At 61.0% G+C, this 122,117-nt stretch overlaps 15 protein-coding genes across 27 annotated transcripts in view; 5 read left to right on the forward strand and 10 right to left on the reverse strand.

Annotated features, from left to right (window-relative positions):
• The window catches only part of ARHGAP35 (Rho GTPase activating protein 35), a 16,459-nt gene extending 16,204 nt beyond the window's left edge, over positions 1–255 (forward strand). For both annotated transcript variants that reach the window (XM_065655156.1, XM_065655155.1), the window contains exon 7: positions 1–255. This exon is cut by the window's left edge and continues 126 nt beyond it. In XM_065655156.1, the coding sequence (XP_065511228.1) occupies positions 1–166 (166 nt within the window). In that variant the 3' untranslated portion in view covers positions 167–255.
• A 4,238-nt stretch (positions 256–4,493) lies between these two features.
• On the reverse strand, positions 4,494–7,124 carry TMEM160 (transmembrane protein 160). The gene is made up of 3 exons (XM_065655087.1): positions 6,854–7,124; positions 6,262–6,354; positions 4,494–5,425 (listed from the first exon to the last, which is right to left on the reverse strand). The coding sequence occupies exons 1-3, from the start codon at positions 7,122–7,124 to the stop codon at positions 5,208–5,210; spliced, it is 582 nt and encodes a 193-aa protein (XP_065511159.1). The 3' UTR covers positions 4,494–5,207.
• A 198-nt stretch (positions 7,125–7,322) lies between these two features.
• TBCB (tubulin folding cofactor B) lies at positions 7,323–11,218 on the reverse strand. The gene is made up of 7 exons (XM_065655191.1): positions 11,042–11,218; positions 10,216–10,359; positions 9,439–9,535; positions 8,388–8,567; positions 8,217–8,289; positions 7,542–8,130; positions 7,323–7,429 (listed from the first exon to the last, which is right to left on the reverse strand). Exons 1-6 carry the CDS (start codon positions 11,192–11,194, stop codon positions 8,013–8,015), a joined length of 765 nt encoding a protein of 254 aa, XP_065511263.1. The 5' UTR covers positions 11,195–11,218; the 3' UTR covers positions 7,323–7,429; positions 7,542–8,012.
• Positions 11,219–11,529: 311 nt separating this feature from the next.
• Positions 11,530–13,904, forward strand: POLR2I (RNA polymerase II subunit I). Of its 5 annotated transcripts, none has more exons than XM_065655197.1 (6): positions 11,530–11,653; positions 12,221–12,275; positions 12,701–12,786; positions 13,354–13,428; positions 13,633–13,684; positions 13,769–13,904. In XM_065655197.1, exons 1-6 carry the CDS (start codon positions 11,595–11,597, stop codon positions 13,829–13,831), a joined length of 390 nt encoding a protein of 129 aa, XP_065511269.1. In that variant the 5' UTR covers positions 11,530–11,594; the 3' UTR covers positions 13,832–13,904. The 5 variants fall into 5 exon arrangements, with proteins under 5 accessions (XP_065511269.1, XP_065511267.1, XP_065511270.1 ...); XM_065655195.1 differs by having other exon boundaries at positions 13,388–13,428; positions 13,577–13,684; XM_065655198.1 differs by having other exon boundaries at positions 12,713–12,786.
• A 131-nt stretch (positions 13,905–14,035) lies between these two features.
• On the reverse strand, positions 14,036–27,290 carry WDR62 (WD repeat domain 62). The gene is made up of 29 exons (XM_065655161.1): positions 26,595–27,290; positions 25,949–26,040; positions 25,808–25,870; positions 25,236–25,293; positions 24,369–24,539; positions 24,124–24,258; positions 22,855–23,037; positions 21,653–21,813; positions 21,320–21,494; positions 21,124–21,240; positions 20,397–20,536; positions 19,674–19,765; positions 19,287–19,412; positions 19,024–19,091; positions 18,515–18,636; positions 18,345–18,420; positions 17,742–17,853; positions 17,557–17,620; positions 17,383–17,472; positions 16,975–17,087; positions 16,846–16,898; positions 16,623–16,754; positions 16,333–16,526; positions 15,700–15,956; positions 15,251–15,352; positions 15,064–15,178; positions 14,960–14,993; positions 14,690–14,869; positions 14,036–14,416 (listed from the first exon to the last, which is right to left on the reverse strand). The coding sequence occupies exons 1-29, from the start codon at positions 26,754–26,756 to the stop codon at positions 14,168–14,170; spliced, it is 3,636 nt and encodes a 1,211-aa protein (XP_065511233.1). The 5' UTR covers positions 26,757–27,290; the 3' UTR covers positions 14,036–14,167.
• Positions 27,291–30,316: 3,026 nt separating this feature from the next.
• LOC136001118 (homeobox protein otx5-like) lies at positions 30,317–32,746 on the reverse strand. 2 transcript variants are annotated; one of them, XM_065655187.1, is made up of 3 exons: positions 32,650–32,746; positions 32,000–32,151; positions 30,317–31,160 (listed from the first exon to the last, which is right to left on the reverse strand). In XM_065655187.1, exons 1-3 carry the CDS (start codon positions 32,744–32,746, stop codon positions 30,534–30,536), a joined length of 876 nt encoding a protein of 291 aa, XP_065511259.1. In that variant the 3' UTR covers positions 30,317–30,533. The 2 variants fall into 2 exon arrangements, with proteins under 2 accessions (XP_065511259.1, XP_065511258.1); XM_065655186.1 differs by having other exon boundaries at positions 32,626–32,746.
• A 3,643-nt stretch (positions 32,747–36,389) lies between these two features.
• Positions 36,390–38,547, reverse strand: LOC136001127 (histone H3.3A). Of its 3 annotated transcripts, none has more exons than XM_065655202.1 (4): positions 38,443–38,547; positions 37,782–37,925; positions 37,154–37,307; positions 36,390–37,061 (listed from the first exon to the last, which is right to left on the reverse strand). In XM_065655202.1, exons 2-4 carry the CDS (start codon positions 37,907–37,909, stop codon positions 36,933–36,935), a joined length of 411 nt encoding a protein of 136 aa, XP_065511274.1. In that variant the 5' UTR covers positions 37,910–37,925; positions 38,443–38,547; the 3' UTR covers positions 36,390–36,932. The 3 variants fall into 3 exon arrangements, with proteins under 3 accessions (XP_065511274.1, XP_065511275.1, XP_065511276.1); XM_065655203.1 differs by having other exon boundaries at positions 38,418–38,506; XM_065655204.1 differs by lacking the exon at positions 38,443–38,547 and adding an exon at positions 38,094–38,142.
• Positions 38,548–39,713: 1,166 nt separating this feature from the next.
• Positions 39,714–41,464, reverse strand: SELENOW (selenoprotein W). The gene is made up of 5 exons (XM_065655206.1): positions 41,386–41,464; positions 40,685–40,709; positions 40,535–40,588; positions 40,359–40,433; positions 39,714–40,257 (listed from the first exon to the last, which is right to left on the reverse strand). Exons 1-5 carry the CDS (start codon positions 41,418–41,420, stop codon positions 40,165–40,167), a joined length of 282 nt encoding a protein of 93 aa, XP_065511278.1. The 5' UTR covers positions 41,421–41,464; the 3' UTR covers positions 39,714–40,164.
• Positions 41,465–44,444: 2,980 nt separating this feature from the next.
• Positions 44,445–46,131, forward strand: LOC136001036 (gap junction delta-2 protein-like). Its single transcript, XM_065655088.1, has 2 exons — positions 44,445–44,512; positions 45,076–46,131. The coding sequence occupies exons 1-2, from the start codon at positions 44,445–44,447 to the stop codon at positions 45,893–45,895; spliced, it is 888 nt and encodes a 295-aa protein (XP_065511160.1). The 3' UTR covers positions 45,896–46,131.
• A 253-nt stretch (positions 46,132–46,384) lies between these two features.
• NOP53 (NOP53 ribosome biogenesis factor) lies at positions 46,385–49,322 on the reverse strand. The gene is made up of 13 exons (XM_065655182.1): positions 49,120–49,322; positions 48,922–48,986; positions 48,712–48,796; positions 48,427–48,632; positions 48,271–48,341; positions 48,088–48,183; positions 47,900–48,004; positions 47,595–47,768; positions 47,264–47,439; positions 47,125–47,191; positions 46,717–46,793; positions 46,557–46,613; positions 46,385–46,474 (listed from the first exon to the last, which is right to left on the reverse strand). Exons 1-13 carry the CDS (start codon positions 49,314–49,316, stop codon positions 46,468–46,470), a joined length of 1,383 nt encoding a protein of 460 aa, XP_065511254.1. The 5' UTR covers positions 49,317–49,322; the 3' UTR covers positions 46,385–46,467.
• A 349-nt stretch (positions 49,323–49,671) lies between these two features.
• Positions 49,672–65,002, reverse strand: EHD2 (EH domain containing 2). Its single transcript, XM_065655178.1, has 5 exons — positions 64,217–65,002; positions 62,918–63,015; positions 59,546–59,958; positions 53,339–53,503; positions 49,672–51,191 (listed from the first exon to the last, which is right to left on the reverse strand). The coding sequence occupies exons 1-5, from the start codon at positions 64,612–64,614 to the stop codon at positions 50,625–50,627; spliced, it is 1,641 nt and encodes a 546-aa protein (XP_065511250.1). The 5' UTR covers positions 64,615–65,002; the 3' UTR covers positions 49,672–50,624.
• Positions 65,003–67,318: 2,316 nt separating this feature from the next.
• Positions 67,319–88,684, reverse strand: BICRA (BRD4 interacting chromatin remodeling complex associated protein). 4 transcript variants are annotated; one of them, XM_065655157.1, is made up of 14 exons: positions 88,640–88,684; positions 84,576–84,621; positions 84,144–84,186; positions 83,833–83,898; positions 80,130–82,016; positions 78,539–79,045; positions 74,531–74,741; positions 73,424–73,551; positions 72,977–73,072; positions 71,964–72,016; positions 71,671–71,819; positions 70,467–70,561; positions 69,452–69,554; positions 67,319–68,342 (listed from the first exon to the last, which is right to left on the reverse strand). In XM_065655157.1, exons 2-14 carry the CDS (start codon positions 84,614–84,616, stop codon positions 67,408–67,410), a joined length of 4,314 nt encoding a protein of 1,437 aa, XP_065511229.1. In that variant the 5' UTR covers positions 84,617–84,621; positions 88,640–88,684; the 3' UTR covers positions 67,319–67,407. The 4 variants fall into 4 exon arrangements, with proteins under 4 accessions (XP_065511229.1, XP_065511230.1, XP_065511232.1 ...); XM_065655158.1 differs by lacking the exon at positions 83,833–83,898; XM_065655160.1 differs by lacking the exon at positions 78,539–79,045.
• A 15,958-nt stretch (positions 88,685–104,642) lies between these two features.
• On the reverse strand, positions 104,643–109,518 carry LOC136001119 (uncharacterized). Of its 2 annotated transcripts, XM_065655189.1 has the most exons (3): positions 109,331–109,518; positions 108,619–108,707; positions 104,643–108,476 (listed from the first exon to the last, which is right to left on the reverse strand). In XM_065655189.1, exon 3 carries the CDS (start codon positions 107,838–107,840, stop codon positions 107,016–107,018), a length of 825 nt encoding a protein of 274 aa, XP_065511261.1. In that variant the 5' UTR covers positions 107,841–108,476; positions 108,619–108,707; positions 109,331–109,518; the 3' UTR covers positions 104,643–107,015. The 2 variants fall into 2 exon arrangements, with proteins under 2 accessions (XP_065511261.1, XP_065511262.1); XM_065655190.1 differs by lacking the exon at positions 108,619–108,707.
• A 220-nt stretch (positions 109,519–109,738) lies between these two features.
• Positions 109,739–118,034, forward strand: NAPA (NSF attachment protein alpha). Its single transcript, XM_065655208.1, has 11 exons — positions 109,739–109,919; positions 111,291–111,370; positions 111,468–111,584; positions 113,801–113,847; positions 113,965–114,042; positions 115,202–115,257; positions 115,372–115,456; positions 116,256–116,360; positions 117,310–117,378; positions 117,479–117,529; positions 117,622–118,034. Exons 1-11 carry the CDS (start codon positions 109,822–109,824, stop codon positions 117,721–117,723), a joined length of 888 nt encoding a protein of 295 aa, XP_065511280.1. The 5' UTR covers positions 109,739–109,821; the 3' UTR covers positions 117,724–118,034.
• Positions 118,035–118,567: 533 nt separating this feature from the next.
• Positions 118,568–121,676, forward strand: KPTN (kaptin, actin binding protein). Its single transcript, XM_065655089.1, is given in 9 exon segments — positions 118,568–118,863; positions 119,476–119,558; positions 119,670–119,754; positions 119,865–119,919; positions 120,023–120,039; positions 120,042–120,097; positions 121,057–121,130; positions 121,199–121,305; positions 121,414–121,676. Coding segments are annotated over 9 exon segments (951 nt in total). The 5' UTR covers positions 118,568–118,652.
• Positions 121,677–122,117: the final 441 nt, after the last annotated feature.

Here is a 122,117-nt window from a genome sequence, read left to right on the forward strand (position 1 = left end):
AATCATCGAACTCTTCATCCACCAGTGCCCCTTCTTTTTCTACAACCGGCCCCTCCTGGACCCCCCCGGCCCGGCCGCCCCCTTCGCGCCGCCCTCGCCCCCCCGGACCCCCCCGCCCTCCCCGCACTCGCCCGTCCAGCCGCTGCTGGAGCAGCACACGCTGTGAAAAACGGCAAAAAAAAAAAAAAAACCCGGAAAAACGCTAAAAAAAACCCACAAATTTCGCTCCGGCCCGGCGCGGACTTGGCCGGATTTGGGGCTCCGGGAGGGGGGTTTTTTGGTCCGTTTTTTGGGGTTGTGGGGTGGGGGGGGGGATGTTGGCGCCTCGGACGCTTCTCCGGACGCCCGCGGATGTTTTGGTGCCGCCAAACCCCCCGAGATGTGGTTGGGGGATCTTTTGGAGCTGCTCGTGGTGGCCACGGGCTCGGCCAACGTGGTTCGATGAAGCTTGAGGTTCATCCAACGTGGTCCCAACGAAGCTTGAGGTTCATCCAACGTGGTCCCAACAGAGCTGGAGGTTCATCCAGCACGGTCCCAACAGAGCTTGAGGTTCATCCAATGTGGTCCCAACAGAGCCTGAGGTTCATCCAACGTGGTCCCAACGAAGCTTGAGGTTCATCCAACGTGGTCCCAACGAAGCTTGAGGATCGTCCAACGTGGTCCCAACGAAGCTTGAGGTTCATCCAACGTGGTCCCAACGAAGCTTGAGGATCGTCCAACGTGGTCCCAACAGAGCTTGAGGTTCATCCAACGTGGTCCCAACAGAGCTTGAGGTTCATCCAACGTGGTCCCAATGAAGCTTGAAGATCGTCCAACACGGTCCCAACAGAGCTTGAGGATTGTTTGACGTCGCAGCGAAGCTTGAGGTTCATCCAACGTGGTCCCAACGAAGCTTGAGGTTCATCCAACGTGGTCCCAACGAAGCTTGAGGTTCATCCAACGTGGTCCCAACAGAGCTTGAGGTTCATCCAACGTGGTCCCAACGAAGCTTGAAGATCGTCCAACACGGTCCCAACAGAGCTTGAGGATTGTTTGACGTCGCAGCGAAGCTTGAGGTTCATCCAACGTGGTCCCAACGAAGCTTGAGGTTCATCCAACGTGGTCCCAACAGAGCTTGAGGTTCATCCAACGTGGTCCCAACAAAGCTTGAGGTTCATCCAACGTGGTCCCAACAGAGCTGGAGGTTCATCCAACGTGGTCCCAGCAAAGCTTGAGGATTGTCTGACGTCCCAACGAAGCTTGAGGTTCATCCAACGTGGTCCCAACGAAGCTTGAAGATCGTCCAACACGGTCCCAACAGAGCTTGAGGATTGTTTGACGTCGCAGCGAAGCTTGAGGTTCATCCAACGTGGTCCCAACGAAGCTTGAGGTTCATCCAACGTGGTCCCAACGAAGCTTGAGGTTCATCCAACGTGGTCCCAACAGAGCTTGAGGTTCATCCAACGTGGTCCCAACAGAGCTGGAGGTTCATCCAACGTGGTCCCAACAGAGCTTGAGGTTCATCCAACGTGGTCCCAACGAAGCTTGAGGATCATCCAACGTGGTCCCAACAAAGCTGGAGGATTGTCTGACATCCCAACGAAGCTTGAGGTTCATCCAACGTGGTCCTAACAAAGCTTGAGATGACCCAAGGCCCGTCCAACGTGGTCCAACGTGGCGTGATGCTCATTCGACATGGTCCAGCGTCGCTCCAGGTCCATATCCAACGTGGTCCGAGTTGGCCCAAGGCCCATCCAACGTGGCCCAACGGCTCTTGAGGTTCATCCAACGTGGTCCAACTTGACCCAAGGCCCATCCAACGTGGCCCAATGGCTCTTGAGGTTCATCCAATGTGGTCCAACTTGACCCAAGGCCCATCCAACGTGGTCCAACTTGACCCAAGGCCCATCCGACGTGGCCCAACGGCTCTTGAGGTTCATCCAACGTGGCCCAACTTGACCCAAGGCCCATCCAACGTGGCCCAACGGCTCTTGAGCTTCATCCAACGTGGCCCAACATCACTCAAGGCCCATCCGATGTGGTCCAACTTGGGTTGTGGCTCATCCAACGGGGCTCGAGGCCCGTCCGCAAGTCCTGATGCTCGGCCAATCGCGGCCCCCAACTCGCCCGACGTGGCCCCAAGGTCCACCCGACGTCACCCACGTGTCCCCAGGGTGTACTCGACGTCACCAACACGTCCCCAAGATCCACCCGACGTCACTGACGTGTCCCCAAGATCCACCCGACGTCACTGACGTGTCCCCAAGATCCATCTGACATCACCGACGTGTCCCCGACGTCCCCTTGACATCACCGATGTGTCCGCAACGTCCACCCGACGTCACCCACGTGTCCCCAGAGTCTACTTGGCATCCCCAAGATCCACCCGATGTCACCCACGTGTCCCCAACGTCCACTTGACGTCACCCACGTATCTCCAGGGTCCAGCCAACGTGTCCCCGACGTCCACTTCACGTCACCGACGTGTCCCCAACGTCCACCCGATGTCACCGACGCGTCCCCAACGTCACCCACGTGTCCCCAACATCCACCCGATGTCACCGACATGTCCCCAGGAGCCACCCGATGTCACCAACGTGTCCCCAACGTCACCGATGCATCGCCAAGGTGTCACCGACGTGTCCCCAACATCCACCCGACGTCACCGACGTGTCCCCAATGTCACCCCCGTGTCCCCAGGGTCCATCTGACGTCACCCACGTGTCCCCGACGTCACCGACGTGTCCGCGTCCCCAGGAGCCACCCGACGTCACCGTGTTCGCGGCGTCACCGACGTGTCCCCGACGTCACCGTGTTCGCGGCGTCACCGTCGCCCCCGTTCCCGCCCCTCCCCCGCCACTTCCCACGCAGCACTTACCGGTGGGGGAGGGGTGGCCCCACCGCCCCTCCCCCCACCCCCTTTTTTGAGCCGGATTCGGGGGTTTTTTGGGTTTTTTTCCCCCCCCTCCAGAAAAGCCCATTTTGGGGCAAAAAAAGGCGGAATTTGGGGTGGAGTCACCCGGACGCCTGGGTCCTCCCCTCCCCCAGCTCCTCCCAGTCCCGGGGTGGTTTTAAACTGGATTTTTCATGGTACCAACTGGGAGCGGCCCCTCCCCCCTCCCGGGTTCTCTTCGCACTTTAAAACGCCCCAAAAATTCCCGTCCCAGTGACCAAAACGCCCCAAACTCCCCCAAAACCACCTGCCCCCCCCCCCACCCAGCGTCGGGGCCTCGCTTGGCCCACGGAAACCCCCAAAAAAGGGCTTTTTCCCCCCAATTTCACGCCTGAAAACAAAAAAGGTCGGGGGGCGACCGCCGGCTTGTCGTTTTTAATAAAACCGGCCCAAAAAAACCCAAAAAAGAAGAAGAAAAGAAAAAAAAAAAGGCGAAAAAATAAAGAATTCTCGCTCGGGGAGGGTTTTTTTGCCATGAAAGAAACGGAGTTTTGGGGCCTTTTGCGGGGTAAAAAAAGGCAAAATCGGGCAAAATGGAAGCGGAAGAGGAGGCGGCGCCGCTCGCCCCCTTCAAAATGGGGCAAAACGCGGCGTTTTAACCATTTTCCCGCTTTCTCGCTGCTGCGGCCTCCTCGATTTTGGGCCCAAACTCTTGATTTTGGGGATTTTTTTCAGCCCATTCCTGTGGATTTTGGGTTTTCCCGTGAGGCCGAACCCCAATTTTTGGGGGGGAAACGTCAAAAAAATCACTTTTCAAGCAAAACCTAAATTATCATTTCAATAATCCACAAAAACCCCACAAATTTATTCCCCCCCCAATGTCGTCGATTTTTTTTAAAAAACCACAAAAACACCCCCAAAAAAATCCAATCGATTTTTCTGCCCAAAAAAGCGGCGTTTTGGGGTTTTTTTTGGGGAGCGACGTCGGCGTTAACGTTTGATTTTCCTTTTTTTGGTATTTTTAGGCTCTAACGAAACCTCCGCCCCGTAGTGATTAAAAACAAAAAAAACCTTTTTCCGCTTTTTTTGAGGACGTTTCGAACAATTTGTGGGATTTTCCGGGGCCGATGCGTTTAGTGCATGAACAAAAACTGACATTTTCAGGCCCGGCCGGGCCCTTTTCTGCTGGAAATGAGGAAAAAAAAAAGAAGGAAAAGAAGAAAAAAAAAAAAAAAGATCAAAAAAAAACCACAAAAAAACCACAATAATAATAAATCTTGAGTCGCCGTCGATTTCTTGGGGGGAAAAGCTGGGATTTGGGGCGGGAAGCCGGGAATATTTTGAGGTGAATCCGCAGGAATTTGGGCCAAGAGGGCGGAATTTCCCTTTTTTTGGGAATGAATTGACAAATTTTGAGGTTTTTTTCACTGTTTTTATTTCCCCGTGCGAAAAAGGGGCCGAAAATGCCCCCAAAACCGCTCGTTTTTCCGTATTTTTTTGCCCAAAATCCCCATTTTTCACAGCAGGAATTGGGGGGGGGGGGGACGGGACTGGGGGGTTATTTAGATTTTAATCCATTATATTAATTTGGGGGGGGCGGTTTATTTTGGGGGGGGGCGGTTTATTTTAGGGGGGGGTATTTTTGGGGGTCGAGTTTATTTAATATTGGGGGGGTGTTTTGAGGGGGTGTATTTTGGGGGTGCTATTTATTGGGGGGGAGTCTGTGGGTGTTATTTCTTTTGGGGGGGGGTGGTTTATTTTTTGGGGCTTTTATTTTGGGGGGGGGTATTTTGGGGCTCAGGTTATTTAATTTGGGGGGGTGTATTTTTGGGGGGGGGGGGGTCCTCGGGCCCCACCTCAACCTCCAGCCACCCCACAGATTTATTTGGGGGGGGGGGGTGGTATTTAATATTTAACATTGGGATTATTGTTTATTTTGGGGGGGGGGGGGTGTGTGGTATTTTGGGGAGGGTTATTTGATATTTAACATTGGGATTTTGGGGGGGGGGTGTTACTTATGGCGGGGGGGGGCTCCTCGGGCCCCACCTCGACCTCCACCCACCCCACAGATTTATTTAGGGGGGTTATTTAATGTTGGGTTTTTTTTGAGGGGGGGGCGTATTTTGGGGGGTGTTATTTTTGGGGGTCGGGTTTATTTAATATTGGGTTTTTTTTTTGGGGGGGGGGGTGGTGTATTGGGGGGGGTGTCATTTATTGGGGGGGGGGGCTCCTCGGGCCCCACCTCAACCTCCAGCCGCCCCACAGATTTATTTGGGGGAGGGGGGGGTGTTATTTAATATTTAACATTGGGATTTTGGGGGGGGGGGGGTGTCATTTATTGGGGGGGGGGCTCCTCGGGCCCCACCTCGACCTCCAGCCGCCCCACGTAAAGCGCCAGCGCGGCCGCCCAGAGCAGGGGGGGGACGGCGGCCCCCCCGGCGGCCCCGAGCGCCCCCGGGAGCGGCAGCAGCAGCGGCCGCCGCAGCCGCAGCAGCGCCCACCAGTACGACACCGACCCCCAGGACACGCACAGGCCGCCCAGCACGAAAAACCCTGCAAAAACACCCAAAAAAACCCAAAAAAGACACGTTAGAATGACGGGAAATCGAGTTGTGGCCCCCCCCCCCAAACCCCAACCCCGATTTGGTGGGGAGAAACGGGGCGAAAAGGGCCCAAATTTGGCAAAAGGGGCCTAAATTTGGCAAAAGAGCCCCAACCCCAACCCCAATTTGGTGGGGAGAAACGGGGTGAAAAGGGCCCAAATTTGGCAAAAGGAAGAGCCGGAAATAAGAAACCGGAATGAAAAAGCCTCGAGTAAAAGGTCCTAAATAAAAGACCTTAAAAATAAAGGTTTTTTTTTCAATTAAAAAGCCTGAAATAAAAGAGCTGAAAATAAAGGAAATAGCCCCGAAATCGGCCCCAAATGGACACGTGAGGAGGGGGATTTGGGGCATTTTGGGGAACCGGGAGAAATAAACGCAGAATAAGAGAAATAAACGCAAAAAGAGGCTCTTAGAATGATGGAAATTAAATTTTTTTTTCCCGCAAAAGGGGGAAATAAACCCAAAAAAAGAGGTCGTGGGGATGATGGAAATGGAGTTGTCGCCCCCTCCCCGTCCCCGAGAGCCGTTTGGTCGTGAGAAACGGGGCGAAAAGGGCCCAAATTTGGCAAAAGGAAGAGCCGGAAATAAGAAACTGGAATGAAAAAGCCTCGAATAAAACCCGAAGAAAAGGCCCTAAATAAAAGACCCTAAAAATAAAGGACCTTCAATAAAAGAGCTGAAAATAAAGGAAATAGCCCCAAAATCGGCCGCAAATGGGCACGTGGCCTGGGGAGGGGGATTTGGGGCATTTTTGGGCGGTTTTGGGGTCCGCGGGGGCGTCCCCACCGTAGGCGGCGTCCCGGCCGGTGTCACTTTGCACGTGGGCGATGACGCCGACGCCCGTGGCCAAGAGCCCGTTCCGGAACCAGGACAGGAACCCTGACGGACGGACGGACGGACGGACGGACAAAGCGGGGGGGTCAAAAGGGCAGGAAAGGGACCCTCAGCCCCGCCCCCTCTCGGCTGGCCCCGCCTCTCCATCAAGCCCCGCCCCTTGGACACGCCCACTAATCCCCGGGCCCGCCCCCAGACGCTCGCCCTGACTCCGCCCCCTCTCGCGGCCCCGCCCCCTGATGCTCACCCTGACTCCGCCCCCTGTCGCGGCCCCGCCCCCTGATGCTCACCCTGACTCCGCCCCCTGTCGCGGCCCCGCCCCCTGATGCTCACCCTGACTCCGCCCCCCTGTCGCGGCCCCGCCCCCAGAGACTCGCCCCAGCCCCGCCCCCGAGTCGCGGCCCCGCCCCCGCTGTTCACCCTGACTCCGCCCCCCGGCTCCAGCCCCGCCCCCAGCCGCTCGCCCTGACTCCGCCCCCTGTCGCGGCCACGCCCCCAGAGACCCGCCCCAGCCCCGCCCCCGAGTGTCGCCCCCGCCCCTCACCGCTCTCCAGCGCTTTCCGCAGCATCCAAGCGTCCGCCCGCTCCAGGTCGGCGGCGGCGAGAGTCGGTGGCGCGGGCGGGGCGGGGGCCGGGACGCGGCCCAGGCTGTACCGGGCCCGCCCCCGCAGCCCCCGCCGCGCCGCCGCCCGCCCCGCGCCGCCCCACCAGCCCATGGCGGCTCCGAGGGCCCGCCCCGCCGCGTCCCGCCTCCCCGCGCCCGAGCGGCTGATTGGCCCCCGCCGCCGCCGCTCACGGCGAGAGGCCGCGTCCATTGGCGGAGCCGCACGCCCGCCGCCGCCGCCGCGCGGTGATTGGCCGGCGCGCCGCTTCCCGTCCCGCCCCCTCCCGGAGCGGAAGGAGCGTCGCCATTGGCTACGCGCAGAGCATGTCGGGACGCACCGTGGCGGAAACACCCCAGACCTCCCGCCTCCCCAACCGCCCCCGCGCAGAAAAACGGCCAAAACGTCCTTTTTTCGACTTAAAACGCCATTTTATGAGGCGGGAGCGACCCGCCGGTGCCCCCCGGGACGGCGGGGGCTCCCCGGGAGACGGGGCGGGGGCGGCGCTGGCAGCGGCTCTGCGGGAGGGACAGAGGAAACGGTCAGTGCGGGTTGTTATTGTAGGGTCGGACGGGAACCGGGGCGGGGGGGGGGGTCTGTTTTCATCGGGTCGCCCCGACCGCCACTCACCCGCCCGGCCGCTGCTTCCGGCACCGCCTCCTGGCCCCGCCTCCTCCTCGGCGCGCCCGCCCATTGGCTGCGGAAGGGAAGACGCCACGCCCACACCCAGCGCGTGGGCGTAGCCAGCGCAAAAGGGCGTGGCCAACGAAGAGAGGGCGTGGCCAGCGCAAAGACGCTCTAGGGTAGGGGCGTGGCCAGCGCGGAGGGGGCGTGGCCAGCGCAGGAGGCCCCGCCCCCGCGCGAAGGACAGCGCCCTGGGCGGGGGGGGCGGTATCGGGGCGGGGGGGGGGGCGCGATTTGGGGACATTTTGGGGTGAAACCAGCGCTGGTGGGGGGGAAGGGGACAAAGCCGGGACACACACGCCCCAAAAGAAGGGAAAAAACGGCGACTTGGGGCCGTGTCCTCCCTCTGTGTCCCCCCTGCCCGTGTGCCCCCCGGTGTCCCCCCCCGGTGTCCCCAGTGTCCCCCCCGGTGTCCTCTCACATCTCGTCCTCCAGCCCATCGTCCTCCTCGGGAAAGTCCCCGGGGGTGACGTTCTGGGGTTTGACGAAGGCTCCGTACTTGGGCTGGCACTCGAAATACCGGCGGCCGCCCACGCTGCGGGGGGACAAACGGCTCAGTGTGTCCCCCCCCAAAAGAGAGGGGACATTGGGGGACAACTGGGGACAATTTGGGGACCGTACCTTCCGTCGTGCTTGCCCAGGGGCTCATCGTAGCGCACGCCCACCCAATACCCCGGTTTGAAGTCGGTTTGTCCTGCGCAGGGTGACACGGGGCGGGGGGTGACGCGACGGTGACGCTTTGTGTCGGGGGGGGTTTGGGGACAAAAAAAAGGGGGTTTTGGGGACACGTACCCACGTACATGATGGTGCCGCGTTTGCTGGGCTGGCCGGGGACGCGGACGAGGCAGCGGGAGCCCACGGGGAGGGTGGCGGCGGTTGTCACCTCCTGCTGCTGCTCGGCGGCGCGCCGCTGGGACACCCCCGCGTCGAAGCGGCCCCAACCGCGCTGGCGCAGGAACGAGCGCAGGGACTCTGGGGACGTGGGGACAGCGCGGTGACAACAGGGGGGGACACACAATGGGGAGGGGGATGTGGCGCGAGCGACGAGGGAGGGGACGGGGACGCGGCGAGAGCGTCGCTGTGGGGGACGCGGGGTTGTCACCTCAATGTGGGGATGGGGACGGTGTCACCGTGGGGACAGGGACACAGTGGGGACAGGGACAGTGTCACCATGGGGGACACGGGGTCGTCACCTCAATGAGGGGACGGGGACAGTGTCACCATGGGGACAGGGACACAGTGGGGACAGGGACAGTGTCACCATGGGGGACACGGGATTGTCACCTCAATGAGGGGACGGGGACAGTGTCACCATGGGGGACACGGAGTTGTCACCTCAATGAGGGGACAGGGACACAGTGGGGACAGTGTCACCACGGGGGACACGGGGTCGTCACCTCAATGAGGGGACAGTGACAGTGTCACCATGGGGGACACGGGGTTGTCACCTCAATTAGGATGTGGGGATGGGGACAGTGTCACCATGGGGACAGGGACACAGTGGGGACAGGGACAGTGTCACCATGGGGGACACGGGATTGTCACCTCAATGTGGGGATGGGGACAGTGTCACCATGGGGGACACGGGATTGTCACCTCAATGTGGGGACAGGGACAGTGTCACCATGGGGGACACAGGGTTGTCACCTCAATGTGGGGATGGGGACAGTGTCACCATGGGGACAGGGACACAGTGGGGACAGGGACAGTGTCACCATAGGGGACACGGGGTTGTCACCTCAATGAGGGGACAGGGACACAGTGAGGACAGGGACAGTGTCACCATGGGGACAGGGGGCTGTCCCCAATCCCGGGGGGTGGCCCTTGGGGACACGGGTGTCACCTGGTCTCTTGTCATAGTCGCTGTCGGGCATCTCGTATTTGGGCACCTGTGACACGTCCTCGAAGGCCCCAACGTGGGACCCACTGCGGTCGGTGACCTGGGGGGAAATGGGGGAAATTGGGGGGAAATTGGGGAGGAAATTGGGGGGAAAATTGGGGGAAAACGGGGGGAAAATTGGGGTGAGAAATACAGAATAATGGGGGAAAAAACGAGGTGGAAATTGGGAAAAATGGGGGTGAAAATCAGGAAAAATGGGGTGGGAGAGCGGGGAAAAACGGGGGTGGAAATGAGAAAAAAATGAGGCGGGAAAAATGGGGGAAATCAGGAAAAACGGGGGGGGGGAATCAAGAAAAATGAGGTGGAAAAGGGGGGAAAATTGGATGGAAAAGCGGGAAAAAAGCAAGAAAAATGGTGTGGAAATTGGGGAAAATGGGGAAAAGAGGGGAAAATGGGGGGGGAAGAGAGGAAAATAGGGGGGGAAAGTGGGGAAAATGGGGGGGAAAAGTGGGGAAAATGGGGGGGAAAAGTGGGGAAAATCAGGGGTGGAAATGGGGAAAAAGGGGGTGAAAAACGGGATGGAAAAGGGGGAAAAACGGGATGGAAAAGGGGGAAAAACGGGATGGAAAAGGCAGGAAAATGAGGCGGAAAAGCGGGAAAAATGAGGTGAAAGAGCAGGAAAACGGGGCGCGCGGCCCCGGGGAGAAACGGGGCGCGAGGGGGACGGTTCGGGGGTGGATTTTGGGTTGGAAAAGGGGCAAATGGGGTGCGCGGGCTCACGTGCAGGCGGCAGCCGTCGCCCACGGGGTAGTTGCCCAGCAGGGCCTCGTCCTGGTCCAGCCGGCCCAGCGGCTCGTCCGACACCCCGAAAAGCTGCAGGTCCATGAGGGACGCGGGGATCCCAACAACCAGCTCCAGTTTGCACTGGGAGAGACGGGGAGACACTGGTTAGAACTGGGATCCCAACAACCAGCTCCAGTTTGCACTGGGGGGTCACTGGTCCATACTGGGATCCCAACAACCAGCTCCAGTTTGCACTGGGGGGTCACTGGTCCGTACTGGGATCCCAACAACCAGCTCCAGTTTGCACTGGGGGGTCACTGGTCCATACTGGGATCCCAACAACCAGTTCCAGTTTGCACTGGGGGGTCACTGGTCAGTACTGGGATCCCACCAGCAGCTCCAGTTTGCACTGGGGGATCACTGGTCCATACTGGGATCCCAACAACCAGCTCCAGTTTGCACTGGGGGTCACTGGTCAGTACTGGGATCCCTCCAGCAGCTCCAGTTTGCACTGGGGGGTCACTGGTCCATACTGGGATCCCTCCAGCAGCTCCAGTTTGCACTGGGGGGTCACTGGTCAGTACTGGGATCCCAACAACCAGCTCCAGTTTGCACTGGGGGGTCACTGGTCAGTACTGGGATCCCTCCAGCAGCTCCAGTTTGCACTGGGGGGTCACTGGTCCGTACTGGGATCCCTCCAGCAGCTCCAGTTTGCGGTACTGGGGTCCCCCCGGGCTGGCTCTGGGGGTCCCGGGCCCGGTAGCGGCGCTGAGGCCGCCGGGCCCCGCGGAGGCCCCGCCCCGGTACCCCCGGTAACCGGTACCTTGAGCTCCGCGATGGTGAGGCCGGTGCTGTAGCGCTTGTGCGCTCGGAACACGTTCAGGCTGCTGCTCACGGCCAAGGACACGGAGCCGGGCCCGGAGGCCCCGCCGAGCGGCGGCCCCAGCGCGGCCCCGGTAGCGGCCGCCGCCTCCATGTTTGCGGCCCCGCCGCCGCTTCTGGAACCTTCCCCCCGCCCCCCTCACACTCTCCGCCAATCAGCGCTACCGGGCCCGCCCAGCGCTCCGCCGAACAGCCAATAGCGAGCCTTCCCCTCGCCTTGCCCCGGCTCCGCGTAGCCAATAGCGGCGCGCTCTGGCTGACGGGAGGCGGGGTTCGCGCCGCTTCTGGAGCTTTACCCCGCCCACCTAGCACGCTCCGCCAATCAGCGCCGCCGGGCCCGCCCAGCGCTGCGCCGAACAGCCAATAGCGAAGGGAGCTTCCCCCCCCGCCCCGCCGTGCCCCGCCAATAGCGGCGCGTTCTGGCTGACGGGAGGCGGGTTCGCGCAGGCGCCCTGGCGAAGTTTGTCCCCCCGCGGCCGCCGTCGCCGGGCGCCATGGAGACGGACGGGGCCTACGAGCCGGGATTCGTGGGGATCCGGTTCTGCCAGGAGTGGTGAGGGGACCGGGGACCCCCGGACCCCCTCCCGGGGTCCCTTAGACCCCCCCCCGGGTCTTCCCGCTTCCCTCCCGGGGCTCCCTGGCCCACGGTGCTCACCGATACCCCCATAGGCCTCACAGACCCCCCTACCACGGGCCTTCCGGGTTCCCTCCGTGGGCCCCAGACACCCCCCGGGGTCCCCAATGTCCCCCCCTGGACCCTCTGAGCCCCCCATGGGCCCCCCCGGGGTCCCCAATATTCCTCCGGGGTCCCCTATACCCCCAATGTCTCCCCCTGGACCCCCTAACCCCACCATGAGCCTCCCCCCGGGGTCCCCAATGTCCCCCCCTGGACCCCCTGACTCCCCCATGGGCCCCCCCCGGGGTCCCAGTTGCCCCCCCCGGGGTCCCAATTCCCCCCCCGGGGTCCCCAATGTCTCCCCATGGGTCCCCTGACCCCCCCCATGGGCCCCCCCGGGGTCCCCAATATTTCTCCAGGGTCCCCTATACCCCCAATGTCCCCCCATGGCCCCCCCGGTGTCCCCAATGTCCCCAATGTGTGTGTGTTTGTCCCCCACCCCAGTAACAACATGTTGTACCCCAAGGAGGACAAGGAGAACCGGATCCTGCTCTACGCCGTGAGTGACCCCCCCAAACTGGGACCAGTCCCCGCGGCAAACTGGGACCAGTCCCGCACCACAGCGGGGTGCGCCCCCCCACCTCCCAGTTTGATACTGGGGCCAGTCCCAGCACTGGGGCCGTGTCCCCCCTCCCAGTTTGATACTGGGACCAGTCCCAGCAATGGGGCCGTGTCCCCCCTCCCAGTTTGATACTGGGACCAGTCCCAGCCCCGGGGCTGTGTCCCCCCTCCCAGTTTGATACTGGGACTAGTCCCAGCCCCGGGGCTGTGTCCCCCCCTCCCAGTTTGATACTGGGACCAGTCCCAGCAATGGGGCCGTGTCCCCCCTCCCAGTTTGATACTGGGACCAGTCCCAGCCCCGGGGTTGTGTCCCCCCCTCCCAGTTTGATACTGGGACCAGTCCCAGTTTGATACTGGGACCAGTTTGTTCCCCAGTGCCGTAACTGCGATTACCAGCAAGAGGCCGACAACAGCTGCATCTACGTCAACAAGATCACGCATGAAGTCGAGTGAGTTAATTAGCGGGGGGTTAATTAGCAGGGGGTTAATTAGCATGGAGGGTTAATTAGCAGGGGGGTTTAATTAGCAGTGGGGTTAATTAGCAGAGCAGGTTAATTAGCAGAGCATATTAATTAATTATCGCTCCCAGACACCTGGGTCCCGTTCTGTTTCCCACCCTTATGGAGGGTGTTAGTAGAAAGTAATTAAAGCAAAGAGTAATTAATTAATAAGAGAAAAGCAGTTAAAAAGAATCTTTGGGGTGATTAATAAGAAGTTAACAAACAACGTAGGAATGAGGGTAATTAATTAAGGAGTGATTAGTGGAAGGGAATAAAGACAATAAAGATGTGTGGGGATGGATTAATAGCAGTGATTAATAAATTAATTGCTAATTAATACCAATAATCAGTAAATTGGTTAATAAGAGCAATTGAAGGGTGTTGGGTGGGTGATTAATAAGGGAGAACTCCAGGGCAGCTAATGGTAATTAATAAGGATGTTGGTGAAGGGTAATTAATGAGGGGGTGGTTAATGAGTGGCTGGGGGTAATTAAGGGCTAATTAAGGCTCTCACAGCGAGCTGACGCAGATCATCGCCGACGTGTCGCAGGACCCGACGCTGCCGCGCACCGAGGACCATCCCTGCCAGAAGTGAGGGGACGGGGGGGACACTTGGGGACACCCCCTGGGGACACCCCCTGGGGACACCCCCTGGGGACACCCCCTGGGGACAGCAGGTCCCCCCTCTGCTGCTTCTGTGCCCTCCCCAGCTCTGATGTCCTCGTGTCCCCCCCTCCAGTGTCCCCATGGGGCTCTAATGTCCCCCCCCCGTGTCCCCACTGTCCCCCCCCCCAGGTGCGGACACAAAGAGGCCGTTTTCTTCCAGTCCCACAGCGCCAGAGCCGAGGTGACATCACCCCCCCCAAAGTGTCCCCAAAATTGTCCCCGTGTCCCCAAAACTGTCCCCAAAACTGTCATCCCCCCCCCCCAGGACGCCATGAGACTCTACTACGTCTGCACCGCCCCCCACTGCGGCCACCGCTGGACCGAGTGACACCCGAGATGTCCCCGGACCCCCCAAAAATCAACATCACCCCCACCCCAGGGTGACATTTTGGTGACAATAAAGGAGATTTTTTGCAACGGGGTGTTGGTGGTTTTGGGGGCTGGGGGGAGGTGACAAAATGAGCCCTCAAATGTCCCGTCCCCCCCCAAAATTTGGCACCAAATCCAACCCCGTTTTAGTTCAAACCCGCAATTTATTGGTTAAAACAACCTTGAACTTGAGCAGTAACGGGGCGGGAAACGAGTGCAAAAAACCCCCATCCCGGAGCTCCGAAAATGGTTAAAATGGAGCAAAGTGGTTAAATTTGCCCAAAACGGCCCCGACTTAGGGTGTTTTGGGGTCGTCGCGCTCGAGTTTGTGCCGGGTCAGCCCCACAAGAACCTCCGAGTAGTTGCGGAGCAGCAGGAGCAGCAGGACGCCCGTGGTGGTGGGGGTGACATTGTCGGTGACACAGGTGACGGTGTCGGGGACGTGGCGGTTGCTCAATTCCGCCCGGATCCACCCCGAAAATGCGGCCAGAGCCGCTTTGGCCCGCGTGAGGTCCTCCTGGGTGACATCGGCGGCCAGTGTCACCTGTGGGAGTGGCACTTGTCACCCCCCGCCACTTGTCACCCCCTCTCCCATGTCACCCTGTGTCCCTTTGTCACCCCACATCCCTTTGTCACCCCACGCCCCTTTGTCACCTCAGGTCCCTTTGTCACCTCAGGTCCCTGTGTCACCCCATTTTTTGGGGGGGGGTCCCTTCCACAGACATCCCCAAAATCCATCCCCACGGCGGGGGGATGACGCGAGTGACCCCCAAACCACCCCGAATTGGGGTTTTCACCCCGTTTTTGTGTCCCTCACCTGGTCGTAGATGCGCAGCGTGTCCTGGCAGCGCGTCCTCAGCTCCCCCAGCGCCGCCGTCACCGTTTCCACCCCCGCGGGGGCCGCATCTTCCCGGCGAGGCCGTTTTGGGCTGAAAAACTCCCTTTTTGGCCACTCCCCCGTTTCCGTGCCCATTTCCCCAAGATTTTCATCCTTTTCCTAAAAAACGGAGCGAGGAGGAAAACGCTGGTTTTGGGGGATTTCTCCCCAAGTTTTCCCTGGTTTTTTGGGGGGGGCAAACGGACTCACTGGCGGTTTCGGGGGGTCCCGGGCGTCCAACAACCTGCGGGATGAGAGACGGGGTTGGGGACACGGGACGGACACGCGGCCGGACAGACGGACGCGCCACCCACCTGTTTTTGCGGCAGCGTGAGAGGAACCGGCTCGAGATGCTCAAACGGGGGTTCAAAAATGAGGATTTTTGCTCCTCGAGGGGTTTTAGATCCTTCAAGGAGGCGTCGAACAGTTCTGGGTGGGTCAGGGGGGTGCGTTGGTGGCACCGCGGTGGCACCGTCACCATCCCCGCGGTGTCACCAATACCTGTGGGGTCTGTCAGGGTCTCAAAATGACACCGGAGGAATTTCTGCTGCTCGGGGGCGTGGGGGTGGGAGCTGATCTGTGGGTCCTCAGACAAGTTGTCACCTGCGGGAATGTCCCTTTGTCACCCCATGTCCTTTTGTCACCTCATGTCCCTTTGTCACCCCCTGTTCCTTGTCACCCCACGTCCCTTTGTCATCCCTTGTCACCCTGTGTCCCTTTGTCACCCCACGTCCCTTTGTCATCCCTTGTCACCCCACGTCCCTTTGTCACCCCACGTCCCTTTGTCATCCCTTGTCACCCCGTGTCCCATTGTCACCCCGTGTCCCATTGTCACCCCACATCCCTTTGTCACCCCACGTCCCTTTGTCACCCCTTGTCACCCCGTGTCCCATTGTCACCCCATGTCACCCCATGTCCCTTTATCACCCCGGCATTGTCCCCAGTGTCACCTTCCAGCACTGGCGATTGCGACTGCAGCGAAATGCAGGACAAGGCGTCGTCCTGGCCGGTGACAATGTCCTCGGGTGACACAGGCTCCCACGGTGACACAGGCTCCTTTGGGGACACTGGTTCCCTTGGAGACAAGGGCTCCTCAGGTGACACGGGCTCCTTTGGGGACAAGGGCTCCTCAGGTGACACAGGTTCCTCGGGTGACACGGGCTCCTCGGGTGACACGGGGTGCAATGGTGGCTCTGTCACGCGGTGCCTTGGGGGAAGGTGACAGGTTGGTGACACCGAGCAGCGGGACGAGGGCGATGGGGACAACGGGGTTTGGGGACGAGCGTGATGAGGACGAGGGGACAATGGGGTGATGGGGACAAGGGCGACGGTGATGAGGGGACAATGGGGTGATGGGGACAAGGGCGACGGTGATGAGGGGACAATGGGGCGATGGGGTTTGGGGACAAGGGCGATGGGGACGAGGGGACAATGGGGACAACGGGGTTTGGGGACGAGGGTGATGGGGACAAGGGCGTAATGGGGACAAGGGCACTCCAGGCCTCGCCGTGACCCAGGTGACCTTAAGCTGAGCCCAAACCCACCAGCAAAGCTCAACTTAAGCATTTCCCCCCAGCACTGACCCGCTCGGCTCCTCCGGGCCGGGCGCGGGGGGTGATTCCGGCTCTTGGGGCGAATCCCCGGTGATTTGGGGCTCCTCGGTTATTTGGGAATCCCCGGTGATCTGGGGCGCCTCGGTTATTTGGGAATCCACGGTGATTTGGGAATCGTCCGGGATCTGAGACTCCTCGGCCAGGTCGCTGCCGGAGCTCTCGGCCTGCAAATAGACAGGATATCAGGATTCTTCCCTCCCCCCCGAAACGGAGCACTGGGATCCACTGGGATCCACTGGGATCTACTGGGATCCGCCGACCTCGGCCAGAAGCTGCTCCAGGCTCCCGGGCTCCATGGCGGGGTCGGCAAAGCCCTCGGCCCATCGGCCGCGTGGGCGGTAGCTGCTCCGGGTGGGAAAAGCCGCTTCGGTCGCGTCCTCCAGCTCCCCCAGCTGCGCGATACACCGGGCGGCGTGAGGGGAACCTCGGACGGGCGTGCTGATTAATTAGTTTAATTAATTAAATGAACGGGGCAGGACTCACCAGGCGCTTGGCCCACACGGGGAGGCGGCCGTTGGTCAGGACGCAGGCGGGAGCTGCAGGGAGGGGAATGAAAAAAATGGGGGAAAAAGGGGGAAAAAAGGGGAATAAAGGGGATGGGGGGACACGCACGCGGCTCCGGGGTCCCTGGGGATGGGGTTTGTGGGGACGGGGGCTCGTCCGGGGGGTCCTCGGTGGCATCGGGGGACGTGTCACCACTGGGGATGGTCACGTCAGGGTCGCGCCTGGGGGGGAACGCATTGAAAATCACTGAAAGCCACTCAAAATCACCCCAAATCACCCCAAATCACCCCAAACCTGCTCAAAATCATCCCAAAGCTGCTTAAAAACCACTGAAATCCACCAAAAATCACCCAAACCCTGTTCAAAATCACCCCGAACCTGCTCAAAAATCACCCCAAACCCTGTTCAAAAATCACCCAAACCCTGTTCAAAAATCACCCCAAACTTGCTCAAAATCACCGAAACCCACCCAAAATCCCCCCAATCCACCCAAAATCCCCAAAAATCCCCCGTTACCCCTGCGGCTCCTTCGCCCTCTCGAGCTCCAGCAGCTGCTGCCTCATGGTCCCCGTGATCTTGGGGCCCAGGTGCCAAATAAAGACGCAACTTTGGGGCGAAAATCAGGGATTTTGGGGTTCAGGAGGAGATATAGGGGGGGACGCATGGGGGGGGTGATTTTGGGGTCCCCACCTGTCCCCCGAGACGGTGATGAGGCGTTTGCAGTCGTAGCTGAACCGCATCCCGGTGACGATTTCTGCGTGAAAACGAGGGGTTGGCGCCGCGTCGAGGTCCAGGTGACGTCACCAAGGGCGGATTTTGGGGGCGTTTCATGGAAAAACGGGGGAGTCGCCACTTTGGGGGAAGAGGAACCAAACCTGAATGGCCGAACATTTTGGCCACGCACTCGCCGGAGTGGAAGTTGATGAGGGAGATGCTCTTGTCGGAGCAGCTGGTGGCAACAAAGGTCCCCGAGGGATCCAGTTGGACCTGGGGGGGACACGAGGGGCAGGGGGTTGGGGACAAGGACAGTCAATCAACCCAAAGCCAACTGGAGATGTTCAACCAACCCAAACCCAACCAGAGATGTCTTGGTGATGGCAATGGGGACGTTCAACCAACCCAAACCCAACCGGAGACGTCTCGGTGGTGGGAATGGGATGTTCAACCAACCCAAACCCAACCGGAGATGTCTTGGTGATGGCAATGGGGACGTTCAACCGACCCAAACCCAACTGGAGACGTCTCGGTGGTGGGGATGGGGACGTTCAACCAACCCAAAGCCAACCAGAGATGTTCAACCAACCCAAACCCAACTAAAGATGTCTCGGTGGTGGGGATGGGATGTTCAACCAACCAAACCCAACCAGAGACATCTCGGTGGTGGGGACGGGATGATCAACCAACCCAAATCCAACCAGTGATGTTCAACCAACCCAAACGCAACCAGAGACGTCTCGGTGGTGAGGACCCCCCAGTACCTTCAGCAAGGAGCCGTCGTCGCCGTGCGAGCCCTTGTAGCAGCACCTGAGCTTCCCGCTGGCCGTGCTGTACACCCTGCAGCGGAGCCGGGGGGCGGGTGACACCGGTGACAACCCCCCCGGGGACAGCGGGAGGAGGACAGTGACCCCAGGGCAGGTGGAACCTTCACCTGACGTTCCTGTCCTGGCAGGCGACAGCCACGTATTTCTGGGTGATGTCGATGTCCATGTCGTACAAGGTGGTTTTCTCGGCCACATGGTGTGTCCTCACGAAATTGAAGCCATCGGGGAGCTGGAGGGAGATGAGAGGACAGGGACATTCAGCCTCCCAAACCCAAATGACGTCTTGGTGGTGGGGACGGGGACGTTCAACCAACCCAAACCCAACCGGAGATGTCTTGGTGGTGAGGACAGGATGTTCAGCCAACACAAACCCAACCGGAGATGTCTTGGTGGTGGGGATGAGGACGTTCAAACAACCCAAACCCAACCGGAGATGTCTCGATGGTGGGGATGGGGATGTTCAACCAACCCAAACCCAACTGGAGATGTCTTGGTGGCGGGGACAGGATGTTCAACCAACTCAAACGCAACCAGAGACGTCTCCATGGTTAAAGACACCGCCTCCTCACCCCGCGGATTTCCGGGCAGAAACGGGTGGATTTTCTGCCAAACTCACCTTTTGAGCGTTGCGGAAATAAATACTTTTGTCGGCGCCACAGCTGATGAGCTGAACCTCCCCGTTGCCTGAGAGAAGATATGGAGGAAAAGGTGATCAGTGAGCGCGGCCGCAAATTAAGAAAAAGATTCTTTGTGAACGAATCCTTAAAAAAACTATGATCTTCAGAACTAGACACAATCCGAGAGGTTCAGGTACGTAAATCCGGGGAGAAAAACCCCATTTTGGAGGCAGGAGGAGGGGAGGGGAAGCCGTCCGCCTACCGGCGAACTTGACCGAGGTGATGGCAGATGAGTGATCGTCCAGCGTCTGCTCCAGCTTGTAGTTCTTGGCGACGTTGAGGACGTGGATGAGCCGGTCTCTGCTCGCTGAGGCCAACAGCGCCGCTCCTGTGAGAGAAGATGTTAAAATAACGCGTCTTGGGTAAAACACGCGAGCGTTTCCGTTGTTCCCTGTGAAGATTTGGGTGTAAAACCAGGTTTTAAACGGGGTGTTAAAGGGAGGGAGTTGGGGGGTCCAGGAGGCTGAGTCGAGTTTAACCCGCATGTCACAGAGAGACCCCCAAAAACCTCATTTTTTGGGGTCATTTGGGGAAGGAGAAGCTTTCCCAGCGGATTTCGGCTCCGCCGTCGATCCCCACGGACTTTTACCCGTCTCTGGTTTGGAATATTCCAGGCACAGCACTTCGGAATCGTGCGCCTCCACCTTGGCCACCTCCCGCATGAACCGCAGCTCGTGGATCCTGCGGGGGGAAGCGAATCGTGAGCCCCTGATCCCCCCAGGATCCCCGCGGGGTCCGTGACGACCTCGAAACGCTTCCCCCACCGTCCTTAGCGGAACAAAGGAGCATTTTATGACTTAAATATCCCAGTTTTGGGACTTTGGGAAGATTAGATGGGTGGTTGTGGAGGCAGACACCTCGTCTTATCTTCCCCGAGATTTTATGACTGCAGAAGTAGAGACCTTGTGAGATAAAGGCAATTAACGGTGAGGCCTAATTGGGATGATAATTGGGATGATAGAGATGATCATTCCACCGCGTGCGTTTAGTAAATTAATCACTGAACTGGAACTGGGGTGATTGTTGGTGTTTTACTTCATGTTACAGTGCAGAAATACCCAGAGCTGACTCACACCTGGTCTCACGTTTTGCATTCGGACTTAATGAACTTCAACTAATAACGATGTAATTTGGATTCTAGTAAATTAATCGATGAACTGGAATCGGGGCGATTGTCGGTGTTTTACTTCGCATTACGCCGCAGAAACACCCGGAGTTGACTTGCGCCCGGTCTCATCATCGTGTCCGGAATTAACGAGCGTGTGCTCATCGTTAGTTGATTAGTTAATGGGTCGTTGGTGGTGTCACCTACCTGAGGGTCCCCGCTCGGTCCCCCGACGCCAGGTGCTCCCCGTCGGGGCTGATCTGCAGCACCCGCACCCCTGGTTTGGCATCCGCCGGCGCCGGGAGATGCTGCGCGGGGTTGTCGACGTAGATGATGTCGAGGAGGGTCTGGGGATGAGAAACACACTCTAAATCACCCAAATCCCACTCAAAAATCACCCGAATCTGTTCAAAATCACCACAAAACTGTTCAAAAATCACCCAAACCCCGTTCAAAATGACCCAAACCCCGTTCAAAATGACCCAGATCTGTCCAAAATCACCCCAAATCTGTCCAAAATCACCCCAACCCTGATCGAAATCATCCAAACCCGTTCAAAATCACCCAAACCCCATTCAAAATCATCCCAAGCCTGCTCAAAAATCACCCAAATCCACTCAAAATCACCCCAAATCTGCTCAAAAATCACCAAAACCCACTCAAAATCACCCCAATCTGTTCAAAATCACCCCAAATCTCTTCAAAATTATCCAAACCCTGTTCAAAATCACCCAAATCTGTTCAAAATCATCCCAAGCCTGCTCGAAAATCACCGAAACCCACACAAAATCACTCCAAATCTGTTCAGAATCACCCAAACCCCATTCAAGATCACCCGAATGTGTTCAAATCCACCCAAACCCCATTCAAAATCCCCCAAACTCGGTTTTTGGGACGTTTTTCGGGGCGTTTTTTGGGGTGCTCCCCGCCGTACCCGTCCGTCGCCGCCGTCGCTCTCCAGGCTCCACGCGCGGATCGTGTTGTCGGACGAGCACGTGAGGAAGGAGCCGGGGGGCAGGCGGGACCGGCGCCCCTCGATTTCGGGGTACACCTGCGCCCCAAATTACACCTCGGCAGGGGGAAACTGGGGGTCAACGCACCCCAAAATCCCCCCCGTGCGAGGGTCTCACCTCGACGCTCCACACGATGGAACTGTGGAAAAGCTCCGACCAAACCTTCCCGACGTGGCGCAGGTCGCTCACGTCCCACACGTAGACGCTGTGGTCCTTGTAGACGCAGGAGAGGTGGCGGCGGACGGGGTCGTACGCCAAGGCGACCGTGTCGGGGTACGCGGGGTCCCCCCGCCTGCTTGGACAGGGATGTGGGGTCGGGGCGCTGATTTTTGGGCAGCATTTTGGGTTTTTGTGGGGGGCGCCGCTTCAAACCGGGCGCCGATTCCAACGTCGCGCTGCTCGACGAGGTTGGGAAAGCGTTGGGGGGTGATGTGGGGGTTCCCCGTGTACCTCGTGGGGGGGTCCCGGGTGACGTCCCCACCCAGGGGATGAGGTTTGGGGAGGTCGCCGAGGTGCCGCATGTCGCCGGCGTGAAAAACGCGGACGGTGCCGTCGGTGCAGCCGCAGAACATCAGCTCGTCGCCCAGGCACAGGCAGGTGGGCAGCGGCGCCTGCGGGGAGAAAAATCAGCATGTTTTTTGGGGGGTTAGAGGGTTTTAGGGGAGTTTAGGGATGTGGGTTAGTGCTGGAGTTGGGTTATGGTTGGACTCGATGATCCTGAGGGTTTCTCCCAACTGAAAGAATTCTAAGATCAGCTCAGGGCTCAAAATGGTACCAGAATAACCTCAGGGCTCCAAATGGCCCCAAAATCACCTCAGGGTCAAAACGGCACCAGAATCACCTCAGGGTCAAAACGGCGCCAGAATCTCCTCAGGGCTCAAAATGGCCCCAGAATCACCTCAGGGCTCGAAATGGCCCCAGAATCACCTCAGGGCTCCAAATGGCCCCAGAATCTCCTCAGGGCTCAAAATGGCCCCAGAATCACCTCAGGGCTCAAAATGGCCCCAAAATCACCTCAGGGCTCCAAATGGCCCCAGAATCACCTCAGGGTCAAAATGGCGCCAGAATCACCTCAGGGCTCGAAATGGCCCCAAAATCCCCTCAGGGCTCCAAATGGCCCCAGAATCACCTCAGGGCTCCAAATGGCCCCAAAATCACCTCAGGGCTCCAAATGGCCCCAGAATCACCTCAGGGTCAAAATGGCGCCAGAATCACCTCAGGGCTCGAAATGGCCCCAAAATCACCTCAGGGCTCCAAATGGCCCCAGAATCACCTCAGGGTCAAAACGGCACCAAAATCACCTCAGGGCTCAAAATGGCGCCAGAATCTCCTCAGGGCTCAAAATGGCCCCAAAATCACCTCAGGGTCAAAATGGCGGCACCAAAATCACCTCAGGGCTCGAAATGGCCCCAAAATCACCTCAGGGCTCCAAATGTCACTAAAATCACCTCAGGGCTCAAAGTGGTGCCACCAGAATCACCTCAGGGCTCGAAATGGCGCCAAAATCACCTCAGGGTCAAAACGGCGCCAAAATCACCTCAGGGCTCAAAGTGGCACCAGAATCTCCTCAGGGCTCACAATGTCCTGCTTTTTGGTGGGGAGGTTTCCCAAGACGGGGGGGCTTTGGGGGGTCAACTCGCCCCAATTCGCACCTTGAGAACGATCCATTTCTCCAGCGCCCGCTTGTGGTTGAGCCGGCAGAGCAGCCCCGAGGAGGAGACGCAGAAGATGGCGCCGGCTTCGGGGCCGCGGCCGCAGGCGACGGCGCAGAAAACGGCGTCGTGGAGCTCGCCCAGCAGCCCCGCGCGCCCCACGAGCGGCACCGTCTCGTTAACCTGCGGGAGGAAGAGGCGTTAACGAGGCCGCCATGACGAACGGTGGAAAAGCGACGTCCGCGGTGCAAGTTTCGGGGGGGTAAAAGCAAAAATTTGGGGTTTGTTTCCACAGAAAACGCACAGTTCTCCATCATGCTGGGTTCAGTGAGGAGGGTTTAATCTGCGTCTAGTGCTGGTTTTGGTGGAAAAATGAAAAACTTGGGGTTTTTCTACAGAAACCCCACGTCACGCTGGCTTAGCGAGGAGGATTTAAGCCCCAGTTTTGGTGGAAAAATGAAAAACTTGGGGTTTTTTCTACAGAAACCACACATCACGCTGGCTTAGCAAGGATTTAAGTCACGTCCAGCCCCAGTTTTGGTGGAAAAATGAAAAACTTTGGGGTTTTTCCAGAAAAACCACTCGCTCCTGCATGACGTTGGCTTAGCGAGGAAGATGTAAGCCCCAGTTTTGGTGGAAAAATGAAAAACTTTGGGTTTTTTCCCCAGAAAAACCACCCTCTCCCATGTCACGCTGGCTTAGTAAGGAGGATTTAAGCCCCAGTTTTGGTGGAAAAATGAAAAACTTGGGTTTTTTTTCCCAGAAAAACCACCCTCTCCCACATCACACGGGCTTAGTAAGGAGGATTTAAGCCCTAGTTTTGGTGAAAAAAATTAAATACTTTGGGTTTTTTTCTACAGAAACCACACACGTCTTCAGCACGGGTTCAGTGAGGAGGGTTTAAGCCACATCCAGCCCCACTTTTGGGGGAAAAATGAAAAACTTGGGGTTTTTTTCCCCAGAAAAAACACCCTCTCTCATGTCACGCTGGCTTAGTAAGGAGGATTTAAGCCCCAGTTTTGGTGGAAAAATGAAAAACTCGGGGATTTTTCCCAGAAAAACCACCCTCTCCCACATCACACGGGCTTAGTAAGGAGGATTTAAGCCCCAGTTTTGGTGGAAAAATGAAAAACTCGGGGATTTTTCCCAGAAAAACCACCCTCTCCCATGTCACGCTGGCTTAGTAAGGAGGATTTAAGCCCCGGTTTTGGTGAAAAAATGAAAAACATTGGGGTTTTATCTACAGAAACCACATGTCACCGTTGTCACCTTCATCTCCCTGGCAGAGTCCAGGAACCAGAACTTGACGTGCCGGTGCCCCACGGTGACAAAATAACCGTCGTCGGCGAAGGACACGGCCGTGACGCTGCAGGACACCTTGTTGGACGCCACCAGCGCCTCCTTCTGCTCCCAAATAAAGAAATAAACATCACGATAAACCCGCGAGGGTGGAGGAAAGGGGAAAAATGGGGTTGTTTTGGGGGTAAATTTTTGGGATTCGGAGCCGGGCTCACCTTCCAGAGCCAGACGTTGACCAGCATGTCGTGCGGGGCGCCCACGGACACCAGGTAGCGGGCGCTGGGGGAGAAGGCGACGCAGGACACGCCGTGTTTGTGGCCGTGAAGCGCCGTCAGCTGCGCCCGTTCCTCCACCTCCCACACGCGCACGGCCGGCCGGTGCCCGTTCTGGGTGAAAAAGGGGAAAAAAACGGCGGAAGAATGGCGTGGGAAACCACCCCAAAAAAGCGGGACATTTGGAAACCTGAGGTGATTCTGGTGCTGCCATTTTGAGCCCTGAGGGGATTCTGGGGCCATTTGGAGCCCTGAGGTGATTTTGGGGCCATTTGGAGCCCTGAGGTGATTCTGGCGCCATTTTGACCCTGAGGTGACTCTGGCGCCACTTTGAGCTGATCTTAGAATCGTTTCAATTGAGAGAGACCCTCAGGATCATTGAGTCCAACCGTAACCCAACTCCAGCACTAACCCACGTCCCTAAACCTTGTCTCAACGCCTTTTAAACCCCTCCAGCAATGGCGACTCCCCCGCTGCCCCGGGCAGCCTGTTCCAACACCCGACAGCCCTTTTTGTGAAGAAATCGCCCCAGATTTCCAACCTCAACCTCCCCTGGCACAACCTGAGGCCGTTTCCTCTCATCCTGTCACTTGGGAGCAAAACCCGACCCCCTCCATTCTCCAACCTTTGTTATTTTATTAAACTCTTTTTATATCACTAACGACCACGCAGCCACTCACTCACCCCCTCCCCAATAGGAGAGAGGATCGAAAGGGAAGGGAGAAACTTGGATTGAGATAAACGCAGCCAAACTGAGCCAAAAGAGAGGAAAAACTGGGGGTGTTCGTGACAATAAAGAGGGGAACCCACCTCTCCGGTGACGATGAACTTCCCATCAGGGGAGAAGGCCAAGGCGCTCAGGGTTTTCCTGCGAAATGTGGGGGTTTTTGTTAACAATGGGGGGACTGGGGGTGTTTGGGGGGACCTGGGGGTGTTCTGGGGGTACCTGAGGGTCTTTGGGGTACCTGGGTGGGTTTGGGGGTGTTTGGGGGTGCCTGGGTGGGTTTGGGGGTGTTTAGGGGTCCCTGGGAGGATTTGGGGGTACCTGGAGGTTTTGGGGGTGTTTGGGGGGACCTTGGGGTGTTTGGGGGGTGTTGGGGAGGACCTGAGCGGGGGGTTGGGGGAGACTGGGGGTACCTGGGGGAGTTTGGAGGGACCTGGGGGTATTTGGGGGGTTCCTGGGAGTATTTGGCGGGACTGGGGGAGTTGGGGGTGTTTGGGGGGACCTGGGGGGGTCTGGGGGAGTTTGGGGGGCTACCTGGGGGTGTTGGGGGGGGGTCTGGGGGAGTTTGGAGGGTACCTGGGGGTATTTGGGGGGACTGGGGGGTACCTGGGGGTGTTTGACGGTAGCCGGGGGTATTTGAGGGTACAGGGGGCGTTACCTGGATGTGTTCAGGATGTGTCTCTGCATGTTGTCGCGGGGATTCAGGATGACAACGACGCACCTGGACGGGGACGGGGGGAGGTTTGTCCCTGCGAGGGAGGTTTGGGGGTCCTGGGGAGGGTGGGATTTGGGCGCTCACCCGGCGGGATAAGCCAGCAGCCCCGTGGTTGGATCACAGGCCAGGCCGCTGCCGCTCTGCGCCGTGACCCCCAGAACCTTCTCCAGCGTCACCTGCGGGGACAACCCGGGGGGGACACATGGGGGGGACACATGGGGCTGTTTGTCCTCCCTATCCCATTGGGGGACCCCAAAGTGTGTGTCCCCCCCACCATGAGGAGTCCTTAAGTGCTGCCCCAGGCTCCGCCCCTGTCTCCCCAGCCCCGCCCCTTCCCCAGCCCCCGCCCCTTCCCCAAGCCCCGCCCACATGCTCACAGCCCCGCCCCTTCCCCAGGCTCCGCCCCTGTCGCCCCAGCCCCGTCCCTTCCCCAGGCCCCGCCCACATGCTCACAGCCCCGCCCCTTCCCCTGGCTCCACCCCCCGGCTCCCCAGCCCCGCCCCTTCCCCAGGCTCCGCCCACATGCTCCCAGCCCCGCCCATTCCCCAGGCCCCGCCCACGTGCTTCCAGCCCCGCCCCTCCACAGGCCCCGCCCACATGCTCCCAGCCCCCGCCCCTTCCCAGGCCCCGCTCACATTCTCCCAGCCCCGCCCCTTCCCAGGCCCCGCCCCCGCCCCCCCCCCAATCCCTCCACAATCCCCGCTCCTCTCCCCCCCCGCGCTCCCCTCACCGCCTCCTCCGGGCCGTGCTGCCGCGGCCGCCGCCGCAGGCTGAAGAGCGGGGGCGAATCGGGCCCGGGCCCGCCGTGACCGCCGCCGCCCGCGGCCGCCATGGCTCCCGCCGCCCGGTAACGCTCCGAGCCGCCCGCGGAAAACCGGCGTCCCCTTCCCATTGGCCAGCGCCCACGCCGCTCACCCCGCCTTCCCCCGCCTCGCCCAATAGCGGCGCGGCACCGCGCGGCCGGGCTCCGCCCACCCGGGCTTCTGTCACCCCGAGGTCAGAGGTTCGAGCCCCGCGCACCGCGACGAAGCGGCAACGAAGGTAGCGCTGGAGGCGGAGGGGCTGTGAGCGGCGTGAAAAACGGACAACGGGGCCGTCCCTGCTGTGGGGATCGTCAGGGGAGCTCCCGGTTCCTGCCCCGGCGTGCAGGCCCCGTTGCGCGCTCCATCCCGTCGTGCCGGTGCGCGGGACGGCGTTGCCTCCTCCATAAATAGCTGATTTCACCCCAAAAATGGGGCTCCCGCGCCTCGCTGAGCCCCGGGGGGTCCGTCCTGGTTCTTCTGGGGGGGGTCCCAAAACCCAGGGCGGGATCCCTGCTGGGGTTTCTGGATGGTCTTGGTCCCAGGGGTCCCTGCCGGTGCTCCTGGGGGGTTCCTGGGGTCCCTCCCGATGATCTTGGGGGGGTCCCGGGCGGGGTTCCTGGGGTCCCTCCCGGTGTTCCTGGGGGGTCCCAGTCCCGGGGGGGGTTCCCGGGGTCCCTCCCGATGTTCCCGGGGTCCCATTTTATGCCCCCTGTTGTGGGGAGGGGGGGGGGGGGGGGGGGGGGTCACCCCGCCCCCATCACGTGGCCCCGGCCCCCACGTGCGCCGCGCGCCGAGGGGCGTGGCCTCCAGCTCCCGGCCCCGCCCACCGCGGGGAGCGCAGCACCGCGCCTGCGCAAAAAAGGGGGGGCGGAGCCGCGCCTGCGGATTGACAGAGCGAGCGGCCAATCAGCGCGCAAGAGCGGGCAGGTGGGCGTTGCCGCCGCCCCGTGGCCACGCCCCTGCAGCGGAGCCGGGGGGTCCCGGGGCCGGGGGGGCCGCAGAAGCCCCGCCCTCCCCATCCCCTTCGTTAGCGCCGTTAAACCGGGCTTAACCCTCTTCTCGCCGCGCCCCCCGCCCCGGCTCAGCCCGGATTAGGCTCCATCTGCCGGGCGGAGCTGCTGGCGCGGCCCGGGTTAACCCGGGGGCGGGACCCCCCCCGCCTGCGCAGCCCCCGGTGGGACCCCCGTGTGCGCAGGCCCCCCCCCCAGGGACCCCCATGTGCACAGACCCCCCCCTCCCAGGGACCCCCATGTGCACAGACGGACCCCCCATATGCACAGACCCCCCACCCCAGGCACCCCAATATGCACAGACCCCCCACCCCCAGGGACCCCCCATATGCACAGACCCCCCCCAGGGACCCCCATGTGCACAGACCCCCCCCTCCCAGGCACCCCCATGTGCACAGACCCCCCGCCCAGGGACCCCCATATGCACAGACCCCCCCTCCCAGGCACCCCCATATGCACAGACCCCCCCCCAGGCACCCCGATATGCACAGACCCCCCTCCAGGGACCCCCATGTGCACAGACCCCCCCCCCCGGCACCCCCATATGCACAGACCCCCCACCCCCAGGGACCCCCCATATGCACAGACCCCCCCCCAGGGACCCCCATGTGCACAGACCCCCCCCCCGGCACCCCCATATGCACAGACCCCCCACCCCCAGGGACCCCCCATATGCAGAGACCCCCCCCCCCAGGCACCCCGATATGCACAGACCCCCCCCCAGGGACCCCCATGTGCACAGACCCCCCCAGCCAAGCCCAGAGACCCCCCCCCAGCAATTCGGGTCCCCCTGGCCCCCCCTGGCCCAGCCCCTCCCGAGCCCCCGGGGGAATTTTTGGGTCAGATTCAGGGGTTAAAGGAGTTTGGGGTTTTTTTTCTTTTTCCTCCTTTTTTCCAAAGCCCGAGTGTCCCCCGGGGCCGGGACCCCTGTGCAAAGGGGACACTTGGGGGGCTCTGGGGACACACGGGGGATTCTGGGGGGGCTCTGGGGACACGGGGCCCCCGGCAGCAGCCGCTGTCACCGCTCATCACTGACCAATTTGTCACCCAGCCCCTAATCCCTCTAATTCGCCCCCATATGCTAAATTAGATCAGTAAAAATAACCCGGGGGGGGGTTAAACGGGGGCTGGGACCCCCCGCAGGGTCCCCCCTGTCACCAAGGGGGGGGCCCGGACGCCTGGGTCCCCTCCAGGGGCTCTCGCCCCAGGATGGGGTGACACCGAGGTGGCCCCACGTTCCCCCCCCAGCCCGGCTCCTTCCCTGCTCCACGCAATTAGCAACCCCTCATTAGCCGCTGCCGTTAATGAGACAGGCAGGGGCGCGCCCCCTCCTTTTCCACTTTTGGGGTGTTTTTTTAATTATTATCGTTTCGTTTGTTTTAAAGCCTTTTCCTCCTCCAAGCTGCACGGGGCGGGGGGGACGCGACAGAGCTACGGGGGGGACCCGGGGCTGGGGGAGGAGGGCGGGGGGCAGCGGGGGGACGGTTGGGGGGGGGTCCCGGCCCCCCGCGTGTCCTGGGGGGCTCCGTGCATGAGGATGCTCCGTGCACGAGGATGCTCCGTGCACAAGGACGCTCTGTGCACGAGGATGCTCCGTGCACAAGGATGCTCCGTGCACGAGGATGCTCCGTGCATGAGGATGCTCTGTGCACAATGATGCTCTGTGCACGAGGATGCTCCGTGCACAAGGATGCTCCGTGCACAAGGACGCTCTGTGCACGAGGATGCTCCGTGCACAAGGATGCTCCGTGCACAAGGACGCTCTGTGCACGAGGATGCTCCGTGCACAAGGACGCTCTGTGCACGAGGATGCTCCGCGGTGCAGGGATGCTCCATCCTGGGATGCTCCATCCTGGGACACTCTGTGCTGCAGGGATGCTCCGTGTTGCAGGAATTCTCCATGTTGCAGGGATGCTCCATGTTGCTGGGATGCTCCTTGTTGCAGGGAAGCTCCATCCCGGGATATTCCACGGTGCAGGGATGCTGCATCCTGGGATGCTCCATGTTGCAGAGATGCTCCATGTTGCAGGGATGCTCCATCCCAGGATGCTCCAAGTTGCAGGGACGCTCCATCCCAGGATACTCAGTGGTGCAGGGATGCTCCATCGCGGGATGCTCCACGTTGCAGGGATGCTCCATCCCAGGATACTCAGTGGTGCAGGGATGCTCCATGTTGCAGGGACACTCCATCCCAGGACGCTCCACGGTGCAGGGATGCCCCATCCCAGGATACTCCATGGTGCAGGGACTCTCCATGGTGCAGGGATGCTCCATGGTGCAGGGATGCTCCATCCCAGGATACTCAATGGTGCAGGGATGCTCCATCCCAGGATGCTCCAAGTTGCAGGGATGCTCCATCCCAGGATACTCAGTGGTGCAGGGACACTCCATCCCAGGATACTCAGTGGTGCAGGGATGCTCCATCCTGGGATGCTCCACGTTGCAGGGATGCTCCATCCCAGGATGTTCCACATTGCAGGGACGCTCCATCCCAGGATGCTCCATGGTGCAGGGATGCTCCATCCCAGGATACTCAGTGGTGCAGGGATGCTCCATCCCAGGATGCTCCACGTTGCAGGGATGCTCCATCCCAGGATACTCAGTGGTGCAGGGATGCTCCATCCCAGGATGCTCCAAGTTGCAGGGATGCTCCATCCCAGGATACTCAGTGGTGCAGGGATGCTCCATCCTGGGATGCTCCAAGTTGCAGGGATGCTCCATCCCAGGATGCTCCACGTTGCAGGGACGCTCCACGTTGCATCCCCGTCCCTCCCGGCACCGCGGCAGCTCCTGCACCACGCGCAGCGTCCCGGGCGCCACGGGGCGGGAGGGGGGGACGCCGCGGCCGCCCCCGCCTCACAACACCTGGAACTTCCAGGAGCTCTGGTCCTTGTAGTCCAGGCAGTCGGCGTTGAAGTTGAGCTTCCAGGAGCCCGCGGGCTCCTTGTACTCCAAGCAGTCGACGGGGCCAAAACCGAGCCCGGCGCTGCCGTAACCCGGCGCGGCGAGCCCGGCGGGCGACCCGGCCAAATGGGCGCCCATGGCGGGGGCTGCCAGGGGGCTGAGCGCCGCGCCGGGGGCCGCCAGCTGCGGGTGCATGGGGGACAGGTACGAGCTGCAGTCCAGGCCCCCGAAATAGGCGGCCGAGCCGGCGTAGCCTTGGCCGTAGCCGGCGCTTTGGCCGTAGGCGGCGGGAAACGGCGCCGAGCGCGGCAACCCCGGCGTGGCCGAGGCGGCCAAGGGGTCGGGGACCGGGGAGATGGACGCCGGGCTCCAGATGGACACGGTGGCGCCGGCGGAGCTGGGGGTGCCGGCGGGGGCGCTGGGGGGGGGCGTGTAGGGCCCGGGCGCCCCCACGTCGGCGGCGGCGGTGGCGGCGTCGCGGGCCGGGGAGCTTTTCTTCTTGGGGGGGCGCGACTTGGCCTGGCCGCTGCTCTGCTGCTGCTGCTGCCGGCACTTGGCGCGGCGGTTCTTGAACCAGACCTGCGGGAGGGGAAAATGAGGCGCGGGACGGGGGTGCGTGCGGGGTGAGCAACAAGCTGCAGCCCTGGATGTGCATGTGTGTGCAACGAGCTGCAGCCCTGGGTGTGCGTGCAACGAGCTGCACCCCCTGCGTGTGCAACAATCTGCACCCCCTGCATGTGCAACAATCTGCAACCCTTGGGTGTGCGTGCAACGAGCTGCACCCCCTGCATGTGCAACAATCTGCACCCCCTGGGTGTGCGTGCAACGAGCTGCACCCCCTGGGTGTGCATGTATGTGCAACGAGCTGCAGCCCCTGCGTGTGCAACAATCTGCACCCCCTGGGTGTGCGTGCAACGAGCTGCACCCCCTGCGTGTGCAACAATCTGCAACCCCCAGGTGTGCAACAATCTGCACCCCCTGGGTGTGCAATAATCCACAGCCCCTGGGTGTGTGTGCAACAAGCTGCACCCCCTGGGTTTGCAACAATCTGCAGTCCCTGGGTGTGCAACAATCTGCAACCCCTGGGTGTGCGTGCAACAATCTGCAGCCCCTGCGTGTGCAACAATCTGCAACCCCTGGGTGTGCGTGCAACAATCTGCACCCCCTGCGTGTGCACATGTGTGTGCAATGAGCTGCACCCCCTGGGTGTGTGTGCAACGAGCAGTGAACGCGAGGCCCTGCATATCCCTTGCGCGTGCACGCGGGGCTTTGCACACGCATCCCCGTGCACACGGGGCCTTGCACGACCTTACCGACGCATGTGGGGCTTTGCACGCCCATCCCCGTGCACGCAGGGCCTTGCACGACCTTACCCACACGCGTGGGGCCTTGCACGCCCTTGCACGCCCCTCGCACACCTGGACGCGGGACTCGGGCAGGTTGATCTTCAGGGCCACCTCCTCGCGCATGAAGATGTCGGGGTAGCGCGTCTTGGCGAACAAGGCCTCCAGGATGTCCAGCTGCGCCCTGGTGAACGTCGTGCGCTCCCGGCGCTGCTTCCGCGGGGTGGCTGCGCACGGGGGTGGGGTCAGGGGGGCCCCCGAGACCTGCCCGTGCAAACCGCGCAACGCGCTGGTGCAAACACTCCCCCCTTTACCCTTCCCCTGCGCAAAATCCCTTTGCAACCGTCCCCATGCGAAGTCCCTGTGCAAAACCCCTGTGCATCCCACCCTTGTGCAAACCCCCTGTGCAAAGTCCCCGTGCAAATCCCCCTGTGCAAAATCCCTGTGCACCCCCCCGTTTACCTTTTCCCTGTGCAAAACCTTCCCGTGCATCCCACCCCTGTGCAAACCCCTTGTGCGAAATGCCCTGTACAAATCCCCCCATGCAAATCTCCTGTGCAAACCCCCCTGTGCAAACCCCTTGTGCAAAATGCTCTGTGCAACCTCCCCCATGCAAATCCTCATGCAAAACCCCCCTGTGCAAAAACCCCTGTGCAAACCCCCCGTGCAAAATCCCTGTGCAACTCCCCCCGTGCAAAAGCCCCTTGTGCTGGCGCGGCGCTCACCGGGGTAGCCCACGGCGGGGTGCAGCAGGTCCATGCCGGGCCCGGCCAAGCTCAGCCCGTTGACGGTGAAGTGCGGCTGTTTGATGTAGGACATCATGCTCGGGGGGGACCCGCCGGGGCTGGGGACACCGGGTCAGCGTGGCACGGCACGCCGCGGCACAGTACGGCACGGCACAACACGGCATGGCATGGCACGGCACAGCACGGCACGGCACAACACGGCATGGCATGGCACAGCATGGCACGGCACAGCACGGCATGGCACAGCATGGCATGGCACAGCATGGCATGGCACAGCACAACACAGCATGGCATAGCACAACACGGCACGGCACAACATGGCATGGCACAACACGGCATGGCATGGTACAGCACGGCATGGCACGGCACAACATGGCACGGCATGGCACAACATGACATGGCACAGCATGGCATGGCACGACACGACACGGCACAACATGGCATGGCACAGCACGGCATGGCACGGCACGACATGGCATTGCATGGCACAACATGACATGGCACAGCATGGCATGGCACGACATGGCATGGCACGACACAGCATGGCACAGCAAGGCACAACATGGCACAACATGGCATGGCACGGCACAGCACGGCATGGCACGACATGGCACAACATGGCATGGCACAGCATGGCATGGCACAACAAAGCGCAGCGCACCGTGGTGCGGCATGGCACAGCATGGCGTGGCACACCATGGCGCGGCGCAGTATGGTATGGCACGGTACAGTGTGGAAAACCACGGCACAGCACGGTGCAGCACGGCACGGCAAACCGTGGCACCACGCGGCACAGCACGGCGCGGTGACACACGGCCCAGCGGTGACACCCGCAGGTGCCGCGGTGCCAGATCTGTCCCATTCCCCCCACCCCGGTCCTACCTGTGTCCCTGCGGTCCCCGGGGCTGTGCTGTGGGGACAGGGGGACGCGGCTGGCACCGGGGACAATGGGGGACAACTGGGGACAGGGACCCCCATGGGGACATCCAGGGACCCCCCATGGGACAGGGACCCCCATGGGGATATCCAGGGACCCTTGTGGGACAGGGACCCCCTTGGGGACATCCAGGGACCCCCCATGGGGACAACCAGGGACCCCTTGGGGACACGGACCCCATTGAGGAGATCCAGGGACCCCCCCGTGGGACAGGAACCCCCTTGGGGACAACCAGGGACCCGTCGGGGACAGGGACCCCGTCCCCAGTCACAAGCACGAGCCAGGATGTCCCCCCTGTCCCCAAGGCCACCGCCTTGTCCCCGAGCCAAGGAAGGTCCCCCCCGCTGCGCCCAGATGCCACCGCCGAGAGAGGGGACAGAGCCAGCGGCTTGTCCCCAAGCCAGGGGATGTCACCCTGGCGCTGGAACCCTGTCCCCAAGCCAAGGACGGCAGCGGTGGCTTGTCCTTAAGCCGGGGGAGGCCACCCTGAAGCTGTCCCCAAGGCAAGGGACATCACTGGGGGCTGGGACCATGTCCCCAAGCTGGGGACAGAGGTGGTGGCCTGTCCCCAAGCCAGGTGACACCTCCCCGGGGTTGGCCACCTTGTCCCCAAGCTGGGGACGGAGGTGGTGGCTTCTCCATGACCCAAGGGATGTCACCAGGAGCTGGTGACCATGTCTCCAAGCTGGGGACAGAGGTGGTGGCCTGTTCCCAAGCCAGGTGACACCTCACCAGGGTTGGCCACCTTGTCCCTAAGCTGGGGACAGAGGTGGTGGCTTCCCCATGACCCAAGGGATGTCACCGGGGGCTGGTGACCATGTCCCCAAGCTGAGGACAGAGGTGGTGGCCTGTCCCCAAGCCAGGTAACACCTCCCCGGGGTTGGTCACCTTGTCCCCAAGCTGGGGACGGAGGTGGTGGCCTGTCCCCAAGCCAGGTGACATCTTCCCGAGCCAGGGACAGCGCCAGCGGCTCGTCCCCCACCCCGACGTCCCCGGTCCCACTGGGCGCGTACCTGTGCGGTGGCGGCGGTGACAGCGGTGGTGGCCGCAGTGGCAGCGGGGAAGCGTCCCCGGGGCGGGGGGAGGTTTAAGTAGGACCCCGCCGTGATGTCACCCGCCACCGCGATGTCACTAATCCCCTGGGGGGGGTGACATTGGCCCCGGCCCGGGCTAATCCAGCGCTGCCGGCAATTAGCACTCATCCCCCGCGGTGTCACCCCCCGTGTCCCCGGGGCGGGGGGACGGGGGGTCCCGGGTGACGGGGTGGGGGGTGGGCGAGGCCTGGGTGTCCTCCTGGGAGGGGGGACAGGGACAAAATGTCACCCCCCCGCCACCATCGTGGGGCTAATCCTGGGGACAGCTGCCACGTCTGAGCCCAAGGGACACATGGGGGGGGTGGATTTTTTTTGGGGGGGGATGTCAGCGGGATGTGGAGTTTGGGGGGCTGGGAATGACCCCCCCATGCAGCCTCCCTGACCCTCCCACCCCATGGGACACCCAATGCCCCCAAACCCTTCAGGACCCCCCCAAACCCCAGTGGGACCCCCCCAAACCCTTCAGGACCCCCCCAAACCCCAGTGGGACCCCCCCAAACCCTTCAGGACCTCCCCAGCTCTGCTGTCCCCCCCGCCACATCCCCAGGGCTGATTAGTTTGTTTTTCAGCCGTGCGGATTTGGAGCTGATTAACCCTAATCCCTGCACGGGGGGGGGGAATACGGGGCGGGAGGGGGTGGGTGGCACAGATGTGACCCCCCTGCCCCCCAATACCCCCCCCGGGGGGGTCCCCAAGCCCCCACCTTGCAGGTTTTAATCCTGGGGTGAGGCCGAACCCCTAATTAAACCCTGACGAACCAAGGCGGCGGGGGGCGGGGACGGGGAAAGTGGCCCCGAAATGCGGCTGCTCTTTCCCCTCGTTAGCGGTAATTGGCTTTTTTGGGGTCCCCGCTGCCCCCCCCACCAACCTGGGGGGAGGTTTGGCGGGGAGTGGGCTCCGATTTCCCTGTTTCTGGAAGAAAAACGTGATGGGTGAACCATTTCATATGCTCATTTCGCAATAAAATTAAAACGTAAAATCTCCGTGTTTGGATAAAAATCACACCCGTGTTTCTATAAAAATACCGGATTTCTATAAAATGGAGCCGTAGTTATAAAACCACAGGCGGAGGTCGAGAAAACACCCATATTTCTAGAAAATGTCTCTCTGTTTCTATAGAACGTATTTTCCATGTATATAAACACAGATATAGTTTTTAGAAGCAGAGATATATTTTGTAAAAATACAGATATATTGTACAGAAGAGATATTTTATAAAGACGGAGATATATTTTATAGAAACTGAGATATATTTTATAAAAACGAAGATATATTTTATAAAAGCAGAAATAAAGCTCGATATTTAGGTAAAAACCTCTATTTCTATTTAAAAACTGACGTGTGTTTTCTCTCCCTCTCTTGGAACGCCCGTTTTTGAGCCGGAACGCTCCCAAAATCCCCGTTTTTCAGGCGAATCGCCCCCAGGGCCGCGTCTTGCCAGTGTTTTCAGGGGGGGGACGCCCCGTCCTCCGGTGCCCACCCCCTCCCCGGGTCCCTAATCCCGATTAGGGTGGCTCGGGGGGGGGGGGGGCTCTAAATTTAACCCCGGGGTGTCAGGAACAATCACGTCAGCACCTCGGGGTAATCTGGCCCAAATCCCCCCCGAATCGCCCCAAAAAGGGGGAAAAAAACCTCAACTCTGCACCCCAAATTACACCCCCCCCCCCCCCCAAGATCCAAAATGTCAATTTTAAAGTCCAGGTGGGGGATTTATTGATAATAAAGCACAAGGCGGGGCTGGGGTTAATTAAGGAGGGGGACGCTAACGAACGCTGACGGGTTTTCTTTATTCCGGGGGCAGCACGGGGTGAGAAACGCAGACGGGACAAAGATCCAACGGGAAACAAAGCTGAGGGGGGTGAAATCGAGAATCCAAAGCCCCCAAATTCCTCTTTCCATACCCAAAAATAATACAGGTGGTTTGTGTAGAAAACCAGGGATTTCAAAAACTGTCCCCGCTCCCCGCCCCCCATACACACACTTTTTTATATATATATATTTTTTTTCTTTTGCAGCTCGGAGAGGAAAAGAAGAAAAACAAAAGTGTACAAAAAGGAAGTGTGGGCGGGGGGGAAAAATCCAAAAAAAATTCTCATAAACCCCTCGGAAGTCGCGTGTTTTGTTGGGTTTTTTTTTTGTTCCGCTCGCACGTGGTGAACGGCGGCAGGAGAGACCCCAAACCCCCCCAGAAAAAACCCCCCTCCCTGTGTCCCTCCCGCCGGCCGGCCGCCCTACGCCCGCTCGCCGCGGATGCGCCGCGCCAGCTGGATGTCCTTGGGCATGATGGTGACGCGCTTGGCATGGATGGCGCACAGGTTGGTGTCCTCAAAGAGCCCCACCAGATACGCCTCGCTGGCCTCCTGCGGGACACGGACGGGCCCTCAGCTTTTGGGGACGAAACGACGCATTTTGGGGGGGGGCATTTCGGGCGGTTTTGCGAGGAGGGGCTCACCTGCAGCGCGCCGATGGCCGCGCTCTGGAAGCGTAGGTCGGTTTTGAAGTCCTGGGCGATCTCTCTCACCAGGCGCTGGAAGGGCAGCTTGCGGATCAGCAGCTCGGTGGATTTCTGGTACCGCCGGATCTCCCGCAGAGCCACCGTGCCGGGCCTGCCCAGGGGATCAGGTGTTAACGGCTGCAGAGCAGGACCCCCAGGCCCCCAAAACCCCCAGACTCACCCGGCCCCCCAAATCCCCCAGACCCACCTGGTCCCTCAAGCCCCTCAGATCCACCTGGCCCCCCAGATCCCCCAGACCCACCCGGCCCCCCAAATCCCCTAGACCCCCCCAACCCCCCAAACCCCCCAGACTCACCCAATCCCCCAGACCCACTCGGCCCCCCAAACCCCCCAGACTCACCCAATTCCCCAGGCCCCCCCAGGCCTCCAAACCCCCCATGCCCCCCCAGCCCCCTAAACCCCCCAGACCCCTCCGGCCCCCCAGATCCCCCAGGCCCCCAAACCCCCCCGACCTCCCAAACCCCCCAGACACCCCCGGCCCCCCAAACCCCCCCAGACCCACCCGGCCCCCCAAAACCCCCCGGCCTCCCAGACCCCCCAACCGGGGGTGACACGGGGCTGGTACCTGTAGCGATGCGGCTTCTTCACACCCCCCGTGGACGGCGCGCTCTTCCTGGCGGCCTTAGTGGCCAGTTGCTTCCTCGGCGCTTTCCCGCCGGTGGATTTCCGAGCCGTCTGCTTGGTACGGGCCATACCGGACGCTCAGGGCCTGCCGTGGGGGAGAAGGCCGCGGTCGGCTCCGGGGAGCGGCCGTTAACGGGGCTGAGGGGCGGCCGCCTGCGCCGACCGGCCTCGGGGGGAGCACCGGGCTGAGGAAGAGACGCCGGAGCGGCGGGTCCGCCGCCGGGCCGGGCCCCGGGAGCCCCCATGGCCTCACCGGGGGAGCAGCCGCCGCCGTCCCCTCAGACTACAGCTCCCAGAAGCCTTCGCGCCTCGTCACGTGCCCCCGCCGCCGATTGGCCGGCGGCGCGCAGCCAATGGGCTCGCCCGCTGCCAACGGCGGGGCGGCGCTACCGGGCCTCCCCGCGAAGACGGACGCGCCGCTCAGCCTATCCCCTCCCGGCCTCCCGGCCTGCCAGCCAATCCGCGCCGCCGCCAACCAGCAGGCGGGACTAAGCGGGAGCAGCGTCTCCTCAGACGACCTCACCACCGGGCCGCAACCCCGCCCCGCGCCAAAACGCGCTCCCCGCTCCGCCGTTACCGGGCAGCGGCCGCGCCGCCGTTACCTCGCGTGCCGGGCTAGCGGCGGCGCTGGAGCCGTTCGACGTCCCGCGGCGGCGCTCGCTCTCCCTCCCTCCCTCCCTTCCCGCCTTTCCTGACAGAAAATGGCGGGCTCCCGGCGGGCTGCTTACCCGTCGTGCACCGCGCGGGGAGGGAGGTCGCCTGAGGTGAGGGGGCCGGCGCCATGTTGTCCCCCACCCAGAGGCCGGGCCGGGCGGCGGCCTGAGGCGGAGCCCCGAGCCCCGGGCCCGCCCAGCGCCGCTCCCCACCCCGGGGGGGGCCCCTCTGCTGGAAGCCAGCCCGGTTTTCCGCACCCACACCCCCCGCGGCGTGGACGAGCGAGAAAAAACCCGTCACCCCCACAGGCGAGAGCAGCTTTGCCGCCCTTCAGTCAGGTAGCGCTTTGCACAAGTCGCGCCGGCGCTCGAGGGTTGTGTGGTAGATAACCTTGCTCGACACAGACAGGGTCTATGCTCAAGAGAAGTTTATTGTAGTAGGGATAAGCGAAGCAGCGCTGGGTGCGTGGGGAATCTGCGTTCCACCTACACGCACACCTGACAAAGTTTTTAGTGGTCATTGTATACCCCCCCTTTGTTATTACGATTCTCTATTTTTGGGAATTATCCCACCTCCTAATACGTATTCATACTACTAGATACGCATGCTCTGTCGTGGTGTTAGGGTCTTCTCTCCCCATCTGGTGGTCGTCAGGATGAAGGCTCTCCTCTTCCTCAGTTTGTCCTTTATCTGAACTCGGGGGTCCTTGTAGAAAAAAAATCACTGTCCTTCTGGCTTTGGCTGACGTTTCTGTTATCTCCCCCATGTGGTCATCTTCTTGTCCTTCAGTCCACGGTTTATCTGTTCCTGTTCCTGTGTTTCGCTACATCTGGTTTCCTCAAAATAGACTCAGAACATCCTTATCAATAACATGAGCCATCTGCCATCCCATTTAACTAGCAACGGGAATCACTAGGTCGCTCTAACATTTACTACAGTTGCGAGCGGCGGGGAGGAGAAGCTTTAATTTTCTAATTCACCCGCCAGCGCTGGTTGGGCTCCTCGGTGTTGCCTCTTACCCTTGGTACAGTGCGTTAAAAACACCATAACGGGGAAAAACGACACACAAAGGGGTAAACATCTGTGGGCGCCGTCCGCTGCCGTCCGCCCTTCAAGTCGTTTTTAGGTCCAAATGAGGGAACGGGGTTTATTGGGCCCCAGGGCCGAGGCGGGAGGTGAAAAACACAATAAACCCCCAAAAAACACCCCGACCCGCCTCGCGTTTTCCACAACTTTATTCCAGAAAGGCCGCAAAACGTTACAGAAGGCGACTGGAACTGGGGGGGTGGGAATGGGGGTCCAGCTGCTGCTGGGCAGGCGGGGAAATAATTAAATTAGCGCCTAATTTCTCCGGTTTTGAAGCTTTTTTTTCCCCCCTTATTTTTCAACCCGGCAGGCTTGGCGAAAACAGATGAGCAAGGGAAATAAAAACCGAACGGGACCAGCGCAACAAGCAGGAGCTTCGGAGAAGGTGGTTAGTGCAGGGCGGGGGACACACACACACGAAGCTCCACGGCCCCCCCAGCACCGGCATCTTGCGCGGAAGTTTCTGGAAAGCGCCCGGTGCCCCGGGGGCGTTTCGGCGGTTCCCGTCATGGAGCGGCGGGCCGGTGCGAGGCGGGGGGACGCGGTGTGTGTGTGTGGGGGTCAGAGGCGGCGTCGCAGCGCCATTACCTTCGTGCTGGGGTTTGCGCCAGGTGGGTTTTGATGGCCGCCATGATCTTGTGGAGCTTGGCGTCGGTGTCAACGAAGCCGTCGCCGTTCTGGCGGGGGCGGGGACGGGAAACGGATGAGTTTGAGGCGCCGGGGTGGGGTGGGGGGGACACGCGACGCTGTTGCAGCACCGGGGAGGGGGGTCACCCACCTTCTTGGAGTGGACAAGGTGTCCCCCCACCGTCACTTCAAACCATCCTGTCACCTCCCGCGTCCCCTGGCCGCTCTGTGGGGACACGATGGGGGTCACCTCGGTCCTGGGTGACCCCCCCACCCTATGTGTTCGCCCCACCCTGTGTGTTCCCCCCGCGACTCCCCGCCACTCACCACCTCCAGCGCGCCTGGGAAGCGCCTCTCCAGCTCCTGCTTGAGCTGTTGGTACTGAAAGCGACATTTTGGGGGGGTCACCCCTGTGCTGGTTTGGGGGGGAAACCCCTTGTGGGGGGGCAGGCAAGGGTAGGGGGGGGCACGGCTCACCTTGGGTCTGTAGCCTCAGGCTCCACTGGGGAAGGGGTAGGTGGTCAGTGGGAGGGGGACCCCTTTAAAAGGGGTCACACACGCCCCCGTGCACAGGGATCCCCCCCCACGCACGAGAAACCCCACCACGCACAGGGATCCCCCCCAGAGCACAAGGAGCCCCCCCAGAGCACAGGAACCCTCCCCCAGGGCACAAGGAACCCCCCCCAGGGCACAAGGAAACCCCCCCCACGCATGAGAAACCCCACCACACACAGGGATCCCCCCCCAGAGTACAAGGAGCCCCCCCAGGGCACAGGGACCCTCCCCAGGGCACAAGGAGCCCCCCAGGCACAAGGAGCCTCCCCAGGGCACAGGGACCCCCCCGCCAGGGCACAAGGAACCCCCCCCAGGGCACAGGGAACCCCCCCCAGGGCACAAGGAAACCCCCCCCACGCATGAGAAACCCCACCACGCACAGGGATCCCCCCCCAGAGCACAAGGAGCCCCCCCAGGGCACAAGGAGCCACCCCAGGGCACAGGGACCCCCCCCCAGGGCACAAGGAACCCCCCCCAGGGCACAGGGACCCCCCCCAGGGCACAAGGAGCCCCCCAGGCACAAGGAGCCACCCCAGGGCACAGGGACCGCCCCCCCCCAGGCACAGGAAACCCCCTCCATGCACAAGAGCCCCCCCCCGTTACACAAGGACCCCGCCCCGTACCAGTAGAGCACGGAGACGCGGAGCCGTTCGGCCATCGCGGCGGCGGCGGCTGCGCAGAAGCGTCGGTCCCGCCCCCCACCCCCCCGAACACCGGGACCGGGACCGCCCCCCCCAAACACCGGGACCGGGACCGGCCCCTCCCACCCCCCTTATTCCTACACTATTCCCATCGCCCCAGTATAACCAGTGCATCCCATCATTGTAACCTTAGCACCCCTCCCAGTATAACCGTTGTATTCCCCCCCAAAATAACCAGTGTATCCCCCGCTAGAATAACCAGCGCCTCCTCCCAGTATAACCAGTGCATCCCACCAGCATAACCAGCGCATCGCCCCAGTATAACCAGTGCATCCCATCATTGTAACCTTTGCACCCCTCCCAGTATAACCAGTTTATCCCCCACCAGAATAACCAGTGCATCCCCCCAGTAGAACCGGTGCATCCCCCCAGTGAAAACAGTGCATCCTCTCCAGTATAACCAGCACATCCCACAGTATAACCAGTGCATCCCCCCCAATATAAACAGTGTATCCCTGACCAGAATAACCAGCGCCTCCCCCCAGTATAACCAGTGCATCCCACCAGTATAACCAGTGCATCCCCCTAGGATATCCCCCAGTATTTACCAGTGCATCCCACCAGTATAACCAGCGCCTCCCCCCAGTATAACCAGTGCATCCCATCATTGTAACCTTTGCACCCCTCCCAGTATAACCAGTTTATCCCCCACCAGAATAACCAGTGCATCCCCCCAGTAGAACCGGTGCATCCACCCAGGATATCCCCCAGGATTTACCAGTGCATCCCACCAGTATAACCAGTGCATCCCCCCAGTGAAAACAGCGCATCCTCTCCAGTATAACCAGCACATCCCACCAGTATAACCAGTGCATCCCATCATTGTAACCTTTGCACTCCTCCCAGTATAATCAGTGCATCCCACCAGTATAACCAGTGCATCCCATCATTGTAACCTTTGCACTCCCCCCAGTATAACCAGTGCATCCCACCAGTATAACCAGTGCATCCCATCATTGTAACCTTTGCACTCTTCCCAGTATAACCAGTGCATCCCCCCAGTGAAAAGAGTGCATCCTCCCCAGTATAACCAGCGCATCCCATCATTGTAACCTTTGCACTCCTCCCAGTATAACCAGTGCATCCCCCCAGTGAAGAGTGCATCCTCTCCAGTATAACCAGCACATCCCACCAGTATAACCAGCGCATCCCACCAGTATAACCAGTGCATCCCATCATTGTAACCTTTGCACTCCTCCCAGTATAACCAGCACATCCCACCAGTATAACCAGTGCATCCCACCAGTGTAACCAGTGCATCCCCCCAGTGAAAACAGTGCATCCTCTCCAGTATAACCAGCACATCCTCCCCAGTATAACCAGCGCATCCCACCAGTGTAACCAGTGCATCCCATCATTGTAACCTTTGCACTCCTCCCAGTATAACCAGTGTATCCCACCAGTGTAACCAGTGCATCCCATCATTGTAACCTTTGCACTCCTCCCAGTATAACCAGTGCATCCCATCATTGTAACCTTTGCGCTCTTCCCAGTATAACCGGTGCATCCCCCCAGTGAAAACAGTGCATCCTCTCCAGTATAACCAGCACATCCTCCCCAATATAACCAGCGCATCCCACCAGTGTAACCAGTGCATCCCATCATTGTAACCTTTGCACTCCTCCCAGTATAACCAGTGTATCCCACCAGTGTAACCAGTGCATCCCATCATTGTAACCTTTGCACTCCTCCCAGTATAACCAGTGTATCCCATCATTGTAACCTTTGCACTCTTCCCAGTATAACCAGTGCATCCCACCAGTATAACCGGTGCATCCCATCATTGTAACCTTTGCACTCCTCCCAGTATAACCAGTGTATCCCACCAGTGTAACCAGTGCATCTCCCCAGTGAAAACAGTGCATCCTCCCCAGTATAACCAGCTCATCCCCCCCAGTGTAACCAGTGTATCCCCCACCAGAATAACCAGCGCACCCTCCCAGTACAACCCGTGCATCGCCGCCCCCGCCCCGCGCCGCCGTTAGCGGGACCGCCCCGCGCGCTCCCGCCGCCCCGCGCGCTCCCGCCGCCCCGCGGGGCCGCGCGCAGCCGGGGCCGCTCAGCCGGGGCCGCGCTCGGCGCTCCCGGGCGCGGCGGCGGCGGCAGCGGCGGCTGCGGCGGGGATGGGGCCGCGGCGCTGAGCGGGGGGGGCCCGGCGGGGCGCGGGGGGGCCCGGGCCGGCGCCCCCCGGTCCCGGAGCGATGGGCGAATGGACCATCCTGGAGCGGCTGCTGGAGGCGGCGGTGCAGCAGCACTCCACCATGATCGGCAGGTCAGCCCACGCGGGGGGGGAGGTCACCGGACCCCCCCACGGGACCCCCCACATCGTCCCCCGGGCCCCCTGGGTCACCGCCGCGCCCCCCGACCCCTCCCGGGGGCAGCAGGTGCCCGTGGGGGGCGGCAAGGGAGTCGTGTCACCCACGGGGTGACAGCGGGTCGCCACGGGGTGACAGCGGGGCAAACCCCCCCCCGGCAAGAGGCTGGGAGGTGGCCCGGGGGTGGGGGTGGCAGAGGGACCCGCTGTCACCTCCCTGCTGTCACCTCCCCCCCCCGCCCCGTCACCTCCCCGCTGGCAGGAGGTGACAGCTGTGACAACAGGGACACTCAGGACAAGGGACAGCGTGGGGACAAGCACAGCCCAGGGTTGGGTCGGTTCCAAGGGAGGTCCTCACATGCAGCTGTGTCCCCAAACCTGCACCCTGTGTCCCCAAACCTGCACCCCGTGTCCCCCAAAACCTGCACCACATGTCCTCCAAAACCTGCACCCCTATGTGCCCCAAAGCCTGTATCGCGTGTCCCCAAACCTGCACCCCATGTCTCCCAAAACCTGCAGCTATGTTCCCAAACCTGCACCCCATGTACCCCAAAACCTGCACCCCGCGTCCCCAGATGTGCAGCCACACCCCTGGGGGACGAGCATCAACGGGCGCCCGTGGCCGCGGGGAGACAGGTCAAGGTCAGGGGCGCTGGCACATGGGGACATGGGGCCTGGGAAGTACCTGGGGGGCCAGGTGGGACTAGGGGGTCCAGACCCACCCCACGTGTCCAGGTAGGACCCATGTGGCCTGGCCTGACCCCTGTGTCCCAGTTTGACCCACATATCCCAGTGTCCATGTAGGACCCAGGTTTCCAGGTCCACCCCAGGTGTCTGGGTCCAGGTGGGACCTGCACGTCCAGGTCTAGGTAGGACCGGGTCTAACCCACGTGTCTGGGTCCAGGTAGAACCCAGGTCTCCGAGTTCAACCCACACATCTGGGCCCAAGAAGGACCCATGTGTCCATGTTCACCCCACATGTCTGGGTCCAGGTAGGACCCAGATCTTAATGTCCAACCCATGTGTCTGGGTCCAGGTAGGACCTACATGTCCAGGTCTAGGTAGGTCCAGGTCTAACCCATGTGTCCAGGTAGGACCCAGGTCTCCAAGTTCAACCCATACATCTGGGCCCAAGGACCCAGATCTCAATGTCCAAGCCATGTGTCTGGGTCCAGGTAGGACCCAGGTCTCCGAGTCCAACCCACACATCTGGGCCCAAGAAGGACCCACGTGTCCACGTCCAAGCGACACGTCTGGGTGCAGGTAGGACCCGCATGTCCACACCTCCTCCCTCCCAGGATCCTGCTGACGGTGGTGGTCATCTTCCGCATCCTCATCGTGGCCATTGTGGGCGAGACGGTGTACGAGGACGAGCAGACCATGTTCATGTGCAACACGCTGCAGCCGGGCTGCAACCAGGCCTGCTACGACAAAGCCTTCCCCATTTCCCACATCCGCTACTGGGTCTTCCAGATCATCCTGGTCTGCACCCCCAGCCTCTGCTTCATCACCTACTCGGTCCACCAGTCGGCCAAGCAGCGCGAGCGCCGCTACTCCTTCCTCTACCCGCTGCTGGACCGCGACGCCAAGAGAGCCAAAGCCATCAACGGGGCGCTGGCGCCCGGCCCCGACGGGGGCTGCAAGGAGGAACCCGACTGCCTGGAGGCCAAGGAGCTGCCCGGGCCCCCCCCGCGCGCCCCCCGCAGCTCGAAAGCCAAGCGCCAAGAGGGGATTTCCCGCTTCTACGTCATCCAGGTGGTTTTCCGGAACGCTCTGGAGATCGGTTTCCTGGCTGGGCAGTATTTCCTCTACGGCTTTAACGTCCCGGCTATTTTTGAGTGCGACCGCTACCCCTGCGTCAAGGAGGTGGAGTGCTACGTGTCGCGCCCCACCGAAAAGACGGTTTTTCTGGTTTTCATGTTCGCCGTCAGCGGCGTCTGCGTCCTGCTCAACCTGGCCGAGCTCAACCACCTGGGCTGGCGCAAGGTCAAGGCCGCGGTACGCGGGGTGCAGGCGCGGCGCAAGTCGCTGGTGGAGGTGCGTAAAAAGGACCTTTCTCCCCCCGTCCCCCCGCCGGCGCTGGGCCGGACGCAGTCCAGCGAGTCTGCTTACGTCTGAGCCCCCCCCGCCCCCCAAAAAGTGTGTGGGGGGCAACGGTGCTGCCCCCCACCTCCCCAAAATCCCGGTGGTGCGTCCCCGCCGCCCCGGTTTGCCGCAAGGGCTGACGCCGAGTTTCGGCGTCGATTGACCTCATCATGGTGCAAGCGGGGAGGGAGGGGGGCCCACAACCCCGCCGGGGTGGCGGGGGGAAGTACAGGTTGTGTGGGGGTTATTTATTTGTCAGAGGGGTTGTGGGGGGGCAGAGCCCCCCCGAGATGTAAATAAACGGGTTGGAGGATTGAGTGCTGAGCTCTACGTGGTGGGTTTGGGGGTGTTCCTGGGCGATCCCCCCCACCCTGAGCGCAGCGGGGGCGGCCCCCCCTGGATTTGCAACCTCTAATCCGCTCTGTAATAGCTCTAAAGAAGGGAAAGGGGCTGAGCCCGGTGCCATCTGCCACGGCCCCCCCGGGGGGGGACACACACGACAGCCTCCCCGCCCCAGCCCCCCCCAGTACAGAACTGAAGGAGGCAGAGTGGGTGCAAATGGTTTTACTGGGCTGTGGCACTGGGAGGGGGGGCACGATCCGCGGTTACAACCTGCAAGGGAGAGCAGTTGGTCAGGGGGGGCTCGGGGGAGTGCCAGGAGCGGGGGTCCAGCCCCACATTGACCCCCACTCACGTCACTTCCCGGAAGGCTCTTTTCTCCACATATTTCTGGCGATATCTCCTCTTGAACCTGGCAAGAGATACGAGGGAGGGGGTCAAAAATCCAACCGCCCCAACCTGCCCCCTCTCCGGACCCCTAACCCCCCCCGGCCCCCCCTAACCCCCCCCCTCACTTGGCCCTCTCCCGCGGCTCAATCAGGCTCCTCTTCTGCAGACTCTTGAAGCGGTCGCGCAGGATGCTGCCCTCGAGCTGAAACAGGAGGGACACCAAAGAGGGGACGTTGAGGGGGTGCGGGGCGCACTCCCCCATTCCCCAAACAAAATTGGGGGGAGGGGGCAGGTTTCACCCAGCGCCCTCCCCCCCCACAAGCACCCTCAGCACCCAGACCCCCGCCTACGCGGCGAGGCCCCGGGACCCCAGAAACCTTCACATTCCCAGCCCGGGGGGGGCTGCGAATCCTCCTAGCGCAAGGATGGGTCTCATCATGGGGTGCCAGCCCCCGCCTCCCTGCGCGAGGACCCCTCCAAAAGGGTGGGGACCCCCCCAAAAGTGTGGGGACCCCCCCAAAAGTGTGCCCCACCTTGAGGGTGCGCAGGGACTCGGCCAGCTCGTCGCTCAGCTGCACCTCCAGGCTAGGCTCCTCGTACCTGGGGGGTTCAGAGGGTCAGGGGAGGCCGGGGGGGGTCCCTGCGGGCCCCCCCAAAACCCCCAAAACTCACTTGAGGGGTCCCAGGCGCCGGGGCAGTGCGTCCTTGGCGCGGCGCTTGGCCAAGCGCAACTGCCGGCGCCGCAGCAGCTCCTCGTCTCGGTGCCGCAGCTGCTGCCGCAGCGAGCGCAGGCGGAACAGCTGCTGCCGCCGGCACCGCGCCGTCTTCTCCCGGCGCTGCCGGGCCGCCTGCGGGGGAAACGCCGTGTCAGGGCCCGGCACGGCACCAGCACACCGCGTCGAGGCCGGCACGGCACCGGCACACCGCGTCGAGGCCGGCACAGCACCGGCACACCGCATCGGGGCCAGCACGGCACCGGCACGGCGCCGGCAGCCACCCCTACCAGGGCTCGCGCTTCCTTCTCCCGCCGCCGCTGCTGCTCCGTCTTCTTCTCCCGCCGCGGCGCTGTTTTCGGGGCGTCTTGGGGCTCCGCCGGTGCCGCCGCGTCCCCGTCCGCGTCCCCCTCGTCCCCCGACTCCTCCAGCAGCCCCTCGCACTGCTCCTGGAAAACTGTCTCCTGGGGGGGTGAAAAGAGGGGGTCAGCGCCCCAATTGGGGAAGGGACCCCCTCTTGTGCCCCCCAATCCGCCGTACACCCCAGTTCGGGGCCCCCCCAGAGCAGCGCCGTGGGTTTTGGGGGGGGTCTCACCGCGGTGGGGAGCTGAGTGCCGGCCGGGATCCGCAGCTGCCGCTCCACCTTGTCCTCCGCCCTCTTCTTCCTCACCTCCACCTCGTGAGCCCGCAGCAGCAGCGCCTGGGGGGGGACACACACACCCCGTCACCCCCAAATTGGGCAGGGGGGGGGTCACCCCACACTCACACCCCCCCAAAAGAAACCTGGTGGTCCTCAAAGGTGGGGTTGTAGGAGCCGCCGGCGGCGATGACCTCCACGGCGGGGACCTGCGACGGCTTCATCCCCAGCCTGGCGGGACGCTGTGGGGGGGTCACACGGGACTGGGGGGTCACGCAGGGCCGGGGGGGGGGGGTCACACCGGGCCGGACCCCCCCCCAAAATCTCACCTTCACCCTCTGCTTCTTGGTTTGCTGCAGGAACCAGCCGTCCTGCCCCGCCAGCGCCCGCTCCAGGGGGTCTGCGGGGACACCGGCGTCACCCCGCGGGGACTCGGGGCGGGGGGGGAGCCACGCTGACCCCCCCCAAACGCCCCCCCAACTTACTATCAGCGGCCCAGATGTCGTAGAAGCCTCTTTCGGGGTCCGATCGGCCCTTCTCGAGTGTTTTTCGGGGCGGGGGCCCCCCCCGTTGCAGCCGCGCCCGCAGGCGCCGCTCGGCACGGGGCAGAATCCCCTTTTCGGCCTGTTTCTCCCAAAACTCGCGCCGCCGCCGCTCCTTGCGCCCGTTGGGGACCTGGTGGGCCAGAATGCTGCGGGGGGGGGGGGGGGGTCAGCCCCCCTGCCTGTCACCCCCCGCTTTGTGTGTCCCCCCCCCCGCCCCGCACTCACTTTTTGGGGGGCGGCACTTTGGAGTCGGGCTGCAGCACCAGGTCTGCGTGCAGGGGCTTCTCCTTCCCCTTGTTCAGCCGCCGGTCTGGCGTTATGTGGGGGGGGGACACACACAAGTCACCCCCAAACGCCGAGGGAAATGGGGGGGGGGGGGGGGTCCTGGTGCCCCCCATGTGTGTGTGTCCCCCCTCCCCAAATTGACCCGCTCACCCTTCTCGGCGTCGCCCGTGTCCAGGAAGAACAAACCCTCGTCCGGCTGCTCCGCGATCAAACCCCTGAGGACGAGCCCCCGCAGGGTCACCCTCCGGGGGGGCCACGCAGCCCCCCGAGGTTTATACCCCCCCCCCAAAAAAAAAAACCCCGATCAGGGTCCCCCCGAGGCCTCCAGGCCCCGCCGGGCCCCCTCACCCCGTCGCCCGCTGCTGCAGCGCTACGTCCTCCAGGAAGTCGCCGATTTCGCGGCCCAGCCGCGCCTCGGGGCCGGCCCAGCGCTTCCAGCCCTTCTTGCGGTTGCGGGGCCCGCGGGAGCGGCGGCGGGCGGCGGCGGGGTCCCGGGAGCCGGGGCCCAGGCCCAGGAACGACGAGCAGCCCGCGGGCGCCGCCATCGTGAGAGGGGCGGCCACGCTGCGGGGCAGGCCGGAAGTGCGGCGCAGCCGCTTCCGGCCGCCATCTGGGGGAGGGCGGGGAAAGGCGGGGCCGCCATCTTGGGAAGGTTTGGCGCCATATTGGGAAGGTCTGAGCCGCCATCTTGGGAAGGTTTGGGGCGCCATATTGGGAAGGGCTGAGCCGCCATCTTGGGAAGGGCGGAGCCGCCATCTTGGGAAGGTCTGGGCGCCATCTTGGGAAGGTCGCTGTCCAGCGGGGGGAGGGGTCTTGCACGCCCCCCCTTGCACACCCACCTCCCTTGACCCCCCCCTTCTCACAGCCCCCCCCCAAAAGCCACAACCACGGTGTCTCCATCAGCCGCATCCTCTTTTATTGGGGGGGGGAAACCCCCTTGTGCGGGGGGGGTGTCTCTGCCTGGGGGTCCCCGCTCCATGGGGGGGTCCCGGGGGGGTTTCTCTTCCTGGGGGTCCCGGGAGGGGGTGTCTATGGTGGGTGTCTCTTTCTGGGGGGGTCCCTGCTCAATGCGGGGTCCTGGGGGGGTGCCCATGGGGGGTGTCTCTTTCTGGGGGGGTCCCCGCTCCATGGGGGGGTCCTGGGGGGGGTGTCTCTTCCTGGGGGTCCCGGGGGGGGGGTTCTCTGCCTGGGGGTGCCCATGGGGGGTGTATCTGCCTGGGGGTCCCTGCTCCATGGGGGTGTGTTTATGTGTCTGGGGGGGGTCCCTGCTCCATGGGGGGGTGCCGGGGGGGGTGCCCATGGGGGGTGTCTCTTTCTGGGGGGGCCCCTGGTCCATGGGGGGACCCGGGAGGGGGTGTCTCTTCCTGGGGGGGTCCCCGCTCCATGGGGGGGTGTCTCTTCCTGGGGGTCCCGGGGGGTGTCTCTTCTTGGGGGTCCCGGGGGTTTCTCTTCCTGGGGGTCCCGGGGGGGTCTCTGTCTGGGGGTCCCGGGGGGGGGTGTTTCTTCCTGGGGTTCCCGGGGTGTCTCTTCCTGGGGGTCCCGGGGGGGTCTCTGTCTGGGGGTCCCGGGGGGGTCTTTTCCTGGGGGTCCCGGGGGGGGTGTTTCTTCCTGGGGGTCCCGGGGGGGTCTCTGTCTGGGGGTCCCGGGGGGGGGTGTTTCTTCCTGGGGGTCCCGGGGGGGTCTTTTCCTGGGGGTCCCGGGGGGGGTGTTTCTTCCTGGGGGTCCCGGGGGGGTCTTTTCCTGGGGGTCCCGGGGGGGGGTGTTTCTTCCTGGGGGTCCCGGGGTGTCTCTTCCTGGTGTCCCCGCCCCACGGGGGGGTCCCGTGCTGTTTTGTCGCGGGGGGGGGGCGGGTCTCACTCCGCCGACCCCTTGTGGCGCCGCTTGGAGGGCGGCACGAGGCGGGGGGGCAGGTCGGCGGGCAGCCCCCTCCCCTCCAGCTTGGCGCCGATCAGGTGCCCGGCCAGCGCGAACTCCTCGGCGTCCAGCATCCCGTCGCGGTCCACGTCGCTCAGCTGCCAGATCCTGCCCAGCACCGAGCTGGGCAGCCGGCTGCTCACCATCCAGCCCCGCGCCCGCCGCCCGCTCAGCTTCCCCCCCAGCGGCGACAGCCCGTAGAATATCTCGTCGTACTTCGCCTTGTCCTTCGTCACCACCCACTCGTCGTCCCCCTCCTCGCCGCCCGCCGCGGCGCCGTCCTCCTCGTCGTCCCCCCCCGCCGCGAACGGGCCCTGCAGGGCGCCGCTGAGCGCGCCGCCCCGGACGCCCCCCCCCGCGGCGTCGGGCCCCCCCAGCCCCAGCTCCTCCTGCCGCAGCAGCGGCATCAGCGCCGCGATGTCGGCGGTGAGCAGCTGGTCCAGCGCGTCCAGCAGCCGCGGCTTCAGCGCGGGGAGGCGCGACAGGTCCTGCGCCAGCAGCAGCTCCTGCGCGGGGGGCGCGGTGTGGGGAGGGGGAGCGCGGTATGGGGCGGGGGGCGCGATATGGGGGGTAGAATCGCGATATGGGGGCGGGAGCGCGATATGGGGGGTAGGATCGCGATATGGGGGCCGGGAGCGCGATATGGGGCGTGGGGGGCGCGATATGGGGAGGAGGATCGCGATATGGGGGCGGGAGCGGGGCGTGGAGGGCGCGATATGGGGGGCAGGAGCGCGATATGGGGAGGAGGAGCGCGATATGGGGGCGGGGGGCGCGATATGGGGAGGAGGAGCGCGATATGGGGGCGGGAGCGGGGCATGGGGGGCGCGATATGGGGGGCAGGAGCGCGATATGGGGCGCGGGGGGCGCGATATGGGGAGGAGGAGCGCGATATGGGGGGTAGGATCACGATATGGGGGCGGGAGCGGGGCGTGGGGGGCGCGATATGGGGGGTAGGATCGCGATATGGGGAGGAGGAGCGCGATATGGGGAGGAGGAGCGCGATATGGGGGCGGGAGCGCGATATGGGGAGGAGGAGCGCGATATGCGGAGCAGGAGCGCGATATGGGGGGCGGGAGCGCGATATGGGGAGGAGGATTGCGATATGGGGGGCGGGAGCGCGATATGGGGAGGAGGAGCGCGATATGGGGGCGGGAGTGCGATATGGGGAGGAGGAGCGCGATATGGGGGCGGGAGCACGATATGGGGAGGAGGAGCACGATATGGGGCACGGGGGGCGTGATATGGGGAGGAGGAGCGCGATATGGGGCGCGGGGGGCGCGATATGGGGGGTAGGATCGCGATATGGGGGCGGGAGCGGGGCGTGGGGGGGCGCGATATGGGGAGGAGGATCGCGATATGGGGGGCGGGAGCGGGGCGTGGGGGGCGCGATATGGGCAGGAGGATCGCGATATGGGGGCGGGGGGCGCGATATGGGGAGGAGGATCGCGATATGGGGGGCGGGAGCGCAATATGGAGGCCGGGAGCGCGATATGGGGGTGGGAGCGGGGCGTGGGCGTTGTGACATGGGGGTCAGGATGGCGATGTGGGGGTCGGGATCGTGACGTGGGGGGCGGGATCGTGACACGGGTGTCGGGACCCCAACACCAGGGGCTCAGCACCCCCAGACCCCCCCGGACCCCCATCCCCAGGCCCAGACCCCCAATACGGGGCTCAGCACCCCCATCCCCAGGCCCAGACCCCCCAGTACGGGGCTCAGCACCCCCATCCCCAGGCCCAGACCCCCCAATGCGGGGCTCAGCACCCCCAGACCCCCATCCCCAGGCCCAGACCCCCAATATGGGGCTCAGCACCCCCAGACCCCCATCCCCAGGCCCAGACCCCCAATGCGGGGCTCAGCACCCCCAGACCCCCATCCCCAGGCCCAGACCCCCCAATATGGGGCTCAGCACCCCCAGACCCCCATCCCCAGGCCCAGACCCCCCAATAGGGGGCTCAGCACCCCCAGACCCCCCAATACGGGGCTCAGCACCCCCAGACCCCCATCCCCAGGCCCAGACCCCCAATATGGGGCTCAGCACCCCCAGTCCCCCATCCCCAGGCCCAGACCCCCCAATACGGGGCTCAGCACCCCCAGACCCCCATCCCCAGACCCCCCAATACGGGGCTCAGCACCCCCATCCCCAGGCCCAGACCCCCAATACGGGGCTCAGCACCCCCATCCCCAGGCCCAGACCCCCAATACGGGGCTCAGCACCCCCAGACCCCCCTCCCCAGGCCCAGACCCCCAATATGGGGCTCAGCACCCCCAGACCCCCCTCCCCAGGCCCAGACCCCCAATACGGGGCTCAGCACCCCCAGACCCCCCTCCCCATCCCCAGACCCCCAATGCGGGGCTCAGCACCCCCAGACCCCCATCCCCAGACCCCCAATACGGGGCTCAGCACCCCCAGACCCCCCTCCCCAGGCCCAGACCCCCAATATGGGGCTCAGCACCCCCAGACCCCCCTCCCCAGGCCCAGACCCCCAATACGGGGCTCAGCACCCCCAGACCCCCCTCCCCATCCCCAGACCCCCAATGCGGGGCTCAGCACCCCCAGACCCCCATCCCCAGACCCCCAATGCGGGGCTCAGCACCCCCAGACCCCCATCCCCAGACCCCCAATGCGGGGCTCAGCCCCCCGCGTGGCCCCACCTGCATGCGGGCGCAGTCGGGGAAGTCCCCGGGCGGGATGTGCTGCTCCAGCTGGATCCGCGCGAACAGCAGCGGCAGCTTCTGGATCAGCTGCTTCTTCTTGTGCTCCTTCCCGAACACCGACGGCATCTCCTTGCGCAGGCGGCTCACGATGTGCGCGTGCACCTGGGCGGGAGGCCGGACGCCTGGGTCCCCTCCCGGACGCCTGGGTCCCCTCCTGGACACCTAGGTCCCCTCCAGGATGCCTGGGTCCCCTCCCGGACGCCTGGGTCCCCTCCCGGATGCCTGGGTCCCCTCTTGGACACCTAGGTCCCCTCCAGGATGCCTGGGTCCCCTCCCGGATGCCTGGGTCCCCTCTTGGACACCTAGGTCTCCTCCCGGATGCCTGGGTCCCCTCCCGGATGCCTGGGTCCCCTCCTGGACACCTAGGTCTCCTCCCGGACGCCTGGGTCCCCTCCCGGATGCCTGGGTCCCCTCCTGGACACCTAGGTCTCCTCCCGGACGCCTGGGTCCCCTCCAGGATGCCTGGGTCCCCTCTTGGACACGTAGGTCTCCTCCCGGATGCCTGGGTCCCCTCCCGGATGCCTGGGTCCCCTCCTGGACACCTAGGTCTCCTCCCGGACGCCTGGGTCCCCTCCAGGATGCCTGGGTCCCCTCCTGGACACCTAGGTCTCCTCCCGGACGCCTGGGTCCCCTCCTGGACACCTAGGTCCCCTCCCGGATGCCTGGGTCCCCTCCAGGATGCCTGGGTCCCCTCTTGGACACCTAGGTCCCCTCCAGGATGCCTGGGTCCCCTCCCGGACGCCTGGGTCCCCTCCTGGACACCTAGGTCCCCTCCAGGATGCCTGGGTCCCCTCCCGGACGCCTGGGTCCCCTCCCGGATGCCTGGGTCCCCTCCTGGACACCTAGGTCTCCTCCCGGATGCCTGGGTCCCCTCCTGGACACCTAGGTCCCCTCCCGGATGCCTGGGTCCCCTCCAGGATGCCTGGGTCCCCTCTTGGACACCTAGGTCCCCTCCAGGATGCCTGGGTCCCCTCCCGGACGCCTGGGTCCCCTCCTGGACACCTAGGTCCCCTCCAGGATGTCTGGGTCCTCTCCCGGACGCCTGGGTCCCCTCCCGGATGCCTGGGTCCCCTCCTGGACACCTAGGTCTCCTCCCGGACGCCTGGGTCCCCTCCAGGATGCCTGGGTCCCCTCCTGGACACCTAGGTCTCCTCCCGGACGCCTGGGTCCCCTCCAGGATGCCTGGGTCCCCTCCTGGACACCTAGGTCTCCTCCCAGACGCCTGGGTCCCCTCCTGGACACCTAGGTCCCCTCCCGGACGCCTGGGTCCCCTCCCGGACGCCTGGGTCCCCTCCTGGACACCTAGGTCCCCTCCAGGATGCCTGGGTCCCCTCCCGGACGCCTGGGTCCCCTCCCGGATGCCTGGGTCCCCTCTTGGACACCTAGGTCCCCTCCCGGACGCCTGGGTCCCCTCCCGGATGCCTGGGTCCCCTCCTGGACACCTAGGTCTCCTCCCGGACGCCTGGGTCCCCTCCAGGATGCCTGGGTCCCCTCTTGGACACGTAGGTCTCCTCCCGGATGCCTGGGTCCCCTCCCGGATGCCTGGGTCCCCTCCTGGACACCTAGGTCTCCTCCCGGACGCCTGGGTCCCCTCCAGGATGCCTGGGTCCCCTCCTGGACACCTAGGTCTCCTCCCGGACGCCTGGGTCCCCTCCTGGACACCTAGGTCCCCTCCCGGATGCCTGGGTCCCCTCCAGGATGCCTGGGTCCCCTCTTGGACACCTAGGTCCCCTCCAGGATGCCTGGGTCCCCTCCCGGACGCCTGGGTCCCCTCCTGGACACCTAGGTCCCCTCCAGGATGCCTGGGTCCCCTCCCGGACGCCTGGGTCCCCTCCCGGATGCCTGGGTCCCCTCCTGGACACCTAGGTCTCCTCCCGGATGCCTGGGTCCCCTCCTGGACACCTAGGTCCCCTCCCGGATGCCTGGGTCCCCTCTTGGACACCTAGGTCCCCTCCAGGATGCCTGGGTCCCCTCCCGGACGCCTGGGTCCCCTCCTGGACACCTAGGTCCCCTCCAGGATGTCTGGGTCCTCTCCCGGACGCCTGGGTCCCCTCCCGGATGCCTGGGTCCCCTCCTGGACACCTAGGTCTCCTCCCGGACGCCTGGGTCCCCTCCAGGATGCCTGGGTCCCCTCCTGGACACCTAGGTCTCCTCCCAGACGCCTGGGTCCCCTCCTGGACACCTAGGTCCCCTCCCGGATGCCTGGGTCCCCTCCCGGACGCCTGGGTCCCCTCCCGGACGCCTGGGTCCACTTCGCGGCTCAGAGCGGGGGAGAGGAGACCATGGGGGGGTCCCACGAGGGGGCTGGTCCCAGACAGTCCCCGTCCCCATCCCCATCCCATCTCTGTCCCCATCCCGGTGCCTCCCTCCGTGCTGGTTCTGGCCCTGTCCCGTGTCCGTGTCCCGTGTCCGTGTCCCGTGTCCGTGTCCCGTGTCCATGTCCCATGTCCATGTCCTGTGTCCATGTCCCGTGTCCGTGTTCCGTGTCCCATGTCCCGTGTCCTGTGTCCATGTCCCGTGTCCATGTCCCATGTCCAATGTCCCGTGTCCTGTGTCCATGTCCCGTGTCCTGTGTCCATGTCCCTGTCCCGTGTCCATGTCCCGTGTCCATGTCCCATGTCTAATGTCCCATGTCCTGTGTCCGTGTCCCATGTCCTGTGTCCATGTCCCATGTCCGTGTCCCATGTCCTGTGTCCATGTCCCATGTTCCGTGTCTGTGTCCCGTGTCCAATGTCCCGTGTCCTGTGTCCGTGTCCCATGTCCATGTCCCATGTTCTGTGTCTGTGTCCCGTGTCCCATGCCCATGTCCCGTGTCCAATGTCCCGTGTCCTGTGTCTGTGTCCCATGTCCCATGTCTGTGTCCCGTGTCCTGTGTCCTGTGTCCCATATCCCGTGTCCATGTCCCGTGTCCGTGTCCCATGTTCTGTGTCCCGTGTCCATGTCCCGTGTCCCATGTCCGTGTCCCGTGTCCCATGTCCATGTCCCGTGTCCATGTCCCATGTCCATGTCTGTGTCCCATGTCCATGTCCCATGTCCTGTGTCCCGTGTCCCATGTCCATGTCCCATGTCCCGTGTCCCATGTCCATGTCCCATGTCCCATGTTCCGTGTCCCATGTCCCAGTCCCATGTCCCGTGTCCCGTGTCCATGTCCCGTGTCCGTGTCCCGCGTGGCAGCGGATGCTCCGCACAAAGGGCTGGATGCGATAAGGCCACGGGGTGGGGGGGCCGGGGCCGGGGGGGGAGCAGGAGCCGGGGAATAAAAGACTAAACCCAACCCCCCCACGTCCCCCTGGACATGGGGTGACGGGTTCGGCGGGGGGGGGCGGATGAGCCCCAAATCAGCCCCCCCGTGCCAGCTTGGGGGGTCTCAGCACCGGGGGGGCACCTGAGCGCGGAGGGGGGGCCGCTAATTGCTCTGTAATTACAGGGCGGAAGGGTGACCTCACGGGAAACCATTAACGAGGAGAGCAGGCACAGGACGGGGGGGACACGGTGACGTCCCCCCCGTGGCAATGGGGCCGTTGTTGGGGGTGACCGGAGGGACCCCAAAGCGGCAGCCGCCCCCTGTCCTGCGCCCATCGGGGTCCCCGTGTCCCCGTCACAGGACCCCAAGTTCTCCTGGTGTCCCCTCGTCCCCCAAGTTCTCCTGGTGTCCCCTTGTCCCCATCACAGAACCCCAAGTTCTCCTGGTGTCCCCTTGTCCCCCAAGTTCTCGTGTCCCCTTGTCCCCATCACAGGACCCCAAGTTCTCCTGGTGTCCCCTCGTCCCCCAAGTTCTTGTGTCCCCTTGTCCCCCAAGTTCTTGTGTCCCCTCGTCCCCATCAGAGGACCCCAAGTTCTCCTGGTGTCCCCTTGTCCCCCAAGTTCTCGTGTCCCCTTGTCCCCATCACAGGACCCCAAGTTCTCCTGGTGTCCCCTTGTCCCCACCCTAACGAACCGCGTCCCCCTAACGAACCGCGCTCACCCCAATGAGCCGCGCTCACCTTAATGACCCTAAGGAACTGTGTCCCCCCCTAACGAACCGCGCACCCCCTAACGAACCTAAGGAACCACGGCCCCCCTAACGAGCTGCGTCCCGCTAATGAACCTAAGGAACTGCGCTCACCCCAATGAACCGCGCACCCCCTAACGAACTGCGTGCCCCCTAATGAACCGCGCACCCCCTAACGAACCGCATCCCCCCTAATGAACCGTGCCCACCCTAACAAACCTAAGGAACCGTGCCCCCCGTAATGAACCGCGTCCCCCCTAACGAACTGTCCCCCCCATAATGAACCTAATGAACCACGTCCCCCCTAATGAACCGCGTCCCCCCTAACGAACTGTCCCCCCCATAATGAACGTAAGGAACCGCATCCCCCCTAATGAACTGTGCCCCCATAATGAACCTAAGGAACCGTGTCCCCCCTAATGAACCATGCCCCCCCTAATGAACCGTATCCCCCCTAATGAACCGCGTCCCCCCCTAATGAACCGTGTCCCCCCTAATGAACGTAAGGAACCGTGTCCCCCCTAATGAACTGTGACCCCCCTAATGAACCGCGTGCCCCATAACGAACTGTCCCCCCTAACGAACCTAATGAACCATGCCCCCCCTAATGAACCGCGTCCCCCCTAATGAACCGCATCCCCCCTAACAAACTGTGCCCCCATAATGAACCTAAGGAACCGCGTCCCCCCTAATGAACCGCGTCCCCCCTAATGAACTGTGCCCCCCCTAATGAACCGCGTCCCCCCTAATGAACCGCATCCCCCCTAATGAACCGCGTCCCCCCTAATGAACTGTGCCCCACCTAATGAACCGTGTCCCCCTAATGAACTGTCCCCCCCATAATGAACCTAATGAACTGTGCCCCCCCTAATGAACCGCGTCCCCCCTGATGAACCGTGCCCCCCCTAATGAACCGCATCCCCCTAATGAACCACGTCCCCCCTAATGAACTGTGCCCCCCCTAATGAACCGCATCCCCCCTAACGAACTGTCCCCCCCATAATGAACCTAAGGAACTGTGTCCCCCCTAATGAACCATGCCCCCCCTAATGAACCGCGTCCCCCCCTAATGAACCGTGTCCCCCCCTAATGAACCGCATCCCCCCTAATGAACCTAAGGAACCATGTCCCCCCTAATGAACTGTGACCCCCCTAATGAACCTAAGGAACCGTGCCCCCCCTAATGAACCGCGTCCCCCCTAATGAACCGTGCCCCCCTTAATGAACCGCATCCCCCCTAATGAACTGTGCCCCCCCTAATGAACCGCGTCCCCCCTAACGAACTGTGCCCCCATAATGAACCTAAGGAACCGCGTCCCCCCTAATGAACCACATCCCCCCTGATGAACCGTGTCCCCCCTAATGAACCGTGTCCCCCCTAATGAACCGCGTCCCCCCTAATGAACCGCATCCCCCCTAACAAACTGTGCCCCCCCTAATGAACCACATCCCCCCTAATGAACCGCGTCCCCCCTAATGAACCGCATCCCCCCTAACAAACTGTGCCCCCCCTAATGAACCGCATCCCCCCTAATGAACCGCGTCCCCCCTAATGAACTGTGCCCCCCCTAATGAACCGCATCCCCCCCTAATGAACCGCGTCCCCCCTAATGAACCGCGTCCCCCCTAATGAACCGCGTCCCCCCTAATGAACTGTGCCCCCCCTAATGAACTGCATCCCCCCTAACGAACTGTGCCCCCCCTAATGAACCGCATCCCCCCTAATGAACCGCATCCCCCCAATGAACCGTGCCCCCCCTAATGAACTGCATCCCCCCTAACGAACTGTGCCCCCATAATGAACCTAAGGAACCGTGTCCCCCTGATGAACCGTGTCCCCCCTAACAAACCGCGTCCCCCCTAACGAACTGTCCCCCCCATAATGGACCGCATCCCCCCTGATGAACCGTGTCCCCCCTAATGAACCGCATCCCCCCTAACAAACTGTGCCCCCCCTAATGAACCGCGTCCCCCCTAATGAACCGTGTCCCCCCTAACAAACCGCGTCCCCCCTAACGAACTGTCCCCCCCATAATGGACCGCATCCCCCCTAACGAACCGCATCCCCCCTAACGAACTGTCCCCCCCATAATGAACCGCATCCCCCCTAAGGAGCCGCGTCCCCCCTAACGAACCTAAGGAGCTGCGCTCACCCTAACGAGCCGCGCCCTCTTGACCAGGTCGTTGAGCTTCCTGAGCGCGGCGTGGCGCGGCAGGTTCTGGATGTCCCGGAACAGGTCCTGCTCCTCCAGCTCGAACAGCCGCCGGTTCTCGGCCACCAGCAGCGGCTCGGCCCAGAACGACCCGATGAAGACGCGCAGAACCTCGGGGGTGTCGAACGCCTTCCCCAGCGCCCACATCAGCGCCCCGTACACCCGCATCAGCTGCTGCGTCTCCACCGCGTCCGCCTTGTTGAGCACCACGCGCACCTTGTCCTCGTGGCCCCGCAGCGCCCGCACGGCCTCCCCCAGCTCGTCCGAGATCTCCAGCTTGTGCGCGTCGAACAGCAGCACCACCAGGTCCACGCGCTCCGCGAACCACTGCAGCACGGCCGCGAAGTCGTAGCCTGGGGGGCACCGGGGAAAGGGGCTTTGGGGGGGTCCGCGAGGGGCTGGAGCTGCAGCCGAGTGTGGGTGCGGCGAGAGGGGAGGCGCTAAGCCCGGCTTGACGGCCTGAACGCCACCCTAAGGCCGGCCTGAAGCAAAGCCTAATCCCAGCCTAAACCAAATCCCAATCCCAGCCTAAAGCCCAGCCTGAACACAGCCCTAAATCTGGCCTGAACGCAACCCTAATCCCAGCCTAAACCAAATCCCAATCCCAGCCTAAAGCCCAGACTGAACACAGCCCTAAGCCCAGCCTGAACCAAAGCCTAATCCCAGCCTAAACCAAATCCCAATCCCAGCCTAAAGCCCAGCCTGAACACAGCCCTAAGCCTGGCCTGAACGCAACCCTAAACCCGGCCTGAAGCAAAGCCTAAACGCAACACTAATCCCAGCCTAAACCAAATCCCAGTCCCAGCCTAAAGCCCAGCCTGAACACAGCCCTAAACCCGGCCTGAACCAAATCCCAATCCCAGCCTAAAGCCCAGCCTGAACGCAACCCTAAATCTGGCCTGAACGCAACCCTAATCCCAGCCTAAACCAAATCCCAGTCCCAGCCTAAAGCCCAGCCTGAACACAGCCCTAAGCCCGGCCTGAACCAAATCCCAGTCCCAGCCTGAACCAAATCCCAATCCCAGCCTAAAGCCCAGCCTGAACACAGCCCTAAGCCCGGCCTGAACCAAATCCCAATCCCAGCCTAAAGCCCAGCCTGAACACAGCCCTAAGCCCGGCCTGAACCAAATCCCAGTCCCAGCCTGAACCAAATCCCAATCCCAGCCTAAAGCCCAGCCTGAACACAGCCCTAAGCCCGGCCTGAAGCAAATCCCAATCCCAGCCTAAACCAAATCCCAATCCCAGCCTAAACCAAATCCCAATCCCAGCCTACAGCCCAGCCTGAACACAGCCCTAAACCCAGCCTGAACACGACCGTAAGCCTGGCCTGAACGCAACCCTAATCCCAGCCTAAACCAAATCCCAATCCCAGCCTAAAGCCCAGCCTGAACACAGCCCTAAACCCGGCCTGAAGCAAAGCCTAATCCCAGCCTAAACCAAATCCCAATCCCAGCCTAAAGCCCAGCCTGAACGCAACCCTAAATCTGGCCTGAACGCAACCCTAATCCCAGCCTAAACCAAATCCCAATCCCAGCCTAAAGCCCAGTCTGAACACAGCCCTAAACCCAGCCTGAACGCGACCCTAAACCTGGCCTGAATGCGACCCTAATCCTGGCCTGAATGCAACCCTAATCCTGGCCTGAACGCAACCCTAATCCCAGCCTAAACCAAATCCCAATCCCAGCCTAAAGCCCAGCCTGAACGCAACCCTAAACCCAGCCTGAACACGACCCTAAGCCTGGCCTGAACGCAACCCTAATCCTGGCCTGAAGCAAAGCCTAATCCCAGCCTAAACCAAACCCCAATCCCAGTCTAAAGCCCAGCGTGAACGCAACCCTAATCCCAGCCTGAACGCAACCCTAAACCTGGCCTGAACGCAACCCTAAACCTGGCCTGAACCAAAGCCTAATCCCAGCCTAAACCAAGTCCCAATCCCAGCCTAAAGCCCAGCCTGAATGCAACCCTAATTCTGGCCTGAACGCAACCCTAAGCCTGGCCTGAACCAAAGCCTAATCCCAGCCTGAACGCAACCCTAATTCCGGCCTGAACACAACCCTAATCTCGACCTAAACCCCAACTCTAATCCCAACCCCAGCCTGAACCCAACCCTAATCCCAGCCTAAACTCCAACCCTAAACCCAAATTTAACCCCCAAACCCAACTCTAATCCCAACCTAAACCCCAGCCTCAAACCCAACCCTCACCTCAACCCTAAACCCAATCCTAACCCCAAACCAACCTCAATCTCAACCCCAAAACTAATCCTAACCCTAAAGCCAACCCCCACTTCTCAGACCTAATCCCAACCCTAAACTCAGACCTAAACCGCCTCTGCTCCCCCCGCCCCGCAGCCGGAGGCCCCGAGAGCCAGAAAAAAAAGCACCAAAAAAGGAAAAAGCTGCAAGTCCTGGGAAAGGTCCCTCCGGCCCTGCCCTTGACCTTGACCCCGTCCTTGACCCCGCGTCCCCCCCCGCCCCGTTCACACCGCAGGGAGCGCCCGGCCGGGAATTTGACCCTGACCCCCCCTTTTCCCACCCCTGACCCCCTTTTCCCAGCCCCCCCCTTTTTCCCAGCCCCCCCTTTTCCCAGCCCCCCCGCCGGGGGGTCCCGCCCCCCCCGCCCCGCTCCCAGCGCTTTTGGCAGCGGCCGCAGCTTTTGGGGTGGGGAAGGAAAAGGGGCCGGGGGGGGCCCAGCCCGGCCTGGAAACTTGGCAGCCCCCCCATCTCACCCCCCGCCATGTCCGGAAAGGGGGGGTCCCGGCTGCCCCACCCCCCCCCCGGGAACCCCCATTGGTGGCTCGGGGTGTGTGTGTGGGGGGGGGACCCCGCCCTTGGCAGCGGCTGTTGCGCCACTTTGGCACCCGGAGCTGGAAACGGGGCCCCCCCCCGGGCCCCCCCCGCTCCGCCCCACCCCGGGCACCGCCCCTGGGCTTGTGCAACCCCCCCGGCACCCCATATATTGTGTGACCCCCCCGACACCCCCACAGTGTGTGACCCCCCCGGCACCCCATATATTGTGTGACCCCCCCGACACCCCCACAGTGTGTGACCCCCCCGGCACCCCATATATTGTGTGACCCCCCCAGCACCCCCATAGAGTGTGACCCCCCCGGCACCCCATACATTGTGTGACCCCCCCGGCACCCCCTTCCCTTTGCACCCCCCATTTCACTCCGCCCCCCCTTTGCACCCCCCTACACTTTGTGCCCCTCTCCCCAGTTCTTGGGGGTTCCCCGTTCCCGGGGGGGGTGGGGGACAGCGGGGTCCCCCGGGGGGGTTTCCCGTTCCCGGGGGGGTCGGGGCCCCCCCTCACCGCGGCTCACGCGCTGTTTGGCCCCCGACAGGATCCCGGGGGTGTCGATCAGGCTGATGCTCTCGAGCACCTGGTTGGGCAGGTGGGCGCACATGAACCTGGGGGGGGGGGGGGGGCGGCCGCGTTAGTGACCCCCCCGGACCCCCCTGGACCCCCCCGAGCTGCCCTCGACCCCCCCGAACCCCCCAGACCCCCTAAACCTCCCCGCCCCCCCCCCCTTGAGCCCCCTGAACCCCCTTGAGCCTCCTCAGACCCCCCGGAACCACCTGAGCCCCCCAAACCCCCCCGGACCCCCCCTTGGACCCCCCCTGAAAATTCCCCCCCCCCCCCAAAACCCCCTGTACCCCCCGGACCCCCCCTTGGGCCCCCCGACCCCCCCTGAAAATTCCCCCCCCCCGGGGTGTGATTTATCGGGGGGTGTTTGTTTTATCCGGGGGGGGCCCCTCCCGGCCCTGACGGCGAATTTCCGAGGCGGGGGGGCCGGGGGGGCCCTTGGCAGCCGCAGCCGCATTCCTGTCCCCTGGCTCATCCCCCCCCGGGCCCCCCCTCCGCGGGGCGGGACCCCCCCGGGCAAGAGGAGACCCCGGTGGGGACCCCCGAACCCCCCGGACTGAGCGGGGCGGGACGGGGCGGGGGGGGGAAATCCCTAAAAATATCCAAAAATGGGGAAAAAACCCCCAGCGAATCGGGGCGGGGGGGGGGATCCCGCTGCCCCCCCCCGCGCGCTTTGGGGCGTTTCCCAAAAGTAGGAAAAAGTGCGAAAAAATGGGAAAAACCGGGGAAAAAACGGGCGGAGTCGGGCGGTGGGAGAGCGGGGAAGGGGGGGAGTGTGTTTTTTGGGGTGATTTCTGTAGAAAAGGTCAGTTTGGGGGGGACGGGGGGGGCCCCGCGGGGGGGGAATGTGGTTTTTGGGGTGATTTCTCCATCAAACCTCAGCCCGGGGATGTTCTTTGGGGTGTTTTCGGGGCGATTTTGGGGCGTTTTCTCCCTCAAACTTCAGCCGGGGGGTGTTTTGGGGGTGTTTTTGGGGTGTTTTCGGGGCGTTTTGGGGGCGTTTTCTCCCTCAAACTTCAGTCCGGGGATGCCGGGACATATTTTTGGGGCGTTTTCTCCCTCAAGCCTCAGCCTGGGGGTGTTTTTGGGGGGGATATTAGGGTGTTTTGGGGGTGTTTTTTGGCCGTTTTCGGGGCGGTCCCTCCCGCAGAGCCCGCGGTTCGCGCCCCCGCTGCGGCGCTTGGTCGGGGTGCGTGTTGCGTGTGTATGGGGGGGGGCGGTGATTTTTGGGGCGCTCTCACTCACCGCTTGAGGAAGCCGTTGCCGAAGGGGTGCAGCTGCCGGAAGGGTTTCTGGGGGTCCACGATGAGCGCGTTTCCCGGGGTCACCCCCTCGCTGTCCCCCCACATGATGGCGACGAACGAGTCGGTGGTGGGTTCGGGCCCGATCCGGCTGCCCGGGATCTCCTGCTCCAGCAGGTACCGGATGAACGAGGTTTTCCCGGTCGAATATTGTCCCATCACCAAAATCATGGGTTTGTTGTCAAAATCCGCGTCCTCCAGGGCCGGGGAGTGGAAATCGTGGAAGCGGTAAAACTCCTCCACGGGCAGGAGCTTCTTTTTGTAGAGGTTTTTCAGCCCCTCGGTCACGGTTTGCACCGTTTCGGGGCTTTTTTTGGGGTTTTTGCGCATCCAGCTGAACATCGCGGCGGTTGCGGGGGGGGGGGGTGACAATTGGGGACACGAGTGACACCCCGGGAATGGGGGGGGGGGGCTCAGCTGGAGCCCCCGGCCATGGGGCGGGAGCGCGCGGGGGGGCAGAAAACTCCAAAAAAAGGCAAAATTCGAAGCGAAATTCAAAGTTTTGCTCTTCTTGTCGCCGCTCGCAGCGCCGGGGAGGGGGGGTTTATCTCCAAAAATGGCGCTTTTCCCCCCAAAAAAAGCCTGGGGTGGGGGTGGGGGTCCCTGGGGCCGCTGTCCCGAACGCCGAAGCGATTTGGTTCTTTTCTTCTTTTTTTTTTTTTTTTTTAATCTTTTTGGGGGTTTTCTGGAGGAAAATCGCGTCGCGAAGCGGCCGCGGGTCTGAGCGGGGAGCGGCGGCGGGCGCGGGAAAAGGGCTGGCGGGGGAATAAATTAACATACATCAGCATAAATTAACATAATCGGCGGGGACGGGGCGGGCGCGGGTTCGAGACCGCGCCGGGGAAGAAAAAAACCCAATCAAAACCAACCCCCCAATTAATAAATTAATGACGGGAAGGGGCGGGGCCGGAGCCATCGCGACTCCCGCTCCAGTTTCCGCAGCTCCAAAACCCCCGGAATTCACCCCAAAACGCCCCCGACCCCCCCCCCCAGCCCCAGGGTTCAGGATTCACCCCCAATTTTCCCACTTTCCCCGTTTTTTTGGGGGGGTTTGGAGGCAGCAGCGAGGCGGGGGGGCAGGTTTTTAAAAAGAAAAAAAGCGCTTTTTAATTTACACAGAAATACTAAAATGTACATAATTCTTTTAAAAAAATCGTTATACACAATAAATACAGTACAAAATTATTTTATAGTACTATATTTCGCTGCGAGGTGTGAGAGCGGTCGCCGGCGGGCGCGTTTTTGGGGGTTTCCAGCCCAATTTTGCCTTTTTTCCCCGCCCTCCCCACACCCCCCCCCCCAAAAAAAAAAAAAATCGCTGGGATTCCAAAAAACGTGGATTCAAATGGGTGGGAAAGGGCCCGATCCTGAGGGGCAAAACTGGAGTTTTCTCCCCAAAAAAACACGGGGGGGGGGGCACACATGCTGGAGCCGCCCACCCCCCCCCCCGAGAGGCCCTTTTGGGGCAAAAAAGGGGAAATTTGGGGGGTTCGGAAAGGAAAATGGCCAAATATTTTCTTTTTGCCGTGTCACTTATTGCTGCCCCCGCCCGACGGCGCCGGAAAAAACATCCCCCAAAATCCCCAAAATGAGAAAATAATGACCCTTCCCCGCGGGCGGAGGCTCCGAGGCGCCGTTTTGGGTGAAAAAGGTGGAAAAATGGGAGCGGGGGGGGGGTTTGTGTTCCCCAAACAGCGGCTGAAATGGGGAAATTTGGGCTTTTTGGGGAGAAAAGGCGGCGGGTTTGGGGTGAAAATGGGGGGATTTGGGTGGCAACGTGGGGGTTTGGGGTGAAAATCCGGGGGTTTGGGGGTTTTTTTGGGGCGCGGGTGATCCCGCCCCGTTCGGCCGGGGGAGGGATCGTCGTAATTCCCGTGAAAATCATCAGAATTCCACAAAAACCCCTCAAAATTCCCCCAAAGGTCCCGGGACGAACCCCCAGCCCGAGTCCCCGCCCCAAATCCGCAGCTTTTCACCCCAAACCAACCCCCCGGGGCCGGGGGCACCCGATGGCACTTGAGAGTCGAGGTTCCACTTATTGCCTCAAAAAAGGGGGAAAAAGAAAATTACGAAAGTCAAACGAAGCGGGGAAAAGGGGCCGGGGTGGCTTTTGGGCTCAAAACCGGGGAAAACGGGAAAATGGGCGGCGGCGCGGGCGCCCCAAGGCACAGACGGAGCCTCCGGGAGCTTCTGGCCTCCCCAAATCCTCGCTTTTTGGCTCTTTTGGCCCCGGCCCGGCCCGAACTCGCTGTAAACTCGTCACCGTTAGTGTTGGATTTCCCGCGGTTTTTGGCTTTTTTTTGCCCCTTTCCTGACCAGGATCTGAAATAACTTAAAAAAACCCCAAAACTTCCTCTTTGGCGGAGGAACAGACGGGCGGGAAAGGGGAAAAAACCCCCCCAGAGCGGTCGGATAATTAATTATTAGCAAAAAAAAATAAAATAAAATTAAAAAATCCCATTACAGAATCTAAATTACACAGTTGACGATACGTCAAGGGTCCCCCCAGCGACGGTGAAAACCCCCAAACCCCGCGGTTGGTTTTTTTTTCTCTAGAAACACCTTTTTTTGGGGTAAAACGGCCCCGGGTGGGTGTTTCCCCCACGGGGTGGGGGCGGCACCTTCCTCCTGCTCCTCCGGGTCCCGTTTTTGGCGTTTTCCGCCCCGTTTTGCCGCATTTTCCCGCGTTTTCCGCCCCCGTTTTTTTGCGTTTTCCGCCGCGGTTTCTCGACGCCGCCCGCCCCGTTTTTCCGCCCCCGTTTTTCCGCGTTTTCCGCCCCCGTCTTTTTGCGTTTTCCGCCGCGGTTTCCTGCCCCCTTTCCGGCGTTTTCCGCCCCATTTTTCCGCGTTTTCCGCCCCCGTCTTTTTGCGTTTCCCGCCGTGGCTTCCCACCCCGTTTCCGGCGTTTTTCTGCGTTTTCCACCCCTGTTTTTGCGTTTCCCGCCGCGGTTTCTCGGCGTTTTCCGCCCCGTTTTTCCGTGTTCCCCGCCGCGGTTCCTCGGCGTCTCCCGCCCCGTTTCCGGCGTTTTTCCGCGTTTTCCGCCCCCGTCCTTTTCCGCGCTTCCCGCCGCGGTTCCTCGGCGTCTCCCGCCCCGTTTCCGGCGTTTTTCCGCCCCGTTTTTCCCCCCGCGCGGGTTATCTGTGCAACGTCCTGGCGCCCAGCCCGCCGTTGTGGCTGGGGGGGGGCAGCGCGTCCGGGGAGGCTCCGAAGGGCGAGGAGGAGGAGGAGGAGCGGGAGGAAGGCCCGCGGGGGTGCTGCAGGTTGAGGATGCTGTCGATGGCGCTCTGCAGGTGCTCGCTGAGCGCGGCGTCGGGGGGGCTGTCGCTGGAGAAACTGGCGTTGTCCACCTCCAGGGACTCGGATTTCCGCCGCTTGGCCGGGGGGGGCACCAAGGGGGGGGCGTCCCAGCCCAGCTCGGCGCTCAGGTTGGGGTCGGGGGGCTCGGGTTTGACGGGCCCGCGGTAAAACTCGGCGTCCGGGGCGAGCCGCGGCGGGGTTTTGGCCGGCGGGGCGGCGGGGGGGGCGGCGCCGCGCGGCCCCTCGTCGGCGCGGGGGGGCCGGGCGGGTTTCGGGGCGGGTTTGTGGTGGGGGGCGAAGGCGTCGACGTTCTCGCGGTAGGTTTTGCGCAGGGGGAGGCGACAGGAGGCGGCGGCGGCGGCGCCGCCGGGGGGTTTCTTCTCGGGGGGGTGGTCCAGGGTGCCGTTCATCTGCGCGGCGGAGCCGGGGGGGTCCGGGGGGGCGCGGGGGGGCTGGTGCACGGGGTCCAGCGCCGTGTTGTGAACCACTTTGCTCAGCCCGGCCTCCTGCTTGATCTTGAGCTTGAGCCCGATGCGGCTGCGCGCCTCGTACGTCTTGATGGGGGGTTTGCTGCGCGAGGGCAGCGCGTCCTCGTCCCCGTCCGGCCCCCCCGGCGCCGCGGCCCAGCTGACGGACGGGGAGCCCCCCCCGCCGTGCTTGATCACCAGTTTGGTGGGGTGCAGCGGGGGGGTCGGCGGCACCGGCGGGACCTTGGGGGGCTCCGGGGCCGGGGGCAGCGTCTGAGCGCGGGAGGAGGAGGAGACGTACTCGTCTGCAAGCGCAAAAAGCAGCCCCCCCCGCCTCGTTAACCGTGACATCTAATCAGTCAACCCAATGATTAGCGCGCGTCTATGTGTTCTGACAATTCCCCCCCGCTGCCCCTTTTTCCCTTCGATTATCTTACAAAGTTCGCCCCCCCCAGCCCTAATTAGCTCGGCCGGGGCGTTAATTGGGGGCAAAGCGTTAACGAGGGACCGCGCGGGGCGGCGGGAGCGCCAGCTCGGTGCGGAATTGGAGCTAAAGGCGACTTTGGGCGGTGGAAACCACATAAAACCCCACAGAAAAGCCCATCGAAACGCCAATATAACCTGATATAAAGCCAAATAAACCCATATAAACCATATAACCCATACAAACCATATAACCCATATAAACCCATATGATCCATATAACCCCATATAAACCATATAACCCCATATAAACCATACAACCCATACAAACCATATAACCCATACAAACCCATATAACCCCATATAACCCATATTACCCCGTATATCCCATATAACCAATATAACCCATATAAACCCATATAACTCCATATATCCCATATAACTCCACATAACCCATATAAACCCAAATAAATCCATATAACCCCATATAAACCATATAACCCATATAACCCCATATAAACCCATATATCCCATATAACTCCATATATCCCATATAACTCCATACAACCCATATAAACCATATAAACCCATATAACCCCTATGACCCATATAACCCCAAAGGACCCATATAACCCCATATAACCCCCCATATCACCCCATATAACCCCCCATATCACCCCATATAACCCCCCATATGACCCATATAACCCATATGACCCATATAAACCCATATAAAACCATATGACCCATATAAACCATATAACCCCATATGACCCATATCACCCCATATGACCCATATAACCCCATATGACCCATATGACCCATAAAACCCCATATGACCCATATAACCCCATATGACACATATAACCCATATAACCCATATGACCCATATAAACCCATATGACCCATATAACCCATATGACCCCATATGACCCATATAACCCATATAAGCCACACGAAGGCCACGCAAAGGGCCGCGGCCCCGGCCCACCTGGCTTCTCCTTGGCCAGCTGCTTGTCCAGCGCCAGCATCGTCTTCTCCTCCTGGATGAACATGCGGTCGATCATCACCATCTCGGCCGACGGACTCACCCGCTGCGGGACCGGGCGGGAACGCCAGGACGAGACCAAGGGGCGAGAACCGGAGCAGGAAAACGGGAGGAAAGAGGAAAACCGGAGGAAAACCGGAGGAAAACAGGAGGAGGAAACCAGCGGGGCAAGAACCGGAGGAGGAGAACAGGAGGAGAACGGGAGAAGGAAAACCAAGGGGGGAGGAAAACGGGAGGAGGAAAACAGGGGAAGAGGAAAACCGGGGGAAGAGGAACAGGGGGAAGAGGAAACCAGGGGGAAGAGGAAAACGAGGGGGAAGAGGAACAACGAGGAGGGAGAGGAAAAACAAGGAGGAGGAAAAGAAAAAATGAGGAGGAAGAGGGAGAAGGAGGAGGGAGAGGAAAAAGAGGAGGAAAAGGAAAAACGAGGAAGAGGCAGAAGGAGAAGGAAAAGGAAAAATGGGGAGGAAGAGGGAGAAAGAGGAGGAAGAGGAAAAAGAGGAGGAAGAGGAAAAATGAGGAGGAAGAGGAAAAAGAGGAGGAAGAGGAAAAACAAGGAAAAGGAAAAAGGAGGAGGAAGAGGAAAAAGAGGAGGAAGAGGAAAAAGAGGAGGAAGAGGAAAAATGGGGAGGAAGAGGAAAAAGAGGAGGAAGAGGAAAAAGAGGAGGAAAAGGAAAAATGAGGAGGAAGAGGGAGAAGGAGGAGGAAGAGGAAAAAGAGGAGGAAGAGGAAAAACAAGGAAAAGGAAAAAGGAGGAGGAAGAGGAAAAAGAGGAGGAAGAGGAAAAAGAGGAGGAAGAGCGTCTGTGGTTAGACTTCACCACCTCCACCGATTCCCCCGCTTTCTCCCCTCGGAACGAGGCCAAACTCCCCGTTTCCCCCCAAAGCGGGGTACGGGAAGCTCCGTTTCCGGCGGCGTTGGCCAAAGCCGCTGGTTTTGGCCCCAAAAGGCGACTCACCCGCGACTCCTCGAGCAGCAGCAGGCGGTACTTGTTGAGCATGGCCTGCGTGCGCCGCAGCAGCTGCGCCGACACCACCTCGAACTCCTCGTCCACTGCGGAAACAGCCAAAATCCCCCCAAAAATCACGTCGGCGGCTCCTTCGCCAGGTGCTTTCGGGGGGTCAGACCCCAGGGGGAAGAGGGAAAGCAGGGGAGGAGGAAAACGGGGGAAGAGGGAAACTGGGGAAGAGGGAAAACGAGGGGGAAGAGGAAAACAGGGGAGGAGGAAAACGGGGGAAGAGGAAAAACGAGGGGGAAGAGGAAAAACGAGGGGGAAGAGGAAAAACGAGGGGGAAGAGGAAAAGCAGGGGAATAGGAACAGAGGGGGAAGAGGAAAACCAGGGGGAAGAGGGAAAACAGGGGAAGAGGGAAAACGAGGGGGAAGAGGAAAACAGGGGAGGAGGAAAACGAGGGAAGAGGAAAAACGAGGGGGAAGACGAACAGAGGGGGAAGAGGAACAGAGGGGAAGAGTAACAGAGGGGGAAGAGGAAAACCAGGGGGAAGAGGGAAAGCAGGGGAAGAGGAAAACGGGGAAGAGGGAAAACGGGGGAAGAGGAAAACGGGGGAAGAGGAAAACGGGGGAAGAGGAAAACGGGGGAGGAGGAAAACGGGGGAGGAGGAAAAACGAGGGGGAAGAGGAACAGAGGGGGAAGAGGAACAGAGGGGAAGAGGAACAGAGGGGGAAGAGGAAAACCAGGGGGAAGAGGGAAAGCAGGGGAAGAGGAAAACGGGGAAGAGGGAAAACGGGGGAAGAGGAAAACGGGGGAAGAGGAAAACGGGGGAAGAGGAAAACGGGGGAGGAGGAAAAATGAGGGGGAAGAGGAACAGAGGGGGAAGAGGAACAGAGGGGAAGAGGAACAGAGGGGAAGAGGAAAACTAGGGGGAAGAGGAAAACTAGGGGGAAGAGGGAAAGCAGGGGGAAGAGGAAAATGAGGGGAAGAGGGAAACCAAGGGGAACCCCTGAGAAAAGGGGCTTCGGGGCGTTTCGATGGCGACGAACTCGCTTCGACACTTTCTCGAGCGCTTTCTCGCTCGCTTTCTCGCGCGACCCCCGTTCGGGAAACTCCCACGGCGCCGCTCCGGCAGCGGCCCTTTCCCCTCCAGCCTCCCCTTCGATTTTTGGGGCCGAAAAGGCCGTTTTCGGGGCGTGTTTTGGCGCTCACCTTTGCGGTAGTCGTGCGGCGAGGGCAGCACGCCCTGGTAGACGTGGTAGGGAAGGAGCCGCTGCAGCGCATCCTCCAGCGAGCGGAACGACGTCTTGTAGTCGGGGTGCAGCACCGAGCCCTGGTGCTTGTGCAGCTGCTCCAGGAAACTGCCAAAAAACGCCCCAAAAAAAGGTCACCGGACGCGCCGAACCCCCCGGTTTGTGGGGGGAAAGGACGTGCGGGGGGGTGGGTTTGGATTAATTGGGGTTTAATGGGGTTTTGGGGGGGTTTTGCGCCCCCCCGGCGCTCACCAGGCTTCTTTGCTGGGCTGGAGCGGCGGCGTTTTCTTCGGTTTGCTGTCGAACTGGGGGGAGAAGACGAGAAAAGTAGAGAATTCAGGCTCTTTTTGGGGGGATTCATCTTCTTTGGGGGGAATTCATCCTTCTTTGGGGGGAATTCATCCTTTTTTGGGGGGGAATTTGTCCTTTTTCGGGGGGAATTCATCGTTTTTTGGGGGGAATTCAGCCTCTCTTGGGGGGAATTTATCCTCTTTGGAGGGGAATTAATCCTCTTTGGGGGGGAATTAATCTTGTTTTGGGGGGAATTCATCCACTTTTGGGGGGAATTAATCTTGGTTTTGGGGGAATTCAACCTCTTTGGGGGGAATTCATCCTTTTTTTGGGGGAATTCATCCTCTTTTTGTGGCAATCCATCCTCTTTGGGGGGAATCCATCCTCTTTTTGGGGTAATTCATCCTCTTTGGGGGAAATTAATCTTGTTTTGGGGGGAATTCATTCTCTTTGGAGGGAATTAATCTTGTTTTGGGGGGGAATTCATCCTCTTTGGAGGGAATTAATCTTGTTTTGGGGGGGAATTCATCCTCTTTGGAGGGAATTAATCTTGTTTTGGGGGGGAATTCATCCTCTTTGGAGGGAATTAATCTTGTTTTTGGGGGGAATTCATCCTCTTTGGGGGAAATTAATCTTGTTTTTGGGGGGAAGTCATCCTCTTTGGGGGGAATTAATCTTGTTTTTGGGGAAATCCATCCTCTTTTGGGGGAACTGAGTGTGTTCAGAGCATCCTCACCAGCCCATAAATCCACCACTTGCCGCATCCAATGCCCCCAATCCCCACCTTTCCATCGGGTCCATTCGGGGTCCGGCAGGTGAAACACCCCCCGAATAAACCCCAGCTCGGGGGCTCGAGCCCCCCCCCCAGCGCGGCTCCTTTTTTGGGTGGATTTCCCCCGGATTTGGGGGCTCGAGTCCCCCCCTCCAGCGTGGATTTTTGGGTGGATTTCCCCCGGATTTGGGGCTGGACTCACCGGCACCGGGGGCACGAGCTGCGCCAGCCCCTTCCCCACCACCTGAATCTGCACGGGGCCCTTGGCCAGGACCGAGCTGATCACCCCGGGCTTGGGCTGCGCAAAAACGGGGAGAAAAACACCAAAAAACCACCTTTATCCCCTATCCCGAAGCCATTCCGCCAAATAACCCCCCGGCACCAAAACGCTGGCGGCTTTTTGCCCAAAATTACCCCAATTTCAGACTCATTAAACCATCAGCAAGGAGCCGATCGGCGCGATTTGGAGCACGACCCCAAAAGTTTCATTAGTATCACCGAGAGCGGTTAATTCAGCGTCACCCTCGGAGCCCCCAGCGCTTCGAAGTGGAAAAAACCCAACTGGGAATGAATTTTGATCAAAGCGCTGATACCTCTCGAGGCGGAAAATTCGGGAATAAAGCGGAAAACCATAAAAACTGCGTCTTACCTGCACCGTTTGCTGGAGGGCGAGCGGCGTCCCCGGCTTCCCCGGCGCCGCGGCCGCTTTTGCCGCAGAAATGGGGGCGGAAACGCCGGAAAAGGGTTTGTTTTCCGCAGGAACCGGGGCGGGGATCCCTGGCAAAGGTAAAACGGGGGGAGTTTGCGTTTCAACTCAACACAGACGATAAATATCGACGCCCCGCGTGTTTGGTCTCCGAAGGCCGAGCTCGGTTTTGAAAACACGAGGGTTATCGGGCCGATTTGGGTGCCCTGCGCTCACGGGTTTCACCAAAACGCCCTTTTTTTGGGGGGCGAAGGGTCGCCGAGCTGCCCCAAAACTCACCTGGGTACTGGGGTTTTGGGACACCCCCATTTCAGGACACCCCTGTTCTGGACACCCCCATTTGGGACACACATTTTGGGACACCCCTGTTTTGGGACACCCGCGTTTTGGGACACTCGCGTTTTGGGACACCCCCTGTTTTGGACACCCCCGTTTCGGGACACACATTTTGGGACACTCCTGTTCTGGAACACACATCTTAGGACACCCCTGTTTTGGACACCCCCGTTTCGGGACGTCCTCCCCCCGTTTTTTCCCGTTTTGGGACACCCCTGTTTCGGACACCCCTGTTTTGGGACACACATTTTGGGACACCCCTTTTCTGGACACCCCCGTTTTGGGACACACATTTTGGGACACCCCTTTTCTGGACACCCCCGTTTCGGGACACATGTTTCAGGACAGCCCTGTTTCAGGACACCCCTGTTTTGGACACCCCCGTTTCGGGACACCGCCGTTTTGGACACCTCTGTTTCGGGACACACATTTTGGGACATCCCTTTTCTGGACACCCCCGTTTCGGGACACACATTTTGGGACACCCCTGTTTTGGACACCCCCGTTTTGGGACACGCATTTTCTGGACACCCCCGTTTCGGGACACCCCTGTTTTGGACACCCCTGTTTCGGGACACACATTTTGGGACACCCCTGTTTTGGAACCCTCCCATTTGGGACACCCCCGTTTCGGGACACCCCCATTTCGGGACATCCTCCCCCTGTTTTCCCCCATTTTCCCCCATTTTCCCCCGTTTTCCCCGCTTGCCGTACCTGCGGCGGGGGCCGCGGCCGCCCCCGTGCCCGGCTGGGCCTGTCCCTGCGCGCCCCCCAGCCCGGAGGCCGAGGAGGAGGATGAGGAGGATGAGGCCGAGGATGAGGATGAAGGGCTGGCGAATGGGGCGAGCGCCGGGGGGGCGAGCGCCGGGGGGGCCTGGCTGCTGGGCGGCTGCTGCTTGGGCTGCAGGATGATCCCCTGGGGCACCTGCGCAACGACAAAAACCACCGACCCGTGAGCGGAAACCGGGCGTGAACCCCCCCCGCTGTTCGCCCCGGCTCGGGGGGGGACGCGCGGGACCAACCGCAAAGACGTTTTAAGGTTAGAAATGTGGGGTTTGCGGGTGAAGGTCCTGACCCCCCCACCCCGGCTCCATCAGTGAGGTCCCTGAGCATCCCCCAGGAACGGCTGCGTCCCAAGGACCCCCCCAAAGTCACTGGCTGCATCCCATGGACCCCCCCCCCCAAAACAGCTGGACCCCCAGAGTCACCCGCTGCAGCCCATGGACCCCCCCCCAAAACAGCTGGACCCCCAGAGTCACCCGCTGCATCCCATGGACCCCCCAAAGTCACTGGCTGCATCCCATGGACCCCCCCCCAAAACAGCTGGACCCCCAGAGTCACCAGCTGCATCCCATGGACCCCCCAAAATCACCAGCTGCATCCCATGGACCCCCCAAAAGTGACCGGCTGCATCCCATGGACCCCCCAAAATCACCAGCTGCATCCCATAGACCCCCCAAAAGTGACCGGCTGCATCCCATGGACCCCCCAAAGTCACTGGCTGCATCCCATGGACCCCCCCCCAAAACAGCTGGACCCCCAGAGTCACCAGCTGCATGCCATAGACCCCCCAAAGTCACCAGCTGCATCCCATGGACCCCCCAAAAGTGACCCGCTGCATCCCATGGACCCCCCAAAGTCACTGGCTGCATCCCATGGACCACCCCCCAAAACAGCTGGACCCCCAGAGTCACCCGCTGCATCCCATGGACCCCCCAAAGTCACCGGCTGCATCCCATGGACCCCCCCCCAAAAACAGCTGGACCCCCAGAGTCACCCGCTGCATCCCATGGACCCCCCAAAGTCACCGGCTGCATCCCATGGACCCCCCCTCAAAAACAGCTGGACCCCCAGAGTCACCCGCTGCATCCCATGGACCCCCCAAAGTCACCAGCTGCATCCCATGGACCCCCCCAAAACAGCTGGACCCCCAGAGTCACCCGCTGCATCCCATGGACCCCCCAAAATCACCAGCTGCATCCCATGGACCCCCCAAAAGTGACCCGCTGCATCCCATGGACCCCCCAAAGTCACTGGCTGCATCCCATGGACCACCCCCCAAAACAGCTGGACCCCCAGAGTCACCAGCTGCATCCCATGGACCCCCCAAAATCACCAGCTGCATCCTATGGACCCCCCAAAAGTGACCGGCTGCATCCCATGGACCCCCCAAAATCACCAGCTGCATCCCATAGACCCCCCAAAAGTGACCGGCTGCATCCCATGGACCCCCCAAAGTCACTGGCTGCATCCCATGGACCCCCCCGCAAAACAGCTGGACCCCCAGAGTCACCCGCTGCATCCCATGGACCCCCCAAAGTCACTGGCTGCATCCCATGGACCCCCCCCCAAAACAGCTGGACCCCCAGAGTCACCAGCTGCATCCCATGGACCCCCCAAAATCACCAGCTGCATCCCATGGACCCCCCAAAAGTGACCGGCTGCATCCCATGGACCCCCCAAAATCACCAGCTGCATCCCATAGACCCCCCAAAAGTGACCGGCTGCATCCCATGGACCCCCCAAAGTCACTGGCTGCATCCCATGGACCCCCCCCCAAAACAGCTGGACCCCCAGAGTCACCAGCTGCATGCCATAGACCCCCCAAAGTCACCAGCTGCATCCCATGGACCCCCCAAAAGTGACCCGCTGCATCCCATGGACCCCCCAAAGTCACTGGCTGCATCCCATGGACCACCCCCCAAAACAGCTGGACCCCCAGAGTCACCAGCTGCATCCCATAGACCCCCCAAAAGTGACCGGCTGCATCCCATGGACCCCCCCCCAAAACAGCTGGACCCCCAGAGTCACCTGCTGCATGCCATGGACCCCCCAAAGTCACCAGCTGCATCCCATGGACCCCCCAAAAGTGACCGGCTGCATCCCATGGACCCTCCAAAGTCACTGGCTGCATCCCATGGACCACCCCCCAAAACAGCTGGACCCCCAGAGTCACCCGCTGCATCCCATGGACCCCCCAAAGTCACCGGCTGCATCCCATGGACCCCCCCTCAAAAACAGCTGGACCCCCAGAGTCACCCGCTGCATCCCATGGACCCCCCAAAGTCACCAGCTGCATCCCATGGACCCCCCCAAAACAGCTGGACCCCCAGAGTCACCCGCTGCATCCCATGGACCCCCCAAAATCACCAGCTGCATCCCATGGACCCCCCAAAAGTGACCCGCTGCATCCCATGGACCCCCCAAAGTCACTGGCTGCATCCCATGGACCACCCCCCAAAACAGCTGGACCCCCAGAGTCACCAGCTGCATCCCATGGACCCCCCAAAATCACCAGCTGCATCCCATGGACCCCCCAAAGTCACTGGCTGCATCCCATGGACCCCCCCCAAAACAGCTGGACCCCCAAAATCACGAGCTGCATCCCATGGACCCCCCGAAGTCACCGGCTGCATCCCATGGACCCCCCCAAACAGCCGCACCCCCAGAGTCGCCGGCTGCACCCCACGGACCCCCCCAAACAGCCGCACCCCCAGAGTGATGGGCCGGGACGCGCTTTGATTTGTGTCGTCGCAAACGCCTTTTCCTCGACTTATTTCAAACCGGGCCGGAAAGCGCAGGAGCCGCCTCTGCCCCCAGCGCTATACGGTAAGGTCCGGTCTCTCCCAAGGTTCTATACATTAAGGTCCGGTCTCTCCCATGGTTCTATACGTCAAGGTCAAGACTCTCCCATGGTTCTATACATTAAGGTCCAGTCTCTCCTCCAGTTCTATACATTAAGGTGCAGTCTCCCCCGGTTCTATATATTAAGGCCCAGTCTCTCCCTGGGTTCTATACATTAAAGTCCAGTCTCTCCCCCAGTTCTATATGTTAAGGCCCAGTCTCTCCCCCAGTTCTATATATTAAGGTCCAGTCTCTCCATGGGTTCTATACATTAAGGTGCAGTCTCCCCTGGTTGTATACATTAAGGTCCAGTCTCTCCCACAGTTCTATCTGTTAAGGTCCAGTCTCTCCCCAGGTTCTATACGTTAAGATCGAGTCTTTCCCCGGGTTCTATACATTAAAGTTGAGTCTCTCCCCCGGTTGTATACATTAAGGCACAGTCTCTCCTCCAGTTCTATACATTAAGGTCCAGTCTCTCCCCCAGTTCTATATATTAAAGTGCAGTCTCCCCGGGTTCTATACGTTAAGGTCCAGTCTCTCCCCCAGTTCTATATGTTAAGGCGCAGTCTCTCCCAGTTCTATACATTAAGGTCCAGCCCCTCCCCCGGTTCTATACATTAAGGCCCAGTCTATCCCCCAGTTCTATATGTTAAGGTGCAGTCTCTCCCCAGTTCTATACGTTAAGGCCCAGTCTCTCCCCCAGTTCTATACGTCAAGGTCCCGTCTCTGCCCCGGTTCTATACATTAAGGTCCAGGTTTGCCCTCCTGCTGCGGCGCCAGACGGAACCCCCGGCACGACCCCCCTCAGCACCCCAAAAAACAAGGGGGACGCGGCGCTCGGCTCATCTCAGCACCCCAAAAACCCCCAAAATGGGGTAAAGTGGAACTCGGCTCGTCTCAGCACCCCAAAAACCCCCAAAACGGGGTAAAGTGGAACTCAGCTCATCTCAGCACCCAAAAAATGGGGTAAGTGGCGTTCGGTCCAGCTCAGCACCCCAAAACCCCGCTCCGGTTCAGCCCCTGCCGGGGTTTGCTCCCCGTTTTTGCCCCGAATCGCTGCTTTTCCGGCCGGTTTGGCCCTGGGGGGGCCGGATTTACCTGCTGGAACCTTTCCAGGACCGGCTTCTGCGGCGCGGGGGCCCCGGGGCCGCCCGGGGGGGGCTGGAATTGGGTGCCGAAAGTCCGGGGGGGGTCCCCAGGGTGGTGGAGCCCGTGGGTGGGGGTTTGGGCTTTGAGCTGGGTCTGGGGGGGGAACTGCAGTTGGAAATGGGGGGTCGGGGCGTGCGGGGGGTCCGGGGGGGGTTCAGCTTGCGCCGGGGGGGGTTGGAAGGGTTGGGGTTGGGACGGGGGGCGCAGGGGGTGCTGGGCGCCCCCCCCGAGCGGGGACGAGGCCACTTGGCCCTGGAGGACGTAGAGGCCGGGGGGGGCTTGGGGGGTGCAGGAGCGGGCCAGCGGTTCTGAGGGGGGGCGGGAGAGGGTCTGCGGTTGCGAGGGGGGGCGGGAGAGGGGTTGGGGCTGCGAGGGGGGGCGCGGCGACGGGATTTGGGGCAGGGGGGCGGCCGGGAGCTGCGGGTTGTCCCCCAGCTTCTGCTGCCCCGCGGGACACTGCAACAGAGAGGAGAGAGCAGAGGTTAGCGAGGGGGCTCCAAAAACATGGGGGGGTTCGCCCCCCCCCCCCAAAAAAAAAACCCCCACCCCCCCGGTGTCGCTTTTCGAAGCGTTTTTGGGGGGGAGGGCGAGGGAAAAGCCCAGTTTGCTGCTTTTCTTCCCCAAAAGCAGCCCTGGGAGCGGCTCCCCCCCCCTCCCCCACCGTAACTCCCCCCCCGAAAAGGGGGTCGGGGCGCCCCAGAGAGGCTAATTGCCGGCCAGGGTTAATGAGGTTAACGAGGCCCTGGTGTTGCTGGGGGGGGGAGGCGATTGGGCGCCCCCAAAATCGCTCCGGAGCGACGGCGGCGGCTCCGGATCGCGGGGAAAACGGGGGGATTTTGGGGGAAAAAAAGCAGCGGGGCCGGAAAGTGAAGCGGGGAGGGGAGAAGCAAAAGCACCGCGGTTAGTGAGGAGCTGCGGGCAAGCGAGCGGGGACAGACGGACAGAGGGACGGATGGACAGAGGGGGTTGCGAGGACTGAACCCCCCACAGGCAGGACGGGGAAATCCCCGGATTTCACCCCATTCCTGCTGCTTCTTCCGGTAATTCGGGGCTTTTGGGACGTTCCGGCCCAGCACCCGCCGCTAGAAATACGACTCGAAGGGTCAAGAACCCCCCGAAACGGTTCAAATCCGGTGCTCGCCAACCAGATGCCGCCCGTTTTTGCCTGTTTTTGCCCAGCCGGCCGCTTCTAGAGCCGCCTCGTTATTGGTAAATGTCTAACGAAGGCGGAAAACGCGAGCGGGAGCAGCGGGACGACGAGGCGGCCACCGGGTCCGAACCGATCCCCCTGCACACAGCGGCGGTTTTGGCGACCGGCTCCTCGTCCCCAAGCCGGGGCGGTGACACGTGGTAACACGCGATGACACGCGGTGACGCGCGGAGCGGCCCCGAGTCCCGGTAACCCGCGATTTAAACCCCGCAGGAGGGAGGAAACGCCGAGCGGATCTCCGGGGATCACCCGATCGGAGCCGAAGCGGCGCGGGAGGAAGCGTTTCCGTCCCCAAAACGCGGCCGGCCGCGGCGAGGGGGCCGCACTTACCTGCTGCAGGAACATCTGCATGGAGTCCTGGTTGATGACGGCGCCGGCGATGATTTTCTCGGGGCTGGAGGCCAAGCCGGGGCTGGGCTGCGGCGTCCCCGGCGCGGGTGGCGGGACGTTGAGCTGCAGCGGCGCGGGCGGCTGCGCCGCGGCTTGGACGGCCAGGATGGGCTGCTCGGCGCCGGGGAGCAGGTTGGCGGGCGCCGGGGGCTGCGGTTGCGCCAGCCCGGGGCTCTGGCTGCTGGCGGCGGGCGCTTGGATGCTGACGGCCGGCGCCAGCCCCTCGGCGTTGAGCATGGCGACCTGGCTGGGCAGCGTCACCCCCTGGATCACCGTTTGGCCCAGCGAGGTGGCCACCGGTTGGCTCTGCGTGCTCAGCCCGCCCGCCAGCGACACCGGCATCTGGAACAGCGCGGGCTGGCCCACCTGGATGGGCGCCGAGAGGATGTGCGCCGTGCCGGGGGCGTTGGGCGAGGTGAGCACCGGGCCCAGGTTGAGCGGCCCCGCCAGGTTCTGGTTGGTGAGGATCTGCGCCGGCAGCGCCTGGTTGGCGATGAGCTGCCCGCCGGGGCCCTGGCTGGCGATGATGTGGGCCTGGCCGCCGGCGTGCGACGTGGCCAGGATCTGCCCGCCCATGTTGGCCGGCAGAGCCGAGAGCTGCTGCGTCAACGGCACGGCCGAGGCGCCCGCCAGCTGCCCCGGCAGCAGGAACTGGTTCTGGCCCTGCAGCACGGCCTGCGGGACGTGCTGCGCCGGGATGACGATGCTGCTGCCCTGGTTGAGCAGGTGGACGCTCATGGGCTTGCTGAGCGCCTGCTGCTGCGGCGGCGGCTGCTTGAAGACGTTGGCCGGGAGCCCTTGGGGGAAGCCCGACAGCACCACGTTCTGCCCGGCTTTGCCGGCCATGAAGGTCAAGTTCTGCTGCTGGGCCTTCTGCGGCTGCAGCGCGGGGTCGTTCTGGATGGTGAGCGTGGCGTTGTTGGGGGCGAAGGGCTTGGGCGTGATCTGGTAGAGCTTCTGCTGCAGCACGCCGGCGGGTTTGGGCTGGATGGGGGTGGGCGTGCGGTGGATGATGACGTTCTGCGCCTGCACCAGCGGGCTGCCCAGGTTGGAGGTGACGGTGAGCGGCTGCGAGCCCTGCGCCCCGAACACCGAGCTCCCGTTCAGCGTGGTGGTGGCCACGGCCGGCAGGTTCTTCTGGATGACCAGCCCGGCGCCCTGCGGCGAGACACCGGCCGACGCCGCCGCCAGCGTCACCTGCTGCTGCTCGGGCTGCGCGATGTAGCCGCCCACGGGCACCGCGGCCACCGGCGAGGGCTGCACCGGCTTGGCGATGAGCTGCTGCGCCGGCGGGTTGATGGCCATGACCTGCTGGCCCACCACCTGGATGGGGCCGATGCCGAGCGCGCCGCCGGGGCTGCCGTTGGGCAAGCCGGGCAGGTTGGAGATGGGCTGGATGGTGACGTTGCCCAGCCCCACCTGCTGCAGGAAGGGCTGCACGCTGATGGCTTTGTTCACCACGTCGGCGCCCACCGAGGGCTGCACCAGTGCCTGGTGCGTCAGCACGGCCGGCGGCTGCAGGCCCAGCAGGTCGGCGGCGCCGCCGGGGAAGATCTGGGCGGCGCCGTCGGCAGGAGCCGGCACCACGGGCTGCAGCGCGGGCAGCTGGAACGAGCCCAGGTCCAGCTCGGCCTCGGCCTCCAGCGTCTGCTCCGTGATGTTGGCCTCTTGCAGGCTCTGCTGCAGGATGTCGCAGGGCTGCTCGGCGCCGCCCGCGCCGCCGGGGGACCCCAGGATGTCATCCTCCAGGAAATCCAGGTCCACGCTGGCGCTGGGCTGGCTCTGCTCGCTGCTCAGGTGGTTGCCGGAGGGTTCCTGGACGTGCAGCTGCGGGAGCGCGGGCGGAAGAAACAAAGTTGAGCTCAGAAACGGGGGAAAACGCTTTAAATTGTTCAATTTCTGGGCGCGCAACTGCAGGAGTGTGGCGGGAAAGAACAACGGTGAGCTCAGAAATGGGACAAGGAGCTTTAAATTGTTCAATTTCTGGATGTGCAACTGTGGGAGCATGGGGGGAAAGAACAACGTTGAGCTCAGAAACGGGACAAAACGCTTTAAATTGTTCAATTTCTGGGCATGCAACTGCGGGAGTGTGGGGGAAAAGAACAACGCTGAGCTCAAAAACGGGGGAAAATGGTTTAAATCGTTCAGTTTCCTGATGTGCAGCTGCAAGAACACGGGGGGAAAGAACAACGGTGAGCTCAGAAACGGGGGAAAACGCTTTAAATTGTTCAATTTCCGGGCATGCAACTGCGGGAGCGTGGGGGGAAAGAACAACGTTGAGCTCAAAAACGGGGGAAAACGGTTTAAATCGTTCAGTTTCTGGACGCGCAGTTGGGGGAGCGCGGGGAGAAAAAACAGCGGTGAGCTCAGAAACGGGGGAAAATGCTTTAAATTGGCCAATTCCTGGATGTGCAACTGTGGGAGTGTTGGGGGAAAGAACAGCGGTGAGCTCGAAAATGGGGGAAAATGCTTTAAATCGTTCAGTTTCTGGATGTGCAGCTGCAAGAACACGGGGGGAAAGAACAACGCTGAGCTCAAAAACAGGGGAAAATGCTTTAAATTGTTCAATTTCTGGATGTGCAGCTGCAAGAATGTGGGTGGAAAGAACAACTGTGAGCTCAAAAATGGGGGAAAACGCTTTAAATTGTTACAATTCCTGGACGTGCAACTGCAAGAATGCAAGAAGCTGCAGGAAACTGCAGGAAACTGCAGGAAAACTGCAGGAAAACGCAGGAAAACTGCAGGAAAATTGCAGGAAAATTGCAGGAAGCGGCAGGAAATGGCAGGGAAACTGCGGGAAACTGCGGGAAACCGCAGGAAACCTGCAGGAAACGTGTGGGAAACTGCAGGGAAACCGCGGAAAACTGCGGGAAAACTGCGGGAAACTGCAGGAAAACTGCAGGAAACTGCGGGAAAACTGCAGGAAAACCGCAGGAAACTGCGGGGAAACTGCGGGAAACTGCGGGGAAACTGCGGGAAAACTGCGGGAAAACTGCAGGAAAAACCCAGGAAACTGCAGGAAACTGCAGGAAAACTGCAGGAAAACTGCAGCCCGTTCCAAGCAGCAGGTCCAGGTGCCCCCCATAGTGAGGGCGCCCCCAAAAGCAGGCGGAAAAGGGGTAAATAAGGGAAAAATGGGGTAAATCAGGGAAAAAGGGGGTAAATCAGGGGAAAAGCGCCGCGGCAGCGATCGCGGAAGGTGAAAAATAAAACGGAAGCCGAAGCGAACAAACGTCGGCTCCCAAACGGACGTTACGGGTTATAAAGCATCGGAGCGTTTGTGAAAAATTAAAGGGGGATGAAAGAAAAAAAACGGGAAAAAAAGCAAAAAAAAAAAATCGAGGTTTTTCTAACGGCGGGACGGAAAAAAGAAAATAAAAGTCATGCGTGAATGTTATCCATGCAGAGTGAGCCATGCTCGGGGGAAAGGGTATAAATCAAAAAGGGGGTTTTTTAGAATCTGCTTCCAGGTTTTTGGGCCGTGCCGCCGAGTTTTTTCGCTAGAAATCTTGGGGAAGAATCCCCGAGTGTGACCTGGGAAACAGATGAAAAAAAACGAGGCTGCGAAATTAAAACCAAAAAGGAAAAAATAAAAGGAAGGTTTCTAAGGTGATGCTCCCCGAGAGAAATTAAAAATACGTACCCCAGCACCTTCAAAAAAGGCACTGGCTGCATCTCCTGTGTTGTCCAGGAGATCATCACTGTCAATCTGAAATTGAAAACAGTTCATTTACTTTTCTTCAGATACAGCAGGAAAAAAGAAAAAAAAAAAACGGGGGAAAAATGCAAAAAAACCGAATGCGGCGCTGAGGGCGGCCCCTGGAAAGCACCGAGCTCACCGGGGGGTTGTTCTTTTTTTATGGGAAAAATGGAATTGCGTATTAAAGAGAAGTCGGGAAGAAGGCAAGACAACGAGCGCGGAGGTTTTTTAGGGGGGGAGGAGGCGCCGCTCACCTTTTCGGATCCATGTAAAAAGTCGTTCAGGGCCTGGGGGTCGCTGCAAAACGACACAGAAAAGAGACACGTTCAGGGACGGCACGGCTTGCCCCTAATTAATCGCGCTAATTAATCCCGGGCGCCTCCGTGCGACGGGGTCGGAGTCGACGCGCGGGCGCCCCGGGGAGGTAAAATCCCCCCGTTAATTCTGCAAAACCCCAATTCCCGATGGTTTTGCCATCGCGACGAACCCCCCCTTGGGTTTAATTTAGAAGTGGGGGGTTAATTTGGCATCAACGGGCGGTTTGGAGGTGTAAATTTGGGCGGTTTTGGGGCGAGTTTTGGCTCCGGAGAAGCTGCGGTGACATTTGGGGACGTCCCTGAGCGTGCGCAGGGGCGCGGACCCCCCCGAAATATCGTGATGTGATGATACAGAGCGTCGCGACTCACCAGATCACGTCGAGCAGGCACCGGCCGTCTTCATCATCCATGTCAACTGCAACGACAAGAAACGGCGTTTGCGCGTTTATCGCCCCCAAAAGTTTCGCCCGTTTTGGGGCTTCCTGAGGTGGAATCGAGGGGTTTTCCACCCAAAATCTGCCTTTCGATCAGCAGGTTTGGGGCTGGGGGGGGTTTCGAGGCGCAAAAACTCCCTAACGAGACGCAATTAATACAAATTAAGGAGAAACAGAGGAAGAAAAACCACCTCGGCGGGACGTCGAAACCAAATTGGGGGAACTCGCCGCAGAACGAACCCTTTCAATGGGTCCGAACAACCCGACCCCGGTAACCGGGAATTAATTGCGGGACCTGCGAACGAATCGTTTAAACGAGGAAACGGCGCTAATTACCGTGACGAAGCTGCCGCTGCCTCCGGAACGCGGGGTTTAATTTTTCCACCGGTTCTGCCGAGGGTTTTGCGCTAACAAAGCGAATACGGGAACGCAGGATCCCAACTTTTTCGCCCGTTTTCGGGTGAATTTTTCCCCCGCCGCGGCAAATACGCTCGGGCGGAGCGAGGGCAAACGGCGGTAAATTGATAATGTTCTATGTTATTAAATTAAAAAAACAAAAAATAAAGGCGGGGGTTGAAACTTAAAAATAATTAACCCCCCCTGAGCGGGCTGAATTCGCCGCGTGACAATAAATGTGGGTTATTTTATTAAAAAGATGCGAGAAACGCGCTCGCTCGGGGCTCTCGGAGTCGTGTCGCCGCGGCAACGGAACGCGCGTGACGTCACCAACGGCGGGCGATGATGTCAGCGGTGACGTCGGCCGCTAAAAGCGCCACTGGTTTTTCCGCCCTTCGACGCGAATCCCCGTTTTTGCCCGTTTTTCCCCTTTTTTCCGGCAGAAACGGGAAGGGAAACCCCAAGCTCCGCGTCCCGGGAAGCGCTCGGGGCGAGTTCGAGGCGATTCTGTACGGTTTTCCGGCAGTGTTTTCATCCCGCGAATCGTGTCCGTAATTCCCGGGTTATCCCAGGGAGGTTTTGCTGGAAAATCCGGGGGAAAAAAAGGGAAAATCCGGGAAAAACAACCCCAGCGCATCATATTTCCAGCCCAAAAACAAGGAAGAAAAGAACCTCCCGTGTCTCTAAAGTGCGATTTTGCTCTGTGCCCGGGTTAAAAACGGGAGTTTTCTGCTTTATGAGCTTTATATTCCAGCCGATTCTCTAGAAATAAAAACCCGGGAGCATAATGAACAGGTTCTAATTGGGGTTTTTTTTTGCCCGGCGTCGTTTTCCGCTCTTCGCGAAAGACGGAAAAAGCGTTTTGTAGGAAATTCGGCCCCAAATCCGCACTCGGGAATAATATCAGCCCCGTTTTAGGGGTAATATCGGACCTGTTTCAGAGATCACGGCACTTCTAAACCACCAGGAATTGAGGTTCCCAACGTTCCCCAGCGTCGGAGCGCCCGCTTGCACTGAAAATAGGAAAAAAACCCCCATTTTTTATTAAATTAAGGGCGACTACGACGCTTCTGAGCGGATTCCAGGAGCGAACGCGTCAAACCGGAGACACCCGAGGTTCCTATTTTGCCGTTTTGGGGGAAATTCTGGAGACGCTCGTGTCCTGCTGCAGGTTCGGGAGGCTCCTCGTCACCATTAAACCCCCAAAATCCCCCAAAATCCCCATATTTGGAATCGCTTACAGAGTTTTCTCGCTGTTCTCAAGGCGGGGGGATCCCCCGTTTTGTGGCAAAACGAGGAGGAAACCCCGAAATTCGGCTCCGCCGGCCGGTGCGTCGAAGCGAAAAAAAAACCAAACGCGGTTCTGGGCGGTTTCCGTGACTCCAAAACCCGCTAAATCCACCCCAGGACGCTCCTCCTCGCCCGCCGTGGGCGAACGGCACCGTTTCGGGGTGAAAAACGAGATTTCTGGTGGCGACGGGGACTCGCCCGCCCTCCCCTCCCCCTGCGCGGGGTTTACTGGGGAGTTTCGTTGCTTTTTTTCCTCTCAAAATCATTTCCAGACCCGCGTTCCCCGGCGGAGCGGGAACACAATAGGAGGCAACGCTCTCGATTTCGGGGAAAACCCTTTGGGGATTTTTTTGGGCTCAAACGCCCGTTTATCGGTTCTGTCGGCAAAGGGATTTTTTTCGCTCGGGGGGTAAATCAGACGCGTGGCCCCAGGAGGGAGGAAAACAGCAAAATCGGGGCGATTCGCACGATAACGGGGTGTTTCGGTTTTTTTTTTTTTTTTTTCTTGTTACCAGGAGCAAATTTCAGAAAGAAATAGAGAGGGGAAAAAAGGGAGAAATGACACACGGAGGGGGCTGAACCCATCGCGGCCGGCGCTTCGAGAAAAATCAAACCCGCCGCTTTTAGAACTTCACCAATTTCCCACCGTCCTCTTCCCCAGAAAGCGGCGCCCGGAAGGAGCAAAAATAAATAAATCGGGAGGTTTTTGCGGGTCGGAGCCCCGACCTTCGCCTGCGAATGTTTCAGCTCCTTATGGAAGCAGAAGCGGCGCTCAAATGTAAACTCGCGCGTTCCTGCGGCTCCGCGTTAGTTCTTCCCTCTGGACGCTCCGTGAAAATGCTCAAAATGCTCCAAAACGGGGCTAAAAGGAGATAATTGAGGGGGTTTGGAGGGATCGTTCAACTGCCTGTGGGGCTGGAGGGGAAACGACAAACGCAGCGGGATGGCAAAGGGGGGAAAATGGTTTAAATCATCATTGCCCTCCCAGTCTAGAAACGATAATATTAATAACAGCACAACGCCGGCGATAATAATAAGAATAATAAAATTGAGGATCAGCGCAATCGGTTTGCTTGTCAAAGAACTGGCAGCGAAAAAGTTCAATATTTCGGCGTTCAAATGTAAACAGCGTCAACGTGGACACGGGGGGACGAGGAAACGGCCCCAAATTGACCCCAAAAAACCCCAACCCGCCCCCAGCCTGGTTTCCTTTTGGGTCAAACATCCTTTCAGCAGCTCAACGATTAAAAGTGACCAAGTTCTGACGGCAAACGGCACATTCAGGGAGCGACGCGGGGACGAGGGCGGGATCCACGGGATCACCGCAAACAAACGGGGGGACAAACCCCCCCCAAAAACACGTTCGGGTACCGAGAAAGCGCCAGAGCCCGCGGAGACCGAACCCAGGATTGTCCACGCGAAAAAAGGCGCTGCCAAAACACGCCGGGAACGGGAAATCCAGCTGGAAACGAAGCTGCGAGCGGCAGGCGAATGAAAACTAGGAGAGAATCGGAGGCACTGGAGTTTATTCAGCTAATGGATTTTTAATGCACCGAGGACAGAGTTGGGAGCTCCGGTCGGTCCCCAAAGCCCCGTCGCTGCCGATCCCAGCAGAACGTCCCCCCCGTTCGGGTCCGGAAAGCGGCGCCGAGGGGACGAGCTGGGCCTGGGACACCCGGGCAGGGGGGGATCCCGGGACACCGCGGGGGGATCCCAGGACACCAGGGGGGGTCCCGGATCCGCGGGTTCGCTCCTCACCCCCGTACCCACGGAGGGTTTGTTTGTTTTTAACGGTGACACCGCAAACCTTCCGCTTCCCCCCCCGCTCCCCCCCCCCGGCAGGGGCATCCCCGCCGCTTCCCGGGGAGGAGCGGACGGACGGACGGACAAGGGGCAGCTCCACAAGCCAGGGCCGGCGGCGCCAAGCGGTGGCCGCTCCCCGAGCCCCCCCCGCGGCGGCAACGGGAGGTGGGGACGGGCAGGGCGCTTCGGGGCGGGGGGGGGCGGCCCCCCCCTTGTTTTAGGCCCGGGGTTGGGGGGGGTGTGTGTGTGGGTGCAGCGGGGTGCTGGGGGGGGGTGCGGGGGGCGACGTCTCCTTTTTGGGGAGGGACATTGTATTCCGGAGACGTGACCCGCAGCCGCCGCACCGGGAGAGGCTCGTCCGGGGGCGGCGGGGCCGGGACGCGGCGGAACGGGGGGGGAAGAGGCGGGCGGGCCGGTGTCCGGGGAGGGGGCAGGGCCCCCCCCGCCGCCGCCGCAGGTAGCGGAGTTAAAGCGATTTAAAGCGAAATTGCTGCATTGTAAGAAACTCACCGTGATGTTTGAGCAGCAGTCGGCGCGGGGTCTCCCAGACATCCCCGCACGGGCTCCGGAGGCAGGACCCCGCCAGGCACCGACACATAGGGGTTCAACGCGCTGCCTGATCGCTGCCCGCACCCGCGCCGACCCGCCGCCCGGCAGCGCGGGCGGCGGCAGCGCCGGGGGCACCCCCGGGGCCGGGCGGGTGAAAATTAACGCACACACACCCCCCCCACCCCGGGCCTGCACCCCCCAACTCCGGCCCTTCATTTGCATACGCCACGCCCATCGCGCCACGTATCTGCATACGCCACGCCCACATTCCACTCCGCTTACGCGCACCACGCCCACCGCCAGCTGTATTTGCATACGCCACGCCCATTACACGCCATATACGGGCACCACACGCCCACCCCACCCGTATATTTGCATACGCCACGCCCACCAACCGCTACATTTGCATACGGCGCGCCACGCCGAGCAGAGCGGAGCTTCGCTGCGGGCCCGGCCTGGCTAGAACGGGCCCAGCAAAGCCCGGCCCAGGCCGGGGGAAAGCAGAGCCGCCGGTTCCTCCCGGCCGGGAGGCCGCTGGGGCCCGGGGACGCGCCTGGTTTGCGGGAGACGCACCCGCGGGGGTCTGCGGAGGGGAGACCCCCGCCCCGAGCACCCAAATCCTCACCCGATTCTGCATCAAACGGAGAAATAACAAAAAACCCCAGAGGGTTCGAGGGGTCTCTGGGGGCTGACACGGTGCGTTCGAACCCCCCCAGAACGGGGCGTTACCTGCTGGGCAGAGCGGCCTGAGGTCCGGGGGCGTCCCCGTCATTTGGGGGGGGCAGCATCGGGCCCTGCCGGGAGAAACGGCCGTTAAACGCAATTATTGTATTGATTGAGCAAAACACGACACTCTCACAATCAGATCAGACTCCCCAGGCCAGCACACGCCCTGGCTTTTTATTTTATTTTTTCAAAAGGCATCGATACCGCAGAAATCCCCCAAAAACCCCTGAGGATCCACATTTTTAATTACAGTTGCCTAAGGTTTGTTTTTTTTCTTTTTTTTTTTTTCTCCTATAGCCAGGACAGATAAACAAACCAATAAAACGCTCTTAATTCCTTTAAAACGCTCGGGACCGTGTCACCAATAACTCCAAAAGGAGCAGCGGGAGGCGGCACCGCCTGATTTCTGTCACCAAACAGTTAATTCTCTCCCATAAAACGTGTTGTTTACATGAAATCAACACCTCCACCAAATACATTTCTCATTCCTGGGTGAAAAATAACAAAAAGACTCGGGATAAAACCAGAGATAGGGGAGCAACACACGCACTCCTGGTTGGTTGGTTGTTGCTGGTCCCGCTTTGGGTCTAATTCCTGTGTTTTCAGTCCAGAGCGGAGGGATTTAACGCTTATCAAAAGGGTATTTTTATAGGTACATCCGCTTGCGAGGAAGAAAATTGTATTTAACAGGCGTCAGCGCCGAGAATCCGCCTCTTGCTCAAGGCGAGCTGGGAAAATCGCGACAAAAAAACGCCGCGTTTTGCCCGATTTGTGCCGGATTTTCGTGGGGACGGAGCTGCCGGCAGCACCCGGGCAGCCCAGCGCAGGGTCCTCGCCATCCCAGTTCCAAACTGGTCGAGGAGGATCCAGCAGCGATTGGCGGGGGTGGGCAGGGCTCATTAACCAGCGTTAATTAGCGAGAGGCCGGGCCCGGGGGTTGTGTTGACACCCCTGGATTGGTTGGATTTGAACTGGAAACGCTGGGGTTGTACCTGGTGGGGGGAGGTTTATTTGGGTGCGTCGCGCCGTAAAACCGCGGCCGGGCGCCCGTCGCCGCTTCTCGGTGTCGGGTTGGGGCTCTGCACTGCTTTACGGGAGAAATAAAACAAAATAAACCCCGCAATCCGGAAAAAAACCAACGCGACGTACCCTCCTGCTTATTTCCTGTGTTCCCCGTCCTGTGCTGGTGCCTAAAATATATTAAAAAAATAAAAACCCGCTTGTCAAAAAACCACCGTAAGGGATAATTCGAGTCGACCCAGACGCATTTCTGCCCCCGCGGGACGTCGCTCCCCTCAAAACGGGGGCGGTTTCCAAGCGGGGAGCGTTAAAAACATCGCTATGAGGAGGATTATGATCAGCAAAAAGCCCCGTGGGGCAGCTGGAGGAGTTTTATCCCCTTCTGCAAAGCGGGGTGACCCCCCAACGCCGCCCTCCTGCCCCCCTAAAGTTGGTGAAGCCCCCCTCCGAAGCAATAAAGCACATTAATTAATTAGCACCATCCCCACGCGGACGTGAACATTCGTTCTGGGGAGGAATCTGGCGGAGCCCTAACAAATAAAAGCCCCAAACGCCGCCGTTTTTAAGTTTGCTTCAAAACACGCAGCCGGCGACTGAGAGAATTACGCACTTTTTTTTAGGTAGAAACACCCAAATTCTTCAAGGTTTGTTCCCCCTCCAGCAGGTGGTTCCTGTTTTAGCCACTGGATTGAGCAGAAGAGCCGCTGGGACACCTTCACCACCTAAAAGAAATCTCGTTTCCATTTACATTTCACTTCTTTTCCTCCCCAAAACGACTTCACCAGGATCCAGGTGGATCAGCAGCGAGACCCAGACCACAAACACCAATAATCCAGTTTTCTCCCCAATACACTTAAAGCGTTATTATAACCAAGGCTGCGGTAACGACCTCACGTTTGTCTGCTAACGTTAATCCAAGTGATTTCCTTAAAATTACAACGTGAAAGAAATAAATAGCGGGGGGGAAACGCAGAAAAGTACCAAAACCATCCCGGGAATGGCGCTTGGAGACGCTGACGAGGTTTTTGGGGGTTTCTGGGTGTTTTACAGCCCCCGGTTACAGAGGCAGCGGCTGCAATAATCCCATTTCCAGCAGGAACCATCAACCCGAACAATTTATTAATCCCACAAGAGGCACATTGGGCCACTCTTGGCGCTTCGCTGAACTGCATCAAGTTCTTTCTTGCGCTTCTCGCCCAGAGTTTTGCCCCAAAACTCACCTTCCCCCCCCATTTCCCACCTCAACACCCCTTTTACTCCCCTTAACACTTTATTTCACACCCTTTGCACTCATCCCCCGGCCCTTCAGGCCTCGTTTCCTTCCCTTCCAGCCCCCAGAAACACCCATTTCCTCACAAAAATAACCTGTTCCCCTCATGCCCCTCCCAACACACAATTCCCTTCACTCCAACACACAATTCCCCTCACACTAACCCCCAATTCCCCCCCCACTAACCCCCAATTCCCCCTCACGCTAACCCCCAAATTCCCCACCAATCCCCCAATTCCCCCTCACGCTAACCCCCAAATTCCCCCCACACCAACCCCCAAATTCCCCCCCCACTCACCCCCAACTCCCCCTCACACTAACCCCCAATTTCCCTCACGCTAACCCCCAGTTCCCCCCACATTAACGCCCAATTCCCCCCACTAACCCTCAATTCCCCCCACATTAACCCCTAATTCCCCTCACACTAACCCCCCACTAGCCCCCAATTCCCCCTCACACTAACCCCCAAATTCCCCCCCACTAACCCGCAATTTCCCCCCACACTCACGCCCAATTTCTCCCGCACTCAGCCCCAATTCCCCCTCACGCTCACCCCCCACTAACCCTCAATTCCCCCCACATTAACTCCTAATTCCCCTCACGCTAACCCCCCACTAACCTCCAATTCCCCCTCACGCTCACCCCCAATTCCCCTCACACTAACCCCCAATTCCCCCTCACACTAACCCCCCAATTCCCCCTCACACTAACCCTCCAATTCCCCCACACTCACCCCCAATTCCCCTCACACTAACCCCCCATTCCCCCTCACACTAACCCCCCAATTCCCCCCACACTCACTCCCAATTCCCCCCCACACTAACCCTCCAATTCCCCCCCACACTCACCCCCAATTCTCCCTCACACTCACCCCCAATTCCCCCCCACACTCACCCCCAATTCCCCCTCACACTCACCCCCAATTCCCCCTCACACTCACCCCCCATTCCCCCCACACTCACCCCCAATTCCCCCTCATGCTAACCCCCCATTCCCCCCACACTCACCCCCAATTCCCCCTCACACTCACCCCCAATTCCCCCTCACACTCACCCCCCATTCCCCCTCACACTCACCCCCAATTCCCCCTCACACTAACCCCCCAATTCCCCCTCACACTAACCCCCCAATTCCCCCCACACTAACCCTCCAATTCCCCCCACACTCACTCCCAATTCCCCCTCACACTCACCTCCAATTCCCCCTCACACTAACCCCCCAATTCCCCCCACACTAACCCTCCAATTCCCCCTCACACTCACCCCCAATTCCCCCTCACACTAACCCCCCAATTCCCCCTCACACTCACCTCCAATTCCCCCTCACACTAACCCCCCAATTCCCCCCACACTCACCCCCAATTCCCCCTCACACTAACCCCCCAATTCCCCCCACACTAACCCTCCAATTCCCCCCACACTCACTCCCAATTCCCCCTCACACTAACCCCCAATTCCCCCTCACACTAACCCTCCAATTCCCCCCACACTCACTCCCAATTCCCCCTCACACTCACCCCCCAATTCCCCCTCACACTCACCTCCAATTCCCCCTCACACTAACCCCCCAATTCCCCCCACACTCACCCCCAATTCCCCCTCACACTAACCCCCCAATTCCCCCCACACTAACCCTCCAATTCCCCCTCACACTCACTCCCAATTCCCCCTCACACTAACCCCCAATTCCCCCTCACACTAACCCCCAATTCCCCCTCACACTAACCCCCCAATTCCCCCTACACTCACTCCCAATTCCCCCTCACACTCACCCCCAATTCCCCCCACACTCACCCCCAATTCCCCCTCACACTCACCCCCAATTCCCCTGACGCTCACCCGCAATTCCCCCCACACTAACCCCCAGTTCCCCCTCACCCCTAACTCCCCTCACGCTCACTCCCAATTCCCCCTCACGCTAACCCCCAACTCCCCCCACAGTAACCCCCAGTTCCCCCCACATTAACCCCCAACTCCCCTCACAACCTCCAACAAAATGGCGGCGCCTCCTCCTCCTCCCTCCCGCCTTTTCCCGCCACACGCCCCCTCACGTGACGCCGGCGGGGGGGGGCGTGGCCTGCGGGGAGGGGGCGTGGCCGCGGCGCCACGAGGCCGAGCGCGCGGGGCGGGCGGGCGGGAAGCGCCGGGGCGCGAGACGACGGGTGAGGCGATCGCGTCCCCTCGGGTCCCCTCATCGTCCCCTCGTGTCCCCTCATGTCCCCTCATCGTCCCCTCATCGTCTCCTCGTGTCCCCTCGTGTCCCCTCGCGTCCCCTCGCGTCCCCTCATGTCCCCTCATCGTCCCCTCATCGTCCCCTCGTGTCCTCTCGTGTCCCCTCATCGTCCCCTCGTGTCCCCTCGTGTCCTTTTGTGTCCCCTCGTGTCCCCTCGTGTCCCCTCGTGTCCCCTCATCGTCCCCTCATTGTCCCCTCGTGTCCCCTCGTGTCCTTTTGTGTCCCCTCGTGTCCCCTCATTGTCCCCTCGTGTCCCCTCATTGTCCCTTCGTGTCCCCTCGTGTCCCCTCATCGTCCCCTCGTGTCCCATCGGGTCCTCTCATCGTCCCCTCATGTCCTTTCGTGTCCCCTCGTCATCCCCTCATGTCCCCTCATCGTCCCCTCATGTCCCCTCATTGTCCCTTCGTGTCCCCTCGCGTCCCCTCGTGTCCTTTCGTGTCCCCTCGTGTCCCCTCAGCTCCTCAGCAGCCTCGCTGGAGCGCCCCCCTCCTTCCCCTCCAGGAGAGACCCCGGGCCTGGGGCGGGTCCGCCTCCGTCCTCCCCACAGACTGTCCTCAGGGGAGCCCCCAACCCCGGCCTGTGCAGCATTTACCTCCGGGGACCCCCAACCCCGTTACCTCAGGGGAACCCCCAACCCCGTTACCTCGGGGGAGCCTCGAACCCCCAACCCCGTTACCTTGGGGGAACCCCCAACCCCGTTACCTCGGGGGAGCCTCGAACCCCCAACCCTGTTACCTCCGGGGAACCCCCAACCCCGTTACCTCAGAGGAGCCTCGAACCCCCAACCCCGGCCTGTGCAGCATTTACCTCCGGGGAACCCCTGAACCCCCAACCCCGTTACCTCGGGGGAGCCTCGAACCCCCAACCCTGTTACCTCCGGGAACCCCCAACCCTGTTACCTCGAGGGAGCCTCAAACCCCCAACCCCGTTACCTCAGAGGAGCCTCGAACCCCCAACCCTGGCCTGTGCAGCATTTACCTCCGGGAACCCCTGAACCCCCAACCCTGTTACCTCGGGGGAACCCCCAACCCCGTTACCTCGGGGGAGCCTCGAACCCCCAACCCCGTTACCTCGGGGGAACCCCCAACCCCGTTACCTCGAGGGAGCCTCGAACCCCCAACCCCGGCCTGTGCAGCATTTACCTCCGGGGAACCCCTGAACCCCCAACCCCGTTACCTCGGGGGACCCCCCAGCCCCTCCTGCGAGGCTGGAGCAGCATTTGTGATCCTGTGATCTGGGATTTCCCTCAGGGGGAGCCCCCCCGAACCCCCAGCCCTCTGCAGCTTTTCCTGCCTTTCCCCCCTTTTTCCCTCTTTTCCCCTCTTCCCCCCCTTTTCTCCTCTTCCCCCCCTTTTCCCCTCTTTCCCCCTTTTCCCCCCTTTCCCCCTTTTCCCTCTTCCCCCCCTTTTCCTGCCCCTCCGCCCATTCCACAGCAGCCCAAACACTTTCCCCCCTTTTATCCAGCGCACTTTTTATACAAACCAGCCCCCTCTCCCCGCCAGCCCCGAACCCCCGGGGGGATATTTCTCAACATCAACGGCGACACTTTGCTTTTCTCCCCCCAGCGTTGAGGTTCGGCAAGGAACACTGAATTTAACACATCTTTTTCCCTTTCGCAGGCTGTTTGGGAGCCTGGTTGCCTTGGGGCCGCTCTGGTTTTTGCTCCGGGCGGTGTTTGGAGCCCGGCGACCATGGATCCGTTCCCCTTGGGCGACGAGCTGTGTGTCTTTGCTGAGAACCCCGCGCTGCTGTGCGGGGAAGCGCTGGAGCCCAACCTGAGCCTGGAGCCCAAGCTGAGCCTGGAGCCCAACCTAAGCCTGGAGCCCAACCTAAGCCTGGAGCCCAACCTAAGCCTGGAGCCCAAGCTGAGCCTGGAGCCCAAGCTAAGCCTGGAGCCCAACCTGAGCGTCTTCTCGCTGCTCCCGACCGGGGATCACGAGTCCCTGCGGCTCCCGGACGAGCCGCCCGCGCAGCCCGGTGAGCGCCAGGTCCCGCTTCCAAAGCACGGCTTAAACACCAAAGCGCCCGGAGTTATTTTCCCCGCATCGTGGGGAAGTATTTTAGGGGTAAAGAGGTGGACGTGTGTTTATTTTTAATCAGTAAGCGCTTTGAAAATGCTTCCCGTTGCTTTTTACCTGTAAAGCGACGCTCGGGTTGATCCGGCTGTAGGAGATGATGGTAATTATAACGCTTCCCTTTCACAGGGATTTTGCTTTTTAAAATGATGCCCTAGACAGCAATATGTGGGTTTTTTTCTTCTTTATCCAAGAGTGTTTGCAACCTGCTCTCCAGCTGGAGATGCAAAATGTGAAGGCATTAAGATGATAGATTTGCTAAATATGTTGCAAATGTGAATATTGCTGGAGCAGGCAGGCCTCGTTCCTTCCCTCTTTTGCCCAAGAAAGGGGGGAAAACGGTAGAATTCCTCTCAACGAGGTTCCAAAGGGCAAAGGACGTTGCGTGGGGCGAGGGCGGGACGTGAGTCTGGGCATTTGTGGAGCCTCCAGAAAAAAAGCAGCTCTGGAGCTGCAAATACGTGAGAGGGCAGAGCGGCTTTTGGGGACGTTCGCCCTCGTTTTTGTGCAAGTTGCCGCGGCCCACGGGCGTCACAAAACCAGCCTGTTTTTTATTAGCGCCGAAGCGCGGATCGTGTCGCGTTGATGCCGCTTTGTCCGTCCCTGCAGGGCCACAGCTCCTGGAGGCTGCGGGAGGAGGAGGAAGGAGCTGCGGGAAGGTGTTGGGCAGCGAGCACGGCCGGACCCACAGCCAGCGCCGCCACCACGTCTGCTGCGCCTGCGGAAAGGCCTTCAAGCGCCACGACCACCTGTACGTGGGGCCGGACCGCGCGGGTTTCCGCCCGGCGCCGGGAAAAATCGGCGCTGCGGCCCCGTTTCAGACATCGCGGCGATTTGCAGTTGGCGTTTTCAGGCTCTCAGAACCTGCCAAGCCGGGTCACAAAACCATTTCCCGAGCAGATGCAAAAATCCGTTTTGAGTTTTCCAGGGTGGGCTGGTGCAGAAAAAGCCTCGGGAGTGTCTATTTCCACCCAAAATCTGGTTATTGCCCAATTTTTTTTTCCTGTCTCTCTACCCATTTCTACTCGGCCGTTTTCTGCTCTGAAGTTCAGGCTGGGATCCCCTTTTTGGGTTGTGTTTCTGGGGAGACACCAGCGACGGTGTTTGTTAATTATGGTTGGACTCGTGGTCCTGCGGGTCTCCAGCTGAAACAATTCCACGGTCCTGCGACGGGGACGGAGCGAGCGGGGTCGTTCCTGGTGGGAGAAGCATCTGGGGGGCACTTCAGTGAACTTGTTTGAATAGAAACCAAATTTCGCTTTGATTTCTCTCCCGTGCAGCGTCTCTGCTTTGAGCAGAGTTCAACAAAAGCGACGCCGGAGCTGCGGCAGCTCCTAACGTGGTGTTTCCTTCTCTCCCTCGCCGTAGGAGCGGGCATATGTTGACACACCAGAAAATAAAACCTTTCGCCTGCCCGGAACGAGCCTGCGGGAAGAGTTACCGCGACCAGCGCTTGCTGCGCCGGCACCTGGAGCTGCAGCACGGCTGGGGCGGCTCTGGAGACAGCGCCGGCGAGGGACCCGCACCCCGTCCCGCTCCGTCCGCCCGCGCCGGCGGCAAACCGGCCCGCGGAGCGACCGCGAGCGCAGAACCGGGCTGGTTTCCACCCAAACCGGACCTGCTGCGCCGTGTCGTCAGCAGCTTCGTGACCCAGAACCTTGCGTTGTCCCCCGCGCGGTGTCCACCCGCCGCCGATTCCTGTGCCGCGTCCCACGGCGGCGGCCGCTCGGAGCCCGCGGGGGATGGCGAATCCAAGGATCGCCAAGAAAACGCCGCTTCTTCCGCCGCCTGCGCTGCGGGAAATCCCGGCGGTGCGTCTCCTCTTGCAGAATCCCAGCTCCCCGGCGGCGTCCTGCCGCCTTTCCTCGTCTTCCGAGCGCGGAAAGCGCCCGCGAAGCAGCTGAGCAGCGACGTCCCATGGGTCAGGGACGTGACGGTTTGTGCCGAGCCCCTGAGGAGCAGCGTCTGCCTGGCTCGCTCGCTGCCCGCCGTGGCTCAGGGACCTCCCGGCTCCTTCTGCGAGCGTCCGGACGCTTTGTCTTTCCCCGCCGCCTCTTCTAAAGCCGAAGAGGACGCGCCGAGCGAGTCGATCCTCGGGCGTTTGGAGGAAACCTTTCGGTCGGTGCCGCCCCCTGGCTCCCACCCGTGGGCGAGCGCCCCGGAGCTGAGTTTTCCAGAGGTTGGGAAGAGCGAGACCTGGCGGCTCCTCCCAACACCCCTGGAGCCGCCGCGTCCGCAGCTCTTCCCAGTGATCACTGAGATCCCGGCGGATCCTCCCGAGGCCGCCGACCCGGTGGCAAACCCCCTCCCGGCGGGATGGCAGCAGCTGCCTGCGGAGTACGGAGGGTTTTCCGTGTACATCCAGAAAAACGGCCCCCAGTTCCTGGGCGTTTCGTCAGACTGGGGCAAACTGGGGCCGCAGGCAGCGCCCGGGCAGGAACACGCGGGATCACGAGGCTCCTCCGGGCCGAGCCAGCTCAGCGCCGGGGCGCCGGATCGGCCCGAAAACAGGGGTTCTGGGCCCAAAAAGGAGGCGGGAGGGCCGCGGTCATGGCGCCTGCCGGCCATGCGCAGGGACGGGGGCCCCGGCGCGGCCCCCCCGAGCCAGGTGGCCATGGCATCCTTCGCCCCCACGCGCAGGTTGACCATTTTCAACAGGATCCAGGTACATCGAGGGGCTTTTCCGCCCGCTGCTCTTTCAGTCAGCGGCTCCGAGCTGTCCGCCCCCTTCCCGTGCGCTTCTAAGTGCTTTTTATTAGCGTTGACAGCGCTGGATTCGCCAGCGATGGTCCGTAGTGCTTCTGAAAACCATTAACTAATTAACCCGGTGCTAAAGGTTTAGAAATAATTGAAGGGGATGGAGTTTGGGGGATGTTTGGTAACGTGATCCGTGGCCTTTCACCTGGCCTGAGCATGGAACGAGAACCGCTTCCTGCAGGGAAATAACCTCATAGCAGAGTGTATTGAGGAGTATTTATTAACAATGATCAATATTTATTAACAATGATCAGTATTTATTAATGATGATCAGTATTAACGGCTGTAGAGATTGATGAGACTGGCTAACGAGCGCAGCTTTGCCTTGCGAGCGCCAAGTGTTCTTGTCACGGAGAAACCACCTCGGATGCTCCGTTTATTTTTTTAATTTCATATACATTTTAAGGCTTTACCCACGGGCAGAGCAACATCTGCTTGCGACCGTTGTTTCTTTCCTGCAGGGTGGGAACATCTACAGCCTCCCGACCGCGGCGCACGATGAAAATGCATCCGCCGGGCGGTAAGCGGGTCGCCCTGGGATGGCGAGAGCGGTGGGTTTTACCCGCTCGGGCACGTTTTCTTTAAATCTTTATTATTTAAACCTTTGGGATTAAAACCTTCGAGATTGCGGCCTTTCCGCTCGGTGAGCTTCAGCTGCGTGAGCCCGCCTCAAGCTTTGAGAGCGACTACGCGATTTGTTTTGAAAAGCGCCTCAACTTTAGAATGTCGATTTTTTTTTTTTTATTTTTTCTATCCCTTTATCCCGATTTTTGCCACTTTAGCGACGCGGCGGCTGCTCCGGCCGACGGCGGCGGCCGCGTCTCCCTGTGCCAGAACTGCGGGCGGCTGGTGGACGCCGAGCGGGGGCTGCGCGCCCACGGCTGCTTCTGTGGCGAGCGGTGGCATTTGCCACAAAAGCAGGAGGAGCCGCAGGTAAAGGGGACCCTTGGGTGCTGCTTGTTGAGCAGGGATTTGAGCGAAGGCGGCGAGGATTCCGTAAAAGCTGTGGAGCGCCTGATCCTTTCTGCTGAGAACTCGGGAGCGGGATCCGGAATCACGGTGCTGTTGAAGCCCTTTCGGGGGGGGGTTGTTACCAAATTTTGAATAATCGGATGATTTGTGAAAGTTGCTGCTATTTCCGGCCCAGCTGCGAAGTGTGAGTGTAGCCGGTGGGGCGAGTTTTGTGAAAAATGAGAAATAAGGAATTGCTGCGATGTAAAGATGCGTGTTCCGGGCTCTCGCTGAATTTGGGTTGTGTTTAGAGGCGCTTACTCAGCGTAGCAGGTTTTATTATCCTCGTTATTTTATGTAATGGAGAAATAACTCAGAAGGGACATGGAAGAGCAGTTTGCAAAGCGCTTTGACGTCCTCCGACGCCACGAGATGCTCCCGGTTCCCATTTGTGCTCAGGTGCGCCATGCGGGAGACGGAAACGCTGCCAAACCGTCGCTGGTGGCGGCGGGAGATGGAAACGGCCCCTCCGAACCCCCGACGCCGTCCGAAAACACCCCGCTGGTGATCCCCGTCTCGGTTCCGGTGACGGCGAACGAGGTGGGTGATGAGTATTCAGATGGTTTCGCAATAATTCATCAGCGGGCAGCACTGGGGTCGCTTCTCCGAGCGACCGGGCGTCCGTGTGCGTGTTTCCCTGGCTGAACCAGCAGCTGGGCATTCCGGTGCCCTGAAACCCCCCAAATTACACCCAAATAGCGCTACGGGGACGCGCTCGGTGGTCGTTACACCAAGAACGGGCTTGGGGAAGGTTCCAGGGCTCCCACTGGGTCATTTATTGGAAATACAGAACCCGCCGATCGCCTCGAGTTGCGTGAAAATAAAAGGTGAGGTGGGAAGCGTCAGCAGGACGATGCGGGACTGGAGGGTCCCCTGACCCCCGTTTTGGGGTTCGCCCTTTGTTTTTGAGCTCGGAACAACAAACCGAGAAGCCTGGAGGAAAACCAGACAAAACGCCCCGTGCAATTTCGCGCTTTTTCCGCCTCGAGCTCGTTCTGCCCCTTTCCCACCCCCAAACCCTTTTTTTTGTTTGACGTCGCTTGCCCAGGTCACCGAAAATGAGCCCCGGGCCGGGAAGGACCTCGCGGAAAACCTCGCGCAGCAGAACAAGAGGCGGCGGCGGCCGAAATCCCTCGTGATCCCGGCGCCGGGGGGCGGTTTCCAGAGCCGCCTGCGCTCCCCGGTGTTCCTGCTGGAGCGGGTGCTGCGGGACCTGCTGCGGGGCGCCCCGTACACCCCCCCGCCCATGCTGAGCCCCGTGCGCCGCGGCTCCGGCCTCTACTTCAGCACCCTTTGCTCCCCCAAACGCCACGGGGACCCCGCGCGGCTCTTCGGGGCCCTTTTAGGTAAAAAACGCCCTCATTTCTGCGCTTGGGGTGACAGAAAACCGCCCCGCGGTCGCTTTACCCGCCGCAGGTTATGGATTAAAACACTTTCCACCTCCCCGCGGGGTGAATTTCTCTGGTGGGGATACGGACGTTCCCATGTAGCGCTTTGGGTTGAACGCTCGATTTTCTCGTTGCAATTCGCAGCGAATTTATCTCAACCTGAGCAGCGGTTACACCCAAACGATCCTGGTGTAAAACTGCCCAGTAAACCCGGTTTGGGTTCAGCTTCTCGTCGCTGGTTTGTCACTGGAGGTTGTTAAGGACTTTGTGGTGACAAACGCAGAGCTCGTGCCTCCCCAAAAACCCCTGAAATAGGTGATTTTTGTGCTTCCTGTCGTGGAACGGGGGATGGAAATGACCCCCAGCGTTTCGCTCCGATATTGGTTGTCAAAACCACCCAAGTGCTGAGGTCCGGCTGCGAAATCCTGTTCGGATTTCCCCAAAACGGGGAGGAATTGGAGAGAATTTGTGGTTTGTGATGCCGAGGGCGCACGGGGCGGCCGAGGGACGGGCTCGGCGGGATGATTTTGATTTTGTGCGTTGTTTTCTTTTCCCTTTTTCCCAATATCTCGCAGGCAGAATGGACAGGGACTTGGGATTGTGCCTGATGAAGGACACCACCAAAATCAGCGTCCGGCCGTGAGTCCTGCTCAAACGGGCGCAAAACGGGGCCTCCTCCCTCCCGCCATCCCGTCGCTTGTCCCGTTAAAACCCATTTATTTTAGCTTTTTGAGCGAAATATAAGACGCGCCGCTGCAGCGAAGCGCCCAGTGCCCTCCCAGCGCGGTACCGGTGCCACCGGTTGTGCCGACGTCACAATGGAATCCCCGGCGACGCTCGGACGCTGCCGGCGCTCGCGTTTCTCTCCCGCTTTTGCCGCGTCTCGGAGCGAAACCTCGCGAATCCCGCAGGGTTTTCGGGGCGAAACCGCGTTGGGTTCGGTGCTGAGCGGAGCCCAGTGATGCTGTCAGTGCTCGGGAGCGTCCCCGGCGCCGCGGGGCAGGAACAGTTCGCGTGTTTTCCGCCCCCATCGCCTCCTGTTTTCCCATTTTCCAGGCGCATCAACGTCGGGAGCCGTTTCCAGGCGGATCTGCCGGATCTGCGGGACAGATCCCACGCGGATCGGGATGAGGAGCCGGCGTCGCTGGTGTGGAAGCCCTGGGGGGACATCGCCACCAACCCGCACACGCAGGACAGAGGTTTCCTTCGACGCTTTTCTTCCCAAATCCCAACATTTTGTGTCTGTCCCACCCCATCTTGGACCCCGGGGGGGTTTGTCTCTGCAGTTGTGGCTCCCAAAGCTGCTTTTTAGGTAGAGACAGTGACTTTTTTCCGTGCCTTTCCTTGCTCTCCGCTCCACCTGGTGCACTCGTTCCGTTTTTCCTCTGCCCTGTATTGCGCCTTTTTTCAACAAAACCCGACGTTTCCTTGTCGTATCGCGCCTTTTCTCCACAAACCCCGACGTTTCCTTCTTATATCACACTTTTTCTCCACAAACCCCAACTTTTCCTTGTCGTATCGTGCCTTTTCTCGACAAAACCCGACTTTTCCTTGTCGTATCGTGCCTTTTCTCGACAAAACCCGACTTTTCCTTGTCGTATCGTGCCTTTTCTCGACAAAACCCGACTTTTCCTTGTCGTATCGCGCCTTTTCTCGACAAAACCCGACTTTTCCTTGTCGTATCGCGCCTTTTCTCGACAAAACCTGACTTTTCCGTGTCGTATCATACCCATTATTGTATCATGCCTTTTCTTGGCAAACCCCGTCTTTTCCTTGTCGTATCGCACTTTTTCTCAACAAAACCCGACTTTTCCTTGTTGTATCGCGCCTTCTCTCCACAAACCCTGACATTTCCATTATCGTATCGCGCCTTTTCTTGACAAAACCCCAACTTTTCCTTGTCGTATCGCGCCTTTTCTTGACAAAACCCAATTTTTCCTTGTCCTATCACGCCTTCTCTCCGCAAAACCCAACTTTTCCTTGTCGTATCGCGTCTGCTCTCCGCAAAACCCGACATTTCCATTGTCGTATCGCGTCTTTTCTCCCCAAACCCCAACTTCTCCATTGTCCTATCGCGTCTTTTCTCCCCAAACCCCAACTTTTCCTTGTCCTATCGCTCCTTCTCCCCGCGAGCCCCGTCCTGCGCTGTGTTTCAGTGGCGGCCCTGCTGAGCGCGGCGTGTTCCAGCGCCGTCCCGGGCGGCGGCACCAACCTGGAGCTGGCCCTGCACTGTCTGCACGCGGCGCGCGGCGATGTGCTGGTGAGAAACGGCGCAGCCGAGGCCCCAAAACCTCGCGGATCGGGCAGATGTTTCCCCAAACTTGCCAAGAGTCGTGGGCTGGGCCGCCGAAACAGCTGAAAGGGAGAATTCGGAGCGTTTTGCTCCAAATTGAAGGGGAATCTCAAGCGTTTTGCTCTTGCAGGAGGCTCTGGAGATGCTGCTTTCTGGGGGGCCCCCGAAATCGGAATCGCACCCTTTGGCCAATTATCATTACGCAGGTAAACGAGAAATGGGGCTCGTTCCTCCCCCGGGACGCCAATGGCCACTGCGGTGCTCTTTCCGTGCTCCGATTTAATTCATTTCTTTAAAAACCAAAAACCCCACATCTTTGGGCGCCGCTAACGAACTCCCCGCTGTGTTTGCTAATTGCTTTTCCCCATAATGAATCGGAGTATCGGTGCTCCCCTCCTCCGAGGACCCAGGCGTCCGGGGGGGAACCCAGGCGTCCGGGCCCCCCGCCCACCCCGTGTCCCCCTCGCCCTTGAGCTGGGTCCAACTTTAGGCCTGGTCCATATTTAGGCCGGGTCTATAATTAGTGCCTTGGGGGGCGGAGGCTCCGCCCATTGGCTGGGGCGGGGGGGTCGAGGTCGCACTTGACCTTGGCCATGGGCACTTGGGGGGCTGCCCCACGGCGGCGCTGGAGGAGGTGGGGGGTTCGGGGTGAAACGGGGGGATTCGCATCATTTTGGGGTCGATCGGGGGGATTCGGGTTGTTTCGGGGCGAATCGGGGGGATTTGGGTCCTTTTGGGGCAAATCAGGGGGATTTGGGTCCTTTTGGGGTGAATCGGGGGGAAATTGGGGCATTTTGGGGTGTACTGGGGGGGATTTGGGGCATTTGGGGGTCAATCGGGGTGAATTGGGGGGATTTGGGTCCTTTCGGGGCGATTCAGGGGGATTTGGGTCCTTTTGGGGTGAATCAGAGGGGAATTGGGGCATTTTGGGGTGTACTGGGGGGGATTTGGGGTGAATCGGGGGGAAATTGGGGCATTTGGGGGTCAATTGGGGTGAATCGGGGGAAAATTGGGGCATTTGGGGGTCATTTGGGGCATTTTGAGGTCAATCGGGGTGAATTGGGATTTGGGTCCTTTTGGGGTGAATCAGGGGGATTTGGGGCATTTTGGGGTGTACTGGGGGGGGATTTGGGGTGAATCGGGGGGAAATTGGGGCATTTTAGGGTGAACCCAGGGGGGGATTTGGGGCATTTTGGGGTCTACTGGGGGGGATTTGGGGTCAATTGGGGTGAACCGGGGGGCGGGATTTGGGGCATTTTGGGGTGAATCGGGGGGAAATCTGATCCCTCCCTCGCAGGGTCGGACGTGTGGACGCCGCTGGAGAAGCAGCTTTTCCACCGCGCGTTCTGCGCCCACAAGAAGGATTTTTCCCTCATCCACAAGAAGGTAAATCCCTCAAACCCGCCGCCGCTTTTAACCCGGAAAGCCGCGTTTTTGACGCGCGCGTCGAAATCCCGTTCTCCGAAAGCTCGTTTTTTCCGCTCGACGCTAAAATCACCGCCACGAGACGTAACGACGCGTCTGTATTTTGAATTCTTCGCCGCGTTTCCATCGCTTTCTGTTTCTCTCGCGCTAGATTCAAACTAAGAGCGTTGCCCAGTGTGTTGAATATTACTATATCTGGAAAAAAAAAACTAAATTTGACTCCGGTCGAGCTCAAGGGACAGACAAAAAACTCAAGAGACACAAGCATGAGGTGGAAGAGGCCGAAGAAAAGGTAGAAAACCGGCTCTGGGGTTTGTGCGAGACTTTTGTGCCGGAAAACCGCTCCGGAAAACCACTTTAAACCCGGAAAGCGGCTTTTTGGGCCCGAAATGGGCTTTATTGGCTGCAGCGCGATTTCAGCAATTCCGGTTACGAACGATCCCGCCGGCGTTCAAACGGCGCTGACGGTTTTCGGGGATATTCTGTGTTTTTTGGTGACGCGGCTCCGCACGGGGGTTCCCGGCCAAAAACCGGCGATTCGCTTCCCAGAAATAATCATTTTTCCTTTTTATTGGCTTAATTCCCCGCGTTTCGAGCCGCCGGACGGACTTCTGCATCGGAAAGCGCTTTTCCACCCGTGCTTTTATAACTCACGGGGTTTGCACCCGTCCCACAGGCTGGTTAAAGCGATTTTTTGGTTATTTTACCCCGGCTGAGATATTTTTGCGGAGGTTCTTTTTTTCAAGCTGTTATTTGGGTTTTTTTAGGAGAAATTAATGAAATCTCCACTTTCCAGGCCGTTTGCAGCCCGAGGAAGAGGCGCCGCATCCCGCCCGAGGAAAACGCCGAGATAAAGCAGAAAAAGCCCCAAAATCCGCCGGCGCCGAGAACCGAGGGCGCCTTCCCCTGCACCGAGTGCGGCAGGTGAGTCGCCGCTTTTTATTCCCGAATAAAAAGGTTAAAACGCCCCGAAACCGCAGAAATTCGCCCGGGGAGGGAGGCTGCGGCTTGGTTCGGCGAGTTAAAAACCAAGAAGGGTTAAAACTTGCGTGTTTTCCCCGTTTCCAGGGCGTTCGCCAAGGTCAAGGGCAGGAACGCCCACATGAAGAGGCATCGCGTACCAGAGCCGCTCGCCGGGACCGAGCGGCCCCTGAAGCGCTTGAAAAATGAGGAAAAAGCGGCGGAAACAGCGATTCCGGCCCCGCGCGAGGGCGGACGGGAGGACACCGGGTAGGTTTGCGCTCTCAGGAAACCTCCTGAACCTTCTCAAGCCAAAACCCGACAACTCCTCAGTTTTTCCACCCGCGAAGCTCCCTCCGGAGGGGGTTTTTTTGGGGAGAAAAGCCGCGAATCACGGGGGTTTTCTCGGCGTCCGGCACCGGGTTTGAGGGGAAGAAACGCGGAAGCGCTGGATCGCGAAACGCGCCCGGAATTTGAGCTGAAATCCCGCACGATTGGGGAAAAAACGCTGCTCTGGAAATAACAAACTCTCGACTTGGGCCCTTCGCCTGTTTGAACGGCAACGGCAGCGGCGTTAGGAAGAAACGGAAAAGGGAAATCGTGGCAAAATTGGCGTTATTTTGCCGTAAAGCGACCGGCACCCCGATCCGAGAAAGGGTTTTTTTGTTGCGTTTTTTTTTTTTTAAATTTAACGCGCTTTCTACTTTGCTTAATAAATCGGGTTCTGGAACAAGTTCAAGTTCTTGGAGTCACCGTTTCACTGTGTGTTACTGCAGTGATTTGGGTTTATTTGCAGCAAAACCCACCGTCAGTGGAGCGACAACGGCGGGGGGGTTGAGTCGTTTAATTAATAAAATATTAATTAAGGGTCTCGTCTCCCCCGGCGTCACGCCAGGAGGGATAAAAGTGGGATTTTTTTTGTTCGCTCTTGAGATTTTTGTGGCGTTTCTTTAATTTTTGCCGGGCTGAATATTCACACCCGCTACAATCGGGTCCGTTTCGGGTCCCTTTTCCCTCTAAAAGGCCGATTTTCTGGTTGATCCGGTTCAGGGGGGTTTGCGGAGCGCGTGGGAGCGTCGGCCCTTTGCTTCTCATGGTTTTTCTTTGGAAATACAAGTTGAACTTGTTACCCGTTGCAACAGCGGGGCCGTCGGTGCCGCCTGTCACGATAGCGGGGCCGTCATCGCTGCCCGTCACGATACCAGGGCTGTCGGTCAGCGCCCATCGCAATAGCGGGGCTGTCAGTGCCGCCCGTCGCGATACCAAGGCCGTCGCTGCTGCCTGTCGCGATACCAGGGCTGTCGGTGCCGCCCGTCACGATACCGGGGCCGTTGATGCTGCCTGTTGCGATACCAGGGCCGTTGATGCTGCCCGTCGCGATACTGGGGCTGTCAGTGCTGCCCATCACGATACCAGGGCCGTTGTTGCTGCCCGTCGCGATACTGGGGCTGTCAGTGCTGCCCATCACGATACCGGGGCCGTTGTTGCTGCCCGTCGCGATACTGGGGCTGTCAGTGCTGCCCATCACGATACCGGGGCCGTTGTTGCTGCCCGTCGCGATACTGGGGCTGTCAGTGCTGCCCATCACGATACCGGGGCCGTTGTTGCTGCCCGTCGCGATACTGGGGCTGTCAGTGCTGCCCATCACGATACCGGGGCCGTTGTTACTCCCCGTCGCGATACTGGGGCTGTCAGTGCTGCCCATCGCGATACCGGGGCCGTTGTTACTCCCCGTCGCGATACTGGGGCTGTCAGTGCTGCCCATCACGATACCGGGGCCGTTGTTACTCCCTGTCGCGATACTGGGGCTGTCAGTGCTGCCCATCGCGATACCGGGGCCGTTGTTACTCCCCGTCGCGATACTGGGGCTGTCAGTGCTGCCCATCACGATACCGGGGCCGTTGTTACTCCCCGTCGCGATACTGGGGCTGTCAGTGCTGCCCATCGCGATACCGGGGCCGTTGTTGCTGCCCGTCGCGATACTGGGGCTGTCAGTGCTGCCCATCGCGATACCGGGGCCGTCGTCACTGCTTATCGTGATACAGGGGGTCGTCGGTTCTGCCCATCACGATACCAGGGCTGTCGGTCGGTGCCGCCCGTCGCGATACCGGGGCCATCGGTGCCGCCCGTCGCGATACCGGGGCTGTCGTCACTGCTTATCACAATACCGGGGCTGTCGGTTCTGCCCATCACGATACCAGGGCTGTCGGTCGGTGCCGCCCGTCGCGATACCGGGGCTGTCGTCGCCGCCCGTCGCGATACCGGGGCTGTCGTCACTGCTTATCACGATACCGGGGCTGTCGGTTCTGCCCATCACGATACCAGGGCTGTCGGTCGGTGCCAACCGTCGCGATACCGGGGCTGTCGTCACCGCCCATCGCGATACCGGGGCTGTCGGTTGGTGCCACTCATCGCGATACCGGGGCCATCGGTGCCACCTGTCACGATACCGGGGCCGTCGTTGCCGCCCATCGCGATACCGGGGCCGTCTCGTCGCGTTTTCCGCCCCGGATCGGGGTGGTTTTGGTGCTGATGTGGAACGCGAAGGCGTCGCCCAGTTTGGCGTAAAACCGCCAGACTTTGGGTCCCTTCGGCCTCCTCCTCCTCCTCGGACGGGGGGACAAAACCAGCGAAACGTCCCCTGCGGAGAGAAACGCGACACGGCGGCCCTCAGATCCTCGTCGAATTCCGTAATTCCATCAGTTCTCGTCACCCAGGCCCGTTTTTCCCCATTTTTTCCCCCGTTTTGGGGGGGGAAAAAACGGCAAAAACGGGGCACGTACCTCGTGCTGGCAGCGGGCGCAGTGCCGGCTCCGGCTCCTCGGCACCGTTTTCCTCCAATTTGAGGCGTTTTTGCGAAAACCGCAACACCCTTGGGGCACCGCGGCCCCCGGCGCCACCCGGACACAGGCCAGGAGGTGCAAATTGGGGGAAAAAAACGTTAAAACGGGGAAGGAAAAAAAAAAAAAAAAGGTTAAAATGCGATTTTTTCGGTCTGGGCGCAGGCGGGGGAGCCACGCGCTTAAAATTTTGGGGCGAAACGCCAGATCGGGCCGTTCTTAGGGTGGCGGCGGCAGCGTTGCCGCTTTCCTGGCTTCTGTTTGACCCTAAAACTTCCCCGCGTGGGTGGGAGTTTTGGGGTTAAACCGGCACAGAATGGGCAAAACCGTAATTAGGCCGAAACCGTAATTAGGCGTCGATTGTACCACAAAAGGGATTTTTTAAAAAATTATTTTTAAGGTGTTTTACTTGTGGCCCTTTTGGGGACGTGCTGCCGAAATGGGCGGGAAAATGGGAAATGGGCGGGAAAATGGGAAATGGGCGGGAAAATGGGAAATGGGCGGGAAAATCGGGAAATGCGCGGGAAAATCGGGAAATGCGCGGGAAAATCGGGAAATGCGCGGGAAATCCCCGGCGGGAAAAATTTGCACACGAGGGACCCGTTTTGGGCCGATTTCACCCCAAATCGCCCGCCCAAAATCGCCGTTTCCTCACCTCACCGCTGGGGGGGGGGGATCCCCAGAACCCCCCTCATCCGGGGGCCGCCGCCATGACGTCACCTCGGCGCCGCTGACGTCGCCGCTGCAGCCGCGGGAACGCGCTCGTTAATGAACCCGCGGCTCATTAATAACCGCGGGATAACCCCGACCGACCCGCCGCCCGGCTCACGCCGCTTCCTTGTGCCGCCGGCTCCGCCCCCTCCAGTCCCCACCGCGGTCCGCCTCGCCCTCGCATTGGCTGGCGCCGCGCCCACGCCCCGCCTTTCATTTCGATTGGCCGAGCGAGCCGCCTATCACATGACGAGGGTCGGGGGGGTGTGTGTCAATCAGCGGGCCACGTGAGAGAGGCGGGCGGTGGCGCCGCCGCCTGTGTCACGTGAGCGGGGCGCTCGTCTGCGCCTGCGCCGGCGTCACGTGAGCAAGGCGCACGGCGGCGTCGGGGTGAAGAAGGCGGAAGTGAAGGCGGAAGTGAAGGCCGCGGCCGCCATGGACCCGGCCGGGAAGGAGAAGGAGGCGCTGCAGCTCCTGGCCGAGGCCGACAAGAAGGTCCGCGGCTCCCAGTCCTTCTTCGCCGGCCTCTTCGGGTGAGGGCGGCCCGGCCCGACCGGCCTCGGCCTCCTCCGGGGGGTGACGGCGGCGGGGGGGGCGGGACGAGGCCTTGGGAGCCGCTGAGGGGGCGGGGGGGAACGGGGCCGGGGGGTTTGGGGTGAAAAGGGGGGATTTGGGGAGTTTGGGTTGACGAGTGGGGATCGGGGGTGAAGAGGGGGGCCTGGGGGGAGAGTTTGGGGTGAAAACTGGGGATTGGGGGTGAGAACTTGGGACTGGGGGGAGTTTGGGGTGAAAAGTGGGGATTGGGGGGGTTTGGGGTGAAAAGCGGGGATTTGGGGTGAAAAGTGGGGATTGGAGGAGTTTGGGGTGAAAAGTGGGGATTTGGGGGAGAGTTTGGGGTGAAAAGTGGGGATTGGGGGTGAAAAGTGGGGATTTGGGGGAGAGTTTGGGGTGAAAAGTGGGGATTGGGGGTGAAAAGTGGGGATTTGGGGGGGAGTTTGGGGTGAAGAGTGAGGATTTGGGGTAAAAAGTGGGGATTGGGGGGAGAGTTTGGGGTGGAAACTGGGGATTTGGGGTGAAAACTGGGGACTGGGGGGAGTTTGGGGTGAAGAGTGGGGATTTGGGGTGAAAAGTGGGGATTTGGGGGGGAGTTTGGGGTGAAAACTGGGGATTTGGGGGTGAAAAGTGGGGATTGGGGGGATTTGGGGTGAAAAGGGGGGATTGGGGAGAGTTTGGGGTGAAAACTGGGGATTTGGGGTGAAAACTGGGGATTGGGGTGTCTTGGGGTTCAGGAGGGCGATTTTGGGGTTCGGGCGGGTGATTTTTGGGGTTCAGGAGGATGTTCAAGGGCCTTTAGGGTGTTTTTCAGGTCCGGGAGGGTGATTTTGGGGTCTAGGAGGGTGTTTTTGGGGAGCCCAGGAGAATATTTTAGGTTCCAGGAGGGTGTTTTGGGGACTTGTGAAGATATTTTAGGGTCCGAGAGGGTTTTTTGGGGGGCCTGGGAGGATATTTTGAGGTCCAGGAAGGTGTTTTGGGGGCTTGGGAGGATATTTTGGGGTCTGGGATGATATTTTGGGGGCTTGGGAGGATATTTTATGGTCCAGGAGGGTGTTTTGGGTGCCCGGGATGGCATTTTGGGTGCCCAGGAGAATATTTTATGGCTCGGGATGGTGTTTTGGGGGCCCGGAGTGACATTTTGGGGGCCCAGGGTGACATTTTGGGGGCCCGGGAGGATATTTTATGGTCCAGGAATCATAATTTGGGTGCCCGGGATGTCATTTTGGGTGCCCGGGATGACATTTTGCGGGCCCAGGGTGATATTTTATGGTCCGGGATGACATTTTGGGGGCCCAGGAGGGTATTTTGAGCCCCCCCAGCAAAGATTTCCCCCCATTTCCCCCCCCCAGGGGCTCATCCCGACTGGAGGACGCCTGCGACACCTACGCCCGGGCCGCCAATATGTTCAAAATGGCCAAAAACTGGAGCGGTGGGTACCAAACACTCCCCCACTCCCCATAACCAATCCCCCCACCTTAACCCCCTCTCGATTTCCTGTCTCCCCGGCCCCGTTTTTCCCCGAAAAGCCGCGGGAAACGCGTTTTGCCGAGCGGCCCAACTGCACCTGCAGCTCCAGACCAAGCACGACGCGGCCGCCAACTTCGTGGACGCGGGAAACGCCTTCAAGAAGTCTGACCCGCAAGGTAAGAGCCGCGAGAAACGCCCGAAAAGTCCCAAAACGACCCCAAGAAGTCCCAAAACGACCCCAAAAAGTCCCAAAACGACCCCAAAAAGTCCGACCCGCGAGGTAAGAGCCGCAAGAAGCGCCCGAAACGCCCCCGAAAAGCCCCAAAACGACCCCGAAAAGCCCCAAAACGACCCCAAAAAGTCCGACCTGCGAGGTAAGAGCCGCGAGAAGCGCCCAAAATGACCCCAAAAAGCCCCGAAATGACCCCGAAAAGCCCCAAAACAACCCCAAAAAGTCCTGAAATGACCCCAAAAAGCCCCACAATGACCTCAAAAAGTCCAACCCGCGAGGTAAGAGCCGCGAGAAACGCCCAAAAAGTCCCAAAACGACCCCAAAAAGTCCCAAAACGACCCCAAAAAGTCCTGAAATGACCCCAAAAAGCCCCAAAACGACCCCAAAAAGTCCGACCCGCAAGGTAAGAGCTGCGACAAACGCCCGAAATGACCCCGAAAAGCCCCAAAACAACCCCAAAAAGTCCTGAAATGACCCCAAAAAGCCCCAAAACGACCCCAAAAAGTCCGACCCGCGAGGTAAGAGCCGCGAGAAACGCCCAAAAAGTCCCAAAACGACCCCAAAAAGTCCCAAAATGACCCCAAAAAGTCCCACCCGCGAGGTAAGAGCCGCAAGAAGCGCCCGAGATGACCCCGAAAAGCCCCAAAATGACCCCAAAAAGTCTGACCCGCGAGGTAAGAGCCGCGACAAAGTCCCGAAACGACCCCGAAAAGTCCCGAAACGACCCCAAAAAGTCCCGAAATGACCCCGAAAAGTCCCAAAATGACCCCAAAAAGTCCGACCCGCGAGGTAAGAGCCACGAGAAACACCCAAAACGACGCGATCCCGCTCCCGGGGGTGCCTCCTGCCCCCCTCGTTGCTTTTTGGCCCCCGTTCCGCCGCTTTTTTGGCCCCCGTTGTCACTTTTTTGGCCACCGTTCCGCCGCTTTTTTTGCCCATTCTGCCGCTTTTTGGCCACCGTTCCATCACTTTTTTGGGGCCCGTTCCGCTGCTTTTTTTGGGGCCCGTTCCGCTGCTTTTTTTGGGGCCCGTTCCGCCGCTTTTTTGGGCCCATTCCGCCGCTTTTTGGCACCTGTCAACACTTTTTTTGGGCCCGTTCCACCACTTTTTTGGACCCGTTCCGCCGCTTTTTTGGGCCCGTTCCACCACTTTTTTGGGCCCGTTCCGCCGCTTTTTGGGCCCGTTCCACCACTTTTTTGGCCCCCGTCGCCACTTTTTGGGCCCGTTCCGTGCGGATTTCTCCTCTCGGCTGCTCCGAGGTGTCGTGGGCGGCATCCGGGGGGGGGAATTTTGCCAAATTCCGTGGATTTTCCGCCCCCGCGGGGGCCCGGCTCGCAGCATATGGCTCCGCCAGCACCCGCACAAAAGGGGGTTTGGCCGCGATTTGCGCAGAAAAAGGCTTTTTTGGCCCCAAATTCGCGCTCCTCCCCCTCACCAAAAGAAGATTTGGGGTGTCCTGCGCCCCCCCCCCCCACATCCCGCCTCCATTTTTCCATCATTTTCTGCATTTCGCAGAAGGCGACGAGCGCGAAAACGTCGATTTTTTGTTTTTTAGGCCACGAACGGGTTTTTATTTTGATTTTTCTCTTCTTTGCGACCCCCCGGGGGGGGATTTTTTTAATTTTAATGAAGCGCCACGAGGAGAAAACAAATGTAATTTGGGCCCGGATTTGCTTCATCTCGGCCCGATTTGTGTCCCCGCGACCCGCCGCGTTTTGTGGCTTTTTTGGTAAATTGTTTTGGGTGGGGGGAAAAAAAGAACTTTTGGAGCTTCAAAACGGGGCAAAACCGCCGGAGAACGGGGGTTCGCCCGCCCTGGGCCGATGGCGGCTGTCAATCAATCAGTGGGGGCTGTGACAGCTGTCAATCAAACGGCGCCTGGCAGCAGGGACGCGCGCGACGTTGCCTCGCGAAATTCAGCAAAATGCGGCGATTTTGGGCCCCCCGGCGCCAGCTCCGTATCCTGTGGTTTTGGGCTCGATCCCCCCCGCTTTTTGGGCTCGATCCCCCCCATTTTTGGGCTCAATCCCCCCCATTTTGGGCTCCATCCCCACTTTGCCACAAACCCGCCTCTCGGGGTGGGGGGGGGGGGTGTCACACATCCCAAAACCCTCCAAAAACCCCCCAAACCCCCCCCCAAATTTCCTCTTCTCCCCACAGAGGCCATTAACTGCCTGCTCCGGGCCATCGAGATCTACACCGACATGGTGAGTCCCCAAATCTGCCGTTTTTCTCCCCATTTTTTGCGGGGGCCCAAATCTGCCCATTTCCCCCCCAATTTTTGGGGCGCAAACCCTCCGAACCCCCATTTTCCCCCCCGCCAGGGCCGATTCACCATCGCGGCCAAGCACCACATCTCCATCGCCGAGATCTACGAGACCGAGCTGGTCGACATCGAAAAGGTCGAATTCACCCATTCCGCCTCGAATTTGGGGCGAAAGCCACAGGTTTCGGGGCTCCAGGAGGGGGCTTTCCCCGCCACGTTTAGTTTTGGGGCTCCCAGAGCTCTTATTTTGGGGGTCCCCAGGGTGTGTATTTTGGGGGTTCCAGGATGGTGATTTTGGGGTCCCCAGGGGGTTGATTTTGGGGGTCCCCAGGATGGCGATTTTGGGGGCCCCCAAGATGTTGATTTTGGGGGTCCCCGGGATGTTGATTTTGGCGGTTCCGGGAGGTTGATTTTGGGGTCCCCAGGGTGTTGATTTTGGGGGCCCCCAAGAGGTTGATTTTGGAGGTCCCTAGGGGGTTGATTTTGGGGTCCCCAGGGTATTTATTTTGGGGGTTCCGGGAGGTTGATTTTGGGGTCCCCAGGGTGTGTATTTTGGGGGTCCCCAGGGTGTTGATTTTGGGGTCCCCAGGATGGCGATTTTTGGGGTCCCCAAGAGGTTGATTTTGGGGTCCCCAGGAGGTTGATTTTGGGGTCCCCAGGATGGTGATTTTGGGGTCCCCAAGAGGTTGATTTTGGGGATCCCCAGGGGGTTGATTTTGGGGTCCCCAGGGTATTTATTTTGGGGGTCCCGGGATGTTTATTTTGGGGTCCCCAGGAGGTTGATTTTGGGGGTTCCGGGATGTTGATTTTTGGGGCCCCCAGGGGGTTGATTTTGGGGTCCCCGGGAGGTTGATTTTGGGGTCCCCAGGATGGTGATTTTGGGGGTTCCGGGAGGTCGATTTTTGAGGCTCCCGGAGATTTATTTCCAAGTCCCCGGATGGTGATTTTGGGGCCGTTTTCTGCCTGCAACGCCGGTTTATTCTGCATTCGGCCCAGCTCTGCCAAACCGGAGCCTCCCCCGCAAAAACCACCCTGGAAACCAGGAAAAAAACAACCCCAAAAAGCGGCTCTTTCCAGGTGCCGCCCGCAGCGGGGTGCCCGGGTTGGTGCCCCCGCCCCAAATCCCATCCAGACCCTTGTGTGCGCGTCCCCCCACCGGCTGCGGCAGCAGATGGGCCGCGGGGGCGGCTCCTCCCGCGCCAAAACTCCCCGTTTGCCGCCGTTTCGCGTCAATATCTGTGTATTTTTAATAGAAACGTGGCTGATTTTGTCCCATTTTTCCATCCCCCCCCCAGGCCATCGCGCACTACGAGCAAGCGGCCGATTACTACAAAGGGGAAGAGTCCAACAGGTAACGGAAACGGGGGGTTTTAGCCCCAAAACGGTGGGTTTTGACCCCCCCCCGGCCCTGCCGTGACGCGGCGGGGGGGTCGTGTCTCTGTCGCGACGCGGCGCGGGACGCCAGCTCGGCCAACAAGTGCCTGCTGAAGGTGGCGGCGTACGCGGCGCAGCTGGAGCAGCACCAGAAGGCGCTGGAGATCTACGAGCAGGTGGGGCCTTCGGTGGCAGCTGCCCCGGCGTCCTGCCCCGCTTCCTGCCCCGCTTCCTGTCCCGCTTCCCGCTGGGCTTCCTCGCTCCTTCCTGCCGGGCTTCCTGCCGGGCTTCCTGCCCCGCTTCCTGCCCCGCTTCCTGCCCCGCTTCCTGCCCCGCTTCCTGCCCCGCTTCCTGCCCCGCTTCCTGCCCCGCTTCCTGCCCCGCTTCCTGCTTCCTCACCGCCCCGCTTCCCGCCCCGCTTCCCGCCCCGCTTCCTCCCGCCTTCCCGCCCTGCTTCCTCACTGCCCCGCTTCCTGCCGCCTTCCTGCCCGGCTTCCTGCTTCCTTCCTGCCCCACTTCCCGCTTCCTGCCCCACTTCCTGCCCCGCTTCCTCCCGCCTTCCTCCCTCCTTCCTGCCCCGCTTCCTCCCTCCTTCCTGCCCCGCTTCCTCCCTCCTTCCTGCCCCGCTTCCTGCTTCCTTCCTGCCCCACTTCCCGCTTCCTGCCCCACTTCCCGCCCCGCTTCCTCCCGCCTTCCTCCCGCCTTCCTGCCCCGCTTCCTCCCGCCTTCCTGCCCCGCTTCCTCCCGCCTTCCTGCCCCGCTTCCTCCCTCCTTCCTGCCCCACTTCCTGCCCCGCTTCCTCCCACCTTCCTCCTTGCTTCCTGCCCCGCTTCCTGCTTCCTGCCCCGCTTCCTGCTTCCTGCCCCGCTTCCTGCCCCGCTTCCTGCCCCCTTTGTCCCCGCTCCCTCTCCCTTCCCTCCCCGCGCCGGCACTCGCCGAAACCCCCGATGTCGCCCGGTTTGGCCCCGCTTCCAGGTGGGGCGGGCGGCCATGGACAGTCCCCTGCTCAAGTACAGCGCCAAGGAGTATTTCTTCAAGGCCGCGCTTTGTCACTTCTGCATCGACATGCTCAACGCCAAGGTGGGGCCAGACGGACGGGGGGGTGGTGGGGACAGACGGACGGGGGGGCGGGGGGTCCCGGTGCTGCTGGGGCGCTGCAGCTCCCACGGGGCTGCTCCTCAGCGCCCTCATCTCCTGAGCTTCGTCTCCTCTTCTCCTCCTCTTCGTCTCCCCGTGGCCTCGTCGCCTCCTCCTCTTCCTCCTTTGCATCTTCATCTCCTTGTCTTCCTATTCCTCATTTCCTCTCCTTCTTCTCTTTATGTCCTCCCCCTCTTTATCTCCATCTCTCTTCCTCTTCCTCCTCCTCCTCCTCTCTTCCTCCTCCTCCTCCTCTCTTCCTCCTCCTCCTCCTCCTCCTCTCTTCCTCCTCTTCTCCTCCTCTCTCCTCCTCCTCCTCCTCCTCCTCTCTTCCTCCTCTTCCTCCTCCTCCTCCTCCTCCTCTCTCCCTCCTCCTCCTCCTCTCTCCCTCCTCCTCCTCCTCTCTCCCTCCTCCTCCTCTCTTCCTCTTCCTCCTCCTCCTCCTCCTCCTCTCTTCCTCCTCCTCCTCCTCCTCTCTTCCTCCTCTCTTCTTCCTCCTCCTCCTCCTCTCTTCCTCCTCTTCCTCCTCCTCCTCCTCTCTTCCTCCTCCTCCTCCTCTCTTCCTCCTCCTCCTCCTCTCTTCCTCCTCCTCCTCCTCTCTTCCTCCTCTTCCTCCTCCTCTCTTCCTCCTCTTCCTCCTCCTCCTCCTCCTCCTCCTCCTCCTCCTCCTCCTCCTCCTCCTCTCTTCCTCCTCTCTTCCTCCTCCTCCTCCTCTCTTCCTCCTCTCTTCCTCCTCCTCCTCCTCTCTTCCTCCTCCTCCTCCTCCTCCTCCTCCTCTCTTCCTCCTCCTCCTCCTCCTCCTCCTCTCTTCCTCCCCCTCCTCCTCCTCTCTTCCTCCCCCTCCTCCTCCTCCTCTCTTCCTCCTCCTCCTCCTCCTCTCTTCCTCCCCCAGCTGGCGGTGCAGAAATACGAGGAGATGTTTCCCGCCTTCTCCGACTCCCGCGAGTGCAAACTGCTCAAGGTGAGCGGCCCCGGCCCTTCCTCCCCCTCCTCCTCCTCCTCCTCCTCCTGCCTCCAGGGAGGATTTTGGGGTCTCACCCCCTCCCACCCAACCCCCCCAGAAACTGCTGGACGCCCACGAGGAGCAGAACATCGACGCCTACACCGACGCGGTGAGCGCACCCAAAACCGCGGGGATTCACCCCGAACCCCCCCAGCCTTCCTCCCATCACCCCCACCCTCCTCCTCCTCGTGTCCCCCCCAGGTGAAGGAGTTCGACTCCATCTCGCGCCTGGACCAGTGGCTGACGACCATGCTGCTGCGCATCAAGAAAACCATCCAGGGCGAGGAGGACGACCTGCGCTGACCCCCCCTTTGGCCCAAAACCCACCGGTTTTCCCCCAAAATCCACCCCCCCCCCCCAATTTTCCTCTTCCGGAGCCGCCCCTGCCCGGCTCTGCCCCCCACTCCCCCTTTCAGATATTTAATGGTGTAAATACATTCCCAAATGTTCCTCCGCCTTCGCTCCGGGGTCCCCCCTGTTCTCCCCTTGGGGGGGTTTGGGGGTTCATGTCCCCACCCCGGGGGGCGAGGAGGAGGAGGAGGAGGAGGAAGGCTCTGCTGCATGCCTGCCTGTAGTTTATCTGCGCAAACGGTGAATAAAACGTTGCGTGAGCGGAGATGGGCCCGATCCTGTGTCGTGGGGGGGGCTGCGCACCCCCTTTTTTCCCCCAAACCCCCCCTTTTTTTCCCCCAAAAACCCCCTTTTTTCCCCCAAAAAAACCCTTTTTTTCCCCAAAAAACCCGATTCTGGGTCTGCCCTCACCCTGCCAAGCACAACCCCCCCCCCGCCCCCCCCGGCCTCGTTAACCTCCCCGCAGTGCGTTAATTAACGCTAATTAACGAGCCTGTGCAGCCCTGGCACCACCTGCCCCGCGGGGACCCTCCCCTTGGCCCCGCCCCTTCGCGCAGGCCACGCCCCGGAGGGGCGGAGCCACGCCGCTCACCACGCCCCCGGGGGGCGGGGCCTCTTCGCAACACGCCCCCCAGGGGGCGGAGCCACTCCACACCACGCCCAGTGGGCGGAGCCACGAGTCAAACCACGCCCGCGGAGGGGCGGGGGCGCAACACACGCCCCGCCCTGAGGGGCGGAGCCACGCACTCCCTCCACCAATCCGCGGCGGCGGCGGGCGTCGCGGCGGTGACGTCACGGCTGCGCCGGGCAGCAGAAGGGCCCGTGTCGCGGCGGTGCCGGTTCCCGGTTCGCGGTGCCGGTTCCCGGTTCGCGGTGCCGCCATGGAGGGCCGCTGCCCGCTGGTGGAGGACAGCTTCAGCCGCTTGGCCTCGCAGAGCAACGTGTACGGGCTGGCGGCGCTGGCGGGCGGGGAGGGCCCCGGCGGGCTGCTGGCGGCCGCGCTCAAGGGGAAGGTGATTCACTTCCGCTACCACGACCTGCGGCAGCGGCTGCGGCCCGTGGCCCGGGAGCTGCAGTTCACCTACATCCCGGGTCAGGCCCGGCGGGAACGGGGGGAGGACGGGGAGGGGTCGGGGGGGGGTCATGGGGGGTCAGGGGGAGGGGTCAGAAGGGTCATGGGGAGGGGTCAGGGGTCATGGGGAGGGGTCAGAAGGGTCATGGGGAGGGGTCAGGGGTCATGGAGAGGGGTCATGGGGGTCATTGGGAAGGGTGAGGGGTCAGGGGAGGTCATGGGGAGGGGTCAGGGGTCATGGGGAGGGGTCAGGGGTCACGGGGAGGGGTCAGGATCATGGGGAGGGGTCATGGGGTCATCAGGAGGGGTCAGGGGTCATGAGCAGCGGTCGGGAGGTCATGAGGAGGGGTCATGCAGGTCATTGGGAGGGCTGAGGGGTCACAGGGGGGGTCAGGGGTCATGGGGAGGGGCTGCAGGGTCAAAGGTCATGGCAAGGGGTCATAGGGGGTCAAGGGGTCATGGGGGGTTATGGGGTCACAGGGAGGGGTCAGGGGGGTCATGGGGTCACAGGAGGGTTGGGCGGGGGGGGCGCTCCTGGGGAGTCTGAACTTGAGAGGGTCTGGGGGGGCGGTTGGGGGTCGCTTTGGGGCTCTGGGGGGGGGGTCCCCGGTCTGAAGCCGCGGCCGCCGCAGTCGACGCCGAGATCGTTTCCATCGACGCCTTCACCAAATCCCCCCCGCAGCGGGGGCTGGTGGTCGGAATCACCTTCGTGAAGGTACCAACGCGGCGAGGGGGGGGGGACGTACGGGGGGGGGGGTGGGGAGGGGGCGTCCGCCCCCTCCCCACCCCCCCCCCCCGTGCGTCCCCCCCCCTCCGTTTATTCCAGGATTGTGGCGACAAACTCAGCCCCTTCCTCAACATTTATTGCGACTACGAGCCCGGCTGCGAGTACGACCTGGACTGCGTGGCACGTGGGTGACCTCTGACCCCCCCCCCCCCGTGACCTCTGACCCCCCCCCCGGTGACCTCTGACCCTTCTTTTCCCTCCCTCCCCCCCCCCCCCCGTCCCCGTCCCTTCCAGAAAGCTGCTTGAACCTGGAGCTGCCGTTCACCCCATTGCAGCTGAGCCACGCCCAGTGGGTGACCACGCCCCCCTTGGCCACGCCCCCTTGGCCACGCCCCTCGCTGTGGCCACGCCCCTCGCTGTGGCCACGCCCCCTGACCTTTTAACCCCCCCAGGGTCACCGTTGGGGACAAAACCGAACCGTTTTCCTGCTCACCGGGAACGACCCCTCGGTGCGGCTGTACAAGGAGGTGAGACCCCCCCCCCTCCCCCCAAAACCGCAGGAAAACGCCCCAAAAATAGCCCGAGACACCCCAGAAATACCCCGAAACACCCCAAAAATACCCCCAACCCCCCCCAAAATGCACCAAAATACCCCAAAAGCACACAAAATCACCCCAAAACTGAGCCCTCGGTGCGCCGGTACCGGGAGGTGAGACCCCTTTTCCTCTTTTTTTTCCCTTTTCTCCCTTTTTCCCCTTTCTCCCCTTTTTCCCCTTTCTCCCTTTTTTCCCCATTTTTCGCCCTTTTCCTCATTTTTCGCCCTTTTCCTCATTTCTCACCCTTTTCCTAACTTTTCGATCTTTCTCTCATTTTTTGCCCTTTCCCCTCTTTTTCCTATTTCCCCCCTTTTTCCCACTTCCCCATTTCCCCCTTTTCCCCCATTTCCCCCTTTTTTCCCATTTCCCCATTCTCCCCCTTTTCCCCCCATTCTCCCCATTTTTCCCCCATTCCCCCCTTTCCCCCCACCCCCCCATTCCCCCTGTTTTTCCCATTTCCCCCCATTTCCCCTCGTTTTTCCCATTTCCCCCATTTTCCCCATCCCCCCCATTTCCCCCCCATCCCCCCGTTTTCCCCATCCCCCCGTTTTCCCCATCCCCCCGTTTTCCCCATCCCCCCGTTTCCCCCCATCCCCCCGTTTTCCCCATCCCCCCGTTTTCCCCATCCCCCCCGTTTTCCCCATCCCCCCGTTTTCCCCATCCCCCCGTTTCCCCCCATCCCCCCGTGTTCCCCCATCCCCCCGTTTTCCCCCATCCCCCCGTTTTCCCCCATCCCCCCCGTTTTCCCCATCCCCCCGTTTTCCCATCCCGTTTTCCCCATCCCCCCGTTTCCCCCATCCCCCCCGTTTCCCCCCATCCCCCCGTTTCCCCCATCCCCCCATTTCCCCCATCCCCCCGTTTTCCCCATCCCCCGTTCCCCTCCCCCCCAGAACGCGGCCTCGCACCAGTTTGAGGAGCAGCCCCTCCCCCGCCTGTTCCCGGAGCTGCAGCACGTGCCCAGCAGGTGCCCCTCCCCCCCTCCCCTCCCCTCCCCCCCGTCCCCTCCCCCGCCCGCTCACCCCTCCCCCGCAGCGTCCTGTGGCTCGACGTCACCCCCGTGTCCCCCCACCGCCGCCTCACGGCCCTGGGCTGTCACAGCGGCCTCGTCCGCGTCGCCCACGTCGACCAGCGCGGCCCCGGTGAGTTTTTCCCCCCACCCCGTTCCCCGCTTTCCCCGCCCGAAATGAGCCAAACCCGCCGGTTTTCACCCCAAAACTCCTCCCCGCCGTCTCCGCGGCGCCCCCTAGTGGTGCTGCAGAGCTGGAGCGTCCAGCAGGACGGGCCCGTCTCCACCGTCCTGCTCTTCCCGCTGCCCGAAACCAGGACGGCCAGTATGACCAGTATGAGCGGTGCAGACGCTGCCGGTGACGCCGGTGACGCTGCCGGTGACGCCGGTGACACCGGTAAAACCAGTGACACCAGTGACCCCGGTGACACCGGTGACACCCCCGCCCCGCGCTACAGCCTCCTGGTCACCAGCACCATCGAACCCGCCGTGGTTTACCGGTAGGCACCAGTAGAAACCGGTAGGCACCAGTAGAAACCAGTAGAAACCAGTAGGCACCAGTAGAAACCAATAGGCAGCAGTAGAAACCAGTACACACCAGTAGAAACCAGTAGGCACCAGTAGAAACCAATAGGCAGCAGTAGAAACCAGTACACACCGGTAGAAACCAGTAGGCACCAGTAGACTCCAGTATGCACCAGTACACACCAGTAACCACCCCAGTAAAACCCAGTACGCACCAATAAGCACCCCAGTACACCCCAGTCCGTACCAGTAACCACCCCTAGTAAAGCCCAGTACACCCCAGTCCATACCAGTAACCACCCCAGTAAAGCCCAGTATGCTCCAGTACGCACCAATAAGCACCCCAGTGCACACCAGTCTGTACCAGTAACCACCCCAGTACACCCCAGTCCGTACCAGTAACCACCCCCATGTCCCCCC

Source organism: Caloenas nicobarica, chromosome 37, assembly GCF_036013445.1.
Source record: "Caloenas nicobarica isolate bCalNic1 chromosome 37, bCalNic1.hap1, whole genome shotgun sequence".
Lineage (NCBI taxonomy): Eukaryota > Metazoa > Chordata > Aves > Columbiformes > Columbidae > Caloenas > Caloenas nicobarica.

Coding starts and splice junctions, on each gene's coding strand:
- TBCB (XM_065655191.1), bottom strand. CDS start 11,194: ATGGAGGCGGCGGCCGCTACCGGGGCCGCGCTGGGGCCGCCGCTCGGC. Junction 8,290..8,387: donor CGGCACCATCATGTACGTGG/GTACGTGTCCCC, acceptor CACCCTGCGCAG/GACAAACCGACTTCAAACCG. Junction 8,131..8,216: donor CTGGGCAAGCACGACGGAAG/GTACGGTCCCCA, acceptor GTCCCCCCGCAG/CGTGGGCGGCCGCCGGTATT.
- LOC136001127 (XM_065655202.1), bottom strand. CDS start 37,909: ATGGCCCGTACCAAGCAGACGGCTCGGAAATCCACCGGCGGGAAAGCG. Junction 37,308..37,781: donor AAGAAGCCGCATCGCTACAG/GTACCAGCCCCG, acceptor TCCCCTGGGCAG/GCCCGGCACGGTGGCTCTGC. Junction 37,062..37,153: donor CGGCCATCGGCGCGCTGCAG/GTGAGCCCCTCC, acceptor CGTGTCCCGCAG/GAGGCCAGCGAGGCGTATCT.
- LOC136001119 (XM_065655190.1), bottom strand. CDS start 107,840: ATGGGCAGCACTGACAGCCCCAGTATCGCGACGGGCAGCAACAACGGC.
- LOC136001118 (XM_065655186.1), bottom strand. CDS start 32,746: ATGATGTCCTACATCAAACAGCCGCACTTCACCGTCAACGGGCTGAGC. Junction 32,152..32,625: donor GCGCCGCGCCAGCACAAGGG/GCTTTTGCACGG, acceptor CCCCGTGCGCAG/CCACCCCGCGGAAGCAGCGC. Junction 31,161..31,999: donor TGCCCGAGTCCCGCGTCCAG/GTGTGCGAGGGG, acceptor CCCCTCCCGCAG/GTCTGGTTCAAGAACCGCCG.
- NAPA (XM_065655208.1), top strand. CDS start 109,822: ATGGACCCGGCCGGGAAGGAGAAGGAGGCGCTGCAGCTCCTGGCCGAG. Junction 115,258..115,371: donor AAAGGGGAAGAGTCCAACAG/GTAACGGAAACG, acceptor GCGGGACGCCAG/CTCGGCCAACAAGTGCCTGC. Junction 117,379..117,478: donor GCGAGTGCAAACTGCTCAAG/GTGAGCGGCCCC, acceptor CAACCCCCCCAG/AAACTGCTGGACGCCCACGA.
- EHD2 (XM_065655178.1), bottom strand. CDS start 64,614: ATGTTCAGCTGGATGCGCAAAAACCCCAAAAAAAGCCCCGAAACGGTG. Junction 59,959..62,917: donor CAAACAGCGCGTGAGCCGCG/GTGAGGGGGGGC, acceptor GGTGCCCCCCAG/GCTACGACTTCGCGGCCGTG. Junction 53,504..59,545: donor AGAGGGCGCGGCTCGTTAGG/GTGAGCGCAGCT, acceptor CCTCCCGCCCAG/GTGCACGCGCACATCGTGAG.
- TMEM160 (XM_065655087.1), bottom strand. CDS start 7,124: ATGGACGCGGCCTCTCGCCGTGAGCGGCGGCGGCGGGGGCCAATCAGC. Junction 6,355..6,853: donor GCGGAAAGCGCTGGAGAGCG/GTGAGGGGCGGG, acceptor TCCGTCCGTCAG/GGTTCCTGTCCTGGTTCCGG. Junction 5,426..6,261: donor CGGCCGGGACGCCGCCTACG/GTGGGGACGCCC, acceptor GTGTTTTTGCAG/GGTTTTTCGTGCTGGGCGGC.
- BICRA (XM_065655157.1), bottom strand. CDS start 84,616: ATGGATGATGAAGACGGCCGGTGCCTGCTCGACGTGATCTG. Junction 83,899..84,143: donor TTTTACATGGATCCGAAAAG/GTGAGCGGCGCC, acceptor TTTCAATTTCAG/ATTGACAGTGATGATCTCCT. Junction 72,017..72,976: donor AGCTCGTGCCCCCGGTGCCG/GTGAGTCCAGCC, acceptor TTCTCCCCCCAG/TTCGACAGCAAACCGAAGAA.
- NOP53 (XM_065655182.1), bottom strand. CDS start 49,316: ATGGCGGCGCCCGCGGGCTGCTCGTCGTTCCTGGGCCTGGGCCCCGGC. Junction 48,005..48,087: donor CCACCTTTGAGGACCACCAG/GTTTCTTTTGGG, acceptor GTCCCCCCCCAG/GCGCTGCTGCTGCGGGCTCA. Junction 47,192..47,263: donor CGGCGCCTGGGACCCCTCAA/GTGAGTTTTGGG, acceptor TGAACCCCCCAG/GTACGAGGAGCCTAGCCTGG.
- LOC136001036 (XM_065655088.1), top strand. CDS start 44,445: ATGGGGCCTGGGAAGTACCTGGGGGGCCAGGTGGGACTAGGGGGTCCA. Junction 44,513..45,075: donor GACCCACCCCACGTGTCCAG/GTAGGACCCATG, acceptor CCTCCCTCCCAG/GATCCTGCTGACGGTGGTGG.
- WDR62 (XM_065655161.1), bottom strand. CDS start 26,756: ATGGGAAGGGGACGCCGGTTTTCCGCGGGCGGCTCGGAGCGTTACCGG. Junction 26,041..26,594: donor AGCACGGCCCGGAGGAGGCG/GTGAGGGGAGCG, acceptor TTGTCCCCGCAG/GTGACGCTGGAGAAGGTTCT. Junction 18,637..19,023: donor ATTTCCGCAACGCTCAAAAG/GTGAGTTTGGCA, acceptor ATCTCCCTCCAG/CTCCCCGATGGCTTCAATTT.
- POLR2I (XM_065655195.1), top strand. CDS start 11,595: ATGGAGACGGACGGGGCCTACGAGCCGGGATTCGTGGGGATCCGGTTC. Junction 11,654..12,220: donor ATCCGGTTCTGCCAGGAGTG/GTGAGGGGACCG, acceptor CCCCCACCCCAG/TAACAACATGTTGTACCCCA. Junction 13,685..13,768: donor CCCACAGCGCCAGAGCCGAG/GTGACATCACCC, acceptor CCCCCCCCCCAG/GACGCCATGAGACTCTACTA.